Raw genomic sequence first — 118,220 nt, forward strand, 5'->3', positions numbered from 1 at the left:
GCTTGATACATCTGGGCTCTGCAGATCCTGTCGTACACTGAAGACAGGGCGGAGCCAACCCCCGGGCAACCAAACGGGACCAACCTGGAGGCGGCGGGGAGGGAGGAGGGGAAGAGCGACCAACAGCGTCTGAAATGCAGCAAGGTACTGAATGAGTGATCGTTATTTAAAGCAGAAGAGAAAATCTGATTGGATAGGTAATTAGGTGACGTAGCATTGGAGTCTATAGTAGAACTTACGCTGCGCTTTCATAACTACAAAGTGCTCCTGTAAGATCAATAGACCTAAAAAAATAGCTGGACAATGAGAGTAGAAACAAAGACCCATGTAATAACTGATTGGTATGATGCAATGCTTTGGTAAAATGGATTCATCACTCAAGCTTGTGAAGCTCTTGGTTTCCCCTCCACAAAATGTTAAGAGCAGATGTATAAATGTCTGTTTGGATGTTTTAAGTTGAGCTTATTAAACCATAGACTCAGCTCCTCTTAATTGGAAGGCGGAGTTTATTAGTGATATTGTGTTTGTAAAGCTGATGTTCATACACAATTCTCCTCTTTCTATTGTGACACCCTCTAACAGAGCATTTTATATAGCTCTGGAAAAATTTAAGAGATCCCTTCTGTTTCTGAATCAGTTTCTCTGATTTAGTTATTCATAGGTATATGTTTGAGTAAAATAAACATTGTTGTTTTATTCTATAAACTACAGACAACAATTCTCTCAAATGCCAAATGAAAATATTGTCATTTTAGAGCATTTATTTGCAGAAAATTTAAAATGGCTGAAATAACAAAAAAGTACAGAGCTTTCACGTAATCTCAAATAATGCAAAGAAAACAAGTTCATATTCATAAAGTTTTAGAAATCAATATTTGGTGGAATAACCCTGGTTTTTAATCACAGTTTTCATGCATCTTGGCATGTTCTCCTCCGCCAGTCTTTTACACTGCTTTTGGATAGATTCATGTCACTCCTGGTGCAAAACTTCAAGCAGTTCAGCTTGATTTGATTACTTGTGATCATGCATCTTCCTCTTGATTATATTCCAGAGGTTTTCAATTTTGTAAAATCAAAGAAACCCATCATTTCTTAAGTGGTGCCTGAGCTGTACTTCTAATTTTGTATGTTTATTATCAGTGTGGTTGTATTCTATATCAACAGATCTGCTGTTGTAAATAAAGACAATGCTCACCATGGAAAATAAGGAGAGTAAGGTGAGTAAGTAAATGCATTGGTTTTTGAGACATAACATTTAAAACACTTCCGTTTATAGACGGTTTAAGCACATTGAGAGATGTTACATCAATCTTTAGAACCTGGAACCTTTTGAATTGGGATGACATTAGGGTGAGTAATAGTGTAAACCACCTAATTAGGTATTTTCTCCTTCTTTCCTTGTTTGGCCTTCAAAACAGTGTGCATCCTGGACTTTAGTTCTACAAGACTCTGAATGGTGTGTGCAGGTAAGCAGTACCATATGGAAATCACTGCTCTACACAGCTGCTTTCAGTGAACCCTAAAGTTGATTGACAGGATTAAAGTCCAGGGATGTTCAGCAACTGTTTCATCTTCCTGGAAACACTGTGTGAAGGTTCTGCCCTGTGACTTGCATTAGTCTGACAAGGCAGCTTTTTCCTCAACAAACCAGTTTTTATTTTAGTTAGGTTATTGAGACATGCATAATGACAGATACATGATGTATCACTCATATATAAATATTCATTATGTTCATAATGAATTATCATTTTTTTATCAATTACCATTATCATTTTCTTTAGATGTGACTATGAAAATAAAAATGCTTAAACGAGCTCTGACATTTGAGTGTTTCAGCTAGAGTTTGCAATAGGGGATGCATGGGTTAATAAATTCTTCAAATAATCGACCAGGACAGCCAAAAAAGACATCAGAAGGGATTCACATCATGCATAACCATCTCAAAAAAACATCCAGTGCTAACAACTGCTTATAAACATAGTAGCAGGATGAAAAATGATGAAAATATAATACAAGAAGATCAAATTTAATATGTTACAGCAGTGCCTTTCTATAAAAGTGTGTATTTCAACGAAGAATGTAATAGTAGGTAATAGTGTCTCATAGAATGAGAACAACAACAGTAAAAGGCATCTATGCATTTAGGGAGCTCTTAGTCATACATCCCAGCTTACGTTCCATTATAGTAATCCAATAATAAACCAAATTGGGTTGTTTTTAAAGGTACCCATACTCCCTTAATACGTACTAATGTTTCAGCCATAGGGAATTTACAACATTAGACATTAGAAATGCCTTTTCCAAAAGCTTAAAGCTTCTCTGCTTTTTCAATTTTAAATCCAGCTTTAATGATTGTTTAGGGTCATTGTGCTGTTTGAACAACCAGTAGTTTCCATGTTTCAACCATATGATGCTTAAGAATTTTGAGACAGTATTTTTTCAGATTTGTTTTATCTCTTTTTGTATGGATCCAAAACTACTGGCATCAGCCGTAGAGCATGATGCTGCCAACACCATGTTTAACAGTTGGTACAATCTTCAGGGGGTTTAAGGTGATTGTGACAATGTTTGACTCATCCATCTGATTATTAAATTCCTTTAGGATCATTTTTTCCAAGAACTTTAGATAAACTTAAAGGTGTTGGTTTTGAAGCAGGGGCTTCTTTCTTGGACGACAGCCTCTCAGAACAAACCGATGTAATACTTGCTTGATTGTAGACAGTGACATTGATGCTTCAAGACACTAGCTGAGGTCTGGGTCTTATTTCAGGCCTAGGCAAAGTGTGTACACCTCAGAATAATAAAAACAAGAGCACACATAAGATTTGTGATAAGAACAAGAATAACAGGAATGCAAGTGATACATCTACGTCTGATGTGTTATAACAGATCACATCACTTCTTTTTTGCACTGAATCACACAATATACATTTTAAGATATGTCTCAAACCACTTTAAAACCCAGGGCTACTTAAAATTTAAAGACGGTTCATACGACTATTGTGACGCTGAAGACCTGAAACATGTCAATTAAAAATTTCAGTTAAATTTAGGAATGTATTCATTGGTGTAAATGTGTGTGTGTGTGAAATATCTTTAAAAAATAATTATATCAGTAATGTCAGCAATTGTCTGATGGCTTGGGTTGATAGCTTCCTGTAAAACAGCTTGTGCCATCTGCTGGACGAAACATTATTCTCATGTTTAATCAGATTAACATCCACTCCTGCATTCAGGCCTGCAACACATACCAAAAAATATAAGACAGGGGTAATTTAAGTCTAGTTTTTAGTTTTTTTATACTATATTTGCTGGGCACATGTGGAATTTGGCCTATTTCTTTAACCTACAATTAAAGTTAAATATCAGCATTTGTTTTATATTGTCTCAAAGACTTAAATTAATAAATGAATTTTAATTATTCATTCAGCTGTTAATATAACATTACTAAGCTATTTAAAAACATCCAATAAAGTGATGGGTATTTACATTCAGAGATTGGACCTTTTTGTCCAATTTAGAAGGATTTTTGTATTTTCTAATTTATTTTGTAGCACTAAGATTCATGCTGAGCATGCAAATAAAGCAATATTTATAATAAACATTTTTGAAATGTATGTTTTTGCATACTAATTACACTAGTTCATTTAACACATAATTTGTTAATAAATTCATTTAAGCAACAAAAATCTGAGCCACTTAGGATCTGCAATAGCCGGATCTTTTTGTTGAGATAAAAAAGCCTACGCTGTCCATCCTCCCATGATAAAATATCACAGTAATTAAAATAATTTTAGAAAATCTGAAATCTAGAAACTTAATACATTTCTGTATGATCTTAAGTCTGTATGATTAAAAGGCACTGTATTTTGCACAGTCTGTTTAAGTGGTCTGCTGCAGAGCTTTCTAAGTCGGAATGTCGGAACAATCTTTCCTTTATCTTTCCCTTACAGTGTTACTTGTTGGACAGCCACTGGATTTTCCAGAGTGCACAGTGACACGAGATTAGGAAGAAAACAATGGGGGAATGAAAAGGAAATGAGGTAAAATGATAGAGGGAGGAAACACAATGTAGAGGACAAGACAACGAATGTTTCTTTTCCCCACACTGATGTTACATGTTCAGAATCACACAAATAAAGTACAAGCCCACTGATAAACTTTAAGTGGTCCACTGCAGTTCCAAAAGTTCTATAAATTAAGTTAAATAATAAAGTACACATGTAATCTGGGTATACATTTTAAAATCATACCATAGGTTTTAAACTCATCATTAAATTGTACCTGATCAGGTAGTCGCTGTTTTCTAGGTTTGCTAAAAAAGGCGATTGACCAAATCACATCAGCTGCAGCAAGGATGTTAAAAGCAATGCAGAAGACAGAATATCACACACATGCAGTCACTGTTCCACTGGCTTCCAGTCTATCCTAATCTACACTAACACCCTTTCCAGAAGAAACAAGAGACAAGAGGACACAAAACAAAGACAAAACAAAAGGCATCCTAGGCCTGATATTGTGTAATCTGCTACAGCAGTGTTTTTAACCCTGATACTGGAAGACACTGTGAATGAATCTGTCCCTGAAACATCTCACGCGCGCACATTGATATGTGTATAAACATCGCCTTCTTCACCACCAACAAAAAACATCATATTTGAGAGACAACTCAAAGCTTTATTTAAGGAAGCGGACGTGTTAGCACCTCATACGTGGATCATCTTTTGCTTGAGTGTAGAGTAAACAGTTGATCTAAAGTATATGCTCAGGTTGAGGAGGTGAAAAAAGGCCAGGTGGTTTGCTTTTGCTGTTTTTGCAGCTATAGCTGCACAGCTGCCGTAGAGATGTGTGGGTATGAGAGAGAAGCACATATATAAGTGACTTAAATCTTAAATAAGAGACTTGGATTTGGCATGTTCACACAGCCATGAAAAAAACAGGTCTAAACCACATTGAGCAAAATATCAGATTTGAGTCACTTCAGTCTGGTAATGTAAACGTAGCCTTTGTGCTCAGAAGACACTGGGCAGAATTAACACTCAGCCTGTTTAAACACTCAGTTTATCAATTTGGTATGTGTGAATTGGAAACCAATGTTTTTTATTAGCACTGACCCCAAAACAGGATTGAAGGTGACTGGATGAAGGTGTTCAGGTAGATGGATAAATGCTGGAAGGCAATAAAACAAATACAAATAATGCTACGTCACAAGCATATATGTCATTTGCAGTATATTGATCATGAGAAAACATACAAATACAATCACAAATGCTCTTTATAAAACCATAGAAAACCAGATTAAAGTAAAATATTTCTCTGTAAGTGGTAGCATTATTCTATGTGTATCTCACGCCCTCTTGTGGACAATGCTTTAAATGCAACTTCATGCCTACAGTTAACAGGACATCCTGCAAACCTCTCAGACTGCAGGGTCTATTTTCAGGACTCCTCTGTCCTGCATGTTTTTATGTCTGTCCTGCTCTTTAGCCACTTTGATATCTGAGTTCTTTCTAAGCTGAAGTTTATGAGTTTATGAGAGCATGAATCTGTTCTGTACTGATACTCCAAGATAAAAAGGAGGGAATCACAGTGATCAGAAAACACAAGTTGTGTTGAAATGAAAAAAGATAACCTTCTGTAGCTGTAGATATGAAGCCTATTCATTCTGCAGGGGTTGTGACTGAAACTGAAAACAACTGGATGAAAGGCACAGAGGGAGCTTTTTACTTCTCGTTCTGTTTTTGGCGGTAAGTTAAAGAGAGGTTTAAGGATCCTTTCATTAGCCTGTAGAGATATTTTTCTTTTATCAGAAACACTAAGACATAAATATGACAGATTCTCGAGACTGTGAGTGTGTTATAAAGAGTCTGGTTAGTAGGTCTATCTTCGCTTACGGCCACACCACCCTGAGAACGCCCGATCTCGTCTGATCTCGGAAGCTAAGCAGGGTCGGGCCTGGTTAGTACTTGGATGGGAGACCGCCTGGGAATACCAGGTGCTGTAAGCTTTTCCATCCTCTCTTTATTTTATACTCCCTGCTACTTTCTTCAAGCTGTGTTCAACAACCTTTAAAAGCCCACAGAGTGTTCACTCTCTAAAATAAAGATCTCACTTTAAACAATGTACACAATAAATACTCACTTTAAAGTACTTTCTCTTTAAACATCTGGAGTAGATTCCTTATTTGTGAAAATAAAAAAAACAACAACAAACATTCAATTATTTTTGTCAGCAAAGTACAGGTACTCTCTGCTGTTCCTGAGGTTCTACAAGTGGAGATTTAAAATCTGACACACCTGAGTTTAGTTTCCACCACTTGAGTCCATCAGCTCCTATAACCAGAGTCTCTAGAGAGGAGAATACACCCATTTACTAATAAGTAGAAATTGAGTAAAATCAAAGTTTATAAATGTTTGATAATTTTATACTGAAATAAAATCTACTTATTGTTTTCAAACACAACAATATAAAATGTGCAAAATACCTAATTTTAAATGTTTAAACTCCAGTTTTAAGCCCTTTAAACGAGCTCTGATTGTATCTCCAGCATCAGCTCACCAACCAATCAGCTCGCAGTATCAGTAATGCAGCGTCTTTACTGCCTAAAAACAGTTTACTGTAGAAAAATGGAAACACGCCGGTTAGTTTTATTTGCTTTTATATCAAAACTCGTTATTCTATTTGCAACAATAATATAACATCATAGTCAAATGCTTAGTTACTATTTTTTATCTGAATTTTTAGCTATTATCTCCATTCACCTTTATTTATGTAGGTCTGACTGACGGGCTCCCTCTAGCGTTTTGCAGTCATTTTCTAATATAATGGAGGAGATAGGAGGGGGTAGTCTCTCCACAAACCGGTGTTCTGTCGAGTAGTGCCACCCATCAAAATGTGCTTCTTAACGCCAGTGCGGTCTTTCCCATGTTACCAGCGTCTCTGCAACCTGCACTTCCACCTCCTGCAGGTTTTAGGTAGTGTTTTTTTTTTAGCTAAACAGAGGTTTAATTTTGTGTCTCGGTCCATTTATTAGTCTGTAGAGCAGTTTTTTTTAATATCAGAAACAGTATTTATATGACAGTGAGATAGTCGAGTCTGTGAGTGTGTTATAAAGAGTCTGGTTAGTAGGTCTATCTTCGCTTACGGCCACACCACCCTGAGAATGCCCGATCTCGTCTGATCTCGGAAGCTTAGCAGGGTCGGGCCTGGTTAGTACTTGGATGGGAGACCGCCTGGGAATACCAGGTGCTGTAAGCTTTTCCATCCTCTCTTTATTGTAAACTCCCTGCTACTTTCTTTAAGCTGTGATTTCACCAACCTTTAAAAGCCGACACTGTGTTCACTCTCTAAAATAAAGATCTCACTTTAAACAATGTACACAACACTCACTTTAAAGTACTTTCCGTTTAAACACCTGGAGCAGATTCCTTATTTGTGAAAATAAAACAGAACAACATGCATTCAATTAAAAAATTTTTTTTAGCACAGTATCAGTACCGAGGGTACAGATTTCAGATTTAACACACCTGAGTCTAGGAGGTTCACGTGTCAGTGAAAGTCTTGATCTGGATCAGGTGTGTTGCTGACTCGGGCTGTTGAAGGGCGGAGTGAAAAATCCTTAAAAGGGTGCCTGTTCATTCTAGAGAGGGTGTGGCTAAAACTGAAAACATAAATGAGAACTCCAAACAGCACCGCTTCTCAGTTGCTCAACTTTTGGGACACTGTCTTCTTGGAGGAGTGGCAAACACAGCACTTCACCCCTGTTCTGTCGAGCTGGTACCTTCAAATCGTGCTATCCTAGTGTATATTTGACTGTAAAAATGCATAGGAAGCAGCACATTAGAGAATGTTCCTAGTAGAGGTCCCAGTATGTAGCGTTAGTATATTTTCACTTATCACTTTATGCTATCCAAATATACTAATGCTACACACTGGGACATATTGGAATTATTTTAATATTAGTTTTCATTTACACGTTTTAACAGGTTTATTATTAAAAAAAACTAAACTCGATAAATAATTTAAAAATGTACTTTTTAACCTCCCACTGAGTCTGCAAGTGAATAGTAAAAACAGGTCTGCATATTATAAATATATTACACTAAAACATTAAAACATTATAAGTCACATCTACAACAGGAAGTTACATCAGTTTGTTCTTCTGAAAAACTAAGTTCCCTCATTTGTTTCGATGTATATTGGATTTTATTGTAGTTATCAATGAGAAGGTCAATTTAAACACTCATTCCTGTTACCTAAATTCATTCTTAGACCTTATTTTTTTTTCTTATACAATTTTTGGGGGAATCATTTACAACAAGCAAATGGCACCCATTCGGTGGAATCGCCCATTGAATGTATATATAGGATAAATAAAAATAATTAGATTGATACATTTAATTAACATTTTAACAAAAAGTAGTAGTATGAAATTGCTTAAGATTTATATTTATATACACATATATTATAAATGTATTAATATGATCTTTAACTGGTTTTCATCAGGAGAGGACTCCACAGTGTAGTTGTCGGACAGTGGTGGTTTCCTCTCTGTCAGGGTTTTTAGGTGTGTTTTGTTTGTGAGGTGCTGTAGTGATACACTCCCTCACTGCTGACTTTTCATTATCCAGCGGTTACAGAGACCCTCCCGCTCGCTCGCGCTGCGGACAGGGGGGCTGACTGACTTCAGTCTGGTGGTCAGTCTCCACACAGGCGGCTGGAGACCGTCAGCAGCACCGCTGAACACAATTTACTCTCTCAGGGAACCTGAGCGTGAAATCTACATTTCTCAGCGTCACAAACGACTTTTGGAGCCCTGGTTTTTGTTTCAACATCAAGACAAACGCCGACTGGAAGTCTGGAATTCTCTAAGGTAGGATAATAGTGGTTTTATAGTAGTGTACTCTGTCCTGTTTAAAGAGTTTAAACCTGTGTTTTGGATTTAATTAGTGAGAAAGGTGCAGCTGATGTTGCTCTGTAGGGGGATTTAGTGGTCCTGGTCAGGTTTGTTTAACACTGTTAGTTAATCATTAATTCTGTAACAGGGAGTATTTTGCACCAGTCTGGGATATTCCCTTCAAATTAAGAAAAACATGGACACTAATTTATCTCACAGGTTCAGCACTGTGTCCTCCTCCCAGTAACCTCCCAGTTATTTTACACCCAGGTTGTTATGGTTGGTGCTGTTGGTGTTGTACTGGTGAGTGTAAGTTAGGGGGCTTTGTTTTTTTTTTGGGGGGGGGGGGGGGGGGTAGTAAAAACTACAGTAAAAACTACAGTAAAAAGTTCATTGACACAGTGATTGATGCAATCATTGATTATTCTCTCTGGATTTGTTAGCTAATCTGATGATAATTGTTTCTATAATTGTTTCTGCCATGTCCTTCATCTCTAAAAACAAGAGAAACAGCTTAACATGAGATTTAAAAGCCATGTAAATGTTCAAATGTTATTTAAACATAGAAAGTACTGATATTTAGTGAGTAAACATGTATTCTGTTGTGTTTGGGCACTTTTGGAGACACATACCAAGCTGAGTGTAAACTGTGAGCCCATAACCCATCTTACCCCTCATGTGTTTCTGTTCCCAGCACTTCATGTAGTGCAGTACTGTCACAAATGAACGATTAATCAATAATGAAATTTATAATAAACACATTTAAATAATTAACATTGCCGATTATATTGAATAATTGTTTCAGCCCTACTCTTATGGAGTGGTCTCCAAGTCTTGAAGGTCTCCAGCTCTGGTCCCTAAATGTAGTCTTGTTGTCCAGCTGTATTGGACAGTACTGTGTGTGTTAATTCAATTAACTTCTATGCTCCTTTTTGAACAGAATCAGGTTTGTTAGAACAACAACATATTTTTCAATATGAAGTCTCAGTAAATCAATTAAACGAAAATGAGTATATTGAAATTCAGAACCAGTTTCAATAAAAACAGTTGTTTATATTTCAGTCTCCTTGTTTATTCCCCCCTATTCTTACTTTGATTATCATTATTATTCATTAGCACAGGGATTGGTGCAATCATTGATTATTGTTGTTGGATTTGCCAAGCTATGGTCAACTCTTAACTCTAGTCCTATTGTCCACCTGAATTGGACAGTGTTTTCCTAGCAACTGAGTCTGTGACTGTCTAAACTCTATCTTGAAGAAAATCAGGCATGTTAGAACAGGAACAAGTTTACTTGTTTATCAACAGGGTTATCCTGCTTAATCAATTGAACTGAAAGGGGTATACTGAGATTCAGTACCAGTTTCAAAACCACACACATGGCCGTTTAGTGCACTACTGGAAAGTTAATAAATTTTTATGTGTAAATATGCTAATTGTAAAATACCATATAGAGCAGTTTTCCAGACAGGGGTGAAGCATAGCCTTGAACGGCTTATTCCATCTCTGGGACACTGACCCTGTATGTTAAGATATTTGTGGACACAGCTTACTAATGTATGCATTTAGCTACTTTAAGCTGCACACATTACTGACAAGTGTGCAAGTGCACTACCACCACCACCAACCCAACCCTACGATGATCCAACCTGATAACCTCTTTAATGCTCTTGTTGCTGCATGTGAACACATTTTTACAGCAATGCTCCGCATTTTTACTGGCTCCAAAATCCAGTAGAAACCCTTCCCTGGACTCTAGGGACAATTACTTCAATTAAAGCAGATAACCTCTTTTGATTATCGTGAATGCATAAAAAATTAAATTTATATCAAAACTTTACCTCCAGACTATTGTAAAACCTTGTCTCAGGAATCAGGTACTTTGCTAATTACCAATATGTGTAATACCTTTCTGAGAGGGAGATTAAATACTTTAGCTGCGTTATCAACACCACTATAACTATGATAAATATAATCATGGTCTCTACATCTGGCTATTTCGTTCAACTAGTATCTAGATTATGTTCTGATAAGATTTTACCACTTGCATTTATTCCTGGTGGTAAAATGTGCCTCTGATTAGTCAGACTGAAAGCTGATGTAATGAATACTAAGTTTGATGTCCTGTTACTTAGCATCCTGATGTGTATTTGTTTAGCCTTTTCCTGTTCTGTGCTAAAGATAGTTGTAGGGTTTTTTTTGAGAGTTTCTGTATTGAATACTTCTTGGGTGTGTTTATACTAGAATGTTCTATCCTGATCCTCAGAGAGTATGACATGAGCAGGTGTTACTGGGGCAGAATCGTAGATCATAGAGTAGCACAGAATGTGAATGAGATGATGAACTTTTTTTGGCCTTGATTTTGAGACCTCTACCCTTACCATAAAGTGGACTTTCTGCACAGTTCTGTATGTAAATGCCTTTGTGTTTGCTATCAGTTATTTATTTATTTTAAATAGTTATTTTTATTTGAACTCAATCATTTATGTTAGCTTGACATGCTAACTAACATTTTAAAATTTAAATACATGTTATTTCCTTTTTAACGTGCTTGAATCACATGTCATTCACACAAATCATATTGACACACTGATTTAACACACTGGTTTGTGTCTGTGTACATCTGAATGCTGTTCTAACATATAGAAGATCTGTTCGAGGAAAGCAGAGCTTCTTCACTCTGACCTTTCTGGTCAAAGGTCACTGACCCTCAGATATCGGCTCTCAGTATTTAAAAAAGGTCTTCCAAGTTTAGAGTTGCTTTTGTCAAGTGTTTTACCCTTGAACAGCGTGAACAGAGCTGGGTGATAACTGGATGCATTGTGAGTGAGATTGATTAAAATAATATTTAGCATTGTATATGTTTACCTGTGCAGTTATTATTAGGTTAAGTTATAATGCATTATATTGACCTGAATTGTTTAACTGTGCCAGATCATGTCCTTACCATTTGTTGTGTGATATATGTTTGCTATTTAAAAAACAGGAATTTTGGCTGTATTTTTGTTTTCACTACTGTTCAGCGATCTAGCATGATGATGTCCTGATACAAAATAATACACTCAATTATCCAAAATTGGAGTAAAATAAATGATATTGCACAGATATAATCTGCTTTAGGTACATAATTCATGGAAAATAACAATAATATAGATTTTCTTTTGTATTAAACAGCATGATATACTTTATATAATTTGACATGCATTTAATGTGCATACCTTGCAAAGGCGATCCTCAAATTATATATTGTGCCCTTTTGTATTCTATTATAATTCTAAAAAGTGAAAAACTATCAAAAGAGAGATACATGGTTTTGTTCCATCTAAAACATGGTGATCATTAAGCCTGCTTAGGGTCATCTAACTTCCTGCAGTCTTTAGCCCAGCCCTAATCAGCCATACCCCATCTAATTACTATCTTATGAAGTCCATGATTAGTTGAGTAGTAGATCTGGATTGGAGGTGAATCCTGTGGGAAGGAACATCTTACTGCATTTAATCATACATCTCAGCTGAGAGAAAAGCATAAAAAGTGTTAGTGGAGGTCAAGAGTAAAAAAATTAAAATAGTTAATAAAATGTAATAAAAACTTAAAAGGTAGTTTAAAAAGTAGGAAATGAAGTTTTCTGGGAAAGCAAAGCAAGTTTGTATTTAAATTGGTTAGACTGTAAGAGCCATGTTTTATATTGAATTGTTAATTTGCATTGTTTGTTCCTTTGGTGAGCACAAATATCGGCATCACATTTCTGTAAAGGCCATATGTTTTTTTCTCTTATTTAGTACATGTACTTACTGTAATTTGTCTGTGTGCGCGTGCGTGCGTGCGTGCGTGCGTGTGTGTGTGTGTGTGTGAGATCCTACTGAAACTCCTCTCAAGCAACAGTGGAGAGATAAGAGACAACCAGAGGTCAAGAATGTCTACAGCAAACACCACTGTGTGCTCTCACATGCTGTTTTATTGGTTATCTTTTCATACAGTTATTTACCTTCTCCTCAGTTCAGATGACCACCTGCACTGTCAATACAGAACTGGGCGAAAGATAAAAGCCTTTGTACTACAGTAAAAGAATACATGATTTTTAGGGTATGCTGTAAAAAGGGTTTTGTTGGTTCAGTCTAAAAAAATACTTTAAACAAAGTAAAGAAATAAAATAGATTAGATGAACAGAATCAATATTTCAAAGGGTTTTCTTTTTGGAAGGAACAGAAGTTTAATTAATTCCAGTGACAAAATAATTCTGGATAAGGAGTTGTTGAAAATGGTAATTTAAAAATGAAATTTGCAATTGAATGAAAAGATTCACACTCGTAATGTCAAAAAAACTGTTACAGTGCAGTGAGCCTTTCATCAGAATGAGATGTGTAGAGCTGGAGTTTCTGCAGTGCTTTTGGAAAGCAGCAGTAGAGCCTGCAATTTTGATTTGTATAATGAAGAAAATGCTAAAATAGTACCAGCATTAAACATTTTTATCATGATTTTATTGTGCTTGACACCACTAATATAATGCAATTTCATTTTGCCAATCTAACATTAAATATTTTATTTAAATTTTAAAAAGAAAAAATGTGTAATTAATCGTGATTGTGAAATCACAATCACATTTAGTGCATGACACTCCACATGTATATTTTGCAGGGCAGTGCAGAGTTCTTTAGCTTCCATGGGCAATAGCAAAAGTCAAAAGTCAAGACACAATATTAGTTCCAAGACTTTTGTCATGTCCGTGAATTGCTAAATGTAAATTGCATGAAGTTTAATGAATAACACACAAACATACACACACACACACACACACACACACCTGGAAAGGTTTATGCAGCATCCAGTCCCGCCCTTGCCTGATATCATCCTTTTAGTACCATAAGCCAATCGAGTTCCGTAACCACTGAACTGTCATTCCCTACAATTTATAATACAGGTAGTTGTCCAGTATAGCAAAGGTATATGATGATGACCATAATGTACACAGAATAGTATATTGGGCATTATTAAGTTAAGAATAACATCACCCACCCCTATCTTCCTCTCTGAACTTTCCCCTCGACTATGGTTTACCGAAGCCAATCATTTACTTTTACTGTTACAGAAAAATTGACCTTGTGGTCAGCGCATTGACCCTGAACATCTCCATTCTCCCACTGTCTGTCAGTTTGTCTTTCTTACGCTGTGTGTTAGTTTCCTCTTTCCTCTTACTTTTTCTTTGATTAACTCTTCTGCCATATCCGTTTCTGTCTTCCGAATAAACACATGCAAACGCGTGCACATGTTGAGGACTGGAAGGAAAGCTGGCAGCTCTGTTGTGCTTTGTGTGGGAGTGATGGGGGCGATGGCTATCAGTGGTGGAGCACTGAGAGGGGACGGGTTTGTTGGTGCAGATGTTCAAGTTCAGGGGCCACATCAGCCGGAGATGCTTCTCATCCTGCTTGATAAACTGCCAAAGGGACACTGGCACAGGAGTGTGTGGGGAACCTAGAGTGTTGTGAAACACATTAGAAGTGCTGAGACGTGTGTGTGTGTGTGTGTGTGTGTGTTTGCCAAAGATTAGGGAAGAGTAGGGGAACTTGGTGAGTTATGAAACAGATCAGAAATGCTGAGCAAAGTGTGTATAATGGGTGTGACTGTAAAATGAATAACTACATCTTTGAAATGCACGTCTGTAGCTTCCAAAGAATCTTTGCAGTATCATCTGTAAAAGAAAATCACTCTATCGTAGTAAACCGTGTACAAAAGGGGAAGGGCTTATTGGTTGCATGCCCTCACATTTTAGGGCTTAAAATGTTTGGGGTTTATTTGGTTATAGTGTTCTGAATTTGTATTAAATCAGTACAAGCAAGTACAGAGATGTTTCAGGCTTTTCATGACTTGGCAATGCCTACACCTGTATGAGTTGTGAACACTTGCCTGCGTGCTCATGGCTACCCTTGTAAAAAAAAAAGTACATTTAAGTATATATTTTTATATTTTATGTAATACTTAACATTGAAAAGTACATACTATTAGCATTAAAATAGATACATACTTAAATACATAATAAATGTACTATTTTGGAACAACTCATAGCAACTTCAGTATATTTCAGTTGTAAATAAGCTACATTTAAATACAACATAAAAGCATTAGATTGTGCTTTTGAGTGTGATTTTTGTACGCAGAAGCAGCTAAATGAATTAAAAATAATCAACAGTGGTCCAACAAGGATAGCAAGTTCCGCCACGTTGTTTTCAAATCATCCCCCGAATTTTGGTTTACACCCACATTCACATACGTAGTGAGTGACTCCTTAAAGCAGTGGAAACACGGGCTGGTTATTTAAAGGTTCACAGGTTCACAGGAATTGTCCTACCTATCGCCACATGCTTCCCTAAGGTACTGAGCATGCGCTGACCTACACAATTGAATTATTTTTCGTGTTTTTATTTATAATTAATCTGTTTTAGGGGGGTTTATGTAAACTACCTGGACGCACTGTCATTGCACAAAAGTGTAAATGGAAACTAAAAATTACAATTATTATCATAAATAATTACAAAAGCAGTTAGTAATGAGCTATATTTGCCACAACTTTGCCATGATACAATGATTTATGCAATCCAAATCTAATAACGTACATCTACTGGAATTTCACTGGGTACATGCCCAAAAATAGGGCTTCTTTTGGATTTTTACACTTAAATATACATTAGGACAGCATGGTTTAACAAGGTAGGACAATTCGACAGAACACCGGCCCTGGCTCTGGCACCAGCAATTTGTTGGTGTAAAAGAGGTAACTGATAACAGTATAGGTCAGACTGTCTGTGAGTTAAATTACCAAATACCATCAGTGCCCATGCATCTGCTCCACCGTGGCTGCTGTGGGTTAAATCATTGTTGTCCTGCACTTCAGCGTGTTTGTGTCTGTTGCATATTGAATTGAGCTGAGCTGGAAACATATTAAGGGTAGCAGTCAGTGATACACAGTCGGCACAATGACAGGAAATGTGTGGTCAGATTTTCCCTGCTCTGATCTGGCTTTCAATGTCTGTGTGGGCTGTGTGACACTTCCTGGGAAAAGGGCATTATGGGTGGACGCTCGAACCACAGATCTGTTCCGCTGAAGTGACCCTGGCCTGGCCTGGCTTGGCCTGGCCTGAATGTGGATGGAATGTTTTGCTGACTGCAAAGAATAATAGCCCTGAAATAATATATAACTGTCATGTTTAATTAGATAATATTGCTTTGCAATGCTCATCTATTTGATTGCACTCACAGTCGCAATAAACCAACATATTTATGTGGATGTTCTAGCATCCTTTACATGTCACACTTATACAAATATATTAGAAATACCCAACCATCATAGCATCCCACAAAAAAAAAAAACACGTAAGAGACAACAGCAACAACAAGGATACCATAGCAACTGCCTCACAACCACCTAGCAACACCTTTGCAATCACCTAGCTACACCCAAGATACCACCTGGGATACCATACTAGCCAGCTAGGAGTCACTAAGCAGCACCATACAAACCTCCTGGGACACATTAGCAATCTCATACCAATAGTGTAGCAACCAGCTGGGATACAAAAGCAAGACCCTAGCAACCACTTAACAACACTGCAAGAGCTACTTTTACACAAAAATCATTGAAAAGTGATGGCATGTTAACCAGAGAGTTCTCTAACAGATTGTTGAATTTGAATGCCTTTAGATCAGACATATCATGTACTGCTCCGGAAAAAATGAAAAGACCACTTCAGTTTCTGAATCAGTTTCTCTGATTTTGCTATTTATAGGTATATTTTGAGTAAAGTGAACATTGTTCTTTATTTTATAAACTATGGATAACATTTCTCCCAAATTCCTGAAGTTTTCAATTTGGTTAAAACAAAGAAACTCATAATTTTAGGTGGTCTCTTATTTTTTTCCAGAGCTGTACTGTTTGGGAGGATGTCCTGCTGTTTCACAACCTAAAAAGTGTACTACAAAGAGGAGAGATTTGTGACAGGGCCTCACTTCTGCTTGTTAGGAAAGAGAAAGATGAAGGGTGAACCCCCGGGACAAACTTTTTTAGTCCTACAAAGATTGTAAAATTGTTACATATTGATAATAAGTCAAAATATTCACAATTTAACTAATGTCAGTGGCAAGATCAGTTACGTCTTTGTGCTCTGCATGCTGGGTTATTGTGCTTGCTGGAGGGACTGTAGTATTGATTGTGGTGGGGTGTGTGTGTGTGCTTTTGTACAAGAGCACATGAAGAAACTGGATAAATGATTTACACACACACAAATACCTGGTCAGTTGAATATTACATTCCATTTCACAATCTGTTTTGTCAGCATTAGAAAGGACAGAAATGCAGTTTTAACTGATTTAGGGTCTGGTCCATAAGTATTTGGACAGTAACGCTTATTTTGTGCTTTTGCCTCAATCAGTGGAGATGTTTACCAAAGGTACTACATTAACAGTTTAGAAATTACAGCAATAGTCCCTAAAATGTAATTCTACCGAGAACTGATCAGCAGTGTCATAGCCAAGTGTGCTCTGTTCCCACATTATTGCATAATAAATAATGCACACACTGCAATACTTTCTGCATGAGTTACCAGGTCATTGTACCCTTCACACTACACCACTTTGTTGTTCTGTAATCTGTGGTTGTGGTTTGCGCTACACAACAGATCTGCAACATGGTATTAGGAATTTCATGATTTACCAATAAAAGGATTCTGTGATGAGTCTCTCCTAAAACATGGCGTTTTGTCATATGAGAACTGATGTCAGTGCACGTATTTGCAGCAAAAAGATAAAAATATGGATACTAAAAAACTCCACCCTTGACTTTCTCCTCCTCAAATCCTGTATCTGGAATTAAGATGATAAAATATTTGGTGTTCAGATTGTTTGTTTTGGATTTGAGATGTTTGAACTTGGTAGCTGTTCATGGGAACTCTCAGTATGCAGTCCAAAAAAGGTGATACATAATACAAATCCAGGTTATTCCTCCAAATACAGTTTTCTGAATACTCTTTCTGGGTACTGCACACATTAGTATTTTTGTTTATAAATTATTTATTTATTTTTTATTTATTAAAAAAAATGATCAGACTGTTTTCCTAATTTACACGGCCAATTACTCAACACACTCATTAGAACTCCCTCTATCTCTAGGAGGGTAAAGACTAGCGCATGCCTCCTCCGACACAAGTGAAGTCAGCCACTGTCTATTTTCTTTGAATTATTTGAGGTCTGTAAGCACTTTTCATTACATCTCATTTTCTGTCAATAAATGCTCTAAATGACTATATTTGTATTTGGAATTTGGAAGAAATGCTGTTAAATTAATAGTTTATAGAATAAAACAACATTGTTTATTTTACATACCTATGAATAATAACTGGTCTTTTTAAAGTGGTCTTTTAATTGTTTCCAGAGCTGTATTTTAGCTGTGTTTTCTCTAACAGAGGTTTTTAAGACACACACACCAATAAATATTTCAATTGTAGTTCTGTAATACTTGCTATTTGGCAAAATATTTAATTTTATTCAGTTTCAGCCCAAAATGTAAATGGGGCTGCTGTTTTTGTTATTAGTTGAGTCTTCTGTTCTGGGGACAGCTTTTTCTTCCTAATGCACAAGTGCATGTGTGTGTGTGTGTGTCTGGGAAATGGAACATCTCTTTATTAATTCACTGCACTCCGGGTTATAAAGTAAAGGGGCTGCTGGACTCTGCTCAGTAACAGCCAGCTGTCTGCTCATCTGTCTGTCTCTGAGGGCTACGTCTGTGTGCTGCTGTCCTCCTCTCACCTCCCTGTGTGCAGAGAACAGCAATGTAAAACAGCTCACACAGTCAAGCATCATATAAGAGAAGAGCTCATTAGATGTTCTGAATGAATACAATACAGTGTAACGGAGATAGTTGTATGTTCATGCATGAATAATTGATAGTAGCCTTAAATTAATATTTTGTTGCACAACCTTTTGAGACAACCACTGCAATCAAAAGTTTCTGTAAGGTATTTTGGCCCACTTCTTATAAGCAAACTGCTCCAGCTGTCTCAGGTTTGAAGAGTGCCTTCTCCAGACTTAATGTTTCAACTCCTTTCACAGATATTTATTAGACTGACTATAGATCAGTGCTAATAAAAGGCCACTTTAGTCCAATAGTCCAATGCTTTGCTTTTAGCCATCCTTGTGTGGTTTTAGCTGTGTTTTGGGTCATTATCCTGTTCGAGAAGCTTTCTGATAGTCTTGAGATTTGACTGTACCCTGCTCAGATTCAAACACCCTGTGCCAAGATGTGCAATTCAATGCGGTTCAATTTATCACTTTTGCTCCTGTGGCCACGTCCAGTGAGGCTAGTTACACTCCTGTAGACCAATAACTTCTGAATAATACAGCTCTGGAAAAATTAAGAGACCTGAATCAGATTCTCTGATTTTGTTATTTATAGGTTTATGTTTGAGTAAAAGAACATTGGTGTTTTATTCTATGAACTACACACATTTTTCCCAAATTCCAAATAAAATGATTGTGATTTAAATAATTTATTTGCAGAAAATGAGAAATTGCTAGAATATTAAAAAAAATTAAGAGCTTTCAGAGCTCAAATAATGCAAAGAAAACAAGTTCATATTCTTAAAGTTTTAAGAGTTCAGAAATCAATATTTGGTGGAATAACCCTGTTTTTAATGACAGTCTTCATGCATCTTGGCATGTTCTCCTCCAACAGTCTTGCACACTGCTTTTGGATAACTTTATGCCACGCCTGGTGCAAAATGCAAGCAGTTCATCTCGGTTTGATGGCTTGTGATCATCCATCTTCTTCTTAATTATGTTATTATGTATAACTTTAACATATTTGTCTAAAATGTTCTTTCTTAGCTTTCTGTGCTGCATGTTCAGCATGATACACACCAAGACACCAAACAGCACAATGATTACTTTTAAATACTTTAAATCGCTCTTTAAATGGGCAGACTGAGTGAATCCAAGTCTGAAGACACGTGATGCTAATTCCAGCTAAATACATACCTGTTCTCAAGTTATTTTCTATCATTTCTTTCTAGGGGTACCATCATTTTTGTCCAGTTTCTAAGAGCAATGTCTGATTTTTATTAATTAAGTATTAGTAATTTTTATTACGTTTGTGTCAGATCCTAATTATTTTAGCGACCATTGTGGGTCTTTCTTTCTTTAATAAGAGGGTGCCAAGAATTTTGTCCATGTGTGTAAAAACATGGCTGTAAAACATACAAGGTGAGGCGAGGTGTTTGAAGGTATGTATGTAGAGGGATTTTATGGGCTTTTATGGGTTTCACTGAGAGGTGTGTGTGTTTGTGTGTGAATACTTGTAGGCATGTGTGTGTTTTGTACATGTAGGCATGTGGGGCTAAGGATGTGTATATAATATGTAGGTGTGTGTGTGTTTGTATCATCATTGTGAACACTGGCTCTATTCACATTTAAGCCTCAGTGAACAGTGTCAGATGTGGATGGGTGGTCTCCTCTATGGAGTTTGTGGATGCTTTTACTGAAGTGATGTCCTCAGAAGCAGACCGACCCTCAGACATGGCATTCTTCTGAAAGGCTCCACTGGAGGGCAGTGCTGGCTCACTGTTGCTGTTGTGTGAGTCTGCAGTTTTATTAATGGAACACAGTTAGCAGATTGAGCCTTATTTCCAACTGATCTGGAGAACATATTTCACAGTTTTACAGATTATTCTGAACATGACCTATGATTTCTAACTTGAGGTTTGTACAGTTTACGAGGACAGTGGAACCCATTATTGTAAGAGCAGATCTGTAAACAATTCAACAAGATGTTGGTAAAAAAACACTGTGTGTGTATGTGTCTATCACAAAGTGTTTGTTAGTGGGTGGCAGGATAAAAGCACAGTATAAATCAGGACTACATCAGTAAGGCAGTAACAGAGACTTTGCGGAAGAGCATGAGGAATTGTGTTGTGCAACAGGAGAGATAACATTCATGTGATTCATGTGATGCACAGAAACCTCTCTCTATCTCTCTCCTGCACGCTCTCTTTCTTTCTGTCTCTTCCAGTATCTCTCACGCTTGCTTTATTACTCTCTGTTTGTCTTTATTTCTCTGTTTCTTCCTCTTGTTTGTTTTTTGTTTCTCTCGTTTAGAGATTTGTCCTTTATAATATGGAATATATTAGTCTGGAGACCAGCTAAAATCAATTACCACAAATAACCTAAATCTAAACACTAATCACGACTAATGTAGCATTATTACACTGACATGCCGAATATCATGAGACAGAAACTAGTTTTATCTCATGACATTTGCCATGTCCCATGGAGGATAAAAAAACATTGCACTATACTGTGGGCTATAAAGTACCAGTCTAAAGTTTGGACACACCTTCTTATTCAATGTTTTTTTTATTTATTATTTAATTCTTTTAAATATTAAAGACATGAAAACAATATAGACACATATGGAATTATGTAGTAAACAAAAAAGAGTTTCTCCTTCATAATCCTCTGACCTAAACCCAACTAAAATGTGTATTTTGAGATGAGCTGGCGCTTCACAGTGTGAAGAAAAAGCAGCCAACATATTTTGTTTACAAAATTGCTCCATGTTTGTTCCTGTACACCTGTAATAGCTTCAACATTCAATTAACAATGTAAGAAATCTTAAAAAGTAAAAAACACATTGTTTAAGAAAAGGTTCTTCTGCATTTTTAATGCAAATGTGATTTCTACATGTGCATAGAGGAGTGTAGCTATTTGTGATTTCTCTTGTCTGTTTGCACAGGCAATTCAGGACAGTTGCTTCCAGTTACAGTCATTACTGTTGACTCTTGACATTTTTGACAAAATTAATTAAGATAAAAAAAGTATTATGATTTTTCTCTCCATCTGTGAGAGAACCAGAAACAGATCTTAAACTGTACAAAACACACCAGCCCAGCCAACTTTTTCAGATTTGTAAAAGAAACAGCAAACCCCCAAAACAGACCCTAAAAACAGCTTAAATCTGAAGCTCATTTTACAACAGCAATATTGCCTCATTGTATTTTCTATAGACAGTAGATTTCAATATCTTGATCTCACACACAGATTTAAGACTCAAAGTTTGTTACATGAAGAAAATATGTTTTAAAAAATCTGTGATAGTTTTTTTTAACATTTCTGTGATGATGCAGATGCCTCTGAATAACTCACACACTTTTTTATCGGGCAGACAATTAATTATTGTAAACAAAAATCTCAAAATCTCCAAAACATAAAAAATATAAAATATGTTAGCATGGATGTTAAGTATTATATCCTCTAGAAGGCAGTTTAGAGACAAAAGCACAAAATGATGGAGGAGGTTGTGAAAAAAGGTTCCACCATAAGTTTCTTTGGCTGCTCCAACTGAATCAGCCTGGCTAGTGTGTCCGTTAACAGTGCAGCTATCCTGCTCCAAACTTTCAAGCAGTTTCCCTATATTGTTAGATGATGATACATAGAAGATTGTATTTTTTGTGAAGGAACAGCTCCTTTTACCTGAACGTATCGTCCTGCACTCTGCCATCTTGCATGCACAGTGCAAGTGGGTGGGCGGTCACTGGGGTCACTGTTGCTTCTGGGGCAAGATCTACGTTTCCATGTGGTGGGACTAACATGCACACACAGCCTGACTGGCTCTGATCACGAAGAACAGAAACAGCACAACACAGAGGACATGTGACTTTATACTCTGCTTAGCCTTTAGTCTATGACATCATTATATAGAAATAAGTTGTTTGCTGCTGTATTAGTGATTAAAGTGTCTGGATTTGCCTCGTCAAGTTTTGCGAAACAGTAATGCTCTCTTTTTATATAAGCTGTTTTCATCCACAGACAAGCACCAGAAGAAGACGAATACCTCACCCTGCGCTGAGGTTCTATAGCTATAAAAATGAGACGGAACACACTTATACCCGTCTGAGACAGCTTCCTTCCTAACATGGGCCGAGGAGCTTCCCCGAGAGGTGATAAACGAGCTTAATAAGGCTCAGAGGGCAGCAGGAAACACAGAGCTGTGCCTCTATTCCAGGAAACCAGCGCATGGAAATAAACCAAGCAATACTCTCTTTGTGTGTTGCCTTCCTTGTTTACTGTTGACTGCTGGGTTGGACTTCGTTATACAGGGCTATTCTCAGGCCGGGAGGAGGGTCATATGCTGAGCAGAATGATTTTGGGAAGGAGCTTCTGAGAGTTCTGAGAGGAAGGGCAAGTTCCATCTTATCTGTTCGCGCAACCAGCAATAGCATGTAAACTGTGCCTTGTTTGTGCCTGGAGGACGAGTTTTGGGGGGGAGGTTCTGAATTTTCTATTTTAGCTTGGTGTTTTTTCCTTTCCTCACGCTCTCTCCCACCCTCTCTCTCTCACCCTGAATGAATGTGGCTGAAGGGGGTCAGCCCAAAGCCCAAAGTAACAATGAGCGTGATCTCATTGCGGGCTGCGTTAGTGCCGTGCCTGTGCATCCCCAATCCAGCCTTTTCTCTCGGCTTTCTCTCACACTCCTCTTTCACTCCTGCCTCCCCCTCGCGCTGCTTCCCCTCCTTCATTCCCTCCCCACTCTCAGCCTAGCAGACATTCACTGGTCCTTCACTTCTTTCAATAGGAGTGCTAAGACCCTTTGTTGGACTGTAATTACAGGTCCTGGATCAGGTCAGTCTCTTATTTTTATACTGCAGTGATGGTACTGACCCTCAGTGCAGGCCCAGGGTCAGCAGGGTCCTGCTTTGCTGAAGAAGAGCCCACGTACACTTTCAGCTCTGACTGTGAAGCACAATGACTGTATGAAAGGAACCTTGCTGAGGAAGAGTACATACTGAAAATACACAGAACGTGCGTACACTGTCTGTCAAGCTTTCAGACCCCCAATGTTTTTAGCTAGTTTAAATGCAACTCAGGAACATTCTTAGCCCCATTTGATGTCATGCACTTTATGTATCCATATACTTAAAGTGTATTTTATCTTTCTACAAAATCCTAAATAAATTCTACTTGATCACTTTCCAACCTCTTTTTTTTATCAGTATAAATTAAGTTTTTTTTTCTGTAGCTGTTCCTTTAAAGGAGAATCTGGTGTGAAATGTACTTGGGGTGATGTAAAACATGATAACGAGTATGAACTTTTGTCAAATAGCAAACTGCTGTTTACCTCCAACATTTTCCAGGCTCCATACAAAAAAAAGTCTATTTTCAGACTAACAAGACTCAAAGTAGCTCTACGCTTCATTGATAGAATTCTAAGGGCACATACATTAAAAAAGAGGCACTGTAAACTTTGAAAGTGCACAGAAACTGATGAGCAAAACACATAAGAAAGATAGGGGAACAGATTGCAAAATTAATTCAGTGGCATGAATATTATAGAGAAATAAGTAGTATATCCCTATTGATAGCACTGGAGGTCTGTTGGGAGCTAAAACACTGTTCTGATTGCTTGGGGCAAACTGAATTGGGATATTTGACAAAAGTTTGTACTCATTATCATGTTTCACTAGACCCCAAATCCGATTTACACTGGATTTCTCCTTTAAAACTTATTTGCTAATATACTTTAGCTACACTCCTTTATGCTGAGACCTGATATACATTCTATGGATAAAAGAAGTGGGACAACTACACAATCATTGTTTTATCCTGCTTTTAGTTGGATTAATTGTGCATACTGTCCAGGCATACTGTCCAGGGATTTTTGGAGCATTATTGTGTACAATACTTACGTCAGAATCTAGAATTATCACCACCCCACCTCCACCCACCCCCAACTCCCAGAATATCCCAAAACTATTGTATGGAGCACACTGGGTGACTTATACCTCTTAAACCCACACTTGACATTAGACATAATACTAATTGATTAATTCATGTTTACCTGCTTTAGATAGTCCTATTCTATTGGCAGTGTTTCTTAACAGGGATTCAGGATGTGTGTGGGCAGCCTCCCTCATTGAATGTGGATGTGATTATGCCAGAGTTGTTCTAGCTACATGCCGCTGGTCACAATCATTACCGTTCACTGCTCTGTCCACTGTGGATGGTAATGCCTTCTGTGATATATTCCTAGTGCACAACTGCAGAAATTGAATGTTCCCAATATCAGACCTTATTCAAACTTAAAAACGGGGTTTACCTGGTCTCATAAGATAACAACTACAGGTTTGGGTGTTCACAAGCCATCCCCTGATCACTCTGAACACTATTATCAATTTATATACAACAGTATACATGGGTTGAGGAGTGTATGGTAGGTTTTGAAACTTTAACAAAGTTTACATACTACACAAGGCTTGTTTGGGTTTCCAGAGCATGGGACCTTGAAATATTTCCGGGGCTTGAATTAAACATTAACTTAAAATCAACTGGGTGTCCCTAAACACTTTAAAGGCCAGTGTACTAGTGTACTAATTCAAACACACATGCTGATTGATACACACCCTGTTGTGCTGGTGTGTTCTCTTCAGGGCGGTTATGTGCCCACTGCCTCCATGCGAGTCGAGCTCAGACGAGATGCCATCATGCACACTTCCTGTCTCCCCGCTGCGAGCGCGCCCCGGGGACAGGGACTAATCTACTGATTGTCCCGGGCGAAGGGAACCCCACCCTCCAGTAATTGTTAGGAGCAGAGGAATTCAGGCTGGTTTAGAGGGGGGTGGATTAGTCAGGCCAAGGGTTCAAGGATCTGCTCCCCTGGGCCTTGGTTTCTCGGGGTTGAGTTAGGGAGGGGTATATAAACAGAGTGGTTTGGGGTCTGCTATCGAGCTCCCCGTGGGAGCGGCAAGAATTGAGGATGGGGCCTGCAGCTCTCTTCTGTGCTTTATGTAAAGTGACAGATCACTACTCTTATTTTACTCAGTACTCATAAAGCAGTTATGCATTTTGAATGAGAATATGTTTGTGGAAAAAAGCTGCAAGCACGGCAGAGCATACATAAAATATTGTGTGAAGAACTACTGACACTAGATCACTGTAACAAAATCAAAACACCTGCCCAGTATCTAGGACCTTTCACTCCTTAAAGACTTTATGGACATAAAGCAGCATGATGTAGAATTTTTCTACATTAAAATAGCTCATAATGGTGTGTAACCCGAGTCAAATTATAGACCTTAGGCTATAGTTAGCCTATAGTTAGCCTTAGCCTGCCCAAGGGTCATCATGATGCTTATTACAATCTTACACCCCATCGTCTATTTATGCATTCCATCTTTGTCATTTAAATAGCAAGGGTGCTTGTGAATATATCTACACCAATGGGCATGGTGGTCTTGAAATGAGGAGTGTTAAGGAAAATTTCTGGCATATTGCTATCTTGGCAACAAAAAAACACAGGTGTGTCACATATTTATTGCTATCTTGGAATGCCTGAATTGTCACAGACGCATATCCAACGTGTGTATACCTCTGCTTGTTACGCACACATGCAGTGGCGGACTTAGCAATTTGGGGGCTCAAGGCGAATTTAGCTAGGGGGCCCATCAACATTAATATGCAAGAAATAGGGTTGTGCCGATGGATGATATCATCGTCCATCCTCATTTAGGACCCAACATTGCCATGCATGGTAACCATCGCGATGCCACGCCCACTGTTTTGTTTTTCCAGAAACATGCACTGACCTTCTTTAGGTCTCCTTCACCTAAAACTTTAGCAGGGATCGTGCAGAAAAAGATCAAATCAGGTATATGAGTCAGGGATGAAAAAATACCCTACTGCTAAATATGCCTAATTGGCATATTATTCTATTATTTATTATTATTCTATTATTATTCTATTATTATTATTATATTATTATTTATATCTAGGTTACAGCTTGTCTTCGTCTTGGTTTTTCTACATGTCTGTATTAATTTTAAACATTTCATGTCATTCATGCTGGTTGTGCCAGGAAACTGGCTCATTGTCAGCCAGTGTTGGGCACGGTACTTTGAAAATAAATTATGAAAATTCTATTATTATTAGAAAAATAACAAACGAAAATAAACCCAAAATGTGGACAAAAATATAATCTAACGAATTTCAAAACATAGAAACGAAAAACTTTAAAATGGTATTAATATAATAAAATATAATAACTGGATCAAACAGTTTAGCGATGTCACAAGGAACGCGCGCGTCAGTCAAAAGGAAAGCGCGCGCGGCATTGCGATAAAAAAAAAAACGTTTTAATAAATAAGGTCCTATCAAGTGAATTAAAATATATGGTATTAAATGGTATTAAATTCACATGTTTATTGATATTTAATCAAGAGAAATCAGGCAAAATGCGCTGCGCTCTCTCTCTCCCCCTCCCTCCCTCCCTCCCGCAGCACGGAGCTAAATTCAGCATGAGGCTAAAAATAATATAACAACTAAAATTAAGATGAGTAAGGACCTGTAAAGTAATAAAATATTGTCAAATATAAAGGATAGTTTGAGGTTTTGGGGAGCTGTTTCAATTATTTGAAACTGAAACTAACTGAAACTGATATTATTCTGTGCACTATTATATAGCTTTTGATTGTGTTTTGAATGAGTTTTTATTTTATATTAATTACTTTTTATTCATTTAAAATATTTCGAGTATTTTATTGATAAAAAAAAGCTTATCAGTTTTGGAAGAGCATCTGTTTTTAGTTTAGCCTCTTCCTTCTTTTTTTCTTTTTGTAGCAAGTGGCGCTTCATGGCTTGGCTCACAACCCACTTGTACACTTAATTTCACCTTAATTCCTCACATTGCGGTTCATGGCATGGCCACATGGCATGAATAGAATATTCCATTTTAACGCGAAAGAGAGGGGGTGTGGACTGAACTGTATTTCTTTGTAATTTATTGTGTTGTCTTTGTTTCCATTTTAAACATACAAGAATCACCATTTCTGAACACACTATGTGTGAATTACTGTCCAAAGGGCCCCAATTACCAGCTGTAGGCCTATGGGAAGTTTGCAGCTAGTCAAGGGGCCCCTACAGTGGGCTGCAGTGAAAGGGGCCCAAGGCAGTTGCCTAGCAATGCCTCTATGCAAAGACCGCCTCTGCACACATGGACACACATCCAGGTAGCTACACCCCTAAAATAGCAATGCGCCAAATCAGCACACCTGGCTCCTAAACAAAATGGCAAGTGACACACGGATTCTTTTCTTGCATGTTATGCCTAAAACACACCCATGATCAATTAAGAGAATTAGTACATGCCTTTTGCACTTTTCGAGCCTGATCGTTTTTATCAGTCCAATGTTCCCCGTCAAATGTCTTCAAGTGCATAAGAGAGGAATGCGTAGCAGTTGACTATCTTTCACCAAGAGGTACACTACCCAAAATTCTACCTCTCTAATAGCCTCTAATTTATTTTTTGTTGAGTAGTGAATGAATCACGTTACATCCTTTTGTTGCAAGACCCAGTTTCCAAAACAACACCTGTAATCATTTACATCTGTTTGAGACTTCACGTAGCAGCATGCTGGTTACGTTTTGCTGTGTTTATTTTTTGTCAATAAGTGTATTTTGCAATGGTATTTGACTTATTTGGATTGCATTTGTAGAACATAACTCATTCTTCTGATAATAGTTTGGTGTAGCTGAGAGAAGGTTCTTTTCATTTTTTGTCTCTTTTTTATTGTGATATCCACTTTATACTCTAAAGCAAATTCTCAATAAAATTTTCAAAAAAGATCCTTAAGTCTTGCTCCTCTACCCCGCTGCATGCACATGGGCTGAGAGTCTCTTCTAGGCCGGAAATGAGCGCTCTGGAATTGGCTGACCCAAATACACAGCCCACTTGTCCCCAGGGTAAGATTTTATCACATGCGTCCCATATGAGATTTTTTTCCCCTCAACAATAAAAGTCTGGTTGTGTGATATGATTTGGGCATGTGTGGTTGTGTCTGAGTCAGACTGGTTTTTCATGCATGTGTGTTGTGAAATGCAAGTGAAACAGATGGAGCTAACAGGTGGTATGTGACGCGTGTGTGTGGGTAAGTGAGCATGGCTGTTCGCGTGTATCTCCATATTATGGTGGGCAAATGGGGCAGCCCTTCTGGGGGCTGGCACACTACCAAAAAGCAAAAGCACATACAAACACTGAAGCCTTACATAATGAGTGTGCTCTCTTTCTTGCTTTCTTTTTCTCCTCCCCTTCCATCTCCCTTTCTCTTTTTTTCTATGTCTGTTTCTCAGTTCCCAGTTACTTTGGGAGTTCTCCCACTTCCTTAGCTTTCCTTGGTTAGGTTATGTAATTTGTTTAGAGAACATTTGCTGCGGCATGGAAACAAGCCTTGATCGCTGCATCTATGCACTATTTTTTGTTTAAAACTTACCCACCCACAACCGCTCACCCACTCACATATGCCAGCCTTGGGCAGGGTCTGTGCCAAGGATAGCAGGTGAGAGAAAAGGAGGGGCATAGAATGTTTAAAAATATACTGAAGCAGTGGTTGATTTTTTTTTGTTCCATTTCACAGTTGCTGGTGAATCTCAACTTTTTAGTCTTTCGTTTTTAAAATACGTAGTTATGACTTGAATAATAATAATATAAATAAATGAGCTAAACAACTTGATTGGTTTGTAGAGAACAATATTTTTCACTATTTCAAAACATTTACAAAAACAGTTAGGTAAATACTTTTAAGTTTACCAAGTGGTTTGTCAATGATTTGGTAGAGTAATTGTTTGTTCGTTTTATGGTAAATTCTCAGATAATTCTGGTTAGCATTGTTCCCAGTTGAGACTTTATAGTGACATCACATGATCACATTAAAGTGCAAAACTCATACATTTTCTTTTCCTTTTCTTTTTCTTTTCTCTGCTCCGGAGCCTTAATTTTTTTTCCCCTCAGTTTTCTATGAGCCGTTTTTTTTTCCTTTTTGTTGTATGTGCACAGAAAATTGTATGTGTATTGAAAATTTCTTAGTTGTATAAGAAAGGTCCTTCAGGTTATAACAGCCTTCTATGATGTGGCATCTGAGAACTGCAGGCTACCTTGGCTGCAACGGAGTCTTCGGAAGGTAGCTACTATAGATGTGTCTTAGATATAGGGTCTGCGTCCTTTAGCAAGACAACAAAACCCATTGTGTCACAGTTGTGTCACAAGACTGTTTCATTTGGAAGACTCATTCGTGTGTGGCCAATAAATGTCTTCCTTCTTTTCCATAATAAGGAAAAATCCAACGGATGGATCCTTCCTTTACCAATCAACATATCCCAAGATTTACTGTGTGCCAGGAAGTGATGTCATAAAAATTGTAGGGGTTTAGCCTTTGTGGTCTGCACTGATTGACCCATCTCTAATCTTGGGTCATATCTTTTATACAAGGGGGATGGAGTTTTTGACTGAGTGATAGCCTTCTCATGCATCCCCCCTCGAATCAAGGCCTATATTTATGTCTTCCTTTTGCTCAGCCCTACTAGATAAGATATGGAAGTGTTCCCTGTGGAGTAACGGGTCATGATGGAGCATATAAGGACAAAATCTGAGGGTAGGCTGGAAAGTTGTGCAATGAAAACTCTACAAAGCCCTGGGGAGAGAGCTGGGGGGAGCGGGAGGGAGAAGGAACACGAAAGAGACCTCTAGAAAAACATGAAGTGCTGATGAAAGCCTTCCCCGTCTCTTAACCTCTGGACATGCCCTGAGGGACTTTGGGGATGCAGGTCAGACACGCTGGGGTCAGAGGTCACTGAGCATGGAGGTGCAGCGGAGAGGAAAACTGCAGAGGCTGGGTCTCTCAGCCACAGATTCTGCTGCCCAAACATTATGGCTGCACTGGCTGTTTTTTCTGTTTTAATAGTCACTTCCATGTTGGCCTTTGCAGAACTGATGTTGTAAAAGGGTGCAGTATTTGCTGTGACAGGTCAGAGTTTTTATGCAATTTAACAAAAGTTAAAAAAAAAATACCTTAAAACATATGTAATTGCTATTTCTCATTTTCTGCAAATAAATGCTCTAAATTACTTTTTTTTTTGGGGGGGGGGGGGAGAATGTTATCCATAGTTTATAGAATAAAACAATGTTTATTTTACTAAAACCTTTACCTATAAATAAATAGAGTAACTGATTTTGAAACTGAATTGGTCTCTTAATTTTTTCCAGAGCTGTATGTATCACAGATAAGATATTTTGAATGGCCTCCCCACCCCCACACTGAAGTTTCACTCTCACTCCCAGTGTCTACCCCTCCTCTGCCACACCCACTTTCCACCGAAACTTTCATTCATGGTCCATCACTCTGCAGGTGACATCCTTTTTATTGCAAGACCTCTCAGCAGGTGGGCCGGGAGCATTCAAACCATCTGACATGTGCAAGAGTTTCAGTGGACGTCATGCAGTGTAAGTGGTGCCGCTTTGGATATTTGTAATATGAACATCGCTGTTGATATTAAAAACACTTAACTTACGTATCTGATGCTCTTAAGAGGAACCATGTACGATTCCTCTATTTACAGGGTCAAAAACTTGACACACGTACCGTATGTTACCCTATACTGCTCATATTACCCTATACTATGCTATATGCCTAAACTACACTATACTAGCCTGTACTCTCTAAATTGCCTTAGACTCTCTATATTCCAATTTTCTCACATATACTTCCATATATACTCTATACAACCTAATAGGGTACTCCCTATACTGCCCTATACTCCACACAAGTGTCCATATATACAACAAAGGTGATTCTGTTATCAGTTGGAATCTGGCTGACCATAATACAGACAAATCAGCAACCAAATTTGATGTTCTATCTGTGCTCTTCAAACCAACTTAACAAAACTTTAAAAACAACTCATTCTGACTATTGTATTTGTGTTTGTCTAGTTATTAAATGTTTTGTATCATTTTTAGAGGCAAAACACATACTGTTGGGATTATTATCATGATCCAATAGTCATTTGAGTGAGCTTGAAGTTCTTCATCCTGAACCTTATACGGTCACTGTATGTATTTATAGACCAGTGTCAGTTCTATGTCTGGTGGATGACGAATAGACATTTTTATGAATGTTTATGCATATTGATGCATGCTTAGTTAGGTATGCATGTGTAAATGTTCTCAGGATGACCACTTCTATTATTCCACTGCTGTGAGGAGCTGGTTAGAGCTGCCCCGCTGCGGGTGATAGGGAGGTGGAGGCGCGTTCCTGTGACAGAAGCCAGCGGGATAATTCAGACAGGAGAATAATGGCTGGCTGGCTGTGAATAGGGTGAGTATGGAGGGGGTGATGAGAGTGCTGGGGGGGTGGTGGGTTTCTATTGATCCCAGTGCTCAGCAGGGTTGCACTATCTTACACACGCAGCCAGTCCACCACACTGACCCTCCAAACAAATGACATCATGCAGCCCTCTCAGGGAGCAAGGTTGCCGCAGTAACAGCTGACCAGGGCTTGTGAGATGGGGTATTTGAGGTTTTTCTTAGAAGGCATGAATGAACCAGAGTGGGAGTGTAAAGGCACATGTGTTCAGGGGTGCAGTGAATATTCAACCAAAGTTGATACATTAGATCTTTAAAAAGGTGGAACCTGGTAATTGTTTTAAAAATGTACCATTTGACATTTGCCTTACCAATTGCATAAACAAAATGGGGAAATTTAGCAAAGATACATAACAAATAATGTAATAATGATATATGGAGTGATTCCAATATATGAGCAAAAGGCTAAATGTATTATTGGGGTAAATGTAGGATTGAAAAGAGGGTTTAGTCCCTGTTGGTCTACCCTTAGCATGGATAAAAGATGAGATAGGGTTGGGCATGGAGATACAGGTTCCATATGGCATCCGGCAGCACATTTCCTCACAGATATTGTAGTTGGGCCTGTAGATCCTGCACACTCATAGGCTGGTCTCATAAAAGCTCAATTGGCAAAAATTGCAGCATCTGGTTAGGCCAAGAACGTAATTCAATATGGTAGAGACATTCCTGGAAATCCTTTGCTGTGTGTGGGTAAGCATCATCCTTCTGAAAAACGGCCATGAGTTGTCCTGCACATATAGCTGAGCTGCGAGATTCTCTTATATTACTTCTGGGGGTTTTATGTAATGGGTCCGTGCATCACTCTCAAATTCTCTCAGCTGGGGAAAAATCTTCGAGCGCATTGTGGAGGCATTTTCTAGCAGATAACAATCTCTCATCAAGAGGTACACTACCCAGAAGTGACCCCTAAAGATCATTTTCTAGAGCAGTGGGAAAGGCAAATTTACGCCGTCTTGTGGCAAGACCCAGTGTCTAATCAGACCTCAGCTGTAAACATTTACAAATCTTTTCCAGACACAACTACCTGCCTCTCTCTCTCTCTCTCTCTCTCTCTCTCTCAGGTTTACTAACTCAGACAGAGCACTTACTTCTGTTAATGTTAGTGTGTAAGCATGTGTCTGTGAGGAAGTTTGCCCTGGCTCTAATGAGTCTGTCAGCAAGACTGGCTCTCCGTTCCTCTTTCTGTGCAGAAGAAGTTAATGTCAACCTGCTTTCTGTCTGTTCTGTTTAAATAAAGTGAAGTTTGTTGACAGTTTGTTAATGGCGGTTAAAATCAGCCATGTATGTAGTCAGCACTGCCAGCGCTGCCCTGTGCAGAGGTTCCACAGAAATATGTAATGTATTGTTGTTTTGCATGCTGTTGTCATGGTGGTGGTGGACCTTTGGCAGGAAGTAATTGAAATTCAGATATTATGACTTTGCTTGCACATTCTCTTCACCTACAAGTTTGCCTTAACCATATATACTCTCACTGTTCTTAAATTTCTACTATTTTTAGCCTGGTTTGCAAGCTGCCATGCAGGCCAAGTCCAGTCCACTTGTTCCACTGGCTCTTTGCCATGCAAGTATACTGTTTTAAATGAGTGGTTTCCAGTCCCAGTACTGATCCCAGTATTTTATGTGCACATATTTTAAAATCAACCAATAGAGAATATTTAATTTAAAGAAAATGAAAATAAAAGTAATTTTAAAATGCTGTGTTACTTTGTTTTCTTGTACTTTTATTTTATCTCCAACACTGTGAATCCAGGATAACCCAAGTAACCCAACTTAAATTTTGCTTTACAAAGACTTGATAAAGTTATATCTTGCCCATATGGTTCTATCAGGTATTGTGAAATGGTGATTCCTTGAATTGTTTAAGGATATTAAAAACTGGAGAAATCTATTACAATCTTTTGTTGAGGAACATTGCTTTTTTTAACTACTATACTAATGGTCATTACAGCATTACAGGAAAATGTCTTAGTGTGTAGTTTGCACTCTAAAAAAGGGAAGGGTTTGTTTTGGTGAGGCTTGATAACTCCTTTCAGGGTACTGCCCCCAGGTTTCACTGGAGAAAGGGTCGATACGTGTCCGAATGTCCCCTCCTATTCTCCCCTCCCCCTCTACAAGCGCCGCCGTGCACTGCCGTGCGCGTGAGGGGAACGAACCGACTCGTTCGAACTCTCTGTCTAAGTGAATCGATTAATTTTCCAGAGCTTGAATCGACCACAGTGTTCGGTTGATTCACAAGGCTTTTCATCTGCTGCAAATAAAATTGAGAGTAATTGAGAGTTTGAATGCACACAGCAGAAAGAAAAAGCGAACAAAGAGAAGCTTTAAAGCAGATTAAAACCTGCACAGTATATCTTACAGTATTATTTATGTTTTTTTTAATCAAAACATTCAAATATGGATGTAAACTTTGTGGATTTAGCTTATTCTATGGAAGCCCATATCCACCACTTGAAAAAAACCCCACTAATACCCTATCCGGATAGGTTTCTCAGGGGGTCCTGGGGTAATTTTCTCTTTTATGGGAGGTCCTCCTATAATTTTATTCCCATCCGAATGCACATCCCTAAATTTTGTCACCTTGTGTTTAATAAAATAGCTATTTGTCCACTGTCATGCACTGTAATTACACTTTGGGCACACATTTTCACGGAGATCCACATAAACACAAAAGCAAATGGAAGTAGAGGAGCTACTGAACATGATGTCATGTGACCAAAAAAGCCAAAAAACTCACTGCTCCTCCTGTTTTTCAATTGCTGTCCAGATGCAAGAATTTTATCAAGGAGTAGAAGTGTGTAATTTTTTTTTTTCACAGATGTCCCCCTGAGAAACTAATCCTGTCCAAATAGGGCTTTAGTCATATTTATGAAATCATAATTACGAGATTACTTACAATCTGATCATTATGATTGTCTTGAAGTGGCGGAAATTGGCTTCCATATGCACTTTTAAGTGATTCAGTCACATTTGTGCATCGACTGCTCCAGCTTATTGAAGTGAATCGATTCTCAGGAACGCTTCGTTCTGAGGAACCGAGTCAGAGATCTCTTGTGTGTGACTGTGTGTGAGAGAGTGTTTGCATGATCTCCACAGAGGAGAGATCCAGCCATGTGCTGAATGTGCTGAAGGAGGAACAGTATCAGTCGTGTTGCGGGTTTCGTTAGTAGACCGAGGATCGTGAAGGAGGTTGAGGTTGATCTCCTGCAGCGTTCGTTCTGCTCGTGCTCTCTCTCTCTCTCTTTAGACCCCCACACACACCCACCCGCTCGCTGCTCCGCGAGCCTGACCCCCACCTTCCCTCGGCTCGCCGGCGGAGAGGAGTGGACGCGGTGGCGATGGACATCTTTTCGTGTGCGCTGGTTTGTCCACACCCCTCCTGAAAGACTGAGAGAGAGTAAGAGAGAGAGAGAGACAGAGGAATCGACGGGGACGAGTTCACAGCCTGCTCTCCTGCAGAAGGGAAAGTGACTGTGGAGGAAAAACTGACTGTGGGATTTTTATAAAGAGGAAACCGTTGGCTGTGCTGCTCGTCTGATTTTTCTTTTCTCCACACGGATTTAAAGACTCGGGTTGACTCGGAATTAACCTCACACCAATGGAAACAAACATGTAAGCTTACTTACTATTTGATTTTAATTATAAGCTACAACATGTATCGTTAAATCCTGGCAGATATAGATAGATAGATAGCTTACTAGGTTAAGTTGCTAGTTAGTAAATAGTGTGTGGGTCTTGCACATATGGGCTCTGTTTGAGTGTAAATTAAGCTATTTAACCTAGTTAGCTTAAATAATCGAACGCCTTGTATAGTTAGTAGTGTTATTGGATAAATCACAGTGTATATGGATAACTACACTCTAGCTTATAACTCCATTAAGAAAAGGGATGACTTGTGCAGCTAGTTAACTAGTTAATTAGCTAGCTTAGCTTGCTAACTAGTTAGTTATTTAGCTTACTAGCTAGCTAGCTAGTTAGAAGTTGTGGTTGCTAGGCAACTAGGCTATTACTATTATTTTTATTATTATGACTCCAGGACCAGGGATGTAGTTAGCCACGTTAGCTAGTTTAGTTAACTTACTTGGATACTTTATTAGCCAACCAGTCAGCTAACTAACTAAATGTGTGTTGCAGCTCAGCTTGGTTTGTTTATCTTTTTGTTTGTTTGTTTTGTGAGTTTGTTTGTTTTAAGAGTTTGTTTTCTTTTGCAAGGGTGCTCTCATGTCTTATGGCTCTGTCATGGAGAGCAGAGGACAGAGGAAGATGGTGCTGCTTCTCTCTCTTTCTCTCTCTCTTGCTCTCTCTCTCTTTCTCTGAGACAAGCAAGGCTCGGTTTTGATGACAAAGAAAGCTCTGTTTGCTATTTGTAATGGATGTGACAGAAATGTCGGCTATCCACGGGTATTAATGACAGTAAACCAGGCTGTGGACCAGGCTGTGGAGAGGACCTGGCCAGCATTTCGTCTTAGTTTCAAACGAGTATTGCATAGTTGGCAAAGTCAGCAGTGTCCAGAAAGCTAGCTCAGAGCTGGACCTGAGCAGACTCCCTGAAAATCTCTGAGAGCTCTCAGTGTTTTTCTTTCATGATAATCAGGACACACAGCCACAGCAATGGGCGACTGTTTCCACTAGATTTTGGGGTTTGTTTTCAAGCCCTTTTCTCAAGCCCACGTCACCTCATCTCTACAGGCTCCCGAGTTTCTCATTCTCTATGGCGCTAATCCCCCACAGTCTAATCCCTCTGTTGCCTTTTCCCTCACCCATGCTAGGGAATGCAGGCTCTCACACTTATTTCTGCTCGTGGGAACCGTTTTACATACTTAGCTGCATAATTCATGGGTGATTCCAGGCTGTTAGTTAGCTATGTTATCATAGGTCTAACATTTGAATGAAATAATACAGGATGATAACAAAATCCTGCACTTTATACCTTGGGCTACACATGGTGCTCATTCCTATTTTTAGCCCTATACTCTCCCACACACTCAAGTTTACAACTACATAGAAAATGACATGATCCTACACCAGACAGTTAAGTTTGCTGTGACTGTCCATTATCTTCTCAGCATCAGTTACCAATAATATACACACAAACACACACACACAAATATCTTACCCCTAACAGTTAAGGTTGCTGTGGCTGTTTATGATCTGATCTTCAAAATTTATCAATTCTACACAAACATGAGAAGATCCTGTACTCAATAAATAGGTTGTTGTTATTAGGCCATTGCTGATTTGCAATAATTTCAAGTCTGTGTAACATCGATAAGTGTAATTAGATAATATATGACCAAAACAACCTAATTATTAGGTATAGTATCTTCCCAGGTCTGCGTATGGTTAATAAGTGTCATGATAATTACATTTTTGGCTTATTGTACAGTAAATTGGCATGACTTCAATTATTTGATAATTGTTGTATGTCTGTTGTGCTTATTAGTATGTTTGTCCACATGTATAACAGTGAACAGTATTTAGCCAGTCACGCAATGACTAATGCTTAAAAAACTGTGACTGCACACACAGTGTGGACTGCAGTAGGTGAAGAATAAAGTATATGTTTCCTGAACTAAGATTAATTAAAATTTTGTCTTCAAAAGGGTATAAAATAGTTATGGTATTTAATGGTCTTAAAATGCTAACATTGTCTATTGCAAAAATGTAGGCCTAATCTTACACAAACATTAGACAATCCTGCATATAACAATTAGGATGCTGTGGCCATGTATGATTCAATCAGCAGCACTTCCATGGTACAAGGAAGATGGCAAGTTCCTACACGTAACTGTTAAGGTTACACAGAAACTTCTCTTTACCCATACACAAATCATCCACTACATCTCAAGCTCTTTACTATCAAGTATGCACTTCCCTTCGTCGAGTTACCTTCCTAGAAACACAATTCATCAGCTAGATTAGCATAACCTGTAACAACTAAGAAATTAAGTGCATTGAAAGTTTTTTTGGAGTTCAACCAATTTAAACCAAGTGTTTAATCTTTGCTATGTTACATAAAGAAGTACCACATTGGGGCTTTACTGGTGGAAAGGCAGCTAGACAAGCAATTCCATGTGGTAAACAGACTCTGCCTAGCTGTGTTCACTGAGGGAAACCAGAGACATGCAGAAATGTCTTTGCTCCGTATCCAAAGCCCAGACAGCCAGAAGCCAGAAGTTTTGCTTTATATCCAAAGCTCAGGCAGCCAGCAGTGCTCTGGTTCTGCACTGGATGAGAGTGTGCTAAAGTGACGAGGACATGGCGGCCTGATGTCTTGTCTAATGTCTTGCCTCGCCCTACGCCCCTGTCCCAGCTGTACCCTCGGTCTGAGCAGAGCAGAGTGTGGGAAAACGCCTTTAGAAACCTCTGCCCTGTGGGCTGCATCACAGACCGCACAATCTGGCCTTTGTGCGTGGCCCAGCCGTGATCAAGGGGCATAATTTGACTAATAGTTTGATCAAGAAAAAACAATTATGAAAGGGATATGAGGGGAAAGACGACCTAGTGTGCAGCCTTCAGCTTTTCACCATCTGTACACAAGGAGGTATTTAGTTTCTTGGGTGCAGATGTAGTGGCCTGTCAGTCACATGCTTGTTTTGCTTGTGTAGGCCGCCTGTTTGATGAGCTTGGACATGAGAGAACTTTCTGATGAAGGTCAGGTGATTGGCCATCCGTCTCATTGATTGTGGCTGTCTGGAATGAATGGATATGTGTGCTGTTACTGATTTTGCTGGTTAGGATATTTCATCTGTAGCACTTTAATTTAATTTAAGGTATTTGTACTTATTCACTGAGATGCCAAAATTATGGGATAGCAGTGTGTAACTTGATCAGAAAGTGTTAGACTAAGTCTTGGGACTGCCCACACCTGTATAATTTTAGGGTGTTAGCATGTGAGTGCGCTTAAAAACTGGCTAGTCTGCTCATGGCAAAGTGATGTGATTTTCAGAGTTTGAGCAAGGTCTAATGGTGGGTACCAGATGGATGGAACATACAATTTCCTAAGATATGCAGACACTTAACGTTCCTCAATCCTCATGTCCCTTGTGTTCTGAGAATACATCATATTTGGCATTACCATGGTACATTGGACTATGTTAAATGATTTAGTTATACAGTAGATCAGCTTTACTTCAATATAACTGATTTTTCTATTTATTTTTTTGCCTAAATGCAATCAGAAACTCACAGCAGTTGTCTATTATCTTGTGTAAGGTTTTTCTGAAAGGCTGTTTTGTCAGGCACTCTACCAACTTTTGGACATGTATTGTAGTTTCATAACTCTTGATTTTGCTGTGTACTGCTCTGTGGCAGCCCCTCCATGCCTGCAGGATGTGTCTGATCTTGTTGTTTCTCAGCGTGGGTGAAGACCCAGTTTGTGCCCTCCAAGACTTCTTGTCCGACAAACAAAACATAAAAAATGCACATGTTATGTACCAGGTGAATTACATGTCTCTTGTATAACCCACTTTTTTAACATGCAGTCTTTTTGAACAGAATCTTAGCAAGTAGTTAATTTCTTTTTTGTTCTGTTCTGCTCTGTTCTCATTCCTCCCGTATCATTCCTGTGCATATTTTCCCTTTTATCATGAAGCCTTTTTATCATATCTTCGTGAAAAGTGTTATCTTCCCCAAAAGGTATGTCACCCTACCAGCAGCGGTAGCAAAAGCTTTAATTCAAAATAAAAAATAAGCTTTGTAATAAGATTTCTTTCCATCCATGAAAACATGTAGAATGAAGTTTAGTCAAATATATGATTACGGCTATGTTGATGGCAGTTCTAAGATGCTAGGCAGGAAGAGCAGTCACCAAATGATGACTAAAATATTAGTGTCACCACAATGGCATTCACTATGCATCAGAGAGTCTTGTGAGAGCCATTTTTCAGACGAGCTTTTGATTCAGTAGTGTGTGTTTCACAGCATGAATGTCAGACCATGTTTTGGTTTTGGTTTTGGCTTTGGCTTTGGTGCATGGATTTGTTCAGAGAATGCACATGTAGCCTCTAAGCAGAGATTGGTGAACATAATTCTGAAAAAAATGTAAGATACACACAGAAAACTTAAGCAACAAGTAATTAAATTGCACAGATGACAGGACTTTATCTGTCAGTATTTGAGCCAATCAGAAAGGCAAAAGAGAGCACCGGAGATACCATAAAGCAGTGATTTAGGAAGTCAAATTGAAAGACAAGTCTTAGGGAACACCTTTGTTTCAATAAAATTATTGAATTGTGATAATGTATTGCAAATGACAATAATACTATACATTGTGACATTGTTTAATATATTGTAAGAAATATTAGGATTTAGGCTTCTTTGTTATAGTTAAATCAGATGGTTACGGTCAGTTGGTATAGGTGTTGATTCTCAGTATAGGCAGACACTTGAAGATGTGGCATCGACAACAGAAGGAAAAAAGTGGTTTCTGTGCATCTTTACGAAATAATGTGTATTGTGCAACCACATTCTTAACTTCTAAGACCACACGTTTAATGTAGGCATTACTGTTGGAGCTTCAGAGAGCTTCAGAGATTAGCATGTTGATTCCTCATTCCATTGTGGTTGTTTGGTCTTCCTGAGAGCTGGCTTGTTTACAGCATCTATCAGGTTTCAGTCAAGATGTTTGAATAAACATTACTAGGCTTTGACTCCCACAGAGACATAGTATTGGTTAAACAGTTTGTGAATGTTTGGGGCTACATGGGGGAGGATAACTCTGCTACTGTCACACACACACCTGTCTACTGGTCCTTAGTGTTTCCTGTTTCCCAGACTAGTTTTTAACTCTGAAAAGTCATAAAGGGCCTTAGGCCGTTGATGGCTTACTGTGCTGTGTGTTTCTTCCTTTCTAAAAAGCTAATTAAAGACATGCACACAAACACACTCGCACACCTCCCATCCACTGTAATTTGTGGAGCGCATATGTAGCATCGTATTATTACTGTTAATGAGTAATGGTTACACAGTATATTGGAACAGTAGGTGGTGTTCAGGCTTTTCTCTCCCACTCTCTTTTTTCATGACTTTGGCTTTACGTAATGTTTGTAGCAGTAGGGGTGTGCCAAAATGTATTATACACAATAATATTGTCATTTTTAAAAACAAGTTATAAAACTTTATTTTGTGTTTTGTTGCAGTAGTTTATTCTTAAAGTTGTTATTATTATTATTATTTTTCTCTTTGCCAAAAATACCCTGAAATATTGTGATAGTATTGTAGGGCTCTATTGCCCACCCCTACTGTGCAGTGGTGCCTTCTGAAGCAACTACTGAAGCAAAACTCCAGCCTGCTTGTATCAGTTCCAGCTCCTGGATAAACAGGAAACTGCTGGAATTACAGGGCTCCTCAGAGGAGACCAAGATGGCTATGAAGTATGACAAGCATATGAGAGTGCAGCACTGCAGCTAACTGTGGACGCATTAACCCTCATGCGTTGGGGCGCATGCAGTGCAGTGCAGATAATGAAGTGTGTAGTTGGTTCAGTGTCCTGCTCTAGTGTGTTTGAGGAAGACACTGCTGCAGCTGCAGTAAGATGTACATGTGATGTCTGTGTTTCATTTTTATTGTGATAAATTATACACATCTCTAAGAATATTGTGCTTAAACACTCGGACAAACCGCACAGTTCATTACAGAAAGTGTAAGTCCTGTTTAATCGGTTGAAGTGCAGCAAAATTTGAGTAGATATACCTGTATTTAGATAATTGTAATATTTATATAGCATTTTTATGTACTTATGTAAGGTTTCTGTAAATATTATGATACAATGTTTGTACCATATTGCATCTCTATTAAGCTTCACAAAGTGTAAAAGATATGTATCCAAAATTAAGTAAAATGCCTTAATTGAATGCTGAAAAACTGCACTTACAATTTCACATCCATCGAGGTGGTGTACAGTGGCAAAAGCGTGTCATTGTTAATGTGCTTATATACTTAACTATAAATTCAACTTCACTGCATTTTTATATGGTTACTGTTCTGAGATAAAAGGTTTTAATTTGACTGTGACGATCTGACAGCATAAATAAGCCTCAGTTTTAATGGTTTTATGGAGACACAGAATTACATCAGACATGTTTGTCCACTGTGAGTAGCTGATTTATTACTATGAAACTTGCATTCCAACACAGTCTTTGCTTTCCCTGCTCTACAAGTATTTGTCAGTTTTAACCCACCAGTTTCAAGTGTTCATTTTAGGTCAACTAGTTTTCTGCTGTTGGTGGAAATGAATCAGTCCATGACAGTTAAATTAACTACATATATGATCACCTAATGCTGTGATAAATCTTTAGTGAGTGCTTGTTTTTATGAGTATTCAACTTTTAGTACTAATGTTTTTTTATTGTATATCTATTACCTTTTTTAGAGTTGGGCAAGAATAGTTGTTTTAAAATTTGCTGTTTTTTTTTTTTTGTATATAATAGGCCAAATTTACACTTGACAACTAACCTAAGGCTAAACGATAATGGTTAAAATTAAAAATGCAATATATATATTTTCTGTGATATATAGTGCCATATAAATTATTGTAGGAGTTCTTCTGAATTTCACTGGAATCAAGTTATGAAGTATTCATTACTTTTGGGCAGAAGTGGTTGCTGTGAAATTGCATATTGGTTGCTGGGAAGTTGTTATGGTGTTCCAGGTGGTTGCTGTTGCATCTCAGATGGTTAATCAGCTGTTGCTTAGCAGTTGTTGTGGTTTGTTTAAGTTATTATTACATGTTTGTATCATCTGCATATGGTGAAAGAAATCTGAAATGAAAGAAATGTGTAATAATAAAAGTCTGAAGAGGGAAGAGTTTTACTGTCTGCAGAACGAGTTATTCTAAGAACAGTATACTCTCGAAAAACTTCCCCTGCTTTCAGTCTAGGTTAATCTCTATCCAAACCACAAACCCACTGCACACACATGCATGTGAAGCTGTGGGAGAGGAGCAGTGTCCATCGGATATATGATCATGTTCCTGATCCCAAATTCATACAGTTATTGTAGATAAACCTATTATTTTTTGTCAGGCCAGTCCAGCTTGCTAATTTCCCTGCTGTGGGATAAGTAAAGGCTTGTCACATGTTTTCTTTATTTCTGACAGGAGATTTCAACCAGGAACACCATAGGTGTACAAAAGCTAAGTAACATTCCCAAAATGTAAAAAAGATTTGTGTAATTTTGTGTTTAGATGCTCATAAATCAGAATCTAATCATATTAAATTAACAACAATTTTTGGTGGTTTAAAATTGCTACTGCAAAGTGTCTCTTTAATTTTTTTTTGTTTGTTTGTTCGTTTATAGGCTCATCACTATAACTTCTTTATTTTGGGCGATATATTGCCCCTAAATAATGTAATAAACAATAGTATTGTGAGTACTATATAGTCAAAATACTATTGTAAGACAATTTTATGCCACTGACAAATTGACTATTTGACAACATAGCAATAGATATAGAGCAATGAACAGTAGCTTATATAATGTATACATTATTAGTATATTTTATCACTTGGCCTGGAAGAGTTTTTTTGGCCGTTCAAGTTTGCAATGGGCAATATTAAATTCAGCAAAAATGATAGAATTAATGTCAATTAATGCCAATTGTTATTGTTGCTTTCTGCCTACTTTTAAACCTGCATTCTCCATCTTTCACTGTTCTTTTGAGAATGTACAAATATTCGCAATGAGAAAACATCACCTCCTACCAGCATGGGGCCATTGATGATGACTTCATTGCAGAGAAGCAACAAAGACAAGTAGAGGAACTTATTTCCTGCTGGCTGCTGAACTGCACTGGACATTTGTGATATCAGGCTTGCAGAGACTCTGCTTTTAGGTCATTTTCCATCATTTTAATGGCAGTATATCATCAAACACATTTCCAAAGATGGCTCGTGGCTGTGTGAATTTCGGGTGCACTGAATGTAGTTGTACTCTCATTCGGCCTGTGAGTGTGTGTACGCGTAATTTTGGGGTAGGCTCTGATTCAGAGCTTTGGGTTTTGTGCACTCTGTGCGACAGCGGCGTGTATTTTTGTAGCGTATCATTAGCTCCTGACTGGCTGGTGTGTTATTATGGAGCAAGTGCCGAAGAGAGGCAGACAGGCCCAGCACGCAGCTGCGCCGTGTGACTCACTCTCTCCCAGGGCACATATACACATCAGTGGCTCGAACCATGATGAAACCGCACATAAACTCACAAACACACACATGAACAGTACCTGAAATTCATGTATCCTGCTGTATTAATAAATTCAGTCATAATGCATTTTTACCTCTCAAACCAAGATGAACACAAAAGCCTCTGTGACAGAACCAGAAGAGGTTTCCTCTGGTTAGTTATTCTTGGTGATGGCGACATTTGTAGTTCTCACAGCCATGTGATGATGACTAAGCAGAGCTGCTCATTAATGATTATTGTGGCTATAAAATAGAGGTTGTCAATAAGGCCCTTAAATAATATTGCATTTTTTTTTAGGGTATTTTTGCACTTTTGGCGATATGACAACTAGTTCTGACAACATTTAAATGCAATTAATCTGATTACTTTACTGCATTCCAACTATTTAATGCAAGTGATTCACACTAACAAGTAGGGCTGGGTAGTATATTGATTTTTTTTAATTTGTCAATATATTTTCATACAAGATATAAGATATACATTGTTAATATCGATATAGACTATGCTGCATTACAATTAGCTCAGACATTTGGCCTTTCTCCTTATAAAATTTGTCTCATATGTCTTTTTGTTATTACTTTATTACATAAAAATATGGAGATATAAATTGTATGGCATACGGAGATATATATTGTAGGCAAAAAAAAAGAGATATTAGTTTTGATCCATATAGCCCCAGTCCTATTAACAAATTTACAGAGCCTACATTTTATTTATGTTGAAATATGGATTAAATCTCATAACTAACACTCACTACCTCTCCCTCTCTCTGTCTGTCTCTCTCTCGTTCACTACTAATATAAATATAATTCCATTTATCCAATTTTACATTTAGTCAATTTATCTCATTTAAATATCCATGATTAAATGCGTATGTTTTAAGAAGAACACGATTTGATTAGTTGTGATTAGTCACAGAATATTGTTGTAATTTATCAGATTATTTTTTAATCAATTTTCAACACTAAACAAAACACTTTTATTTTGTTTTTATGATACACTACAGCAGAAAAAGGTTAAAGTCTATGAAGACACAGGCTCTTCCACGTAGTCTGACTGTTTGAAGTCACAAAGGCCACCCAGGTGTTTCTGACGAGTGTTCCTCAGCTCCTGTTCCGCCCTCTTCATCCTAAAAAGGAGGCCTGTCAGTTCCGTGTGGTTTCTTAACATCTAGTGTAGCTGCTTCCAGAAGAGCCAGGCAGAGAGCTGCGTGTGTTGGCAGGTCTGCATCACTGTGTTGGCCTACTCACTCAGCTAATCAGATTACACCTGCCAGCCATGTGTAGAGACAAGAGAACAGCGATTGCTGTGTATTGTTGCCCTCAGATTGACAATAAAAGAAAAATCAAAGCTGATTTATTGTTCTTGGTCTTACTGGAACTCTAGAAGAGGACAGAAAAACCATCTTAAATTTCAGTGTGGAAACATTTTGTTTCAGGAATGTTTTTGAGCTTTCTGTTTGGTCCATTCATCAGGAAACAACATAAAAAACAATTGTCAGATTCAAGTTTTGTTTGAAATGGTGAACAAAACGAAATGGAGATTGAGATCTCAATAGGGATTGAATGACGGTCTTCTGATGATGCAGCAGTTGGGAGTACAAGTGAAATCAGATATAGTTCCAATTAGGACTACATATAATTTGATGTTTCATAATAATGGTGATATGATTTCTAAACACATTTGTGATATTTCCGAATGATATGCAAATCATATCAACCAGCAGAACATATCCCTGTCTAACTAGTGTAGTGTTATTGATCTGTTATCAGCTCTCTGCAAGTAATCTAGCTTGGAAAAACAGTTAGCATCACCAGTCCAGCAGTTAGCATAATGGCTAGTCTCCTGTTGTAGGCTTTATAAAGGGAGTTATAATTTCTCAGGTCAGATTGTTTTCTATTTACAGCATCTGTCATCAACTGGTGTCGTCAGTTTACTACATTGAAGCTGAGCAGAAAGGGCAGAGTGTGTTATGACTCACATCACAGGTTGTGGTTTTATACTGTGCTTATTGATACCTGAAAAAGATCATATCGACAGAAATTAAGAAATATGTTGTGATATAAAATTTGGACAGGCTACGTTTCAATATAGGACCAGTAATAATATATATTTCCCTAATTATCAGCTGCTATTATTTTGATTGTACATTTTGGGTTTTTGTGGGGTGTTTGGGATGTCAACCCTGCACTGCAAAGCTTTTGCTGAGTCACTAGTGGAACTAAAATCTTATGATCCGCTTTTGTATGAAAGCTTTTCCTCTCTGTGACTTCAGCACCTCGTGACTCCTCTCAGTGAGTTTCAGGGTTTGACTAGTCAGTGGTGAACTGCATTACTGTGTTGTTTGTGCTGTCGTTCCCCTCCTCTACACACATTTCTTACACTGATTCCTCTGGGACCAGGCTTTCGAAAGCATTCACATCTCCTGCCACATCACTTGCCCTGGAACTCCTCTGGGCATTGTTGTATTCTTCTGTTGATAGGAGTATTTCTGGGTGTCAGTCAAGTGTTTTCTCTTAACTCTAAACTGAAGAGATTGATAACAGAACATTGTTAGATTTCTATATGATTTAAGGTGGCCTCTTTGTCTTAGAACCTGCTTGAGAAACAGCTAAAGTGATTTAAAGTGCAATCTGTTAGTGAAGTGAATCTCCATGGTTGACTAAAGTAATCATCAAGTGATCTCCGTTTTTCTGGATTTGCCCAAGTCTGCTTTTAACCCTTGACCTTTCCTTGTTCTCTTTTGCTTTAGTGATTTTAGTGAAGAGGCTCATTGGTTGTATGGTACTCCAGTGCATCCTAGTTAATGTACTTAATGGCTGGATCTTCGCCTGCCACAATAACTTTGTTATCGACAGTATTTTGGCATGACCTCATTTATTTTTGCTGACCTCAATATAACTGATTATGTTTTTCTACATAAGGAGAACCCTCAACATGAATGAACAGGTATAAAATTAGCCTGTTTAAAAAATGAATGTTATGTATTTATTTCTATTTTAATTATTATATATATATATATATATATATATATATATATATATATATATATTAAAATATAATATTAAAATTAAATCAGTAGTAATGGTCTTAAAATGACAATTGTTTATCGCAATAATATTTGGGACTTTATATTTCCCAAACAAAAACACATACTGTGACTGGTCTAGCTGGATCTCAGTTTTGTAAAGCATCACCATTCAACAGAGTAGTTTACATTTTCCTAAAAAGAATAGTTTCAGCAGTGAATCACAATAGGTATTTGGAATCCGATTGTTGCTTACATTTACAACATAAGATGCTAAGCTAATGTTAATGCTGATTTTAAAAACACTGGATTCCATCACCTATCTCATTGCTAAAAATGTATTTAATTTATTTGATTTAAAATCTATCACAAACTATGTAAATAGTTTGTTTAAGATTCAGCAGAACAGAAAGGATACACTTTGAGCTAAACTGACTGTCTCATCAAACAACTCTTTGTAAGTCATAACATTTCTAAAACACACCAATCTGCATTAATAGGGATATCTAATTGCATATTAAGACAATTATGGGTGTATAATTAGAGTTAAGAGCCTGTGAACAGTATTAAGTCCATAGTTTGTTTGCAGTTTTAGCCTAGCATTGACTATCCCAAACAAAAGAAGGACACAGTAAACGCCAAACATGTCTTGGCTTATTACCTATCTAGTGTAAGGGGGGAAAATCATATTTAGGTAAAATGTGTTTGACTATATTAAAGCATATTTACTGATTATTAGCAGATTTTGTGTCTGTGTTACAGAATTAGTTTTTACACCAACCTTTAGTTTGTTCATGCAATAACCAATATGTCTAATTGTCTTAACAGTCACACGAACATACGAAAGCACATTTACTGCATTTCCACTGCAGGGCTGAACTATTCTGAGCTCAGAGTGTAATTATCTTAGTTGCTAACAGTGTTAGCAATGCGGTCGGCAGCATTATTATGTATTACAGCAGCATTACACAATCCAGTCTTCAGCATTGCTAATGTGGCGTTAGTGGCGTTTGACAATGCTTGTAGCAATAGGGGATGAGGCTGGTAGCTGCATAAAAACACATGGTTCACCATTTAGAAGTTAGTTAGCTGGTATGATCTGCTCTGTGTACTTTTTTGTCCTGGTTATACAGTGCCGCAAATGAAAACACCACCATAAACATGCTAATGGGTCAGTATGGCACAGCCTTAGTAACCATTTGGCTCAACACTAAAAAAAGGGGCAATTTGTATAGATTGACCATGTATTTGCCTGGTGTTGACATTAGTGTTTGTGTTTTTTAATTGATTATATTTCTGGTCTTAAACTTCTCACAGTATCTGCTCTCTGACAGGCATTCAGGCTTACCCAGCCAGGCCTCAGAATTGACCCCAATTCTTGTGGTGATGGGGGGAATTAGAATTAGCTTGCTCTTGCAGTTACTAATGTATGAGAATGAAAGGGAAGTAAAGCTTTCCTTGTCTGATCCTCCTCCGTCCGCTGTAGCGTCTCTTAGCCCCTCGGCTCTAAGATGATCTCTTCTTGTTTATCGAGAAAGGATGAGAGGAAATGAGGAGGAAAAAAGACGGAGAGAGAACAGGCACTTGCGTTCCCCTCTGTGGGATGTTGCTGTGAATATGAATGAGTTCTTCCCAGCAACAGGGCACTTCTGGATCTAAATAAACAATCTTCCTGCATCCTTCAATTGTATCAGCGTATAAAAATGTCTGCGCTGGTAATGAGAAGCTCTGACCTGAATTCTCCTGAAAAATACTAGTGGAAGAAAAACACTCAAGTCTAAAGATGACTTCAGTCCCATATGGTGGTGACAGATTAGGATGGACTCGTGAGGGGAGGGTCAGAGATCATAGCAGTGAGGCACACATTGATTACAATATATGGACAAAAGTATTGGGACACCTGCTCTTTGCTTTAATACCCTTAGTATAACAGTCTTTACTGTTTCAGGAAGAGATGAACTATATTTTGGAGCATCGCTGTGAGCATTTGATAAAAATCTGCCAAAAGCATTAGTCAGATCAGGATCATGGCCACTCCACCTCATTCCAGACTCCCTACCTCATGTCAAAAGTAGATGATGTTAAAAAAAAATGTTATCAACTTATTGTGCAATTGATTAAGTTTTATTATGACCTTGATTGATTTTGCTGACGTCGCTATTGCCCGTTGTCTGTACAATAGTATGTTGTTAGTCTAACAGTTCAGCCAAAGCTACTGTAGAATGTGTAAAACTAACTCTTTCGTGGTGAAGCGAAGTAAAGGCTTAACACCACTACTCGGATACCCCTCTTAAGAGTATTCCTTAGCCCGGTAAAGTGATTACTAACTGATATTTATGTGACTGTGAACATATATTGAGCATGGCCACATATCACAATAATACTAGTCTTTGGCTACATGCACAGATGAGCAGCTCTCACAGATGAATATACTCCTGTATATAGTGCCTTTTTAATGCTACTTTTCTTAGATGACCAGCTAGCCTTTTTTCCCGTTGCTGCTGAATTAGCATTGCTTTTGAAGTGCGTCTGTTGCTGAGAATGGCCGCGGGACGTGCGGTTCCATCTTAAACCCGGTCTGCAGGGAGCCTCCACTGGAGGATAAAAAAGTGGGGTGAAAAGTTTTTACGCTTATGGTATTTTTAATCATTTATTTATTTATTTATTTATTGTTTTCAACTCAATGCACTTTTTCACACAAACTTCACAGACAGTAATTAGACGCTGTGCATTTCTCCTGTATGCTTGTTTACTCCACTAAAGCCATATGACTGCACATGAACTGTAAAAAGGGAGTGATGCTGGAATGTTCAGGAAGACTGAAGGTAAAGATTACTTTTGACCATAATGGCTCTCAATGGAGCTATGTTCAAAAAGTCATGGCATTAACAGTGTTGTATTTTGTATAGTTGGGTATTATTGTGTTTTTATGGGGTGTGGAATTGAAGAGAATATGTTTTACAGTGTTAGAAATAAGACTGCTAACCTGAATGAATACTTGTGAGGTGGCATCTTGTTGTGTTTTCCTGATATTAATTTAAGGAAATCTTAAGTATATGGGTAAATACTGATACGCATAGGCCATCAAATACTCACTTAACACATATGTTATACCACATTACAAAAAATACACAGCTTATCACATAGGTGTTTTTTATTGTGTTTTTAAAGAAAATGTTTAGTAGATTTATACAGAAATTAGCTTGCAGTTATAATGAGGAATGTACAGTATGTCTGTATTTCCGTATTTCCATGCTGCACTCTATTAGAATAGTATAGCTGACTACATTCTGCTGCAGCATCAAGTGACACTTAAGCTTCTTAATGACCAGCTGGGGATTAAACGAGATGTCTTGAGTTCAAAGGGGTCCAGAGCTGGGGGGTTACCATCAGCTGGGATGACCCACAGGCTGATTAAAATTAGCTGGCTGTATTTATTTCAATTCATATAAAGTATCAGTTCATATATAGATCAGTTTATATATAGATTATTAATATATGTTCATATGTACATATATATAATATATATCATCAGTGGTGCACCAAGATGAATTTTCGCTTTTATTGTGTTTGCTGTTTTACACCTTTCAAATCTGGCCATTGCAAAACATTGAAACAATGTAAAGTCCATCACAGTGATTATAATGTATTATATGTATAATATTGGGAACGCTATACAAATACTGGGTGTAGTTTCTCTTTGTGATTCTGGCTCATGCAGAATTTGCAGATTCACTTTCATTCTGTGAATCTCCCAAATATTTTCAGTACCAGTCAAAAGTAAAAAAAATATGAGAAGAGAAGGTATGTCCAAACAATTGACTGGCACTGTATATTAGGAGTGTGCCCTATTGTATTGTACACAGTAATATCGCATTTTTGAATATTGTGAACTAGGGGTGTGCCATATCGTATCGTACGCAATAATATCGCCCATATTTTTCAATAGCGTGAATGATATTATACCCTAAAATATTGTGTCATTTCACCCACACCTAATTATCACAGCAGTGTACTACTTCTTTGCTGTTTTTAGCAAAAGAAAAATTCACACTATTCTCATTTCCCATTTTATATTTACTAGAGACAGATTATATCTGTCCAGTATCATTTATTTTACTTTAATACTGGATATATGAATATATGTAGAGCGCATTATTAGTACCATGACATTTTGGATTATTGACTTCTGTTACAAATCTGATTAATTTCTTGTATTTTTTAAATCTCAGTTAAGGGTGTGCCATATCATGTCGTATGCAATAAGAAAAGAGTATCGTTATTGCGAAAATGCCATTAAGTATCGTGATATTAATTTAGGGCCATATCGCCCATCCCTATTGTGAACTATATTATACCCTACAATATTGTGCCATATCACCCACCCCTGTTACAAATATGATAAAATTCTTGTATTTTTTTATATGTCAGTTTGGTTTGTGCAATATCATATTGTAAGCAATATTAACGTTTTATTCTCATTTTGTTGCAGTACTGTATTCTTGAAATATTTTTTTTTAATTCAGTGTTATATTGTAATATTGAGAAGAGTATTGTTATCGCAAAAATAATTATATATTGTGATATTATTTTGGGGCCATATCACCCACCCCTTGTGTGTGTGTGTGTGTGTGTGTGTGTGTGTGTTTTGCAATTGCAAATTTGCAATTACACTACTCCTGATCACTTTTTACCTTCATAACAGGCATTTTGGCAGTCCAATGAGGATGTCTCATATTTCTCATAGCTGACTGAGTTTTCCATAAACTGATAGCAGGCCATTGCTTAATTGTGATTGATTCTGTTATTTGTATATACTGCACATAGTTTTATTTAGGCCAGTTAAAGAAATGTATGCTTTCTAAAGCCCCCTCTCATCTTGGTTTTCTTAAACATTGCATAGTTTATTATATATAGTCATATAAATAGTGTGAAGTCAAGGCTATATAGTAGTACCTTTAAGGACATGCATATGAATACATGTTCATGAGTTATACGGTGTAAAAGAATAGATAAGCCTTGAATTTGACTCTCCTGAGTTCATGTGCGTGTCATACATGTTTGAAGGACAAAAAAAGCATTTGCTCATTGAATTATTACTGAGGCAATAAATAAAGGCTGATAGTGATCCAACAGGCATCCCCTTCTCTTCTCACCCGCTCTTATCAGATTTGGAGGCGGGCCCTGGAGGAAGTGAAGCCCTGTTGGCAATTTGTTAGTCAACAGTCTTTTGTGTTTGTTAAGAGATGGATTCTGGGGACTCTGTGTTTATTACACCCTGTACAGTTCGTGTTTAATATTGTGGGGTTTAGAGGAGTGGCCTTAATGTTGAAAAATGTTTTGTTAGTTATTCTTTAGTTATTAGTTATTATTTCTGCTTTATAATAGTGACCTGTTCATTTAATGGTGATTAATACAAAAATCGGCGTATAAGGGTTTTGCTAATTTTACACTTAGCAACTTTTTTAACTTTTTCCCTTTAGCTTCCAATGCCAGATTTGACTTGTGTTATGTGATAGTTTACTGTTATTATGACAGGGGGTTATTGATTCAGTTGGATTAGATTCTTGATACTGGGTTTTTACTGGGTTTTAGATTTTCCTGATTTTTGATGACCAATGACCTATTTTATGTCATTGCATAATCTAGTAATGAATCTAGACTGGAAGAAAGGCAAAAATGCACAGTAGAAAATTTTGTAGTTTGTAGTTTGTTGTTTTTGCTTTAGTGCCTTGTCACCTATAGTGTGAATACCTTCAGTATCCAAAAAACAACATGTTTGAAAGATGTGTAACAAATCACTAATTTAATTTTTTAGTCTTGATTTGATCATTTTTTTCATACGTAAATAAGGGGATAAAAATATGCTGTTAAGTAAAAAAGTTTTTTCAAAGCACTAGGGCTGTGTATTGGCAAGAACTTGACAAATGATAAATATCACGATACAGTAGTTAGGATTTAATATAAATTACAATATATTGCGATACTGTAAGAAAGGCGAAATATTGCGATTGTTTAAATCAAATTTTAGAAAAAACTTTCAGTAAAAATATAAATAAAATAAAAGCCAATTTTATTTTTTTTCCAATTGGAACAGTGTGATCTCATGACAGATTTAAACATAAAACTAAATTAACCACTTCTGACACCAACCTTTACATTTAAGCTAATAATCAATTATTAAATGTAATTTAATATGTTACGACTTTAATGGTTTAATGCAGAGCAGAATATAACACAAATCAAATTATTAATTTCTCTATTTATCACAATTTTGTAATTTCCATTTTCCACAAACTATCTAGGACTTCCTCAATACCTTTTATTGTCTGTAGCTGTGAATGCTTGCACACTTGTCCTGCAGGTGTTGCGGATATGTCTAATCATTTTCAGGCTAGTTGGAAGTCGCTACATGTGTCGGCAGCACCTGCTCTACCTGTTGGTCTCATACAGCTCACACTGATGTTGTAATCTGTGGATTGGGCTGTCTGCAGGCTCACGCTGGGGCTTATGAAGAAAGACTGGCATGTGGACTATGAGAACTATTTGCCCACTGAAGGAAAAGCCGGGGGCAGTAAGTAAGTGGTGTTGAGTGAAGGAGTTAGGACATAAGTTATGCTCTCATACTTGTGTCGTTTATTAACAAGAAACTTGCAATATGTCACGTGTAATGATACGTGGGTTATGGTTCAATACATCGCGATACTGTAAGAAAGGTGATGCATTGCATTGGGTTTATTAATATAATGGGAAAGCTGGCACAGTGTAAAATCTCACCATCATATGCAAAAACTTTAAATAAAAGAAGTTTACTTTTTCCCCCAGTCAGAACAGTGAAATCTGCTATCTAGCAGTCAAAATGACTACCTGACATCAATCTTAACATATAAACTATTAAATAAAATAAGTACTGTGTTATTGGGGAACAATGCAGCACTGCAAAACATATTGCTCTATTTTAATATATCCATCATTTCTTACACCTTGAGTTGCCCTGGGTTGTGAGTGTATGTGTTATAAGCTTATTTGAACGTAGGGTTATGATAATATATCAAAATATCAGCATATCATATTTTTTTTTTATTGTATTGCATCGATACGTGGCATCAAATATAGCCTTTGAAACATAGACTTTGTGAACTCCCTAAGACTCACCCCCAATTTGTCTTAATAAAGCCACTGCTTCATTTCTCCACCTGGTGGCACTAATCCAATGAATAGGGGAAAGCTGCGGTGAAAAATATTGGTTGTGAAACTGACACCAATAAATCCACATTTCCTGTTTTTTGTTTGTTTACTCTTTAGTAACAGATGCAGTGAAATATTATAGAGAATTCTTTTGTGATATATTGAATATCGCAGAATTACAGAATTATGATATCACTATCTTGAGGAAGGTATTATTATAATTTGCCGTTGTAAGATGCCCTGTGATTCCCATACCTAATTGATAGGAAGTTTAGTTTGTTTCTAGGCTTATTTGAAAACCTGAATACTTTATTCTTATTGTGTGAGTGTATGTGTTGTGAAGTACGTCACCTGTGTGAGGTATGTGTGTGTGTTTGTGACCCGTGTGTGTGTAGGATTTTCCACCTGTTTACCTGCTGTTCATTAATAAGCCAAATGCTTCTTACTGTAAGTGTTAGTAATACACTGTGGGATCAGCGAACTGTGAGTTAATGTGGCGCCGACCTCAATTAACCCCAGCATCTGCTCCTGATAACATCACCACCATAGACTGTGTGTTTTAAGAAGTAATGTATTATAGGTAGATAAAAAATAACAAAATTCATTCAACCTCAGGAAGTGTGTAGATATGGTAATGATGGTAGAAAAGGCATTATTTTATTTGTGGTTTCTTTATTTTTCAAAGGTTTATAGTATGTTAAACAAATTACTAACTGCTTATTAGTAATTGATGAAAGAATTACCCATAAAAGCCTGTAACCAACTTACGTTTCCTTTAAATAATAAAAGGAGTGAGTCACTTCTCACCTCACTATACTATTATTTGTGGCAGCAAAGATTCTTAGACTTGCAGGTTTATTGTTATATTGTATTGTAGGCAGTCACACTATCATTCTTTTTCTTAATTATTTTTTTCTGATTAATTTGTGCCAATCAATGTTTACTCTGATTATGAATTAGTGCTGCAATGATAAGTCGATATAATCACCTATGTCGATTATTAAAATTTGTCGACTACAAATTTGATTGTCGACTAATCGTTAATTTGTAGCACTACTGCATTACACACAGTGCTGGGGACAGAAGCGCAATGGGAGATGGGTAAATGGTTCACTCACACAGTTTACACTCAATTTAGTATGTGTCTCTAAAAGTGCCCAAACACAACAGATTACATATTTACTCACTAAATATCAGTACTTTCAATATTTAAACAATATTTAGACATTTAAATGCTATTTTAAATCTCATGTTCAGCTGTTTCTATTGTTTTTAGAGATGGAGGACATGGCAGAAATAATCGTTGACTAATCGACTAATCGAACAAATAATCATCAGGTTAGTCGACTACCAAAATAATCATTAGTTGCAGCCCTATTATGAATTATGATTTACCATATGCAGTGAAATACTGAACAGCATGCCGGTACTGCAGCTGTTTTTACCATAAATCCAGTAACTTATTTTCTATATGATCTCACCAGAGTCTCTTCACACCTTAGAACTATTGTTACAGTCCCCTCATTGAGGGTTCTGTATTCAACTGGCAATCACCCAAAATGATCAAACATTTGTTTTGGTTACCTGTGCATAAGTCTCATAGCACAGTGAAAAAAACTGTTGGCAGTGTTTTTTATTTTAGTCCCAAAAAATGCACAGCTGCCTTTATAAAACTGCAATGACAAAGGTTGTGGGTGGGACTTGTCAGATAGAGGGTAGTAGTAGTATTATTTTTTTCAACCTTGTGCTATTTATATAATATGTCTCTATGAAGGGTACATTTTATTAGATGTTTTTTAATTAAGTTAATCTTTTAATCATTTATTATCCCAAAAAGTAAAAAGAGCACTGCATTCAAAAAAGACAAAACCCTGGAAACGGGAGTTGTTAAGCTGGCAGGAGTTTAGTGAATGAAGGTGTGGGCACATGCTCCAGTGCCTCTGTCTCTGACTGCTGCTCAGGCTCAGGTGTATCAATGGGTTCATCCTCAGCTCTCTGCTCCCTGGTGGCCCTAAGGAGACAGCTGCTGCTGCTCCTGCTGCTGGAGAGATAACTGTCCCCTGGATCTGTTCCTTAAAATCCCTTCCCAACCACCCCCGCACCTCCATTTCTACCCAGCACCTCCCAGGCTCCTTCCCAAACTCTGTATCAGTCAGTCAGCAGCTGCTGATCAGGGGTCTTTTACCTTCTTTACACCTTCATATTTTATTCCTTATCCCTAATGACTTTTCCCCATAAAATGGTTTCAGTTAGAGTAATTGATTTATTTTTTTTTATATGTGTGGAATTTTAAGCAGGGTTTTCTGTATTAAAATAATTTATGGGCTTGTCTAGTCTGAACACATTGCTGGAATCTCATGGCAAGCTAGCACAGTTCAGTCAGCTGACACAACTATTCTGGCGTTCTTCACATCGCTATAAATTCTTTCCTGATCTGCTGCACAGAGTTATCATGGGTTGCAGGGCAGAGCATGTACTCTATTATTAAGTATTTAGTATTTTTGATTAAGTGGAATTAGCAAAGAAGATCTCACATAATACTGTCGAACATTCAACTTGGAATTTGTACTGGAACACTCCCACAAGTTGGACACTTGGGAGAGTCTTGCCAACCCTGAATTCTGAATCCAAGATTCAGCAGTATTACACAGTTAATAAGCACTGCTATCTATTTTTTGTCTCATTAAATCAATCATACACACATATTACTGTCCAGCTCCTATCTGTGGGGGTGTTTCCTTCATGTCTGGATGTGCAAAATACAACATAATGCGCATAATCAGCTAGTATCGCTAGCAATGCTAACCTGAAACTGTGCTAATAAGGATAAACTGGGACATCAAAAGTGGGACATATTTTGGCTGGATTTGCCTTAGAACATCGGTAAATGATTTTTAAATCAGATGTGCTACACTTTAAAACACTTTAAAACTAAAGTCTTTAGATAACTATTTTTTTATATAATGCATAACTGCATTGCCATCCACATCATTCCCAGCTCCGACATCTGACTTTTGAAGTAAATGGAAACATGCAGTTTTCCACAGCACCCTCAGGGACACACACTGCATCATTGTATTTCAGTTACTAAAGATTATGTGTGAAAAGCAGCAAAAATGGTCAAGAGTAAGGATCTGAGACATTTTGACCAGGACCTACATTGAGCTTCTCCAGATTTACATTAGGTAGATCTGGGTTTTGTGGTGTGCTGTATGTGTCACTAAGTTTTAAATGTCATTTTAAAAAGGACAAGTAGTGAACTGGCTACAGGGTCATGGATTTACAGGATCTGTTGCTAACATCTTGGTGTAAGATACCACAGGGCACTTTCATAGGTCTTGTGGAGTCCATGACTCAGATGATCAGATCTGCTGTGGTGGCACAAGAGTTATATACTCAAAGTATTAAGCAGGTTGGGATAATATGCTTGTTTTTACATTTATTTTATTTTTTTTCAGCTTCACTAACCCGTTAGCTTTGCAGAACTTTGTAGTTATTTAATTATAATCTGTTTTTACCTTGTTCTTCTTCACCAACATGGTGGTAGTGTGTTTGTGTGTGTTGCACTTATACACATGAATCATACCTAAGTTCTGGTAACCTACTGAATGAGGCTTCCTGTTGTACCCACTGCTATCAGCTTTGATAATGGGAGGCCTAGAGTGGTGATATCTCATATTTACGATTTGAATGCTGATGCAATGGGTTTACATGGTAACTAGCTTTGACCAGGGAATGTTGCAAATATTGTGTTTAAGTAAGCAGATGTCTAAGAATGGGCTATTTTGTGTGATATGTTGGTGATATGTGATAACTGGACTGTTTGTGTTTCTGCAGATCTTTGTCTGGTCCTGTTTGCATTTGTGGGCTGATTTTATTGTCACTCAAGTCAGACAGGCAGCCAAACACAGACATAGACTGTTAGACAAGCAGTCAGACAGGCAGGCCGTTCTGCGGTGCTGCAGCAGTTTCTCCAGTAACCCACTGTGACAGGCTTCAGCTCTCCAGTGTGTCTCGCTCTGACAGGCTACTAATCGCCACAGCAACTGCCCTATCAAGACCAGAGCTAGTCACCGTCCTCTGCTATTACCCTCAGCTGCTCCTTATCCCAGCTCTTCTTTGATCAATCGTGGAGTTGAGTTGTAGCAACGTGTGAAACCCTTCCTAAAGAGTAGATCACGTTGACATGAGTAGTCCTATCAGAAGAGATTTTTTTTCTTATTGGCCTTGTCATGGTTCATGGTCTTGTTAACCAATGGTCTCTCTAGACCCAGGTCGTATCTGGAATCAGTGGGAGCGATGCAACTAAACCACTAGACAGAGCACAGGGTACTACATTTAGTCACACTCTCACCCACACCTAAGAAGCAATTATAGTGTAGCCAGTTGACTTACCATGTTTGTTTTTAGAAGCTGGGAGGAAACCAGAGCTCCCAGAGCAAACCCATAGAGACACGGGGGGACCACCCACTAGATAGGAAGCAACATGAATTTCCTATATTGGCATCGACCCATGATGATAGATTTATGCCAAGCCCTTGTTTTGAAATTAAAAGTTGGATAAGCAGTGCTCTATAAATGTTAATAATATTTAAAACTACTGGCATTAAGTAAAATAAACAATATTGTGAGGCCTACATGACAAGAACACAACATCTACGTAAAAAAAAAAAAAAACATCAAGCAGGTGTTTATGGTATCTATTGGTCAAAGTGGTCCAAGGGTTAATGCTGGCTGTGTTTTGAGCATAGTTTTATAATAAGCTAGAGATTAAAAGTGAATCTCATTGCTGATGCATAGGCTACACTAGATGCCCATCCTAATTTGAGCTAAGTGGTTGGTCCAAAGAGAGCTGGAAGATTCCAGTTGTAACCAAACCCTCCTCCTATGAAAATGATTTGATAGATCGGATCACAAACTGCATTTAAAAATGACAGATATGAAAGGATATGCTATTTGAAAATTATTTGTGATTAGAAACCCAAGTCTAATGCCAGCAGGGCTTCTTTCTTTTGCATTCTATTGCAAATACAGTATATTCATTTTCCAATACAGCAGTACAAAAATGACAGTGAAAAAGTTCATTAAAGGAAATTAAGAAATATCAGACAGTTAAATGTAACTCTACAGAAAGGACAATTTTCCAGCTTTGATCATTTGATGATTATGTTCATAAAATTATCCTAGGGAGGCTAATTTGTTCAATGCAAAACTCACTTTTTTAAATCCTGTCATTAGGACTTGTCCAGCTCTTTCTCTTGTACTCAAATGCTTAAACACCTTCCTGTGTGTAAATATGCATCATAACAGCTCCTTATTGCTGGCGTCTGGCTGTTGTATTTTGGTCCTGATGACTTGCTGACAGTGACATAGCTCGGAATAATGAGCAGTATTGTGAGGAATGCTCTGGTGTCTGATCAAAGAGAGCCCTTTCTTCAGTACAGTGGTGACATAAAGCTTCAAATCATTTCAAAGCCTGTCATTAACTTGGTATTGTACTTGTTTCAACTTTTAATTTCTGCCAAACCAGTGCTCTCTTGTAACTTTGCTAAAGTAATATTTACGGACGATGGACAGTCTGATTTTTAAAATGGGTGAAGTCTCTATTAATGTTGAAAGATGTTTGTGACATCTTATTTCACTCTTTTAAAGTTTACTATTTGACTATATGTAAATAGGAATTGCAACAACTATGCTTTTAGAATGATGTAGTAAAGAAAACGCATTCATAGAGCAGCAGTTCTGTAGACAGGCATGTCCTGTTAATTGGAGAGGTCAGTGTAGAATGTCCATATTGGTTTGAGATGAAAAAGGCTACACTTACTCAGGTAACCACTCTGCATGTCAAAATGAACATAATACTCCACCCTGAATGAAACATCATGCACCATCTCAGATTCTGCACACAAACATCTTGACTGACAGCTCTAAACCTTAAACATTTGTGAAAGTTTGGAAAGTGGTACATTTTGTACAGAGAAATAAAAAAGAGAAAATAATAATAACTGATAAATAATTTGAAAACAACACAAGTTACTGAGTTTAAATTTTAAACATGTCTAAAAATGTTTTATTTTTGTGATTGACTACATTATTGATTATTCAGAATATTCTGATTATACTATATATAGGGTCTTTGTTGATGGAATGGAATTACTTTGAATACCAGCTAAATGGACATGGTTAGTGTGGGAGTAATCCAGCTCGAAAACAATTAGCATTGCGACTAACATAAACCATGCTGGCTCCAAAATTGCAGAGGCCCACTGCTGTTTCTGTTAGCATTACAGCTAAGCTACTATTTCTGGTTTCAAATGCAGGTTTAAAATGATCTATAGACATGGCAAACCCCAAGGCTCACTCTATCTAACAAGCCTTAAGCCTTTTAACTACTATCAACAAAAATCCAGCTCAGAAAAACAGCTAAAAACACTTGTTTTTTTTTAGAAATTAAATCCCAGTTAATATCCCATAAATCCCAGTCGTCGGGTGTATGCGTACTTGTCTGTGACCATCAAATTTACATTTACTTCATAATTTATTAAGATTATGCTGTTAATGCTTTAGGGACATTGTAAAATACTGACAATCTGTGATATTTTGATATTTTCTGAGATGGTTACCTTGAATATCTCAGTGTTGCAATCCTAGCACTGACTCATGTCTGTGACAAAAAAGGGGATTGCCATGAATGTTCAGCCCTGATAAGAATCACCTTTTGTTGATAACATGATTCATTTCAGCTTAAGAGTTGTATGTGAAAAGAAGGAGAGAAACTGGATGAATCCTTTGAATCCTTAAATATGTTAAATGTGATGGAAAAGAATATACAAGGGTTACACAGTATATTGTAAAACTACCTTTGTTAACTAGGCTGTTCTGCAGTGAATCACTGGTGAAATTACTGTTTCACTTTGATTCCTTAAACTTCTCAGACTTTCAGGTCATTACAGCGTTTCCTGTGATGAGGCATGGTGATCTAAATGCGGTTGTTCCTCAGCTCTGAAGTGGCAGTTTCAGGTTTATCATTAGGAAACAAGGCACAGGCGCTTTTTCGCTGGGAGAGGGAGAGGCAGGAAGAGTGTGATGTCAGGCCGGGAAGCGCACGGGAAATGGAGGGAGGTGGAGAGGGCTGCTGGGAGGTGCACTGCCGGCCCTTTTCCTGGCAGCGCCTCCGCTTCTCTTTCATTCTCTACCCTTTCTGTTTCACAGGCTTTCAGTATTAGGGGAGGATGAAAAAGTGTAGAAGGACATCAGGGGTAGAACTGTGATTATTCTGTACAGAAATAAGGGAACTCTGGAACATCTTGAAGAATCTGGCTTCTTTATTGTGAACTATCCAGAGGAAGCAGCTGGCAAACATGTACAGTGGATATGGAGGTACTGTCTAAGTTCTGAAATTTTCATGTCAGTAAATTACAAAACTTTTTTTTCAGAAGGTTTGGAAAGCTGGAAAGACCAGGATGTGATTTAACCTTTTCCTGCATTTTTTCAACTTCAAGTTCTTATACTGTTTGTGTTGAGCTGTCTAGGTTTGTATTGGGGTATTGGGAAACATCTGTGTTAGTAGTGTTGAGAAACGCCCGTGTGTGTACTGTAAGCTCTGTTGGTGGCCTCAAAGCTGATGAAGCTGATTGTGACTGTAGGATTTTGTGTGTTTATAAAGTTGTTTAAAGCGTAGCGGTGTTCGCTATTCTGTCATTAGCCCGCTAGCTTTCTACAGTGTTTGAAGACCATTATATACACAGGAAGATATTTGTTATGTCACGTCATACTTTGTTATCTTTTATGTTTTGGGAGTTCAGAATCCTTTTGCCATGACAAAGATCAGACAGGACGTGCCCTACCGAGCGAGGGAGGGAAGCCCTTCGCCATTTCCTTCATTCTGCACAAGCACTGGATAACGCTGTTTAGCATATCCTCCCAAAAAGATACCAAGTTGCAGAGCTAATGGCTTATTTGGGATTATGTTAGAAAATGTATGAAAATTCTTCTGTTAGGAAGAATTGGAGTGTATAATAGTTCAGTAGAATCACATGGGTCACTCAAAGCTCCTAGCGTATCAGAATTTGGAAGTGAAACCAGATTCAGCTTTTCATGTCAACACGCTAAAGTGTTTGTAAAAGCCTGACTAAATGTCTTGACAACGGTTTTACAGTTTTGCCCAGTATGTATCTAAGCAACAGTTTTCAGTGTTAAGGGACAAAACAGTTGGCCAATGGCTGGATAGAAAAATCATTAGGAGGAAGTTCTGTGGGCAGAGACTGTTGTTTCTAGGGGGTGGCATACTTGACCATCCCAGCCCCTGTGGTCGGAGGGGAAATGATACTTAAACTTTTTTGAACTCTGACAAAAGCTGGTCAACTGGAAACGTTTTTTTTTTTTTTTTTTTGACAGTGTTACAAAGTTCATATGCTTTAATTTGTCATTAAGATCTATTATGGACACACTAAGTCTTTAGGTTAAAAATTAAAATTAATCTCTGGAAACAGCAACAAAAAACTATTTAAAAAATGGCAGATTTCTTTCCGCAACATTTATATCAAATGTGCTTACTGCTCCTCACAATTCATCTTAATACAGGTCTACAGTTTTTAAAAGGAATAAAATCTCCTAAGAGGGAAAACAACACAGTACTCTAAATTGACTAAAATAATTTTGTCAGTGTAATTGTGACTTTTCCAAAAATCTGGAAGCAAAACTCTTGATGGACGAACTATGGGACTGTTTGGGTCCTCAACGCAATGATGCAACACAAAGCATTCTGACAGTACTACATTTAAAATAAATCCATGGGGAGAGAGAAAGCCAGAATTCTATCTTTTAGCAAAAAAAACAGCCAGTTTGTGAAGAGGTAGTAAACTAAGTAGAGAGACATCAAGCATAATAAGTGTTGCTGAATGCTTCAGGACTTTAGTTAAACAATAAATGGCCCTGCCTATTTATTGTTTTAAGTTAGTCAAATTGAAACTTGAGCTCAGACCTCAGTGTGCGAGAATGGAGGGGAAAGGAGTAAAAGAGTTTAATTAACTGCAATACTGATGACTCCTTATAATAACCAGACCTTTAATGAAGAATGTGGAGGAGGAGGAGAAGCACAACACAGCTCAAACCTGCTTTATGCTGCTAGGGAGGGCCCTGCCTATAGCTTTTTTTACTTTCCTCTGGTTCCGCCCACTCATCCTCAGGCCTGTTTATGGGAGATGTGCTTGCGTAGAGTCAGGATGAGAGTGAACACCTGGGTTTATGGGCTCCACAATCTGCTGCTCAGCGTGCCACCCCAATGTCAGCTAACCCAAACAAACACAGAGGTCAGTAAGGACAGAACGTAGCCTCGGGCCTTCAGCTCAGGCTCACTTGTAGTTTGGTTGCTGCCGGCGCTGTAAACACACTTAGCGGATACTCGCAGCTCCCAGCCAGGGACTCTAGGCTTGTAGTGAGGGGCCCCATGCAGTAGAAGTTTCTGGAATTTGACACAGAGGCGCACATAAACAGAAAGAGTGTTGAGAGCCCCCCTTGCTTGACCCATTCCAGGAGAGTGAGGAGGTGAGGAAACGGGATACACACTGAGAGACGAGAGGGCTTTTCTTTCCTTTAGCCCGGCCTGACTTAGAATGGCAGGAAGGATACTCTATGTGCAGCAAGTTAAGAGGATTCCAGAAAACATGAGGGAGAGCGGGAATAATTAAGCTTCTATAATACTTGAAGAAGAAATGAGCTGCTGATTGTAAGCTTGTTGACCCAGATTAAACACCCTTATCACTGTTAAGAGTGTATCTTTGCAGTTTCCTTATTTGAGCCTAAATGTGTTCTTCCTTTAACAATTACATATTGAAAAGGAACACTCTGTACAGCTTGAGTTAACTTCTCTGTTTAATTATCAGCTAGAAAAGGCACAGTAAAGCTTAATATTTACCAGTACCGATACTGAAACCATTCCGTAATGGATGTTCCCTGCCTATCCATTATTTCTCTCCTACATAAACTGTGTTTAAATAGTGATACAGGTGTGAACTAGAAGCATTGTAATCTGATCACTCAAGCCTCAATGCACAGCTAACAACAAAGCTGGACATAGGACAAATTTGCGGAATTCATATTGTTTAAAAAACATGTTTTGAATTGAAGCTCTGTAAGGCAGATCTAGCCTAATAAACTTGATTTATTTCTTACCCCAGCTGAAGTAGTTCAACTAAGACCTAATGTGTGCTTCTTTAGTTTATAGTAGACGATTCTTTGTTAATAAACACTAGACTTGGACCATTACCACTTTTATTTCTGCAAATTGGATTATATTCTGTAAACATTCTGAATTTGCTGTAACAAAGCAATGGAAACAAGTTTTTAAATCTTGCCAAATGAGTAAAATTGCACTGTATGTAAACACCTTTTAAGATTGCAGCATTTACTCTAAATAGCCGTAAATAGCTTTGCAGAGAATCTTTAGTTTTTATTGACTATATTCAACATTCTACATGATATCCATTTGTCTGTATTTTGAGCAGGTTGAGCGACATTGTGGATTTTGAGATTTAACAACCTGTCTAGTGTTTATTACCAGTGCTAGCATTTTGCATTCTAAACTAAAGAAACAAACACCAGACACATCAGAGAAAAATCTGATGCATGGTCAACAAAATAATAACTTTTTAAAATTTATGTTAAGCAGAAACGTCTAGCGCTTTTAGATATCTGCTGCTACAGATATAAAAAATGCTGCATAAGAATAGTATAGTAGTATATAGTAGATATTTAATGGGAAATGAGAACAGTGTGAATTTTCCTTTTGCTGATGGCCCATATGGCCCTAAAATAATATCACAAAAATATCCTGAAATATTGTTAATTAACAATGTTAAACATGTTGATTATTATTGCGTACAACATGGCACACCCCTAGATGATTTTGTAATGTAAAGTTGTTCTCTTGTTTTTCTCTTGTGGAATACAAAGGCATTATTATTGTAAATGACTTGATATATACAGTGCAAATGTGGGCATGTTTGCAAACTTGGATAAATAAAACTAGGATTATTAGTCAAATACAAAGTTACATTATGGGTTGGGGGTGCAGTGCATGCTAACAGAGTGTGTGCTTGCACTGCCTTATCACTAGCGTGAGTGCGAATTCACTGCCACACTTGTTAAATGCAGAGGTTGCTTTTTGTTGCACTACTGTGCACTTGTGATAAACTGTGCTCTCTCTTCCTTTTCTATTTCTATTTTTTGCATCAAAAAAGAGCACTGCTCATCTGGTATCAAGACTCTGCTGAAGTGCTGGAGCCAACAAAGCCAAAGGTGAAATTCGGCTCTGAGTCTGAAGCTTTTAGTGAAAGACATTGCTTAAGGTGTATATAAGTAGTCATAAAACAAGAAGAACATCTCTGACAAAAGCTTGTAGATTAAAATGGTTCTACATTGATTTGAGTGTTTAAATGCTTCTGCTCAATTTTGTCTTGCATCCAATTCAGAACTTTCTGTGTGTGTCCTGTACTGGGTATAGCATTGGTGTTCTCTTTCTTTCTCTCTCATCTGTTGCTTGGCCTACAAACTAGCAGGTTTATTTTGATGGTGTTGGAATTGAGGTTACTGGTGCAGCTGAGTGAGTGGGATGTAAAGATCTGTTAGCTGCTGGGAGATCAGTAGACTGACAGCGATACTTCATTGTTGTTTCAGGAGCAGCCTGGATCTTTATACTGTTGTTTTTAGGACCAGATTGTGCCTATTGTTCCTGGCTTTCTCTGGTCTGGGTGCTCAGTGCTGTTCTATGCATTGATATGATTTGTGCAGTGGCCACAACTCTCAGCTTATCAGAGATATGAGTGGAATGTGGAAGTAGAAAGTCTGAATGGCTAAAATGTCTGTTTGCTTGTTGGTCTGTTGTCTAGTCTTGCTTCAGCTTGCCTTGCCTTGATGGAAGAATACCCACCCACACTGGGTAAACCCCCTATAAGTACTTTAATATTTTATCAAATATTTTATTGAAGATCCAATTTGTGTACAAAAAAACACTTTCCTTTCCTGCATTAATTATTTAGTGTTTCTAAAAGAATTAGGTCCTCAAGCTCTTCAATATTTTTTTTTTAAATGTGTAAGAACAAGAGAAATTAATGCAGTGAATTGCACTTTGCAGATGGGATGCTGTGGTAGGTGTTTGGTAAAGGTGGAGCAGTGATTGAGATCTTGTATGAATTATATACATTGTTTTTATACTTTTATGAACTTCCATGTTGCATAGGAACAAAAGCCAAGAGACAAGTATTCATTGCTATTAAAGCAAAAGTTTCTAAAGCATACTTTGTACATCAGTTTATCTTTAATTGAAACAAAAGTCATTTAAACTAGAAAATGACTTTCTATTTTAGCCAGCATTATGTCACAATATTACAACTATGTAACATACATCATGTTGTAAGAATGATATCATTACTTATTTTCTGTATAGTTTGACATTGTGACATTGCTGGCGTATTGACCAATGTTTTTTATTTTTTATTTTAACCTTCATTTAAACAGAAAGTCCCTTGAGATCAAAATCTCTTTTTCGTTGGAGACCTTGCCAAGATGGCAAGATTTCCAGTTACAGAAAATGACAAAGTGTTTCCATAAAAAAAAAAACAATTGGAACAAGCATAAATCAACGTGTAAATACAAAACAGACAGAAAATACATTTAAGAGTAGCAATTGCATGTTTCCATTAGGGGTGTCACAATTTCGATATTTCATCCAAATCGATCGAAATTATGTCATGGTCTCGAGCATCGAAGTCAAAAAGAGAGTCGACGACCCCTCCCACAAATGGCGCAGCGCGCTACGCAAATGGCGCAGCGCGCTACGCAAATGGCGCAGCGCGCTACGCAAATGCCGCAGCGCGCTACGCAAATGGCGCAGCGCGCTACGCAAATGCCGCAGCGTGCTACGCAAATGCCGCAGCGTGCTACGCAAATGCTGCAGCTCACTACGCAAATGTCGCAGCTCACTACGCAAATGCCGCAGCTCACTACGCAAATGCCGCAGCGCGCTACTCAAATGGCGCAGCGCGCTACTCAAATCACTGTAGCTCAAAGAGCACACTGTAGCTCAAAGAGCAGCCCTTTCTCCAGAGAATGTGGACATTCTCATCTTCTTAAAGAAAAACTTGAAAATATAAAAATAACAGTTGTTTTGTCTAGCCTCAAATATGTTAATAGTTTTGGTACCTTAAGGAGCATCTTTCTCTCAGATAAAATTAATAATATATCTTTGTTAAAGAAAAAAACGTGCCATTCTCAGGGACTGAAAAAGTCTTAAAGTCTTATTTTCCATGTTTAACTGTAGGATAGAGTTCAGTTTGTTAAGACTCTAATTGTTCTATTAACTGTTCCTGTATTTTTTTTATTATTTATTTTGTTATGTGCACACTGCTGCTACCAAAAAAAGCCACTAGATGGCATTACAAATATATCTTAATTAAATTATTAAAATTTGATATATATTATTACAGATCACTAGTATCACTTTGCATCACTTATATCAAGCACACCTTTTGAAATAAGATATTGTAAATTTGATTAATCAAACCAATGAATGACCATAGACTAATCCAAAACTGGCATAGGCCAGTAAAAAAAAGAAAAAAGAAAATCGAGAACCGAATCGAATCGTAGCCCTAAAATCGGAAATAAAATCGAATCAAGGATTTAGAGAATCGTGACAACCCTAGTTTCCATCACAGAACTCTTCACCAAGGTTTTAAAATCACTTAAGGAAACCAACTCATTAAGCTGTAATTTGTTTTGAAGGTTATTCCAAAACCATGGTGCAAAATAGGAGAAAGCTTTTTTTCTGCCCAGTTCTAAACTAATCTTGGGAACCTTGTAGAGCAAATTTCTGAAAGAGTGAGAACCATAGCAACTGTTACAACGTGAGAGCAGATTGCACAAATATGTTGGGAGTTTCATGTTTGGTTTTATGTTGGGTTGTGGGTTCAAAACATGTCTGCTAAGCTGTTGGGCCTTTGCCTTTTCTTGCTTTCTGGGGTGCTTAAGCCTTGAGGTTAGTAGGACACAAACAGAGCAAATAATTATAGTTGAAGTGACTAATCTGAGCCTGACAGAAGCTTTATTTGTCTCTAGTCTTTATTTTTATTGCTGGTGCTAAAGATATTCTAGTGACTAACGTGTGCCTGAATTTTACTCTGCACTGAAATAAATCAGTGGCAGGAGTAATGGCCTACCGCATGATTCATATTACCTACTACATTCTGTCATTCTCATAACTGATGACTTGCTGCTCATTATGATATCTAATATTTTGCCCTGATGTGGCAGACTCCTCTAGATTCATCTTTCTGCAACTGGAGAATCTGGAAAAAGGTAGTTATGTTCATTTCCATTTAGAGTTAATGAATGTAAGGAAAAATAATTATTTAAGAAAGCATAGTGTCTTCTAGTGTCTCCAGCTGAACTGGAGTTTTATTTGGGTTCATCCAAGCTGCTGTCCTCCTACTGGGATTTATTTTAGTATCTGTCAAACGTTGCTTATGGATGAGGAAACGCTGGGAGAGAGATTATCCAGAGAAACAGCATGGAGTAAAGCTTGAAGGGAGAGTGAAAATGCTGTGAAAAAAGACTATAAGCTGCAGAGATTTCTCTCAGGTCTGTACAGGTATTTTAGGCTGCATTCATATTAAAATTTTATTAAAAAGTTTAAATATGATTGTGCTATTGAGGAAACCCCCATGATGTGGAGATCTGTTTTCCCTATTTGACCAAAAAAATCTGTTTTTTGTGTATTATTAGGCTTAATGATGAGGTCTTCTAGACATATTTGACAAGCAAAACTCCACCCAGTCCAGCAGAAACTGCTTCCTATGTGCTATGTCACTGCATTTACTTAAATAGTTTAAACAGTTTTATTTTCGTCAACATAGACTACCAAAGCTGTTGCATCTCTTAATTTTGCGGATAAAAATGATTGAATTCGGGCCAGCGGCCATGTTTGTGTTGTGCTAAGATCTGACTCCCCTGTAGATTAACCCTTATTTATAAACTGAAATAAAAAAAAAAGTTAATTGGTTATTCTCTCATTCTTCTGCATGTGATGCATGCTCTCAAAAGGAGGAGAATTCAGCACAACACCAAGAAAGTCAACTCATCAATCTGACAACATTCTTACAAGCAATCAGTGTAGTAATATAAGAAGTATAAGAAAGGTGCTTTTTTGTGCGCTCACTAAACTGTAGTGTATGACCAAAATGAACACCCAAATGTTTGCATACAACAAAAACATGAATGAACACGGTTTGGAATTTCAGTTGTGGTACTGTCCATAAGGATATACACACAAGGAAATAGTTACTGTACATGTGTAAGAGCTTTATATATCAATTCATAATGTCACAGTATGTAAATAGGCTACTATTTTTACATCAGTGTTGACATCAGCTTTAAGGTTTTCAGATTAGATCATGAGCTTTAAACTGTATGTCCCATGTTTAGTTACATAGTTTTACAGCTGTTTGAAGATGATTCACTGCTCTTAATAATATGAATCATTGGCAGGCCTGCAGGTGTGTGCTAATATGAGCACTGCTAATGTGGATTAAAGGTATTTGTTCATAGATTAGCTATTACATCAAGAAACTGCAGCATTGCAGTGGAATCAGCTGGTGGTGTTTGGGTTAGGCCTGGTTGACAGCTTGAATCCTGTTTCAGTCATTTTGTGAGGGATTGTGGGTGGCCCCTCGTCCACTTTGTTGTTCTGGAATTGTCCTGGAACAAGGCCAGGCAGCCTAAACAAAATAAACACCCTGATCCACGGGCTTCTGAACCTGCTGGCCCGGGCCAGCCTCGATTATCACAGAAGCCAGTGGAAGGCCATGGATTTGCAGTGGAATTGTCTAATTGCACCATAACCAGTGGCGTCTGTGGTGGCTGATCTCAGAGTTGTTCTCCTTCTCAGACAGGTATGAAATGCACTGCTCCCAACAGGGTAAGGCCGGGTAGTCTGAGCTTTGGTAGTTGAGGCTTATTTTTTCCCCTCATGGAAGCTTCCAGGGCTTTTTTAGGGTTGGGAGGACAGAGAGAGAGCGAGGCTGGAGCATCAGACAGACTGCAGTCAGGACAAGTAATGTGTCGCTTGCATGTGCCTTGTTTACATGGGGATGAACAAGAGGACGAGGATCCAGATGAAGGTGTGTGTGTGTGTGTGTGTGTGTGTGTGTGTGTGTGTCTGAATGGGTGGAGATACTTATGTGGTGTGAAATGGAATGTATGTTCATGTATGTTCAATGTATGGTGCACTGATACTGTATCTGATGGCTGATACTGGCACCTTAAATTGCATCGATATCTACAACAAAGAAGCAATACTGTGAAAAAGTTTGTGTTGTGGGGTGGTGTCACATGTTTGTTGAGTGATCTGAAAGTGCCTAATTAAATGACTGCAAAAATATTTTAGAATTGTAAGAAAAATATTTATCTTATAATATTGCACTATTTTTTGGCAATACTGTGTTCATTTTTATTTATTAGTTTATATCTTTAGGTTGATGGCAGGCTGTGTTTTTTTTTTCTTTTCAAAAATTTGATTAAAACAATTACAATTACAAACAATTGCCTTTCTTGCAGTATCACAATGTATTGTAATATATTACATCTGAAGTCCTATATTGTAATATATATCATATCTGCACACTCTTGCCAATACACAGCCCAACAGGATGTAAAACCCAGATTTACATGTTTAAAAGTAGAGAATTAAAAGAAAACAAGGCAAAAGTCACTCATTGAAGCCTGGTAACCCTTTTTGGGACATTTGCTCACATTATGGTTAGTTTCCTTTGGTATGCTTCATAACAAACCATGTGAAAATGTTCTGTTTGCATTTGTCAGACCCATCTGGGACGATGGCAAAAAAGAAAATACAGTACTACATTCAATACTTGTCTTCTGAAGTAGGGTAGTATTCTGAGTCATTTTAACATGAAGCAGCATGAAACAATGACAAAGATGACATTTGTTTAAAACTGATGGAATCTTGGCAATATAGCTGGTAAACCTGATGTTAAACTTAAACTCATACTCTGTGGAGTATATCTAATCAGGTTGGGGTCACATCGAGGTCAGATCACGTTCTCAAATGAACAAACTGCTCCAGAGTTTGTTTGGAAGTGAAACGAGATCACCTCTACCCAACAGTCTCTGTGTCGTTGTGTTTTTACTGTTTTTCAGACTTTTTCTGGTTTTGGTACTGTTTCAGTACTGATATCAGTACTCAGTTGTCGGACACTTGACTACTTGTACTGGAAGAGAAGGTTAGCATTGGTTCATCCCAATGCAATATTGTGACATGATAACATCAAAATATCATCATCCTGATAACGCCCAGCTACAGCACTGGAGAGCTGGTACAGTTCAGTTTTATTGTGAATACACCCTTAATATTGTCATTAGTTGATTTTAATTGATTTCGGTGTGTTTGATCAGCAAACTCAAGCTGGACTTAAGTGGTCCTTTATCATGCATGGAGTGAGATCAGCCTGTTGATGATTGTCTTCAGTGGCAGATAACCTTATTTAAATAAACGTTTAGATCTCATCTATTGTCATAGTCAGCATTAGTTTAGAGTTTGTCACCCATTCTTTGTGGTGACTGTGCAGAGCAGTGTGTGAAATGGCTTATGTGAGGAAGAAGGGGAAATTGATGTGGGTCACTGGTCAGCTGCAGATGTTGTTTTCTTGGCTTGTCTGTGTCAGAGGGTAGAATATCCTGCGTGAAGTGAAAAAACAGCTTTTTCCTTCAGGCTCAAACTGTTTCCTCTCCTGCAGGCCTGACCCGGGTTAGCAGATTTTGTTTTTGTAGCTTCTCTGTATGTAGCCACAGCAGTGCTCAGAATCTAAATGTGCCTTTTAATTTAATCAAACAAAAAATAACAGCCTTATTTGAATAGATTCTTTTTAGATTCATTTATTAGTTTAATAGGGACAGTGCACATTGACAAATCTTTTTTTAAGTACTTAATATTTCTCCACCCTATTTATTCTGAATATTGTAAATCTTATAATATGTAAATTCATTGATTTGTGAATTTTTCACTGATTTCTATTCGTTACAGGAAGCATAACATAAATTTACACACATTTTTCAAAAATTCAGACAAAGACACCCATTGTTGGGATTCGTGTCAGTTTTTTGTTGCTATTGTTTTGTATATATCAATATCAGAATTATATTATATTGAGCAACATTTTAAAAAATATAGTTATGTACATTTTGGCCATATCATCCAGCCCTTCTTAAAATATTTCACACTCCACACAGACCCTCTTTACCCTTCTGCTTTAGTTATTCTCTAGCAGGCAGTTGATGCAAATGTGTGTGAGTTTTGCCTGAGGAGCAGAAGTACTTGTTGCTCAGAATGAGGAATGAAGTCAAGCTTTAAAGCTGTTTTTTTTTCCTTTGCGACAAACTGGAGCCTTGCCTCTCTGGGGGAAGATCTGAGGAAGACGGGCTCTCGGCTCTTTCTTTTCTGTCTCAGCTAGACACTCTCAGGGCATCCACATGGGTCATTAAGATAGAGGAAACAACATTAAATGCAATTTACCAAAATAAAGGCCTTTACTGTTTTATTTTAATTCATTTAAATGCTTTTTGTATTTAGAAAATGTTTGTTTACTGGATTTTCTAATATTGTTTTCACTCATCTATTAAGGTTGACTGTAGTATCTGCTTTCACATTTTTGTATTTACATTGTTTGTACGTTTGTTTTTTGCGTATCCCTAATGGTAGGAATAACCACTCAAGTCCATCCAAATACCTAAATGCTGAGTATCGGCCAATACTTATCTGATCAGATTTTTGTTTATATTTAAATATAAAGCCATTTAATTTAGCTGCTGATTAATGAAGATGTAAAATCATCATTTTTTACTGTCTGACTGATCTCCCTGATAATTTATCTTTGTTTCATATCAGTATTATGAAAAAATATTTATTATATAAATAACTGATGTTTTTGTTTTTTTCCAGCTAACAATGTAAAATAACTATTTTACACATGGCCTCTGGCATGGCAAAAGTCTAGAGACTGTAGTATGTGAATTGGTCCCAACATAGCTGGGGAATGCTCACCAGTGTATAAGTTGTGAGGTGTTACTTTGTGAGTCAGGTTGAATGCTGTTCAGAGTTCAGGGTGCCAGATGGACGGAATGTTCCATTTCCGAAATTGTGAGGTTTTTTAACGTTTAATTCTTCACAGTGTCACACGTACGGGGAATATGTCATTGCAGGCATTATCACCCACAGTGGACAGTGCAGTGGGTGGTAATGATCAGTGGGGTCTGGCTCACATCCACAGAAATCACATCCACATTAAGGGCTGAAGGTCCCATGCGCACGTCACACAATTCAGTGCAATGTTCTTTAGCATTAATAGGGAATGGCTAAAGTCTTCGGACACAACAGTAGTTCCTGTCTTATTACTTTTTTTGACATGGCAGTGGTAAAAACAAAGAATCTCACACTGTGTTGAGCTTAAAATAGCCATTACCTACATAAAATATATCTGAGTTGGGCCCGATTCTGATTGACTGTATCGAATTTGGACATTTGTACTTAATTTGTAAATAAAGAGTCAAACTAAGTGGTTTCAAAATAGTCTCAAAGGGACAACCACGATGCATATAAAGATATTATAAAGAACTTGGACTTGCTAGTTTATGAACCTACCCTAGTTAACAGATCAGATCATTGAGTTTACCCTGCCTTTTATTGATCCTGTCTAAGTGAGTTGTAACCATCATACGGACCACAGTTTTCAGCCATGCAGTCATAGGTGTTCTTCAGGGACTCATTGTGGTCTGAAGTTGTGGGGCAGCCATGTTGAAGGGCTTTATGAAGTGTTAGTAGCTTGGCTTGCATAGTTTCCTGCTGCCACTCCCACGGGTTTAAAATAAACCCTGGCTTCCTTCCTCAGGCTAGCGATGCATCTGTGTCTCTGTGAAACTGCCCATCTCTGTTGACCCACACACTCCAGCTAACACTTGACAGACTAAACCAAGGTGACCAAATAAAAAACACAACACGAAACGGCATCAGGGGTGAAAAATAACGCTGACTCACTGCTCCACTGAAAAATCCCAGTGTTTCAGCCACTTTACATTACCATAATTGCTATGATGTGCCTCTTAAGCAGTTTCTGGCAAAAGTGTCCTCATCGAGCAATAAGAAGAGCATAAGTACATTAGTATGCCTTGAACAAAATCTCCATCCGTGTCCAAGTTCCCCTTGGCTGCTCCAGCAGTAGTGCGGAGTGATGTCATTCAAGGCCATGGCACTGGAAGTGGCAGAGTCACAGTTGAAGCTTTGTGCCACAGACAAGAGGAGGAAAGGAAAGTGTGCTCGAGTGATATATTTTTTTTGACAAACAGGGGCTATGCTATATGGCACTGATTTTTTTATTTGCTCTTATCAGGTATTTACACCTATGTATGTGTCTCTGAATTGGGCTTATCTGAACTTCTACACCTTTAATCTAGTCTAGTCTAAAGTATTCTGTGTTCTGGCATGAAACTGATTTGGCATAAATATGTGCTCTGCTAGTCTAAAATGTGCATGCCTGTGTGCTTCATTTATTAAAGATTTATAGAGCACTTAACATTTTCATTTCAGCAGACTTATGAAGCACAATACATTTACCTTAGCAGTGTTACTCTTTCTGCTCAATCAACTTGATTGTTATTCAAAATTTCAAGTTGGATTTTTTTTTTTTTTTTTAACAGTGTGTGAGTTCAGAAAAAAATGAAAAAGTTTTCCTCTGGTACACTCAATTACAGTACACTTTCTGTATATCCTATAAACTTTATTTTACTTCTCAAATACCACTGTGTTTGTCTGCTATAAGATATATTTAACTGAAATTGCTGATCTGAACAACCAGTGATTTTTAAAGGAAAATCATGAAAATGATCAAGGGTGCCCAAAATTGTTCATACCGATGTAAGTACCCAGTGTTGTTGTAAGGATATGGCTAGTAATTAAACACATTTAATAAATGGGCTTTGGCCTCTATTAACCACAGCAGTAAGCGCATGCAAACAGGGAAAAAGAGGCATGAAATCTAAGCTGATCATTCACATTCATGGTGCACACGGCTTTGTAAAAATCTGATCTGTTTCACCTTAAAGCAATAAATCTGATTCACGTCCTTCCAAACTGGAATGTGAACATAATAAGATTTTAGATTTGGGTTGTAGTTAAAACCTGTAAAACCACAGTGACAGCCTAATAACATTGAATTCTGAAGCGTAGCCTGATAAACATGGTCACCTCAGGATCTCTTGGACTTTCATTGTCTTTGCTGTGTTGTGGGCGGAGTAATTCTGTCTAGGTGTGGTTCCTGTCCTGGCTCTGGTCGTCTCTGATCGAGTATTCCCTCTCATGTGAAAGTGCATTGTTTCTGGAGATCAGTGTGTGTGACTTTGATGAGAGTATTCCGAGACGTCTCCTGAGTCACTGATCAGATACAAAGTGAAATCGTGAAGTCAACCAGGAAAATTGTGACCGTTTATCTCTGATGGAAAAGAGTGGACACGCTCTGTGGTTGTGAGTCTGCTGATTCCTTCTATCTTATTATTCAGCATTCAGCCCTTAAAGCACAACTTTTTTAAGGGTGGTGTCCAGGATGTTCCCCAGTCTAAAATCTGAATGGGTCTGCACTGCCTTCCTGAGCTCCTTGTGGGGCATTGTTTCCAGGGTGGAAGCCATAAACTCACTGTTCTCTTTCTCTCTCTAGCAACTTGTCTCCAGAGGTCTAGGATGAGGGTGGGAAGGAACCACTGGGAGTGCTTGCTTAGCAACAGTGCAGAAACCTATATTGGAGTGTTGTCAAGCAGTTTACAGATGTTTACAGATGTTTACACCTAAGCTTTGAGGTAGAGGATCTCTGGTTTGAAACTGTCAGGGTAAAGAATGTACTTTGGAAACATCTGACTCACATAACGCTCCAAGTCGTTTATATAAACATACGCCATAGGTCTACGTCACAAACCAAGACAGAAGGGCTTAATGGACTTTTGGGAAGTTTTTAAAGTGACAGACGTTTTTTTCCACAGCAGTTTGTGCGGATTTCTCTCCTACTTTTGAGCCAAGTGGTGGGAGCAGAAATATATAGATGAAAGGATAAAAAAGAGAAAGGCAATAGATGTGTATCTTGCATAACATTCTGTCCAACTCTCTGAGTCCTTATAAAATGCTTTGATGTTGAGCAGAGCCCATTTTGTTCTTAATGGCTTTTTTCCCCAGTTACATCACCATTGGGGGGCCTATGATCCACTGAAGCAAAAGCATATTTCAGAATTTTGTTTAAAGTTTCTGTTTGATCAAAAATATTAAGCGTGTGGTAGAATGCTGAAGTTCCAATGCTTATTTTATTGAAGTTTGCAAGCAAAACTTACTGTTATTATTAATACTATCTTATATTTACCTTGATATTATATTATGTCGTTTTCAATATCTAAATAGCTTTTATATTTCTGCTGAGAGCTTTCTCCGATATGATGTTTTAGCCTGTGGAAATTTTCTATCTGCTGGTTTATTTAAGAAGCTTGGCATATAAATATTCTCTAGGGCAGCGTGCTTCGATAAAGTAGCACACGATAGCAAGCTCTCAACCAAAACTTAAATTTTGGTCCATTACTAATCAATATATAGCACAATAATTGTTTTGCCCACTGTACTTTGTGCTCTCTAAATGTCTTATGTTCTGTTTGTTTACAGGGAGTCCCTCCAGATCAGCGTCCACCATGTCCCTGTCCGTCCGGCCGACGCGCCGAGTCCTCTCCAGGCCAATCACTAGGAGTCAGTCATTTGCTGGAGTCAACTCCTACGATAAACACTACAGGTTAGTTCACTCTTAAAGCCTTAATAGTTTCGGACACACACAAATCCAACATTCAGCATCCTGAGAGTGAGGAGATGTGGTAGATTGGTCCGAAGTCTCAGGACATGATACTAGTGATATTTAGCTGTTCCATGTTCATAAAGCACTGCATTTGTCTATTGCTTATGTCAATGTAGAAAGCATTTATATAAGTCCATGCATTCATATGATTTTGCCCCATTGTTTAGAACAACTGCCAGATTTACAGTGTGTCAGAAAGTAGTGTAAAAAAATGGAGATTTTTTTTTTTGCCAAATACCATTGATATGCTAAAAACAGCCTGAGTGGATTCTGTTTAAAAAAAAAAAAAGAAACTCCACTGTCTCAAAATATGATGTAAAAATGCAATGTGTTTTATACAAAAGCTATAATGGCTAAATCAAGTCTTCACTGTATTGAACTGAATACAGATTATGAATGGTTACACACCTAGTAATTTCTGTTTTACCCCTATAATACACAAACACAGGCAGTACAGTGTAACTTTTAACTGTCTGCTGCTTTTCTGTTGAGAGGTCACACCTGACAGGACATCCTGTAGATCATACGTTTCCTCCCCTTAGGCTGGGAAAGCCTGGAATCCTATTGACCGCCCAAGAAATTGGCCTCTCAGAACCTGACAGTATGTGGAGAAAAATGTGTTTTACTGTGCGAGAGAGTGATGAAGATGGAGAAATCCTTTGTGTGTTCCCTTATTGCATCCTTCTTCAAATTCTACTCATTACTGGCATTACTGATGCTTTTGAATAGTAATTGCTGAGTCATAATGATCACATCAAAAATAATGCCAGTGAATTAATGATATTTTTAAAGTCATACTGTGTTCTCAGTGACATAGTTAACTAATTAAGGTGATCGAACACTGGACATGCTGTGCATTTAATGGAAACTATTATCTGTTTGAGATAATAGTTGTCATCCCTTAACGATTTATGAATTACTTATGAGCAAGGCGTGACTTCAGTAAACTCTAGAGAACCAGCTTTCTCCAAGCTTTTTTTTATATATATAAAATTCTTGCATGTAAAAAGTCATAGATTAAATATTATAAAATATTTATATAATATAATGCTGTCTAACAGGTGAATGTTAGAAAGTCCAGTGTTATGTGTGTTATTATAATGTTATAATATGCAGTAAAAAAGAGAGCATATCAGTTTTTTCATGTGCTATTTATACTTGCAACTTATTTTATTATTATTATTATTATTATTATTTATTCAGGAAAATTAATCTTTTGGTGCCAATAACATACATACAAAGTTGAAATAATGGCTACATTGAGTGCTCCTTGTAAAGACACATTCTGCCCTGAATCTGTGATACAGTGTGTAAAGAAAACAGTGAAAGGACCTTTAAAACAGCCAGCAAATTCCTGTTTTTAATTTGGTTTACTCTTACACTTACTTCTTCACCTGAAACCTCTGACACTAGATACACATTAGCTGATTCATCAGCTAAAGGCTTGATGAGTATTAGTGTTCATGATTAGTAATCACATATTAACTTCTTAATTTAAACTCTCAGCATATTGTTTAGGTATTAATCTTCAGACTTATCATGCAGTAGTTACTGTAAATGATTCTTTAAATGCTGTGAACTTAGTAAGTTGATATGGGTTCCCACATACAGATACGTATATACAGATCTAGCCCTCACAGATTTTAGTATTGATTTACATTCTGAACAAAATCTTCTGAAGCAGATATTGAGATATTCCTGTCAGGGCAGACTAGTAATCATCTCAGTCTAATTGTTATTGAAGTATCTGTCATTATACCCATAGAAGCTGTGGTCACGTTTCATATTGATCTTCTGTTCTGAGAAGTGGTATTGATTTAGGTTTCATTTCAGATGTAAGCTGCTCATGATCGCACATCTTGCTCTCTCACTCTCTTTCTCTCTCACTCTCTCTCTCACCCTAATGAGAGTAATTGGAGAGAACAAGAGAATAATTGGAGGAATTTGTTTGATAAAGGGAAGGCTTCTGTGAGTCAGAATAGATCTGATTACCTTATATATAAATCAATTCTCATCTCCTACTGTCTGAACTGTGCTGAATCACAACACATCATGTTCTGTTAATACTAGGGCGGGGTGATGTGGCAGAAATATAATATCACAAAGTTAAAATGTATCCCTAGTGAAAGATCTTTAAAACTATCATTTAAATACTCTCCCATACTGAGTATAGAATTTTTTTTCTAAATCTGTTGGGTCACTGTTTTTTTAAGCACTGATAATATCATCAATATACTTAAAAATGATATTCAGTTACATTGGAGCTACTTTAAAAGTATTTTTGTATAACTATATATATTTGCAGTTTATATGGATGCACTACATAATTTGCAATTTAGTATTTTGGAGGATTTTTCTGCTATATTCCATTTTCTTTGTTAAATTATTTATTTTGTTACATTTGTATTTTTTTATACCAATCATGGTCTTGGTAAGTTACTGTTTTTCACAAAATAGACTGAAGTTATTTTTTTATATCACAAAGTCAAAATACATCAGTAGTGCTGTATACGCAGTGGAGATGAAAATTATATAATGTGTGGTGAAACAAGAAGGTGGTTATAATGTTATACTTGATCAGTGTAAACATTTTTGTGTAACTATTTGTATTGCTACTAAAATTCTGCAATTTCCTTCAGGATCAATGAAGAATCAATCTATCAGTCTACCTGTTCTCCTTTAAGACTGTGTGTATGCTTGTGCATGTGTGTTTCAGGAGCCTCTCTGTGTTCAGAACTCCAGCGGCTACAAGAAAGACTCCCTCCAGAGGAAGCAGGATGTTCACACTCTCCACCAAATCTCCACCTCCAAAGGTGCCCCAGCCTGAGAGGCTGGATGAAGTCTACGAGGCCCTAAAGAGAGGACTCCAGTGAGTCTGCACACACACACACACACACACACACACACACTTCTCTTCACAATACATGTTCCCACACTTACAGGATCTCTAACTCGATTTTCCATTAATGCTCTCAAGCGTGAAAAGTGCCTACTGTACAATAAAAAGCCGTTAAAGCACACAGCAGTGGCAGTATATTATCATGCCTGCACATGTGCAGAAAGCTGTACAGAACTACGAGCTGGCCCTGTGTTCATAATCATCCTCTCAGTTGGAGTGTTGAATTTTATGGTTGCAATAAATATTGTAAAGAGCTCATTCTAGCTCAGCAGATCTAGCACTGATATAGAATTTATCTTTAGAAGCATCTACAGAGGATGCATCTTCTTTTTTAGCATACAATTTATGATACAATACGATATTTTAGCCCTAATAGTAAATAGCAAGTCAACAGTGCCAGTGTTGAAGGAACCAATTAAACCCTTAATTTAATGCCCAGGTTTAGTTGTTGGCCTAATCCATATTCAGACAGGATTAGTTTTTCACTTTCACAATTTGGGGTAGTGTATTTTTACTACAATATGTCAGGAAAATATATAACTGAGACACACAGGATAAAAAATCTTAGCATATATGACTGAGATGGGAGGGATTTAGTCAGACATGACTAATCACTGAGGATGTTTATTAATAACTACTTGACCCCAGCTTCCCAGGTAAAATTATTCCTGTCCACATTCAGCTTTTGATCAGAAAATCTGCTGTTTTGGCATAATTTCTCAACAAGTGTTGAGTTTAGGCACTTCATACTGGAAGCCACCAAAAATCTACTGTTTTAAACTTGTTGTTGATTAGCTGATGTGCAGACTGTTTAATATATTTGTTTGGGTTTCTAGATCTTACCTGCAGGTCCATCAGATGGAGCTGGACAGCCTGAATCGCCAAATGAAAGAATCCAAGAGGAACTCTCGCCTGGTAAGAAAAAGGGCCAGCTTGCTATGTACCATAAACTGTTATACTTGAGCCCAAATACATGCAGCAATCTTGAAAAGAAAAAATCTAATGATAGGTTAAAGTCAGTTACACTCCTCCCAGGAAACATGCACCTGTGGATCCCTTATGGGTAGTCCACTTGTGAACCAGAATGTTTTGTCTTTGGGTTCCATGATGGCCTTATATGTGAATAGATGTCAGTGATCTGGGATGTATACTTCCCATTAGGAGTTAAACAAAATGTCGATATTGTGATTTTACTTAGGAAAGTACTCCATGTGGTGGCACTAATCACATGAATAGGGTAAACCTGCAATATTGGTAGAATATTGGTTGTCAAATTCTGTGAAACAGACACAAATAAATCCATAGTTCCTGGTATTCACAAATTTTATTTTCTTCAGTGACACAGATGCCACAAAGTATCATGAATAATTGTTTTGAGGTATATCGAGTAGCTCAGAATCACAGTATTGTCATGGGCACGTCATTATCATGGGCAATGAATAGTGATAATATTATCTTATGCAACGCCTACTGTACACGAGGGTCTAGATGGGTCCCATGTGAGATTGCAATTTGCTGTCCCAATGATGCCCAATTGGGAAGCCCAACTGTGTTCCAGTAACAACACACATATAAACCCACTCATAGCTTCTTCCTACCCAAAACTTACCATGTCTGTGATCCCTCCATGTGAGCTCCACAAAACCATAATATTGGTTGGGTGGCTGTATCATTACACTCAATAGAATATAAACAACATCTAAACAGTGGGACCGTTTGATACATATGACCTCAGGATTGAGTTGTGGGGATGTTTGGGGATGAGGTTGTAAATCCATGAAGTATAAGGCTTTAAAGCCACAGGGAACCTAAATCTGTGATAGCTTTCTAATTAGGTTAATGTTGGTTTTGTGCTCATACAATGTGCATGTACAGGCCCTAGAAATACGACACCAATGCAGTTCCCTTCAAGTTTTTTTTTCCATAGGTTTTTCCTTTGTTCCTCTTTCAGCTTAATCAAAACCAGGCATTCCAACTTAAGATGTAGCTTGGTGGCTTTTTGGTGTGAGGAATATGTAGCCCATTCCATTATTATCTTATAAGTTTAATTCCGTTATTTTTCTTACAATTGAAAGGCTTTTCATTGTAAGTCCCTTCACGGATAAAGAAATATAAGTCTATATAAAGAATATTTAAATTTTTATATAATAATAAAAAAGAGAGGATAGCTGCTTTCTTTCAATGGGGAAAATGGATGATCTGTGGTTATTCATTGGAAGAGCAGAATTCCAGCACATTAATACTTTCTTTCATGAAACTTCAAGTGTCTTTAAAGATTTTTCATTCACTAATGATTCTTTTAATTCTCTCTTTCTCTTACTCTTTGGCCACAGGGTTTCCTTTATGAACTAGACAAGGTAAGATTGAGTTTTTATCTTTTTTATCTTTAAATTTACTGATCTGTATTTGTAAAATCTGCTTAGTAAAGCCACTATAATGCAACAAAAAGCAATAACAGTCCCTAGTTCTATTCCATTGTTTATTCATTTCACTATCATTATCTTTTAGTGTATTTATCACATTAAGGTTAATAAGGCTTGTGTTTCTTTCAGCAAGTAAAGGTGATTGAGAGATTCATGAGACGGCTGGAGTTCCACCTCAGTAAGGTAAGCACAGCATTCTACTTCAGCATAACTGAAATATGGAAATTGATTTCTGATTCGTTTTGCTTGCTGAACTGCAATATGAGAAGGTGGGCGAGTTCGCACAGATAAAATGAAATGTTGTTGAACTAAAGCAGATCAAGCAGTTAATGGTTTGTTTTTTTGTGAATCGTGACGTACAGGAAGCGTGTGAGAGTGTGTGCGCATGTGAGATCACCTGTGCTGAAGTGTGTAAATGCTGGTGATCGTGTTGGTGGCTCAGCAGGAAGTACAGGCCCAAGCTTGCCCAGATGTGTGTGACGTAGTTTGTCGTACATGGCTCAGTGGATGCAAAAACAGATCGTGTGCAGTTATACTGTATGTACGTGCTTGTTTTCACGTTTGTGTGTGTGCATGTGTGTGTGTGATGTACATTTGCTGCCAGACGTACAGCACTTCGTCATATACTTTCATTAGTACTTGTACTCATAAACGTATGTGCTCTCGCTGTAACACACACACACACACACACACACACACACGTGCTGTGGACACGGGTCAGAGACTGCGGGCAGCCCCAAGCCCAATTCTCCCTCATGCTGACTAGCTAGCCTCTGATCTAACAGGCCAGAGCCGCCCCTGTCAGCTTTAGGAAAGGAAGAGGCCTTCATCCCCCTCTTCTTCCTCCCATGCTACAGCATGTTTAAAGGCCAGTAAGTGTTTTAGGAGCATTTGGAACAACAGTAGAGCAACTAAAAGACTCATACACTCATTTAGCACTTTTATTAAGTACACTGTATTTATCCTATTTAAGGCCTCTACTTTGTCTGGAACAGCGATAATTCTTACGGCCCTTAATCTTCTGTTGGATCCAGATTTGGTGACTTGTAAACCCACTAAAGAACACTGAAGTCATTGTCATGTTCATGAAACTAGTTTGATATGACTTTTGGTTTGTGACATAAGGCGTCATAATTTTGGGAGTGGCCATTAAAAGATGCTCAAATAGATTGTGGCTTATTAACCTGTGTGTCAGGAAAACCTTTCCCACATTATTACACAACCACCATTAGACTGGATTGGTACAATGTAGAGTGGATTCATGGATTCTTGCAGTTGCTAGCAAATTCTGACAATATTACCTGTGCAACAAAGGAGAAATGTGGGGATTTAGAGACCTCTGTGGAGGGAATGTATATTTGCAAATTGCATATGGACGAGTACTTTAATGCAGTTAACCTAATTAATTTGCTGTGTAAAATGTTCGAGTGAACATATCACACATTGTGCTTGCCTTGCCACTACACTACATTACCGTTAATTAAAGTATGTTTTCCTCTCCACTAAATAAATACTGCTGCTTAGAACTAATACATTATTTACTGCAGAGATTAACTGTGTGTGTGAGTGTATGTGTGTAAAGGTGCTTCATATAGCAGGTCTGAATGGTGCAAAGTGTTAGTGTGTGTGTAAGCCGTGTAATAAAAAGGTCTAGTTGTGTTTCTGAAAGTTAGGACTGGCCTGCGTACTCACTGCCAGCACACTGGAGCAGATTTTAAATGCTGCTGGTAAACACCTCCAGATGAGGTGTGTGTCTGTGTTGTTTGTGAGTGTGCAATAGAGGATTGAGAGAGAGACTGAGGTGCTGTGGCTGGTATTAATCGGTCTGTTAAAGGCTCTCTTTCTTTGTAGTTGTTGTAAATCTCTTTTTGGCAACCAGTTTTCTTTTTGAGGAAAACAGCCGTCTTTTTAATTTGTGCGTGTGTGTATTTTTCTGGGATTCCTGTGTAATCTCTCTGTTTGTGCGCTATGAAACCCCAAACACACACAAGCTAATCTCTCCATGGGTCCAAGTCTTTAATCACACCTTTTCACAGTACACAAGGTTTTATTAGACTTAGTTTTAAATAAGGTTTTATTGGCCTCCCATTCTTGTAATGAAAGGACATTTCTGCGTTATCGTTTATTCTGAAGTACGCTCGTGAAAAATTGTCTTAATAAACTGCCATTCCTTCAGTAATCTGATCGGTTCAGAACAAGCAGTACTGAAATAAGGGTTTTCAGGTTATTGTTCTGTTGCTGTTGCTGTTTCAGGTTATTGTTCTGTCCATGTTCACTGCTTTGTTTTGTGTCCTTTCTTTAAACTTTGTTTGTAAGATGTTTTCTTACCTTAAAAGCAGCAGGTTTTAACCTAGGCCAAAATTCTTATTTTCATTATTTTAATTTTCATTCCTATATATTAATTTTCCTTATTTTCCTAAAAAAAATCCAATACATAGATAGTTCAGCAAATGTTATTTAAGATGTGACAAATATTTACTTTATCATTAACTGCTTTGGTGTAAACTGTCAAATGACTAAAGGACTAAAAAGTAGATTAACAAGCTAGTTATGTGATTGGTGAGAGTATTTTACACATCATGGGTAAATGATTAAACCAGGGTCTTTGACAACAAAAGTCCCTGAAGTTGGAGCATCTACAAGTAAGTACCTAGCACCAGGCTTCATGTGAACAGGAACAGAAAACTGATGAAGTTGATAGTAGCACTGTATTTGGTTTAAAATGGTAAATAAAATATTCTGGCGGGCTGTGGGAAGTTTTGCTGTGGATTAAGTGGGCTGTAGGTTGCAAAAGGTTTGTAAAATTCTACCCTAAAAGCTGCATCCTCTCACCACACTCTGCCGTTTCATTAGAAACACCAAGTGGTTGTGACACAATCTTTTTAAAATTATTGGGTCAGAGACATCAGCCTAAGATTTTTTTCTGTCTTCTTACATCAATGTCTCTTTTCACAGACCTTTTCCTTTCTGCTTGATGTAAAAGCTGCATAAATTGCAATCTGGCTGTTCAGACAGCTGCATTGCTGCATATCATGCATTGGATTTCAATACACTGTATTATTGTTTGGCAACCAAATAGTAATATGTTTTAGTTCTTTTTTTTAAGATACTCAAAGTAGCTTTACCTAAAAAACAAAAATGCAAGCATGAAATCACAACAGAACCTGAGGTTTTGACGTTAGCGTTTGGTTCCTACACTCATTCAAAGTAGTTATAGCCTGTATGCCAAAAATGATGCATAAAATGCAGAACCAAGTGTCACATGCAGAAGTTACACTTTCAACTGAAAGTAAAAGTAGGGTTCGGTTACCTTTTCCACACTGTCATACTGTCTTAAAATTAAATTAGTCAGCTAAGTGTTGGAATGGTTGTAATTACATGAAAAAACATTGTTAAAAACTGAGGACCTAGATGGGACCCATGCGAGATTAAGCTGGGATGTATTTATGGAGCCCATTTTGGAATTCCAACTGGGTCCTAGTAACAATACGTGCACCAACACACTTATGGTGAGTTGTATGTGTCTGCTTAAATATATGCTGTATCCTACATCATTATGTGTGACAAGAGACAGGCCTCAAAAATCTGAGATTCATCCCTTTCTACACATTTCTGTCTTTACAGTAAAACTTTAGAGTGATGCAGACACACACACACACACACACACACAAGTATAAATGCTCACATTGGCGTAGTCCACTTGCACAGGCTACGTGTTGGAAAGTGCAATATCATTCCAGAGAATACAGTTCCACTGCTTCCCAGCTCAGTGTTTTCCCCACACCTGGCATTAGCATGGTGCCAATAGGTTAATGTGTATCTGCCTTAAAGAGTCCTATTCTGTTGACAACATTAAACTACAGGGAATAGACAATGTTTATGTCCACAAACATTTGGACAAAAAAAAAAAAAAAAAATATATATATATATATATATATATATATATATATATATTTGGTACTATGTCCTGATTTTCCTGATATTGCTCAAAAACAAGCTTGCATGTAGGAGGTATCAAATAGGTGTGTGTGTGTGTTTTGAGTGTAAGTGAAGGTAATGTCATAAAGAAACAAGAGACTGGAAGGTTGGTGCCCTCTCTCATAAAAGTGGCCTCCTGTGGAGAGTGCTATGTGACTAAAGCTTTCATTATCTATCTCTCTCTCTTTCACTCTATTTTTTTCTCTCTCACACACACACACACACACACACACACACACTCGAATACATAAACTCTCACAACTCACCTCTCTTCACTTATTCATTCATAAAGATGTTCATTGAACATCCATACTCTAACTCTTAACTGTGAGTAGCACTAAGCTTTTCTATTAAACCAGCGGTGGTCCTTTGAAACAACGGGAGTGAGAGAGCTTTTAGTGAATGGAGTAGTCAGACTGAGGCACTCACCGATTCAGAAAAACCAGGACACACCGCTCTTCAACACACTTGTTCACTGACCTGTAAGACATGCAAAGGCAAACTTAGGTAAAAGTCCTGTGTTAGTGTTTTTGTATACACATCTACAGTATATTACACCTGTTTGGTGAATGCTTTTTCCCGATGTTATTAATCACATTGACCTTATGTGGAGTTTCCTGTTTGTTTTCCCGTTTGTGGTTTAGTAGGTGCTGCAGACAGATCAATAAAACTTTAATTACCTCTATCTGGGTTCGCGTGGCAGCAGAGGAAATTCATAGAGCAATAAAACCATAGCAGAAGGAAGCAGAGTTAAGTGTGTGTGTGTTAGTGTTCGAGAACACACATGCATGCTTGTACTTTAGTCAGGTCCGTCACCATCTGGATTCTGACGGCAGTGTAATTATTTCTTTCTTCTGTGTGCATTGACACACACTCTCTGAAGTAAATATTAATGGGGTCAAAGGTAAACCAAAGCTATTTACAATCAATACATTCAAACCTTCAAACAATTCTAGTGCTCTTTAAAAGCTATAATCAGGTCTTTGAGTACGCTATATGGACAAAACTGTTGGGACATTGGTCCCATTCAATGTTCCTTCTGAAATCAATGGTATTAAAAAGAGCTTATCCTGATGTTGTTGAAGTAACTGTCTCTACTGTCCAGGAAAGTATTTCTTCTATTCTCTATAGTTTGAGGATTTGAGGATATGTCTTAGTGAGGTCAGGATGTTAAATTATCATCTTCCTATTATTTTTCCTGTTCCCTTCCCAACATTTCCTTTTACCAGGCTTTACCTGGTAGTAGACATAGTGCCAATAGATTGATTTTTGTCCACTCAATACCAAATGTGACTGAATGCATTACAGACATTTTGCTTAGTTATTTAATTTTCACAGGCTCAGAATTGAATATTAAAAACTTAAATTATAAAAAAAAAATAGTTATTTTGTCCATTTAATTGAATCTGGGCAGATGCACTTTAGTATTTTACCTTTCCTTTCTTGAGTGTTACCATTGGTTTACACCTTAAAGAAAACCCTCTGTATTTACACTAATGAAGGCATCTCTTGTTTTTTGCATCTTTGTCAGTGATTTCCTCCTCCAGAATGTTCTGTACTTGTCTAGATGTTGTGGAGGTTGTCTGATACAGCATACATACTAACACTGTGTAAAACCTGATATTAAGCCTGTTCTTTTTGGTCTTGTGTGCAGATTGATGAACTATATGAAGCATATTGCATGCAGCGAAGACTGCGGGACGGGGCCAATAAGATGGTAAAAGCTTACACAGCATCTCCAGGCAGCCGAGAGGCTCGGGAGAGTCTGTCCGAGGCCAACAAAGGGTTTAAAGAGTACACTGAGGTAAGAAGAGAAAAAAATTAATTTACAGGAGTATGTGCTGAGTAGGTGTATCAGATACTTAATACAGTGTTCAACACACACAGTATTGATATAGTGCACTCTTTGAAATACTTGTATTGTATTTTCAGGTTTGTAGTGTGTCTTAGCATAGGCCTGAGTACTTTAAGTATTTTCTTCCTTCTACTTTGATTATTTCCCCCTTAAGACATGTGTGTGGATTTTGTGGTTTTCTTTGCCAAAGAGTTATATTCAGTTTTTACTCAGCAGTTTCCCAAGTTCTTTTTACACAATGCAAATGAACAGGTCCTTTTCACTAATCTGTGTACATTATGTTAGAGTTTCAGAGTAAATGTTGGGACAATATACAAACACAATAATCTTTGCAGCTTAGTTTCTATACATAGTTTATGTGAAATGTGAGTACTGGTACATACATTTACTAAAGAAAAAAACTAATGTGGGAAATAATGAGTTTTCTATTATATTTATTATTTACAGGGTATATAAAAAGTGTCTGATTTAATGCTTACATCTGTGTTTATATGGTCATAAGCATTGTTTATTTGTGGTTGTATCTTTTTGTATTGGAATGTCTAACCATGTGTATCTCTTTCCTCCTCTTTAAACTGATCTATAGAACATGTGCATGTTGGAGAGTGAGCTGGAAAACCAGCTGGGGGAGTTCCATGTGAAAATGAAAGGTACAGTGGAGATTTTGTGTGTTAAAAGTTTTTGTTAATCAACTGGGCCTTTGAAATCCTTATCTTTATTGTCATACAATATGTTATCTGTTATGACGAATTTGTTGATAAAGGCACATGATTTCCTGATAAAAATGGAACAAAATAATTATGTAATAATATTTAATGAATGTGCTGATTACTATGTGATAGAAACATGGATTTGATAGTATTTGTAATAAGCAGGTGATGATTTGTTGTTAATGTGGAATAATTGAGTTTGCTGTTTGCTGCTTTTGCAGGTCTGGCTGGATTTGCTCGTCTGTGTGCTGGAGACCAGTATGAGGTTTGTCTTTTTTGTCTTCAGATTTCTAAGGTTTTTCAAAGCCTATCTTTATTTCTTATGTTTTGTTTTGGGTTTTTTTTTTAGATTTTTTTCAGATGTCAATATATTGCCTTCGTACAGTAGTGAATTATACTGTAAGCCCTGTATTGTGAAACTAATCATATCGCCAAGTTCTGGCTAATGCACAGCCCTGCTCATTTGTTAGCTGCACCCCCAGCTGCTCAAAAAGTACGTTTTCAGAATGATTGACAGACTCATCAAGACAGTGACTCAGCACTGCAGTCTCTTTAGTATGAGAGTGTGTGAGCTGCACTGAGAGCTGAGGACAGATGGAATGATGATGGAGGAGAGCATTTGAAGGCCAGTGTTCAGAAAGCTGAGGTTTTTTGTCCATCTGGGAGAGAGGAAAACATGACGGCCCCCACACACACTTCTAATGTCTGCGTTCTCGCAGTAGCTTGAGCAGTCACTGCCCAAGACTCTCATTTGCTCATTTTGAAGCTAAGAGGATTTAAAACAGAAGAGTCAGTAACATCTCCCTGAGAATTCACGCTGTCTTTCCTCCCCTGAGGAGCTTTCCTGTGTGTTAGAACACAGCACACAGCAAGCAGGAGTTCAATCACAGTGATGTCAGGCTGCTTGTGTGTGTAAAGCCGTGTCTCTTGTGTTTTCTCCCCACACAGATCTTTATGAAATATGGCCGACAGCGCTGGAAACTGCGAGGTCGGATAGAGATCAATGGCAAGCAGGTGTGGGACAGTGAGGAGATGGTGTTTCTGCCCCTCATCACAGAGTTTCTCTCTATAAAGGTACACTCTATTTGTTCGTCTACCACAGTATGGCACCTATCTCACTCTCTTTTCTCTCTCTCTCTCTCACACTCTCTTTCTCTCTCTCTCTCTCTCTCTCTCTTTCAGTGAAATGTTAATAGTCCTAGCAGCCCAGTGTGAGCAGCTGGACTTTGACTTGTTTTTCTCCTCCAGTGATTCTGTTACACATACTCTCATACACAGGGGCTCAGAAAGAAGACAGAAAGAGGTGGAGGTTGTATACAGAAGACAGGGATATTAAAAACAGAGAGGGAAGGAGGATGAGCCGTAAGGGAGGAATGAGGAGAATGCAGCTGATGTTTGTCAAAACTGTTTTTAGAATGGCCTAGGGGACCCTTCAGTTCAGTGTCTCCTCCAACATAGTCAATGCTGAAGGAGAAGATAAACCAGGGAGTCTGAACAAAGTATTAGTCTAGTTAATTCTGTCAGAACAGATATGAAATTAATCAATCACATTGAAATTAATCAATAACATTGAAAATACACATTTAACTATGGTAATATATTGCTAATCGTCTGTTTTAACAAGGAAAATACACACATATGTGGGTTTCTTTGGTCACTTGTTCCGCCATCTTACCAGTGAATCTACATCAAAAAAAAAAACAACTAAGCATAAAAAAAAATCTCTGTTTTTTTAGATGCAGGGTAGGGGTAAGGGGTAGGGCCAAGGGGTAAAATGGGATTGGGCCTAATAATAGTAACAGCCTGGCATTCTGACACATAGGTCTCTTAATTATGAAAGTGCTTTAATGACCTGCATCTTTAATGTGGACATAATGTGTTTATTGGGCAAAATTGGGAGTCCTAGATTATGTAGAAGCAGGTGTGACTTGTTACCCATAATCAAACTGTCCCTAGAACTTAAATCCTCAATTTTTTGTTACAAATCCCTTATGAATTTCTTTCTAAACCCCTGTTCTAAATCACATACTGCTTTGCCAGACTTCACTGTTGTGTCTAAAAGGTTCTAGATGCTGGCCTATTGTGCAGAGTATCGAGTGGCCAGGCCTGGCTGTGTGATGATGTGCTGGTATGTGTCCCCGTTAAATAAAGACTCAATAAACCTCTTTTTGGTTGTCAAGGTGACTGAGCTGAAGAGCCTGGCCAATCACGTGGTGGTGGGGAATGTGTCATGTGAGACCAAAGACCTGTTCGCCGCCCTGCCACAGACTGTGGCCGTGGACATCAACGACCTGGGCACCATCAAACTCAGTCTCGAGGTCACATGGAAGTATGTTTCTTCTGTAATCACAACAAAATGCTAAGGTGGCTAATAATAATGAAAGCTACGCTGTACAACAGTCTTACTTACTAACTAACTTACTTAATTATTTATTGCTTCTTTATCAAGGGGGAAAAGGGAATACTCTGATTTGTTACCTGTTGTATCTGTATGGGTTGTCAATATGGAAAAACTATATATCATGTCAGTGTTAGACATTTTCACAATATAAGTATGTATAGTATGTATAATTTAGTTTATATATATATGTACAGTGTTTTTTTATTTGTTAAATGTATTTTTATTTATCGTTTGACCCCTAGGCTTATTTTTGAATGTTCAGACTTATTATTGAGAAACTGCTGAAGGTTTTTAATAACTGCAAATAATTTAATCTGTAACTTATAATTATACTGTAACTTATACTTGTTTGACAGTGAAAAATTAAAGCATGTACCCACTTACAGGCTTAAGCAGTAGCATAAGGGTAAGATTATATAAATGAATTAGTGCAACATAAGGCCTTGCACTACTGAGATCAAATCAACTGCATTACTGTAAACTAATTGATGTTTACAGGTCCTGCATATTTTGTCTGGATCGGTCCTTTTCTGATTCATATAGTTCGTTGATATTATAGGAGTTTATATATTTTTTTGAACAAAAAAACTATATGTAATGAAAACATATTGACATATTGTCTTCCCAACATCTTTTAATTTGCATTCAATGGGAATTTCACTGTTTTTCTTAAATGAATGCACAATTAAATGATTACGAAAATTATGCATAATGGTTTGATGTGAAGTGTTTTTGCTGTGCACAAGAAATCACTACGCAGCAAACCGCCCTGAGTAATCGCTTATGTTTACATTCATTATGTTCACAACTCATGTAGAATTCTCCCTTCTTTTAAAAGCAGAATTGGAACAAATCCATATTTTTTATATGTAAGGCTTAGACGTGCAATACAGGTGTGGAATCCTGGTTTTACTCAAAAAAAATCTTTCTCTTTTTCATCTTTCTCAGTCCATTTGACAAAGATGACCAAGCCTCCACAGCGAGCACAGTGAACAAAGCTCCTACAGTGAACAAACGTTTCTCCACCTACAACCAGAGTCCTCCAGACACGCCCTCTCTGCGCGAACAAGCTTTCTACGTAAGTGTCTCCTACCGTCCTGACTTTTATACACATATTACATCAGTTTAACCTGTCCCTAGTATTTGATATATCACACACATTCAGATTTTAGCTTTGGATTTAGCTAAACTAAAGAACATGGACTGTTTTTTATCATAATACATGAAGGTCACAAGAAAAGCATCCTTTGGCTTTTATGTTAAACAAGTCCTCATGCCTTTTCCAGCTTTAGTTTGGTTTTAAAAAAAATATCAAAAGTTAGTAAAGTTGAGTGTACTTACATTTTATGCAACATTTTAGCAGATATTACAGTCTCAGATTTTAGTATATAGGTAAATTTGGTATATGTAGTCTTAGATTCTCAGTGAGTCGCATGTTCTCACTATGCTCTCCTGCTCCGAATGGCTTCAAATGCTTTAGTCAACCCCTCGGAGTTTGCCACCCAAGCAGCGCTGGTCTCTCCTGGACGTGTTCCGGGATACACTGGCCGAGAAGCTGTCTCAAAGCTGCAGCTGTGGGGATGTCTCCTCTGCCAGCATTGGCTCCTCTCAGTCCCACAGTAATGTAAGTGCTACTGGCCACTAGCTGGTAGCTACTAGCATCAAGAAGGTTAGAATGTAGTGTGGCACATGTAGTTGCTTTAGATTTTTATAGTAGTTTTAGAAGTATTTTTGCTTTTACCTAGAGCAAATCCATAGATACTACTCCGTAGTCCTGTGACTAGAAAGCTCTTAATGCACTAGAGAGCTTTCTAGTCTGTAGTGTGTTAAACCAATCCTTGTAGAGCATTGTAGTTGCTTTAAGTAACCTTGTGATAAAGTAGAATTTAAATGCTTTTTATCTCTTTGAGAAACTTTTAGGGCAACCTTCAAGAAAGCTTAAGGGGCTACAGGAAATCTTTTCTTCAAGGTTTCTCAGAACACCTTAATATATGTCCTTCACTGTTACTACTGTAAGAACCCGCTTACTTCTGTCAAATAGCTCGTAGGAAGGGAGTCCCAGACTCGCTTCATATAAACTCAGCCATATTAATGAAAGTTTCAAGATTATATATTATATAGATCCACAAATGTCAGTTTTTGTGTATTTATGTCCCTTAACATAAATGGCCGCACTTTTGTAGTATTACCACTGTCATATAAAGATAGACCAATCTGCTACTGCACTGTAAGTGAAGTCCAATCAGTGTGTTTCAGGTTAGTTGCTGTTGAAGTCTTTGCTGTGTTCGGTTAGTCTGCTTGTTAGTCCTACACAATTTACAATAGCTTTGGCTAAAATCAATTCAGATGTAGTTTAAAAAATTACATATTAGAACACATTTTATTTAAAAACGTGCAGCAAAAATCCAACATGGCAGTTTTATATCCTTGGGCAAGGTCAAGCACAACTCACTGAATGGCCCAGAACACTTCTGTGACACTTGCTCTTTAAAAATGTGGCAAGACACACACGTTGCTATGTGAAATTGTTTTTTGTTGGTCTTACACTGAAATGCAAAATGTCTGTGTATTACTTGATTAAATACCATGCAGTACAACTGTATTCCACACTTTCGTGGTTAAACTGTCTTTTCGTTGCCAGTTCACATGGGTTCTGGTCTGTACCCATAACAGTTTGCTCTGATTAATAGAGGCACCCTAATTTATATGCTGACACGATAGGTGTCACTATTTGCTCACAGACTTGTCTTTGCCTCAGCACAGCACAACTGACTAAAATCAACCCTCCTAAAATCTGCACAAGTAATCCTTAAATATGCACACAATGGATAATATTGAGGTCAGCAAAAATGACAAGGTCATGTATATATAATAGATATTATGAAAAACGTACCTGCTGCAAAAGGCCTAGTGTAGTATCCGCTTGCTTTGCAGAATTGTTGTCACAGGCGAGCAAATATATATATATACTCTGGCAAGTACAGAGACACATGCAGTCTTCCCTGATCTGGGTGCAGTGATTGTTATTGTTTTGCGGGGTGACAGAGAGTGGATGCAGCAGAAGTTAATTAGTTGGAGCAGGCAGAGTGTTAGCGGTCTGGGCTGGATGCCAGGCTGCACTCAGCCTGAATGGAGCACTGGGAGAAGGAACACACTAATGCTCGATGACAGAGGCCAGGCTTGCTTGTACCTCGTAACACATTCCCTCCTCCTGCTCTCATTCTTTCTCTCTCTTCCTATTTGTAGAGGCAGTGGAAGTGATACCACGCACCTAAAGCAAATGATTTAAATTATGAACTTATTGTTTTTATCTCCCTTTTGCGCTCTCTCACCTGGTGTAGAACATGCTGAGGCGGCAGGATGAGATGGAGAACGGGACCGCCTGGTCAAACTCCTCAGAATCCTCTGACGACTCGTCCAGCCCCCAGCTTTCCCTAGGTCTGCGCCACGCCCACAAGAACCTGGTCCAGCCTGAGGTTCAGGCTGCCGCCCCCTCCATCGAGATCTCCTTTACTCCACGTGAATCGGCCACCTCCACGCCCACTCGCCTGGCCAATCAGAAGGAGGAAGACGAGGAGGAACCGGAGAAATCCCAGGTGACCACCATCACGGTTACTGCAGATGCTGCTGGGAAACCGGAAATGCCAAATGGCCACGCCCGCTTCTCTCGGTCCCTGAGCCACATCAGCGAGAGCAGCGTGGATGCAGCCCTGATGGAAAGACCAGTAAGTGAATGCTTCGAGCCTACCGAGGTGCCCTCAGCATCGGCAACGGACATGGTGATGGACATACCTGTCCGGGCTGAGCTGTGCATGGTTATTCCTGAACCTCAAGATTCCAGATCATCAATCTGCTCTGTAAGTAGCTCTGAAATTGCACCACATTCTACAGAGGAGACCTGTGTCTCTGCTACAGAATCTGAGGAGCCTACAGCCCCTTCCAGAGCTAGCTCTGCCTCCTGCACCCGCAGCGAGGAGGATTCAGTTTGTATATCTCCTAAATCGGAGGCTAATTCCCAGCAGAACGATGCTGGGCCTTCAAGGACTGAGGATTTGATACAGGCCCAGGACTCAAAACCACTTACCCAGACCCAAATAGACTCCACACAGGTCGAGAAGCCAGAGAATAAGGCAGCGGCACAAGAAATGGTCAGTGGTCTGGAGGAGGCCTTAAGTGCTGTGGTCTCCTCTCTCGATGACTACAGGGGCCAGTTTCCTGAGCTGCAGGTTCTTGAGCAGGAGCTCAAGCTGCTGGAGGAAGCTCTAACTGTAAGTGACCAGTTTTATGTACTGCACTCACTTGCTTTGTAGAATTATCACCAATGAGGTGTAACAGGGCTTTTTCATTCACTTAATCACTCAGCCCTTCTCACTCTCAGCCCTTTGCTCTCTCCTTCACTTACTCTCTCACACTCCAACATTCTATTACTGAATCATTAAGACTGTTAGAAATCTTAAAGGTACATTTTTTCCTATCTAATTCACTGTCAAATACATATAAAAAAATGTGGTAAATTATCCAGTTATGGTTAGCAACCTTATTGAAGCTCAGTGACTTACTTTTTCAGCAAACTTGATTGTTGTATATACCTGGGAACCTGGGGTGTTAAAATGGAACACAACCCACACAGATTTCTGTGAGGTACTGCTGTTGGTCCTTTAACTCATTATGTTTCCTTAATATCTGATGATACATCATGATCATATTATGAGTTACTACAAAAATATGATAATTAATTGACCTTTATGAAGTAATAAAATAGAAATAGAATAAATAATTAATTAATTAAGTTTTAAAAGTGTGCAAACGTAGAGCAAGTTGAACAGGTAAACATAGGATTTCATCCTGTTTTAAAAGCTTCTGTGAGTAAAGGCTGCCTTACCATGTTTAGTTCTGGTTGTAAGTACTGTTAACAGATCTGCCTCTACTGATCTTAATAGGCCTGTATTTCTTCAGCATATCAGATATGTACACTAATCTGAACCTATTTAGTGCTTCGTAGATGAGGAGCAATGTTTTTTACGCTTTTCTTAAACTCTGTTCCTAGTATACCACTTTAAACTCTACTACTTCTTTAACCTAGCACCGTTTCTCACTCACTCACTCACTCACTCAGGTATAGCAGACAGGATCATTGAGAATCTGTGGTCTTTAAACTAGTTGCTGTGTTACATTTAAGTGCAGTTAAAACTATGGGGGAAACTGGCATGCATTTTAATGAAACTGTAGCCACAAGAAGATCTTTTCACATTTCTTTATCTAAGTAGTAAAAGTTAAGAAGCGTTCAGTCTAGAACTTGCTTTTTTTTTTTTAAGTGTGAGGCTTATGCCTGTTATCTGTGTGATCTATATCTCTGAAGTGTGTTATGCTCAGGGGAATAATGAAAGACAATGTGAGAGTAGGTGGCCAGGTGTGCCACCCTTCCTGCTTCCCCGTGTGTGTTTTATGTGCATGTGTATATCCCATCATGACTTAGAGAGGGTGTTCCTCTGTTACAAATCCATGACCCATGATAACCATCAGCCTTTCCAGGCAAAGTGAGGCAAACAGAAGTGCAAGATTTTCTTCCCGCATGTGTTATACTGATTTCAGTCTTGCCTGCTGCCAGTAGTCATTTTTGATTATATAATTTTTTCATTTACTTTCCATAGCAAAATGTTTGAGTTAAACATGTTGAATTAATTCAGAAAAAAAATCTGTAAATTGATGATTTTTAAATTTTTATGAACACTAATGTTGTCAATTATGTGCCTGTGTTTGTGTTTGTGTGTGCATGTAGGGTCGAAGTCGAAGTCGCTCATCCAGTGTGAGTTTGACAGTGGAGACGGCTCTTGGAAGCTTTGATTTCCTCAACACATCAGATCTAGAGGATGACGAGGAAGAAGAGGAGGATGGGGAGAAGCGTAGTGTGACAGACAGGTCAGAGCTCCAGAATCATCTCATCTTTATTCTGTTGTGTACAAGACAGACTTACAAAAACAACTGTGACCTTCTTACCCAGAAGTGAGACGTTAGTATTTACGCGTAACGCGTAATGCACTGCCTCCATCTAGTGGCTCCACAGAGAACTACAAATTAAAAAGTGAAATATTACTTCCTGTTTAAAACTCATATTAATAACTACAGTTTGTTAGTGATTAAAATTATTTTAGTTTTTTATTTTTGCATGTTAACATATTTGATACCCATTACTGATGTGTTATTGTGTGTGTACAGTGGCACAGGAGCGGTGGAGGAGTGTGTGGCTGATGATGAGGGTTGCCAGGACCGTTGCTGGGACACTCCCTCAGGACCACTCAGCACAGGCTGCCAGGCTCTAGATCGCACCCTGCTGGTCCATCTGCACAACTGCAGCTCTCAACTGTTGGTAAGTCACTTTTTTCAGTCCATCTCTGCAAACTAAATCTAGTGCTGCCCTCATTTAAAGATCATAGTCCTAGTTCAGGAACATTTAAAATCAAAATTTAATAAGGTTTTCTCAAGCCAAGGTCTGAAAAATAATAATGTCTAACCTGCATGGTGCCATATCCTGTCTACTAGTTGTCTAGGAGTTTTTATATTATGTAAAGATTATGTGGATGTCAGTCAGATTACAAGTTCAATCACAACTCAATGTGTTTGTACTGTATTTGTTGTCAGTTTTGTCACTGACCTAGATAAATAATAATTAATACAGACTTTATATAAATTGTTAAAAACTTGATTTTGGTCCATTTTGCGATTAAAAGCTAATTTTTTTTCCATTCTTGAGTAAAAACTCAAGCTTAATGAAAAGAGCAGTTCTGCTGCTCCACCTTCCTTGTGACTCACTTTGTTCTAGGACTAATGTTTTTTATCTTTCCCTGTATGTTCCAGTGCCCATGACAATTCATAAATCTGATTGAGTAAATCTGAGTATGTAATTGATTTATGAGTATCCTGGGCTGCCAAATCTGTTATGGTTATGGTGGTTACAATAAAGAGCCCAACAACTGCATATAACTATCAAATATATATTTTTTAAATTATTTATGAAATACATAAATTATGTAGAATTTTAGTCTATATGTAAATGTTTTTATGGACCAAAATAACTTTTTTAAGGTGACATATAATTCAAGGTTAAAATCACAATGTATATATTGTGTACTGGATTCTATAGATTGATCAGATATCTCATTTATATATATATATATATATATATATATATATACTTTACATGCCACAACTGCCCAAGTATAACAGGTTATGTGCCTTTCTGCTTAATGCTATTATTTCCTGTTAATTGTATATTCTATCACGTGTTGAGTTCAGTCATTCCAGGCAACAGTGTGTGACAGTAGTGTGTGTCATTGCTGTGTGAGCAGAGGTTGGGGACATTTGGGCCACTTCGCTGCGGGGAGATGTACGCTCTGGACCGGCTGCTCCGAGAGGCTCGCGTACTTGAACTCATTCGACGGGTTGCCAAGGACACTGCGGGCACCGCTGGCCAGCCAGATGAAGGTCAGTACATCAGTGACTGGAAAAGGGCTTCTAATCAGAAATAGAAGGGCTTTGAGAAGTTTATTTTTTTTATTTATTAGTTCGATTTGGTTTTAATAAGTCATTTTAATGGGTTGTTTTGTTTTAAATGTTAGTCCTGAAGTTTAAAAAGGAAGTTAAACCTGTACTGTTGTTCTTACATCCCCTACCTCTCTCTCCTCTCTCTGTATTTGGGTGTTTGGGAGCAGTTATTCCACAGTTAGAGCAGTGCCAGGGGGCTGTGTTGCTATGGAGGCAGTGTACAGATGGCTGCAGTGTGTTCAGCACCTCCACAGAGACTTTCCTGCAGACACTCAACAACACTTACGCCAGCAGACTACCGGAGAGAGGATCCGGCTACACAGACACAGGTGTGTCTGTGTGTGCGTATGTCTGTGTGTGCACGCGCGCGCAAGTGTGTGTGCGTGTGTCTGTGTCTGTAAAAGAAAAAAAACAGAAAATAGCACTGATTAAGATAACGTAAAGATAATTTAAATATGAAAATACTAATAAATATAATAATTTAATACATACATAATCTGAATATGTAATATATCCTTGTTGGAATCTGATATGCATATATTAAAAGAAAATATAAACATAAGATATTTCATATGTCTAATTAGTATGGCATATGCACTTTAACCATTTTTGTCTAAATATTCAAGATATTAAATTCTATTTGTAATTGTTAGCATATTATAAATAATACTGCTATTTGTTAGCATATGATATTTACTATACTTCATTCATTCTGCTATTTATCATTGAATGATTAATTATACTAGTATTCATTTCATATTCAATATTCAGTATTATTACTGTTTATTTAATTGTTTGATGCAGTAGACAGGGAACACTTATATTTCTGTATATATGAAGTTTACCTTCTGCATGAACATCAGTTTTGGAAATGGCAGGTATATGTTTTTGATGTTAAAGAAGATTTAGAGAAAAAGATAACTGACTGGTGAATTCTCTTTGTTGGTTAGTGTTTTTGAGGTTAGTGGAGAGGATTCTGGAGAAGAGGCTGCCGAGGCGAGGCGGAGGTGCAGCTAAAGAAAGTCTCACAATTTTCCAGTTCTGGAGCTACTTGGAGGCAGAGGGTGTGAGTGAACTGGACACACACATTACTGAGCTGGCTGAAGAAGGTATGTGGCCTGATTTTGTTCTGATTTGTTTTTCTTTTTGCTTTGTGTGAGCTGAGTAGGGGTTGAATGCAGATTTACTAAACATGTAATTACTTAACTGAAGGTGTGAACTACCTACCCGGTCAATTTGCATTTTTTCTGTGCCATCAATTGGCCAGGCTTTCACTCTCAATCACCTACTCATTTTCACCTCATCCGCCTGTTTCTGTCTCTGTCTGTCACACCTGATCTTTCAACCCCCACACCACTGATACCCTGTTCTCTGTTTTCTTGTCTCACTCCGTTCTTTTTTCCTCTAGTGTGGTTGGTGCAGTCTCTGCAGTCTGGTGAGCAAGATGTGTTGCTGAAGGCCCTAAAGAGACCCCCAGAGTGCAGTTTGAAGCGTGAAGGCCTGCGGGCCGTCAGCCTGCTGTTAAGGGACCCCCGGGGGAAAGTGTGCAGCAGCGCCAGCTCACTGCTGCGCAGCCTGGCAGAGCAGCCACGACACAGAGAAAGGGTACAGTACAGACCTGGGGGCATTCAGGGGTGCAGAGCGATCTGAGAGACCATGGGGCAGCTTTACAAAACATAAAAGTGCCAGATTTCACTGGATGATATGCATTTAAATAAGACACCAACAAATGTGCACTTTTTCACTAACTAATTGTTTTTTTATTTTATACTGTTACTTTATTATTATAGTATTCTGAGTTTTGCCATTTAAGTTTTAAAATTAAAATAGACTAGAATTCATTGATAAACTTTAAAGTTAAATATGTTCGAAAAGTTTTATTGTACTATTCAAATTAAATTAAATTGAATCACTCTTTTTACAACTGATGTCACAAAGCAACTACAGAATTCAGTAATAAGACAATTCCATCTTTCTTTTGGTCAAAACTGCTTCTGAATAAAAGTCACCTCAACACTCAGAAACAAGAAAAAGGGTAAAGTGTTAGGATTCATTTTGATTGAATTTATGGAGTAAAGAGATTGTGAACAGATGATTAAAGTGTGGCTAATGACTCCCTGGATAAAATAATTAAATTTTAAAGGAGAGATCCAGGAGGTAACACAGTCATGGAAGCACCCTAGAACTATAACTATAACTATAATAGTTTCAGAAATGTAGACCAGAGAAAGAATTCCACTCATCAAATCAGACAGAACACGGAGTCTTTTTTTTCTTCCTGAAGTCAGATTATTACAGTTTTCTGTAAATGTTTAATGTGTGTCAACATGAATTAATTAATAAAATATAGTCAAACTTGTTTGACTAGATATTAAAAGTGCTAGTAGCCTTTTAGCACTTTTAGTACTAAGGAAGAAAACAAGTTTGTACCAGCAATATGAAAATTGGTCAAGCTAATGTAATCTCAAAACACAACCTTCCTGATAATCTAGAGAATATTATACTACACTATGCTACACTTTTCATGTGTTATTTAATGTTGTGCTGGTGTTTATGTATATATTGTGACTAAATTAATTGACAGTGTTAGCTGTTACAGGATGAGAAAGCTTTTCATACTTTCAGGTGTTTAGCCCACGCGATAACTGAATGTGTTTTTGTGTTTCAGGCGTTGGTGAGCTGTCTGGAGCTGCTGGAGGACGAGAGTGTTGAGACCCGAGTCTGTGGATGCAAGGCACTCGCACTTCTAAAGGTAAGTTTCTCAAAATTGTGAAGATTGTGCTAGTCTCTCTGCCAAGCGCAGTCATTTCTTATATTTTCTATTTATTCTTCTCTATTCTATTATTTCAGCAGTTGTTATCTTCAGGGCAAAATACAGGGAAAGTGACTTAAAGCCAAATAGTTTAAAACACTTTTAAAGATGTTCACAAAATATAAGGTGTACTGTATAACAATCAACATACGGGCGTGTACATAAATATAAATTAATGTGTATTTTTGTCTTTCAGGCCAAAGAGAGCATTGAGCAGCTGGTGTATCTGTGTCGCACAGACAAGGAGGACGTGAGAGACGCAGCCAAACAAGCTCTTCTGGTGCTGGGTGAGTCAGAATACAACACAAATGAATGCAAATAAAAAATGAATAAGAAAATGAACACCAAAATAGATATGGATGTGAAAAAAATGAAAAAGATAGCTGGCAACTGAAATGGACCTTTTTTTTGTGTCATCTACAGGTGAAGAGGGGAAGATGGCACATCGACATGTGGAATCGGCTCAGGATGGAGTCCCCCGCCTTTTCGCGCCTGGCAGCATGGCCAGCACTGCTTTCTAAATGCCATCGTACCAGAGATACCCACAGAAACTATATGCCCATTGCTCCTGTCTACTCATACTTATATTCATGCCTACAGAAAACTCATGATCGAACATGCTCCATACACTGTTGCTGAAGAGCAGATACAGACCGACACCATCGCTGTGATAACATACAGAGCTGGTGTCACATATTTGATGCAATCGAAGGACACGAGGACACGGACATGATTTTGTATGTAGATACGATATAATAGAAAGAGAATGAGTGGGGTGGGCTGGGGTGCACTGGGCTGGGCTTACCATGAGTGTTTTGCTGCCTTATGACCTGATGGTGTTGCCTTCACAAATCAAGAAACTGGGCTTGTACCAGTGCTTCAGATGCGGAGTGGATGGACAGGCGTTGCTGCACTTTTGTGCCCTGTGGCACTAGCAGTGGAATGAAGTGTTATTTTCACACGATTTACAGGTGGATGCACTTTTCAATCTGCAGAGTATGTGATTAAGCTTGTCCTCTTTGTAAAGAGTTCTTATGTTTGTTTTGCAAACGTAAGTTGGTAGTGGGAATGGGCTCAGGAGTGACATTGCTCCTCAGGGCGATGGGGAGACAGAGTGTATGTGTGTGTGTATGTGTGTGCGTGTGTTTTAAAGGGTGAGTCTGTATTAGCGTAACAGTGCCATCATTCCATACTGTCATTATGTATGCTTTACTGACACAGTATGTATAATCCAATGGACGTGTACATGTTTTTTTTATTGTGTTGTAATTTAGTTTAAAACAAATGTTAATACACAAACCTAAAGGTTTGAGTGCTAACAACTTATAAAACTTCACCACACACTACCTGAGATTTGAGCCAACGGCGATGTATCTGAAAAGATATCTGCTGTAAAAGTGGTGAAGCTGTTTATATATATATATATATATATATATATATATATATATATATATATATATATATATATATATATATAATCTTAAAAACATTTAAACTGTGGTGGACTTGGAACAGGTATAGACAACTTCTTCATGCACGCAATCTTTCCAATGGCCCTATTGCATTATGAAGAAGATTCATATCGGAGCATTCATCGAGTGCTACTTGACACGCAGGTTCTGTGCTAGAACCTGAACTTCAGTTTTTAATTGACTTGTATCTTCAGCTGACTTTATGTTAAGACTTTTGAACGGACAAAGAAAGCCTCCTCAATGTACAAGTGCCTCAAATGACTGGGGAGTGACTACAATAAGAAGTAGACTTTATTTAAAATTCAGAATAAGCAGTTTAAAATCACAAACTGCAACACAGATTTAAGTATTTTTCTTTAAGACGTACAGATTGTGCAGCATTAAGTGATTTATTGTTTTTTTAAGAAGAAGTATATTGTCTGATAAGGATCTTGCCGACATCAGGTGTAAAAAATTAAAATGAGAAAAAAAAAACGTTTCTGTCATTCTTGAATAAATGCCAAATGAGAATATATGAAACAAACATCTATCACACAAATAACAACTTTATTTCACAAGCATGGGCACAAGCAATTCAGCGGAATTTCTACTATATTTCGACTATAAAGCGTTACTGAACTACTAATGGTTTCAGTTGCATTTGGTAGTTTTACAAAAAGCCTATTGCAGTCAGTGTTTACACTTAACACTTCACACACTTGTACATCATTATTTTAATCTTTTCTTGTTTCAATTCTTAATGAAATACAATAAAATTAAATAAAAACTGATCAGGTATAAATAGTGATTCAAAGTTGGTTGAAGTGAAATGCATTCCAGTGAAACTAACAGTGAGAACTGTTCCCAGTGATGGTGAGAAGTACCAGACATTAAAGGAGCTCAATGCCTTGATGAGCTGGCTCACAGAAAGCTGTTACATGCGAATGAATACATTTCCTGATGCCAAGACATTAACAACAATGTAGCAGTATGGTTTAGGACTATATGTTTTAATATACATTCATGGCATGCACAAAGCATTGTAAAGAAAAACTGAAAAGATTGTTTCAAACAAAATGTCATTACATATACATATTTAGATTCATTTCTTTTGATAGTAAAAAAAAGTATCCACATTTATTGTAGATAGTGGCTAGTGCTGTGACTACCACCACCCTTGTAAGGGTAAACAAGTTTCTGAACAATTGGCCACTTCACATTAAACTACTACTATAAAACTTTATTACATGTTAATCATATACGCAAATGCATGTAAAACAATCCCCAGTTTCTAATAAATTATTTAGCTTTTTCTGTCATGTTTGTGGAAGACTGCATCTATACTGTAGTGTGACTGTGAGAATCATCACACATCTCTCTTTGACCAAGCTCTCACATTGATTTGTAAATAATGGATTACGACAATCTACTGCAATCTATAAAGTAAACACTAGTCATTTACATTTACTTTCATTAAAGTAGTATTTAAATATTTCACAGAAAATAACAATGATTTGAGTTTAGCCTATTCTTTCAGCCTCTGAGAATCTGCACAAACACAGTCACAGACAAACCGGTCTACTTTTCTTAGTAGTATAAGTGAATGGAACAGTGAACACTTTAACAACAAAGTACAGAACATTAAGCATGTGCACAGAGCAGTACCATTGTGTGAAATCTGAAATCAATAAATAAATCTCATTACGAGTGCCACAAGAGCGTATTTATGTTTTTCTTTGTCTATTATTTATGAATATTTAGAAACCAATGAACCATTCATTTAAGGGTTCAGAAAACATCAACATGCTTGTGTTTCTGAAAGTTTAACAAGCAGCAGATGAGATTTAGAGTCAATCACAACATGAACAACAGTAAAAATACACACACTTTTGGTAAGTCATATATACTAACTTAGTTTTTTCTAATAAAGCTAAAATTACAGAGCTTCTGTATTACAGTTCCTACAGTCGTTAAAACTGTCACTTAAGATATTGGCTATAAAGGCTTAGTATCTAAAGTAATAATATCAGATCTACAGATATATAAGGACCTTGTGACTAGTCAGATTACCAGGAACACATTTTTCATTAAGTTTGACTAGTCATGTCTTATCACTGATACACACACTTCTACCTATAATTAAAAACTCCAATTGCACACAAACATTTTTGCTGGTAAAGATTGCTGGTAGAAATTTAAAACTGCACAAATGCAGATTTGAAATCCTATGTTAATCAATGAAAGATTATGTAAAAATGCATTTTAGAGATTAAGAAAGTGAGTTAGTATTAATTTGTTAGAGTTAGTGAGTTAGTGTGTGAGGTTATGGTGTAATGTGTGAGGATATACTGTAGGGCAGTATCAGAATTGAAAGAAGCGCTCCGCTCCGCCCCGCCCCTCCTTCGAAGGTTTCCACCCTCCGCCCCCCTGCCTCCCACCCCTCCATCAACGCCCCCCCTACGTGCGGCGCACGCGCAGCAACCGCCTCGGGCCGCCATTTTGTGCGGAGCCTCTACTCTGCAAAAGCGGGAGAGGGATTAAAACCGCCGGAGGAGAAGGACGCAGTTTTAGAGCTTCGCCTCGCGCCAGAGGAACAACCGACCTCCGGGGTTTGCGTCGAAACCGACGAGAGAACAAACGAGGAACAGCAGGTAAAGCGGCAGCACTTTTTTCGGGGAAAGGGGGGAGTTTTGCAGGAGCTTTAATCGGCCTCTAGGTGTCACGATGGGGCTCCCGGTCCGGGCGGCTGGCGGGGGGTGTTTGTCTCCCTCTATCGTTATCGAAAATTTAGCAAAAAACATTTATAACCCAGCAGTTCGGTGTCCTGTCCGAGTATTAAGCGCCGTTCAGCCGATATTTGGCGCCATTTCGGCCAGATGGCTTATTTTAACACTACAGCATTTGCAGCTTCTTTAGGCCAGGCGTCCATTTTCTTTTTCTTCTCTTTGTTTCCTGTCAGAAAAACCCGCCGTTTCTGCGCGCTGAGCTAGCCTAACTTAGCTTAGCCTAAACTAGCACTGAACTCTAGTAAATAGCCGCTTTTGGCTGTTTATTGTGGCACAATCGATTAAAATGTGTATAAAACAGAGTACCAGCATTTTTGTGTTGTATTTAGGGCCACAAACCGTGTTTGGATGTTAGTTTAACTCGAATATAAAACTCCTTAGCTGGTTAGCGTTGGCTAGCTAGCTAGCCTAGCTAACCTAGCTCAGGCTGTTCGCGCCCCTCCTAACCAAAGCAGCTCCGCTTAGCCTTTCCTGGCCTGAACTCCTTTCTCATACAGCCAATCCTTTTTCCGGTCTCCTCTATAGCAATATCTTAGTTTCTGAAACACCCAGATCAGCTCGAAGCGGCCCCCTTCCTTTTCTCCTCCAGTATAAAGCGCCACGGCGGCGGTTACAATTTGAAAAATAACGCCCAGGGCCGGTTAGCCGTCTGCCCGCTAGCTAGCCTTGTTGCGCAGATGGAAATCCGACAAGGAAGAGACGATACGCCGCCGCTAAATGACCCTATGGCCCATTTTCGCCGACTTAGCTCGACTCGCTGCCTCTCGACGCTCATTTGGAGAGAATTTGCTCCGTTGAATAGAGCTGAAACTCCGTCAGTCCCGGTGGACCGCGAGGCGCGTCCGCTGACCGCTCCGCTCGCTTATTGAGACTAACTACCTCAAGCAGTGAACGACTGAAGGGATAAAACTGTGGAGAGCTCCCTCTACAACCCGACTGGTAGCGGTACAAAAACACGATTACCCGCCTCAGAATGCCCTCTTGCTGTGGTAGAAAATCGCTCAGTCTAAACTGCTGATTAATGGCGCGTTTACATTGAGTTTTAGTTCAGTTTTTAGCTATAAAGGCTGGAGGCGAGGGCTTCCAGCAGCAGACCCCAGCGAGGAAGTATCCTCTGGTAAAACTGTTCAGCCGCTGCTTGTTTCTGGCGCGCAAACGAGCAACTAGAGAGAGGTTAGCTAACTAGCGAGGTTCTTAATTTTTGCGAGGCTCTTTGTCGAAAATGCAACTGTTTAACCAATCTAGCTAAATTAGAAACCATGCCAGATTAATTAATTTACGTTATTTGTTTTAGCAAAGCCTTTATATACTTTATTCAACGATTTTATAAACTTTGTCACTTCGTATGGGCGTTTGTATTTAGCTAATAATACGTTGCAAAAGTACAACTTTTGAAAGTTATCTAACTAACATTTTGTCTGAACTGGTATTTTCATTGTTATTAAAAATTAATCTTTATTTTAGCAGTAAGAGAGGAAAGGCAGACAGGCGGATTACTCATTCATCAAAGGCAGGGAGTTGGAGAGTGAGAGAAAGGGGTAGAAAGATGCAGTTTTTACGTTTGTTGCAGGTAATCTTTCAGCAAGGAAGTAAGGTAACCTACATCACAGTGCCTCAGTGGTAACCAGGCCTCCTTCTGGAGCTCTAATTTCCAGCAGAATTTAGCTCTAACCTGCCTTGTTGATTCATTCATACCACTCAACACACTGACCCAGCCAACAATCTAAGACTTTGCTAGAGCAGGAGAAGAGACTGTTGTTGAAACTTGATTCAAAAGGAAAGTTGATCTCCAGGACCAGGTTTTTACTGACTATAGCACTACATTTAACAACTAATCACATTTTTTTTTATTATTATTGATGTCTAAACACTGTAGGTGTGTATATATAATGTGTAGTAAAAATGTTAAAAGAAATGTGATTGTTGTATTGTAGGAATCACTGTCTTTTTTTATACATTGAATGACTTTTCTGGTCTCCCAAGGTGTTATCCATGGAGGGGGGACCGACTGAAGCTGTAGTGGATGAGGCAGGGGATGCTTTCAAAGCCAAGGAGTGCAAGACCTACCAGCGACGGCGAGAGGATGAAGAAGTGGGAGCAGAGCTGCTGCAGACTGCTGGTCTAGAAGTCGTGGGGCAGGCACATGTTGTTGAGGGAGAGACAACAACTGTAGTGGCTGATGCCCAGCAGCAGTTGGTGGAGGGGGTTGTTAGTGTCAACAGCAGTGTTGAGATGATGGTGATGGAGACTCTGGACCCAGCCCTGCTTCAGATGAAGACTGAGGTCTTGGAGGCTGGAGTGGGAACTCCTGTGGGAGTTAGTGTAGCTGGAGCAGCCCATGAGGCTACAGTCACCACTGTAGATGACACCCAGATCATCACACTACAGGTGGTAAACATGGAAGAGCAGCAGCTGGGCTTGGGTGAGTTGCAGCTTGTGCAGGTGCCTGTCTCTGCTGTGCCGGTCACTGCTGCCACTGTGGAAGAATTGCAGGGCACCCTGGTTGATGCGACCGCCATGCCCAAAGATGGAGAGCCTGTCATCTGCCACACGCTGCCACTACCTGAAGGCTTCCAGGTTAGACTGTTGTCACTTGCAGCATTCCTCATTACAATGTATATATGCCACAACTGTAACAACTATATATTGTAGTGAATTTCTTTAAAACAATTTGAAGTTCTCTGTTTGTTCTGTTTTTCCTCCCTATTAATCTTAACAAGATCTTGATGTTTCACAGGTGGTGAAAGTGGGTGCTAATGGAGAAGTAGAGACTGTGGAACAAGATGAGCTTCAGGCCCATGAGGAACAGCCTCTGCAGCAGGAGGAAGAGGAGATGCCTGAGCCCCAGAATGACGATCCAACCTGGGCTAAGGATCCTGACTACACACCCCCTGTTAAGAAACCCAAGAAAACAAAGAAAAGCAAGCTGCGCTACAACACAGAGGGCGAGAAAGACATGGATGTCTCTGTTTACGACTTTGAAGAGGAGCAGCAGGAGGGCCTGCTCTCTGAGGTCAATGCTGAGAAGGTGGTGGGCAACATGAAGCCCCCAAAACCAACCAAAATCAAGAAGAAAGGTATGACCTTAAATGATTTCCTGGGTGTAGAATTACTTCTTTTCAAAACTTTGTTCCCAGCAAATGTGCTTTGTTATTTAAAGCAGAGAAAGATACCAGTGGTCACAAATCTGTTGTGTGTTGTGTGGTTCTCAAGGTGTGAAGAAGACATTCCAGTGTGAGCTGTGTAGCTACACCTGCCCACGGCGCTCCAATCTTGATCGCCACATGAAGAGCCACACAGACGAGAGACCCCACAAATGCCATTTGTGTGGGCGTGCCTTCAGGACAGTCACACTGCTGAGAAATCACCTGAACACCCACACAGGTACCCCCTGCTGCTATTACATTTATGTTTGTTTATTATATTCTAGGCCTTGTTTTAAGAAAGTAACATAACTTTTTGTTGTATAGGAACCAGACCACACAAGTGTACTGATTGTGACATGGCCTTTGTGACCAGCGGTGAGCTGGTGCGGCACCGTCGCTACAAGCATACTCACGAAAAGCCCTTCAAATGCTCCATGTGTGACTATGCTAGTGTAGAGGTAAGTGTTAGCAGTGTTGTTGCTTTTTGTTTTGTAATCGTGCAACTACTATTAAAGCTTAACATTTTACTTAGTATTTTCTTATACTTTTTTATTACATAATGCTTATTACATTCTGCTACCCCACAAACAGGTCAGCAAACTGAAGAGGCATATTCGCTCTCACACTGGAGAGCGGCCTTTCCAGTGCAGCCTTTGCAGCTATGCCAGCAGAGACACCTACAAGCTGAAGAGGCACATGAGAACCCACTCAGGTCTGACATCTGTCTAGCCACAATCAAAATGTTTAAATCATAATATTTCGTAGGAAACTTTAAAGGTTTAGCTGATTTAATACATACAATTGTTTTTATGAAACAAAATTGAAATGCACATGAAACTGCATAATTAATTTGAGCTCCCTAAGTTATAGAAGAGTGGTAACTGCGTGAGTTCAGTGGTAGAAAGCTTGAAGATTCTGAAAGGCACTTACAAATGACAAATGCATATCTTTTATTAGGCAGATGAGTTTGGAACATTGTTTGTCTTAGTAAAAGAAAAACTAGTAACTAAATTTATAACAATGTCAATCTGGTTGACGAATATAAACAGATTCCAATGACGGGACTCGTCTTTCTTTATTCTTCTTAAGACTATTTATTTATTTATTTATGTTTTAAAAGAGAGTAGAAGCATAAAGTAAGTTTGATTTTGTTCGCAAGTTTTGACTTCTTTTTTCTTTTTCTTCCGTTTTTACTTCAGGGGAGAAGCCGTATGAATGCTATATCTGTCATGCTCGGTTTACCCAGAGTGGAACCATGAAGATGCATATTCTGCAGAAGCACACAGAGAATGTGGCCAAGTTCCACTGTCCCCACTGCGACACCGTCATTGCCCGCAAGAGTGACCTGGGTAAGTCGGTCTTGTAGATCCTGCTTGTGCTATTTGCGCATGAAGGGTGCCAGGCATGGGCTAAATAGTATTCCTTCAGCCACATTCAACTGGCGTTGTCATGTTAGATCTCCCAATAAAATGGGTTTACCTTTTGCTTTGCAGGTGTACATCTGCGCAAGCAGCATTCCTACATTGAGCAGGGCAGGAAGTGCCGTTACTGTGAGGCTGTATTCCATGAGCGCTATGCTCTTATCCAGCACCAGAAGTCCCACAAAAATGAGAAGCGCTTCAAGTGTGACCAGTGTGACTATGCCTGCCGACAGGTTCGACAATTTAAACAATGTTCTCTTAATGATTTTGGGATCGGTACAGTTTATTACGGAGTTGGTTTGAATAATCAACTGTTAAATTACTTCACGGGTCTATGACTATTGTGATTCTTACCGTATAAGTATTCATTCCTTGTTGAAGAATATGGTATATTGATGACTGCCCAAACTGACATTGTGCCTTTTCTGTCAGGAGCGACACATGGTGATGCATAAACGCACTCACACTGGAGAGAAGCCATATGCCTGCAGCCACTGTGAAAAGACATTCAGGCAGAAGCAGCTCCTGGACATGCACTTCCGTCGCTACCATGACCCCAACTTTGTGCCCACCTCCTTTGTGTGTACCAAATGTGGCAAAACCTTCACTCGGAGGGTATGTATGAGATCCCAGCACTTGAACACCTACATACATAGGTAAAAAACCTAAAAGTACAGTTGAAATCATATCTGTTTATTCCTTATAGAATACCATGGCCAGGCATGCTGAGAACTGCAATGGAATTGATTCTGGGGAAGGAGAAAATGGAACACCAACCAAGAGGGGCCGGGGTGGTCGGAAGAGAAAGATGCGTTCCAGGAAGGATGACGACGATGACAGTGGTAAGGGACTGGATTGTGGATTTGTCTCGAAGGGGCTTCCTAGTGTCCACTATGATCATTGAGATTTTTTAAGACTAAATAAACACTCAAATATTTTTGCCCTGTTAGATGAGCATGGAGAGCCTGACCTGGATGACATTGATGAGGAAGATGAGGAGGATGAGGCGCTTGAGGATGTGCACATGGAGGTAGAGCAGGCACCACCCAGCATCCCTATCCCTGCCCCGGCTGAGCCTCCAGTTAAGAGGAAACGTGGTAGACCCCCAAAGAACCCTCCTAAGACTCCCCCAGGCAAACCTACTACCATAGCACCTGCTGGTAAGTGACCACTCGTTTCAGCAACTCCATCTATTCACATGGCACTAGCTGGTAGTTAAGGCATGAAGAGCTCAAGCAATATTAGATTAAAGTTTAACACAAGATTATGTTTGGGTTAAAAGGGTTAATTGTATGTCTGTCTATCTGTGCAGCAACTGCCATTATCCAGGTGGAGGATGAGGGCACAGGGGCCATTGAGAACATCATAGTGAAAAAGGAGCAGGATGGTGTGGACTCTTCAGTGGTTGGTGCAGCATCAGCAGAGCCTGTGGTGGAAGAGGTAGAAGCTGTGGAGGCTGGTGTGGAGACGGTTCAGCTAACTGTCTCTGAGGCTGCGCCCAATGGAGACCTTACCCCAGAAATGATCCTTAGCATGATGGACCGGTGATGTGGACACAGAAAAAAGCATGCTCACAGGCTTAGAACACATACACGCAAACATACACTCAAGTCCCTATCATGTCGTCACCTCCCCGCCTCACAGAAGACCTCTCTGTTCATGGCGTCCTTGTTCAGTTTCAGAATGAAATTTTCAATTTCTTTTCTCATTGTTAAACTTGAGCTTAATTTGTGAAAAAAAAAATGCTTCCCACTTTCCTGAATTCTGCTCCTTATATTTTAAGTTAGATAGTCTGATTATCCCGTGTATATCTTGTGGCGGGGGTCTCTGAGATGAGAGGACTGAGCAGTTGGAATTACTGTAGTGAACTAAATGCATTTATGGTTTTGTTTTTTTTGTTTTTTTTTTTTCCTTTTTTTTCTAACCAGTATGCGACTATTTCTTCAACCTTTCAGTCTGACATTACCATGGCAATATTCTAAAGGAAAACATTCTGTGCCTGGTCAAGCCTTGATATTTAGAATTGCTATCACTGCTGTAGAAATGGGCATTTAACCCCATCTGTTCCACAAAGATCCTTTTTAAAGTCATATATGACAACTTTTATCGCTGTTGATTTTGTTTTTTTCTTTTGCTTTCATTGGTCATAATTAACAATGGTAGAGAGAAGATTAGAAATGTAGCTATATGATGATCTGGCCAGGGACGATGATCTTCATCCATCAACTATATATATTTAAAAAAAACAAACAAAAGTAAAAAAAAAAAAAGAAAACTGCAGTTGATAACATTGTACAAAACAAAGGTAATCTTGGCTGGTCTTGCTTGTAAATAAATTTTTATTTTCTGTTTTATTATGAGCGTTTTAATCCTTTTCTAGTGAAATGATGACCTTGATTGCTGGGGCAATGACATTTTAAATGGTAGTCATTTAAGAAAACGTCACAGATGGCTTTTAAATCTCCAGGGGGGGGGTGGAAACACCTAAAAAAAAAAAAAAAAAAAGATTATGTTTGCAACAAAAATCACCCATCCCCAACACCACTATGCTCCTTTCCCTACATTTTTTTTTTGTCCAGCCACAGCTTGAAATGTCGCCTGTTTTTTAAATGTTCTCAACCTGCTTTTCATAGAATGGAACAAGAGCTTCTCCTGCATTTAATCACTTGCGGATATGAGAGGGCAAGTTTATAGATGGTCTCGAGAATGCGCTCCTGTGTTGGGTTTGTGGCTGTGTAAAAATGTGGAAAAGGGACAGAAAGGGGTTGGAAAAGCTTCAGGCTTGTTTAGCTGTGCTCAAGCTAATCACTGCTACTGACCGAAAGCAATCACAATATTGTACGCTGTCCACGTTTAGTTTTCTTACACGGTTTGTACGGGCCACACATTTTATGATTTAAAACCGTGGTCTGATGAAGCCATTTTGATGTGTTCTATTCTGGAAGGACGTTTTGGGGGACAGAATAATTGTTTAAAGAAAGGATGTTTGTCTGAGAACAGTGTCTTTTGCTGAGGTTTTTTTTTCCCTCCCCCAAAATGAAGTTTTTCTATTTGTAATTTTTTTTTAAGCTCTTAATTTAGTTTTTTGTTTTGTTAAACCTGGCTACAACTGTGTGAATTTTACAATGGTCAGAAAACCAACATTATAAAGACATTTATTATGGCTGGGTGGGGCATTGAGGGCATATGAAAAGGTGGTGTGGAGAATGTATTGCTGTACAGCTAATAAAAAAAAATATTGTCCTATTTCAGTGTTTTTGTTTTTTAAATTGGTATTGTTCGCTGTATTGAATACTATACACCTGCTTCCTGTTTTTAGTCAGCCCTTGAACAAGAATTATACAGTCGTCTTGGAGTTCTAGAAAACCACATTTTAGTACCAGTTTTAGACTGTATAACTCTCACTGAGCACTGATGTTCATTTATTTCTCTTTTGTAAAAAAATCAGTTAACTGTGTTTCATTAAAAACAGAAATAAGTTCAGCAGTTTTCTGGTCTGGTTTTGTGCTTTCACAGAATCAGACCAATGTATTCTTTGTTCTACTAAACTCAACTTGGTTCAGGTTCACTCGTGCTTTGACGTTTTGTAGGTTTAGGTTTGCATAACATTTTAAAAATAAAACATTTTATATTAGAGCAGGAATGCCAAAGAGATAACATTGTAACTGTTTCTAAACCAGCCCAGCAATCACTTTCAGGGAGTCAATTTATATAATTAGGGTTCAAGCACCGAAGGTGCGTAGAACCCTATTGTTTTTGCTAAGATTTTTCTTATTATTATTATTATTATTATTATTATTTTTCTCCTGAAAAAACAGTTGTGCAGCCTAAACCGTAAGTCATAGAGAAATGAAACTTGGTAGGTAGATGTAGGATCAGTGCATCTCGGTGGACAACAAAAATGGCACCGATTGCTCAAGTGGTGGCGCTATAAACAAGGAAATTCATTTTTCACAATTTTCTCAATAACTCAAAAACCATAAGACCTACATTCAAAATTCTTTTTTTGATGGATTCCTTGGGTCAATACCAACAACATTCCAATTTGGACCATGCACTTCCGTCTATATAGATTTTTTGCTAATTTGCATAATATGCAAAACCTACTTTTGCAAACTAGTCCTAGGAATTTTGACCAATCCTGGCATGTTTGGTATCAAAACACTCGTGAGAGCATGCGCTTCAATATTCATTAAGAAAAAGTTGAAATATGTAAACAATATGGCCGCCATATGCAAATTAGTCCTTCCGGATATATGCCCCATTCACTTCAAGAGGTAAATTTGGAGCACTGTTTCTCAGCAACCGTGCAACCTAGCAAGTTGAAACTTTGCATGCAGAATCTATCATACAGCCTCTAAAGGATGTTCAAAGGGTAACTTAATCAATCAACATGGCTGAACACCATCAGCCAATCAGCATTCAGCAGACATTTTGGCAGGCTGAATGTTGCCCAATCTGGATGATATTTGGCAGTTATGTTCAGGTGGAGACACTGTAGTGACCTGCAAAGTGCTGAAACAATCCGCCCACTGGGGGGCGCTGTTCCAAAAAAACGAGTATATGTCAATCATGCTGTACTATTTTGACATCTAATTGTTTTTGCCATATTTAGTACAGTGGCTCTGACAAATTTCTCAATACAACTATGTTTAAAAAGTGCTTTGTTCATTCATAATTGCTAATTGTTTGAAAATAGCTATATTGAAACTACTCTCTGGATATTTGGCCTATCACCTCCATTTCAGTCTTGCTGCACACTGTAGAGTCTCTAGGTAAATGTTCATTAAAAACATTTGTGAAAATTTCACATACAATACTCTCCAGGCATCAAGCAATCTGTGCGTCCTTGGAATTTCTAACCTAAATTGCTGTAACTCTGCAGTATTTGCTGTAATCTCACAATGTTAAAGACCTCTGTACAATATCACTCTGATGAAGCGCCATTTAATACAGAACTAGATTAAGAATAACTTGACCTTACATGTCATATCAGAACATTCACTCCTTTGTGCCTCTTCTCAACATTAATAACAGGTGAAAGACTTTTGATCATTTTAAATGTGACAGAATGTCTCCAATTGTGTTAGACCTTCTTACACATCACCATCCTATGCTCTAGTAGGCACCATTGTGCTAGTTGGTGCTTGATGAAGCGCCATTTAATTCAGAACTAGATTTATAATAGCTTTGTAATTACATGTCATATCAGAACATTCACTCCTTTGTGTTAATTTAAACTTGTCTGGTCAAACATTTCAGCTTGTTCTGCAAAGGTTCAAAGGTCAATCTGAATACCACTTTGTGAACATTCTGGTTGAAGCCACCTGATCAATACCAATAACATGTAGACACCTTTTGACTAGTTCTAACTCACTTAATGAATATCCTACAAAGTTCACTAGATTTACATGTGAATTTAAGCACTGATCAGGTTGAAAGGCCTCTGCTCAACATTAATAACAGGTGAAAAACTTGATAATTTCTAAATGTGACAGGGCATCTCCAATCATATTAGACCTTCTTACACATCACCATTCAATGCTCCAGTAGGCACCATTGTGCAAGTTGGTGCTTGAACCCGATGATTGCCGCTTGCGGCTATATTTATTCTTGTATTTTCATAAAGCTGTGAGGTAAAAAAAAAAAGTATGATGTTCAATCCACTGTTTTTTGTTTTCCTTACTGATAACTTCTTAATACATTCTGATACATTCTTTAACATTGATTACTCAGTTTCACTTATTCAGTGCAGTTAAATCAGTTGGGGTAGGGATTTTGGGGTTTTCATTGGCCTATAAATTGTGGGTTTTTACAAATCGGAATGTAAATTTTTAAATCGAGCTTTATAAGGGCAGGGTTCATTTTTATTTTAAATAAAATATCAAATTATTTTACTCATGTTACTTTTATGTTTGATCTTTCTTTTTTGTTTAAATGTTTGCAGATTATGCTATAGTTCTACCATAATCCGTTATTTACACACAGTTTCAGGAATGTGTTAATTTTTAAAAGCAAAAAATATATAACTTTTTTAAAATGGTTAAAATCCTGATATTAGAAGGCTCTTTAAAGAAAAGTATTTTGGTGTACTTTCACACTTTTACCTGAGTGAAAATTAACTCATACTTAAAAATCCTTTAAGTATTTTCTAAGTGGAGTATTTGTATTTAATTAATATATGACTTTCTGTGCCTGTGAGTCAGTCCTAAATAAATGGAGATAATGGCTAGAAAAAATCTGATTAATAATATTGACAACACTTGTTTAGGATATTCTTTAATTTTTAAAGTAGTATAAAGAGTTTGCTCTAAAATAAAAAAAAAACAACTAACAGGTATGTTTATAATTTTCTACAGTAAACAGTTTTTTTTCTGCAGTAAATACGCTGCATAACTGATACTGTGAGCTGATTGGTTGGTGCTGGAGATAAAATGATCGAAAATGTGTAACTTATAATTTTGCTCAGTTGCTCCATACAAACCCTTTTATTTTAGAGAGGGAGCACCATCTGAAAGACGTACTTAAATTGGTATTTTCCTCTAAAGATTCTGTGGAGGCAAATGTTTTTAGTAAGTGATAGGCACAGGTTGGTGTACAGCACCATCTGCTGGTTTGGGAGTGTAAATTGAAGAGCTTGAATAATTAAAATATCCACGAAGTGTCTTCATTAGAATTTTAGGAACACACTAGAGTTTTTAGTCAGTGTTTGCAAGGCAAGACAATATAATCTCTTACAGTTTAATAACATTGTGATTAACAACAGTGTATGTTATATTCTGTAATGATTAAACAGTAACTGAATGGTCAGTTCTTGTAGTAGATGTAGTTGAGGATTTAGGCTAAATGGTTAAACATGTGCAATGTTGACATGGGTTAAATCACTATGGCCAGATGAATGGGTCAGAGCATCTCTGGAACAGCCAGGATTGTTGGGGGCTGCTGGTCAGCAGTGGTGAATCACCCCCAGTAATCCAAGCATGGACAAACCATCAGTGACAGGCTGCTGGACAGTCAAAGGCTGATATGTGTTTTTTGTTCTACTGCAAATAAATATGGGTAGGTTTTCTTGCCAGTAGCATCAGTAATTCTTGCATAGTGATGAGACATTAGCTTTAAAGAGCCACTAATTCATATTTTTTCTATTAATAGCTAAAATGTGTTCTTTTGAAATAATGAAACAAACCAGTCCTATTTAAAAATGTCAAACATTTCCTAACCTTTAAAAAAACGCTTATATTGTGGTAATTTTCGCCTCTGCAATGCCCTCTCGGTCCAACTGTGCAATACGCAGACCCTCGCAATATGCAGATTAGTCAATCAATAATACTGCCCACCGC

The 118,220-nt window shown here is 38.1% G+C and overlaps 2 protein-coding genes and 2 non-coding genes across 10 annotated transcripts; all 4 read left to right on the plus strand.

Annotated features, from left to right (window-relative positions):
• The first annotated feature begins 5,888 nt into the window (after positions 1–5,888).
• On the plus strand, positions 5,889–6,007 carry LOC125804633 (5S ribosomal RNA). The gene has a single exon (XR_007440792.1). It is a non-coding gene; the product is annotated as a 5S ribosomal RNA (ribosomal RNA).
• Positions 6,008–7,138: 1,131 nt separating this feature from the next.
• On the plus strand, positions 7,139–7,257 carry LOC125804656 (5S ribosomal RNA). The gene has a single exon (XR_007440814.1). It is a non-coding gene; the product is annotated as a 5S ribosomal RNA (ribosomal RNA).
• Positions 7,258–7,732: 475 nt separating this feature from the next.
• On the plus strand, positions 7,733–104,145 carry ripor1 (RHO family interacting cell polarization regulator 1). 4 transcript variants are annotated; one of them, XM_015607589.3, is made up of 24 exons: positions 7,733–7,776; positions 8,631–8,872; positions 77,273–77,396; positions 80,173–80,325; positions 81,192–81,270; positions 82,689–82,712; positions 82,908–82,961; positions 88,411–88,560; positions 89,198–89,261; positions 89,543–89,586; positions 90,270–90,395; positions 91,502–91,650; positions 92,671–92,800; positions 93,203–93,346; positions 95,064–95,990; positions 97,502–97,641; positions 97,939–98,089; positions 99,069–99,204; positions 99,432–99,593; positions 100,215–100,373; positions 100,673–100,869; positions 101,933–102,016; positions 102,273–102,363; positions 102,500–104,145. In XM_015607589.3, exons 3-24 carry the CDS (start codon positions 77,299–77,301, stop codon positions 102,595–102,597), a joined length of 3,360 nt encoding a protein of 1,119 aa, XP_015463075.3. In that variant the 5' UTR covers positions 7,733–7,776; positions 8,631–8,872; positions 77,273–77,298; the 3' UTR covers positions 102,598–104,145. The 4 variants fall into 4 exon arrangements, with proteins under 4 accessions (XP_015463075.3, XP_022535434.2, XP_015463074.3 ...); XM_022679713.2 differs by lacking the exons at positions 7,733–7,776; positions 8,631–8,872 and adding an exon at positions 35,191–35,732; XM_015607588.3 differs by lacking the exons at positions 7,733–7,776; positions 8,631–8,872 and adding an exon at positions 61,709–61,893.
• Positions 104,146–106,012: 1,867 nt separating this feature from the next.
• Positions 106,013–114,126, plus strand: ctcf (CCCTC-binding factor (zinc finger protein)). 4 transcript variants are annotated; one of them, XM_022679714.2, is made up of 13 exons: positions 106,013–106,178; positions 107,778–107,883; positions 108,297–108,890; positions 109,051–109,390; positions 109,527–109,697; positions 109,784–109,917; positions 110,051–110,171; positions 110,659–110,808; positions 110,953–111,113; positions 111,313–111,495; positions 111,587–111,722; positions 111,831–112,040; positions 112,193–114,126. In XM_022679714.2, the coding sequence occupies exons 2-13, from the start codon at positions 107,860–107,862 to the stop codon at positions 112,426–112,428; spliced, it is 2,460 nt and encodes an 819-aa protein (XP_022535435.1). In that variant the 5' UTR covers positions 106,013–106,178; positions 107,778–107,859; the 3' UTR covers positions 112,429–114,126. The 4 variants fall into 4 exon arrangements, with proteins under 4 accessions (XP_022535435.1, XP_022535436.1, XP_007256278.1 ...); XM_022679715.2 differs by having other exon boundaries at positions 107,781–107,883; XM_007256216.4 differs by lacking the exon at positions 107,778–107,883.
• Positions 114,127–118,220: the final 4,094 nt, after the last annotated feature.

The sequence above is a fragment of the Astyanax mexicanus genome, chromosome 9 (genome assembly GCF_023375975.1).
Source record: "Astyanax mexicanus isolate ESR-SI-001 chromosome 9, AstMex3_surface, whole genome shotgun sequence".
In the NCBI taxonomy this organism is placed as follows: Eukaryota; Metazoa; Chordata; class Actinopteri; order Characiformes; family Acestrorhamphidae; genus Astyanax; species Astyanax mexicanus.

What these genes read in the sequence shown, in the direction of transcription:
- ripor1 (XM_015607588.3), top strand. An exon ending in GTGCTGGAGACCAGTATGAG is followed by an intron (nt 89,587 to 90,269) that starts GTTTGTCTTTTT and finishes CTCCCCACACAG; the next exon opens with ATCTTTATGAAATATGGCCG. An exon ending in ACTGCAGCTCTCAACTGTTG is followed by an intron (nt 98,090 to 99,068) that starts GTAAGTCACTTT and finishes CTGTGTGAGCAG; the next exon opens with AGGTTGGGGACATTTGGGCC.
- ctcf (XM_022679714.2), top strand. Translation starts at nt 107,860, where the DNA reads ATGCAGTTTTTACGTTTGTTGCAG. An exon ending in AGTTTTTACGTTTGTTGCAG is followed by an intron (nt 107,884 to 108,296) that starts GTAATCTTTCAG and finishes TGGTCTCCCAAG; the next exon opens with GTGTTATCCATGGAGGGGGG. An exon ending in GTGACTATGCCTGCCGACAG is followed by an intron (nt 111,114 to 111,312) that starts GTTCGACAATTT and finishes CTTTTCTGTCAG; the next exon opens with GAGCGACACATGGTGATGCA.